At 50.4% G+C, this 137085-nt stretch overlaps 9 protein-coding genes and 1 long non-coding RNA gene across 16 annotated transcripts in view; 5 read left to right on the top strand and 5 right to left on the bottom strand.

Moving 5' to 3' along the window:
• RNF13 (ring finger protein 13) overlaps positions 1-3503 on the top strand; it is a 23271-nt gene extending 19768 nt beyond the window's left edge. Inside the window, exon 10 of the mRNA XM_033068410.2 lies at positions 1-3503. This exon is cut by the window's left edge and continues 266 nt beyond it. Within this exon, the coding sequence (XP_032924301.1) occupies positions 1-99 (99 nt within the window). The 3' untranslated portion in view covers positions 100-3503.
• Positions 3165-8435, bottom strand: PFN2 (profilin 2). Of its 2 annotated transcripts, none has more exons than XM_033068412.1 (3): positions 8170-8435; positions 7011-7203; positions 3165-5193 (listed from the first exon to the last, which is right to left on the bottom strand). In XM_033068412.1, exons 1-3 carry the CDS (start codon positions 8299-8301, stop codon positions 5096-5098), a joined length of 423 nt encoding a protein of 140 aa, XP_032924303.1. In that variant the 5' UTR covers positions 8302-8435; the 3' UTR covers positions 3165-5095. The 2 variants fall into 2 exon arrangements, with proteins under 2 accessions (XP_032924303.1, XP_032924304.1); XM_033068413.2 differs by having other exon boundaries at positions 4783-4880; positions 8170-8428.
• A 7165-nt stretch (positions 8436-15600) lies between these two features.
• LOC117000864 lies at positions 15601-43266 on the top strand. The gene is made up of 9 exons (XR_004418863.1): positions 15601-15985; positions 20532-20703; positions 21757-21803; positions 29146-29264; positions 30459-30542; positions 33106-33205; positions 34879-35018; positions 36204-39857; positions 42228-43266. It is a non-coding gene; the product is annotated as an uncharacterized LOC117000864 (long non-coding RNA).
• A 19503-nt stretch (positions 43267-62769) lies between these two features.
• TSC22D2 (TSC22 domain family member 2) lies at positions 62770-88047 on the top strand. 3 transcript variants are annotated; one of them, XM_033068862.2, is made up of 4 exons: positions 62770-65017; positions 78228-78299; positions 85687-85738; positions 86459-88047. In XM_033068862.2, exons 1-4 carry the CDS (start codon positions 63021-63023, stop codon positions 86687-86689), a joined length of 2352 nt encoding a protein of 783 aa, XP_032924753.1. In that variant the 5' UTR covers positions 62770-63020; the 3' UTR covers positions 86690-88047. The 3 variants fall into 3 exon arrangements, with proteins under 3 accessions (XP_032924753.1, XP_032924755.1, XP_032924754.1); XM_033068864.2 differs by having other exon boundaries at positions 78228-78336; positions 86459-86546; XM_033068863.2 differs by lacking the exon at positions 78228-78299 and having other exon boundaries at positions 62771-65017.
• A 2035-nt stretch (positions 88048-90082) lies between these two features.
• On the bottom strand, positions 90083-91994 carry SERP1 (stress associated endoplasmic reticulum protein 1). Its single transcript, XM_033068699.1, has 3 exons — positions 91833-91994; positions 91669-91744; positions 90083-91466 (listed from the first exon to the last, which is right to left on the bottom strand). Exons 1-3 carry the CDS (start codon positions 91914-91916, stop codon positions 91426-91428), a joined length of 201 nt encoding a protein of 66 aa, XP_032924590.1. The 5' UTR covers positions 91917-91994; the 3' UTR covers positions 90083-91425.
• Positions 91995-92095: 101 nt separating this feature from the next.
• Positions 92096-104804, top strand: EIF2A (eukaryotic translation initiation factor 2A). The gene is made up of 14 exons (XM_033069217.1): positions 92096-92153; positions 93128-93197; positions 93480-93554; positions 94209-94327; positions 95342-95441; positions 95789-95871; positions 97037-97110; positions 97252-97396; positions 98379-98495; positions 100596-101167; positions 102330-102446; positions 103281-103409; positions 104222-104287; positions 104368-104804. Exons 1-14 carry the CDS (start codon positions 92126-92128, stop codon positions 104431-104433), a joined length of 1761 nt encoding a protein of 586 aa, XP_032925108.1. The 5' UTR covers positions 92096-92125; the 3' UTR covers positions 104434-104804.
• Positions 104805-104914: 110 nt separating this feature from the next.
• On the top strand, positions 104915-111188 carry SELENOT (selenoprotein T). Its single transcript, XM_033068747.2, has 6 exons — positions 104915-105111; positions 106259-106369; positions 107266-107392; positions 108609-108696; positions 109406-109557; positions 110469-111188. The coding sequence occupies exons 1-5, from the start codon at positions 104954-104956 to the stop codon at positions 109528-109530; spliced, it is 609 nt and encodes a 202-aa protein (XP_032924638.1). The 5' UTR covers positions 104915-104953; the 3' UTR covers positions 109531-109557; positions 110469-111188.
• An 867-nt stretch (positions 111189-112055) lies between these two features.
• ERICH6 (glutamate rich 6) lies at positions 112056-118677 on the bottom strand. 4 transcript variants are annotated; one of them, XM_033068746.1, is made up of 10 exons: positions 118451-118677; positions 117509-117604; positions 117277-117434; positions 116265-116329; positions 115138-115478; positions 114817-114840; positions 113959-114696; positions 113750-113835; positions 113214-113366; positions 112334-112943 (listed from the first exon to the last, which is right to left on the bottom strand). In XM_033068746.1, the coding sequence occupies exons 1-10, from the start codon at positions 118673-118675 to the stop codon at positions 112382-112384; spliced, it is 2448 nt and encodes an 815-aa protein (XP_032924637.1). In that variant the 5' UTR covers positions 118676-118677; the 3' UTR covers positions 112334-112381. The 4 variants fall into 4 exon arrangements, with proteins under 4 accessions (XP_032924635.1, XP_032924637.1, XP_032924636.1 ...); XM_033068744.2 differs by adding an exon at positions 112056-112322 and having other exon boundaries at positions 112718-112943; positions 113959-115478; XM_033068745.1 differs by having other exon boundaries at positions 114817-115478.
• A 4262-nt stretch (positions 118678-122939) lies between these two features.
• On the bottom strand, positions 122940-124732 carry SIAH2 (siah E3 ubiquitin protein ligase 2). Its single transcript, XM_033068711.1, has 2 exons — positions 124361-124732; positions 122940-123868 (listed from the first exon to the last, which is right to left on the bottom strand). The coding sequence occupies exons 1-2, from the start codon at positions 124730-124732 to the stop codon at positions 123311-123313; spliced, it is 930 nt and encodes a 309-aa protein (XP_032924602.1). The 3' UTR covers positions 122940-123310.
• Positions 124733-126156: 1424 nt separating this feature from the next.
• MINDY4B (MINDY family member 4B) lies at positions 126157-136357 on the bottom strand. The gene is made up of 11 exons (XM_033068941.1): positions 136254-136357; positions 136024-136051; positions 131515-131634; positions 130327-130418; positions 129925-130090; positions 129505-129570; positions 128914-128984; positions 128719-128788; positions 128229-128381; positions 127777-128032; positions 126157-126408 (listed from the first exon to the last, which is right to left on the bottom strand). Exons 1-11 carry the CDS (start codon positions 136355-136357, stop codon positions 126266-126268), a joined length of 1269 nt encoding a protein of 422 aa, XP_032924832.1. The 3' UTR covers positions 126157-126265.
• Between the last annotated feature and the right edge of the window lie 728 nt (positions 136358-137085).

The raw sequence follows: 137085 nt of genomic DNA, 5'->3' as shown, positions 1-137085 counted from the left end.
GATAGCAGTGATGCAGAAAACGGGATGAATGAAGAAAGTGTAGTGGTTCAGCTGCAGCCCAGTGAGGACAGGGAGTACAGAGTGGCAAACACTGTCTGAGACTACCAATGACCCATAGGTGTATGAACAAAAGGGTTCTTAAGGCTATTTACAAACCTTTGCATAGGGAATCTCTTTTAATCTGTAATCCATTTGGTTTCTTTGATAGGAGCAGCAGTTCATGTAGTAGTACTCTGGTTAAATCATTACATGTAGATTTATTTTTGATTCAGGTATTCAGTCACACATTCTGTCTTCTCAAAACCAACAGTTAAACTGGACTTCACAATGCTAATGAATAATGTTAATAGTTTATATCAATAGAAACATCACAGAGACTCTAAATGTCTCCTGTTCAAATGGAATTTCTCTGGAAAAATTTTATTTCCATTTTGTAGCTACAACTGGGTCATCCTGAGAGCAATATTTATTACATGTAGATATGTGTTACCCCTTAGGCCCAACAAAAACTGTATTTGCATGTTTGTATAGTTTTCCTGAAAACTGTCACCACTGCTGAAAGGCAAATGTAGAACAGATCAATATTCTATGTGCTGGTATGTCAAAACAAAGCAGAAGAAATTCCAATTTTATCTCAAAGCAGTGATTCCAAATAATCCTTGGAGTTTGCCATGGTAGCTGAGTTTAAGCAGTTCCTTTGAGTAACTCCCAGGATGAGGAAACTTAGAATATATGTTTAGTTTTGAGCAATTCACAAGGTCAGGTCCACCATAAGCACATTAATTATCCCTCCTTGCTACTACTTCGTTGTCTGGTTTCCAGTGAGGAGGTGGGACTTGGGAAACAAGTGAGACAGAGGTTTTGCTCCACATAGAAAAAGAAGTTTAGGGTATTATATTGATCCTTGGCTCATATACCTCTTACTAAGAGCATTAAATGCTGCATTAGTCTGCTAAACTGTATATAAAAAAATTGTTCTTTTCAAATACCTGATTTGAAAACAAGTGCTTACACCTGTCTCACAGAACTAAGTACTTACCAGTGTATCACAAAAAAGATAGATTCTATATAATACCTCTGTAACTATGTAGAAAGTAAAACCATGCATATACTCAAATGGAGATTTTTTATATGGCCTTGACTAAGGAAAGCTTGAAAGAATGTTAATAAACATGTTTTCCACTTTAAATACCAGAGGTTTATTGAACTTTTGCATCAGTTGAGACCTTGTGCACGCTTACATTACTGAGGGTGCTTTTGAAGATGCAGAACATGGAACTCTTGGGATCCTGAGCAGATGTTTCCTGTGTCACACTGTGGATCACAGTACAAGGAGTTGCACTGACCAGTGCTACATCCAGGGGTCTGAGTTATGCAGAAAACCTTCGTTTTTGTTCACTTGTAGCTTGAGGAGGAGTTTGGACTGGCCAGAGTCTGTAGTTTGCCTGGAGGAGTGTGCAGGAGGACCAGGGTGCTCTGAGCAATTCCCAGCCAGCTGGCAGCACCCGCAGAGCCAAGCCCAGCGCTAGAACCTGGACAGGAGATGGCAGGTGAGGTGGGCCCAGATGGCATTTCTGACCTAACACTCTAGGCAGCCACACACCCTGCTGTTCTGGGCCTGGCTGAGAGCAAGGAAAGTTTATTTTGCACAGTAAGGCACAGTAAAAGGATAATAATGAAAGGATGATTCATCTCCAAACCACTGCTGCCAGCAGCCATGGGTAATGACAGTTAGTGTAGTGGTGTATTTTCACCAGCCAGAATTCCCCTTCAGTGTGCATATGTCTAGGTGAATCCAAATGGGAAAATGGTTTCTGAAAATGTAATTACTAAGCTGAAAGATGTTTCTTAAAATAGGTCCCTGCTATTGCTGTGTGTATGTTTATTCATTAATGTATTCCAGGCTTCCCAAAGTCTGAAGAGTTCCAGAACCATGAACTGAACTAAACTTTGTAATATGGCTCTTGTGTAATTCTAGTGCCTGCAATTAGTTGCAGACACAGTTATGCTAGGAAAATTCACCAACAAACACATTTGAAAAAGTAATTTGAACAACACCTAATTAACCAAGCAGAAGCATACAGGTGCCATACACCTCAAGAGAGGGAATTGGTCAGAAAGGAACAATGCCACACTAAGGAAGGTGATGGCAAGTACCTGGTGTGTGCTGCCAGCAGCTGCTCTGCCTGGGGTGCTGCTACAGTCAATCCCATCCACTCTGGGCCTAACCACAGCAGCAGCTTCGGGAATATAAAACCCTCATCCTCCTAACCAGGGAGAAACAAAGTGCTGCAGGCAGAATGTGACTGAAAGCAGAGCTCTGCATCCTCTGTACCAGTTACTACTGAACAGGACTTTGCTCTGAACTCTGGGTGTGATGGTCTGCTCCAACTTTGGCACTGGGAGATCCAGTTCAGACAGAGCCACTTGGCAGTGGGAGAACATGAACACTATATATAGAACATTTTAGTTAGACCCAGGTCTAGTGCCAAGCAGAGGAGCAGGTGCAGCTGACACCAGTGATGAAGGTGTAGGGGAGGGAGGGGAGAACAAAGGTGTTCAGGTCCTGTCCAAGAGCACCTGACTAGTTCAAGGGCCCAGGAAGGCAGAGCCTTTCCACAGATTCATCTCCCACCATCTGGGCTCAGCCCCAGGACTCACCATCACAGCACCTTGGGCTTGTGTTTTTAGGAGTTCTCAGCAGAAGTAACAAATACAGGTGCAATCCTTTAAGGTAATGGAGACCTTCAATGTGCCCCTTCTCTGGGTGAGGGGAGCACATTCTGTACTGACCTGGACAGGCCCCCCCAGACTCCTCTGCCAGCTCCAGGGTGCAGTCACCTTCAGCTTGTTTCAGGAATGGTTTAGCGGGCAGTCAGAGGGCAGGGGCACCCCACACCAGAGAGCTGGATAAATGTGGAATTGAGGGATGAGAAATCATCTCCTAATTAAAGATCTACCCCAAAGACTGCCTGGCTTTTGACTGAAGTTTTAATACCACACCACTTACCATATTATTATATCATACTATTTCTATTATCAGACTATATTGTCCTGCAACCCTTAAAACTGCACTTAGACCTCCTGGTAGTGTGGCCAGCCATGCACTGACGGCCCTCAGAGGATTTCCTGGGTGTGAGGTGGAAAAATTACCCACAGTCTGGTTTTGTTTGGTTGGAATAAATTTATTTCATCTGTCTGTAAACAAGGTGTTTTTAATAGTTATGGCATTTTTTGAAATGCATATTAAATCAGATGAGTTAGACTGTATCCCAGATGTAACAAAGTGCAGGGAAAGAAATGGACAAATCAGCAACAAGAATTTGTTTAAATCTGTACATTATCCACAAGGCCCAACAATAGAAGCAAATACTAGAATATCCCTAAGGTAGTGCCAGTCAAAAGAAACCCTCGGAGTCAGTTAAAATCCATCTCACAATAGCAACAGTTCTTTTTTTTTTTTTAACAATAGTATGGCACAGAATACATATTAAAAAATTCATCACAAGACAGCCAAGTCAGTTATTCCAACCACTACCATCTCCCATTTATTCTTTAGTATACAGAGTTCTGCAGTTCTTGAAATGGACATACAGGTCAGAACCGTGCCTGAACTGAGTTTGGTTACAGACATTTCAGATGACTCGTGGACAAGGCAGCTCACTCCATCATTTCTGCAGCAAGGGTGTGACAGGCCAGATGAAGATTTTTAAATTTGAAATGGTATTTTGACAGTTTAGCTTACAAACTACCAACCTTCACCCAAACAGTGGCTTCAGAGCAGCCAAACTCTGCACCACTGAGTGATCTGGCAGAAAGACTGAAGCCAGTCAGAGCTCCCAGGGTAGCTGAAGGTGGCAGTTTTCCACAATGACATCGCAGTTTTATATTAAAAAACAAAAACAACACCCCCACCCCCCGACCCCCAAGCTGCAAATTAAAATTGGTCCTATGAGAAACTGAAACCAGACACACTCCAGCTGGTTATACCAGGCTAGCTAAGGGCCACAGTGGCAGCCTTGCACAAGTCAACTACAGAACAGGAGCTGGCAAAAAAAAAAGTGCCTGAGCTATTGTAATGATGGAATGTCTGGGGAGTCCCTAGGATGGTGGTTTAAGGTCATGGGAGGAAGTACATCTGTACCCTTTCATAGTTTTGTGATTGCACTTGTTAAGCAGTACAACCTTCAGACAACATCAAGAAAAAGTAAGAGACTTAAGCCTACAGTGAAGTGCAATGACAAAACTAATGTGACATTAATAGCTTTTGAGTGGCAAATTGGTTAAACAAACCAGGCACTATAAAAATGGGTGTAAGCAAACACATGGGTTTAAAAAACAGAAACAAAGAGAGGGACAGAAGTGAAGATATGCACGCACTTTTTTCCTCCCAACCGTGCTCTGTGAAAGGAAGACTAGTGAGCTGTGACTTGCTCAAAGTGCTGAAGAGGCATTGATCAAATTAGATTGTACAATCGGCACCTTGTTTAGTATCTCAGTTGGTTTAGTTGTCAATATCACACTAATTGCTAAGACGAAGCAGAGCCTACACTTGGCATGTTCCCCTCCCAAGTTTCAAGTTATCATGCATATCCTCGTCATGGTGGTGGCCAGACGGGCTCGGTTACCTACAGTGGTTACAGAGATGAACAGGGGGAACTGGAGTTATGACAGTAGGAAATGGGTAAATAAAAAAACACCAACTACCATCTACGGTCTGGTAGCACTGAGCACAAGCAGGTGGTGGTGCAGACAGCTGCTACGTGGATGGGGAGAGGCTGCTCAGACATCAGACCTCCTCAGGAATAAAGCCAGTTCATATGCTTTCTTGTTGAGTGTCCCTCCATGGACACCTTCCTTTCCCATGACTATAACCAATGCTGGAGTACACAAGGAAACAAAACAGAAATGAAAAGAATTAAAGGGAAAAAAAAATAACACCTTTCCCCACCAACAAAGGGATACAAAGGAGACACAGGTTCATACCCCATCACCCTGCATTGCTAGTAAAGTTTCCAGAATGTAAGGTTTAAAGCTCACCGCCAGGAAAGTTTAATAGCAATCTTCCCCTAATACTTAACAGTCTGCCTAACAACTAGAACCCAGAGTCTCTCAAGTATTTTGCCATTGAGTATGCCTTCTTATTCAATCCGCCTCCATGGACCCCTTCTTTGCCCATTACAAAGACCAAGACTGAAAGAGAAAAGAAAAAAAGTTTTAAAAAGAGTGTGTTAGACATGGAAATAATGCAAGTTTTAAGCAGTGCAATAAACACCCTCAAATTCAAGATTTAGTATTTGGGTATTAAGCTAGTTTAACAGTTATGTTAAAACACATATGTAGACAGGGCTGGGAGAAGGCACAATCTATCTTCAGGGATTTTTTCTAACTGTGGAAGTTGCAAGAGTTCACTGCGAAGAAAAATGCCACCAGCTATCAAAAAAGCATTACGGTGGCTCTCACCATCAGCCATCACCTAGCAAGGAAACGCTGGCAGCAGTTTAAACACCTGTGGAGCAGGGGTGCAGTGTGTGTGCAAGTGTGGCTGGAGAGTGGCAAAAGAAAATTCCCATGATCTGTGCTGTAGCAGCCACTGCTGGTATAGGAACCAAAGTAAGTGCTCTGATGCTGGTAAAAAATCCCAAAGGGTGAGTTGGGCAGAGACTTTCCATGGAATAACACAACTATAAGCCACACTTTTAACATAAGACAAAGCACAGGGACAATTGTCATGCTGAGGCTCTCCCCACTCCCTCCTGGTGGAAGAACACTGGAGGCTCACCAGCAGCAGCCACTGTGAGCTGCCATCAGATGTGCCCCAGCAGGGAGGGGACACCATGAGGGACAGGCCAGGGACTGTTTGCCAAGCTGGGAATGCTGCAGCCAGGCTGCCTACACATGATCACACAGCGGGGCCCCACCTGTGCCATGGGAGGTTTGGGTTATGATTATATATTGGTTATGTATTAGGAAAACTTCTTCACCAAGAGGGTTGTCCAACCCTGGCACAGCTGCCCTGGGCAGTGGTCGAGTCCCCATCCCTGGAGGGATTTAAAAGCCATGTGGCTGTGGCACTTGAGGACATGGGTCAGCGGTGGCCTTGGCAGCACTGGAGAAGGGTTGGACTCTATGATCTTGGAGGGCTTTTCCAGCCTTAGTGACTCTATGATTCCATCTCCACAGCAGTTTGCTTGTAAAACCTTCAGACAGTTCTCACTGACATCTCAAGTCAGAACTCTGCTTCACTTCAGTGCTGCCAATCCTCTTCCTGCATGCTTGCCCTGGACTTCAGCCTACAGACACTTGCTCTGCCTCTGGTTTTACACCTATAAACCAAAGTCTTGTCACTCATGAACCTGTTCCACAGCCAACCCAAAAATACTAGCCAGGTGTTCCCATCATCAGGCACACCACTCCTAGACAGTATTTCATATCCCAGATGAGTGGCTGCCCCATAAGAGGTTTTACTGGAAATTAAATGAAGAGCATGAGAAGCAGGTGTGTGAGCATGGAGCACATTTCCCAGTGGTACCAAACTGGATGGGCTTTTTCTGCCTGGACAGACTTCAGCAGGCTCAATAGGAAGTGCAAGAATAGTTAGTGTAGAACTTTTTAGGCAGGAGCAGCTCATACATGGGATTCACATCTTTGCAGAATAAACTTTCCATCAAGCAATTTACAACGAGAAAGCTGCAGCCACAGACCCCTCCTGAACTTCAGGTGTCAAGCGATGGAATACCAGCTAAGCCTGCTTGGAGCTGCAGCCTGCTCTTTTCCTGCTTGTCAGAGACCTGTTAATGACTGGTGCTGGGCTGGGATGCAGGAGGGAATGGGGATCAGTGTAATTCTCAGTCAGAACTCAGCTAGAGCACTGACATCCACTCCCTTGCATCACTTCCCAAAATTAGCCATTAAATACAGGAGTTTGGTTTTCTTAATAGGTGGAGTCTATGCTTAGGGTCACATTCCTAATTGAGAGATCTGAATATAGAGAAAAAAAGGGGTCTTACCTCGTCCAGCTCTGCCTACAGCAACATTATATGTCGGCTCACCACCTTGACTCTTTGTCCTGATGTCCATTGTGCAGTCACCATCGACATACAGGCTATCTCTGATCACAGAGCACTTCTTTGCACCAAGGGTCAGACCATTGGTGAAGAAACCCTCTCGGTCTTTTCCTACAATCATATCTATTTCTCCTGGCTGTCAAAGGAAAGAGTCCAGAGTTAGCGCGGCAGGGTATATTGCTGAAATTTCTGTTTAGAACCGGTCCCGTCTCGTGCGGAGAGGCCGAGGCAGTGATTTCCCCCGGCTCCCCGCAGGAAGTGCTCCAGAACACAGGGCTTTGTTAGGCGCAGTCTGCGCTGCTCGGCGGCCGCTGCGCGCGGGGGAGCCTCTGCCTCGGCGATTGCGGGCCCGAGCCCGTTAAACGGCGCAGGGCGTTCGCCCGAGCCTGGCCCCGGGCTGCCGCCGACTCTGCCCGCACCTGTCCCGGGAGATCAGCCCGGGGCCTGCCCGCACCCGCGGCATCAGCGCGGCTCGGGCCCGCCCGCGGGGCCCGCGCAGCTCCCGCGGCCCCTCCGCCTCCCCCTCGGGAAGGGCCCCGGGCCCGGAGCTGGGGGTGCGGCGCGGGCCCGGCCGCACCGCGGCGGCCGCAAAGTGCAGCGTCACGGCGGGCCCGGCCCCCCGACCGCGGCCCAGCGGCCCCGCTCCGCCTCGGCCGGGACCGGGCCCGCCGCGCCCGGGGCGGGGCCGCGTGCGGCCGGGGGAGCCGCGCCGGCCGCCCCGCACGGGCCTTCTCCCGGGGCGGCGGGGCCGCGGAGCCGGGCGGGCCGGGGGCGCGGGCGGGCAGGGCGGGGGAGCATCAATGGCAGAGCGCCATCTTGGCGGAGAAAACATGGAGCCGGCGGCGCGGCAGCGCTCGAGCCGCCCTCCTCCGCCGCCCGCCCGACCCGCGCCGGGCCCGCCGCCCGCGCCCCCCACCGCCCCGGGCCGGCCGCCGCCCCCGCCCGCGGCACCGACCCCGCGCCGCTCCCGACGGCACAAAAGGGCGGCGCGGGCGGCCGGGCCCGCGCCCCCCGCCCGCAAGGTGCCCCCCGGTACCCCGGCCCGTCGCCCCCGCTCCCGGCCGCGCTCCGGCCGCCCGCGGCCCCGCCGGGCCCCGCTCACCGTGATGCTCTGGAAGATGCCGCCAGCCGTGGCTGCCCAGACGTACTTGGCGTCGCAGTAGCCCACAATGGCGGCCTCCTGGCAGCAGCCATCGCACATCAGGTTGTCCACGTAGCTCTGCCAGCCGGCCATGGTCGCGGGGCGGCGGGCGAGGGCGAGCGGGCAGCGGGCGGGCCGGGGGCGCGGGGCGGGCGGCGGTCCCGGCGGTGCGGCGGCGGAGCGGACCGAGCGCTGCGGCGGCGGCGGCGCGGCCCAGCCCAGCCCTGCGCTGCCGCGCCGGGGGCGGGGGGAGGAGGGGCGCGGCCGGCACCGCCCCCGCGGCCGGGGGGAGCGGGCCCGGGGGCCGGGCCGGGCCGGGGCGGCACCGCTGCCCGCTGCTCGATGCCCGCTGCTCGGTGCCCGGGGCCGCTCGGCCGTTGGAGGTCGGTGCGGGCAGTCCCGGGGCTGCTGCGGGGAGCCCGCCCGGCCCGGCCCGGCTCGGCTCGGCCCGGCGGGATTGCGGAGCGGGCGGTGCGGGACCGTGCCCGGCTCGGACCGCACGGGGCAGAGGCGCGGCGGGGCCGGACAGCCGTGCGGCCGCCGCGATGGCCCCAGCGCGGCCGGGATCGGTGAGTACCGGCGCTGCCGGCCGGGCCGGGCCGGCTCCGGGGCTCGCGGAGGGCGCTGCGCTGCCTGCCCGGCGGGCGGTGCCCGCAGCCCGGGGCGGTCTCGGCCGCGCCCCGAGCCTGCCCTGCCCGCTCCGCTGTCCATCGCTGCCTTGCTGCTCCCATCGTCTCGGACGGTGGCTGAGCCCTGCCTGCCTCGCCCGTGCCCTTCATCTTCCCGCACCTCACGGCTGCGTCCCTGTCACACACCAGCATAACGCTACATTTTGTTTCTACAAGGGGTTGTAAATGGCGATTTTGGGGTTTATTGTTCCAGGTTCTACCAGGTCTCTATGGCAATAATTTAGTTCCACGTTTCTTTACACCATCCGGGGCTGGTGCCATTTGTTCGCTGCACTGATGCCGGGTCCCGGGCAGGATGCCTTGGCTGCTCCAAGGCTGTCCTGGCTCGCAGGAGCGTTCAGCAGCACCTTAAGGCCGTGTTTCGAGGCAATTGCTCTGTTCTCCATAACACTGAAATTGGTGGGAGGATCACCTTGCTTTTGAGCAGAGTGGGTTTGCTTTATTGATGACTGTTGTGGTTCTTGGGGCAATGGAGACTGTGGGATGTGGCGTGGCTGTCTGTGTCCTCAGCTTGTGGCTAAAATTCAAGAGGTTAGATCACATCCCTGAATATGTCAAGGCATAGAATACAATAAATGAATCTGCCTTTTCCTGACCTTTCCTTAACCTTTCCCTTTACCCTTATTTTCCTTTACCTTAATTCTCCAGGTATTAATAATAGATACCCCTGCAGCACACTTCAGGGTTTCAGAGTCCTTTAACCACCTAGTTCCGCTGTCATGGGACTGGGTGTTGTTTAGTACTAATTACTTGGATTACTAGGTACTTGGAAAAGAGCTCATTTGCATCTTTTACCTTAATTCCATGAGAGCTTTTTCCTGTCTTTTGTTTTCACGGTGCCTTTACCCCTCTGAATTTGGACAGCATCATCCACGTATCCCAGAAATATTCTCATGTCACTATGTCTACCAATGAGTTACAGTCTTTAAATTTGCTTTCAGCTTTTAAAATAGCTAAAGCTCTTTGTGAAGTTTGGCTTGCCTTCATCATCCTGCCTCTACAGGTTCCTTCCATGGGAAGCAGAAAAGGTTCTCTTCTGTCTGAAGATGCCACTGAGGGTCAGTTCTCTCTTTATTCCTGGCCTGTAGGAGGTCCCAGTAAAACATTCTTACTGGCCCAAAATGGAATGCATCCATCTGAAATGAATGGGAAGCTGATGCATCCATTTAGTTTTAGAGTTCAACCAAAATGTGTTTGATTTTTTGTTGATTGTCTTCAAGTCGCAATAAGGATTCCAAATTGTGTCACTTTAATAAGTGGATTTAATGGATATAGAGACAGACATCTCATGACCCAGGGGCAGGCCTTGAGGATTTTGGAGCTGCTTATTTGCTATGCTAATATCATCATCCTTTGATAATAAGAGTTGGGCTTCTCTTGGACAGCAGGGTACAAGCATGCAGGTGTCTCACACAAGAACCTTGGGTTTCCAAGCCTTTCGCCAAAGGCTGTGCCCCTCTTGCCTGAAGGGATCTCACCCTCCAACGCATTTGTCCATCCCTTCTGCCCAGTCTGCTCTCCTGCGCCCTTGCAGCCCGTGATCCAGTCGTGTTTCAGAGGGGCAGGGACCCCGTAGGCAGTGCCAGCCCAGAGCTGGGCCAGGCTGCCAGGAGGAGCTGCTGCTGTCCTGGGGTGCAGAGCACACTGGGTGGGTGTGTGGTGTTCAGTGCTTTGCCTCTTGGACCAGCGTTTCACCTGCCAGAGTGCAGAGCAGGCAGTGGTACTGCTGGAGTGTTACCTTGTGTGGTAGCTGCACAGACCAGGAGATCGTGGTGTGGGGGCTGTTCTGGTGTGCAGACTGTTAGTGATACAGGGAATACAGAAATCTGCTTTGAAAGAGCTAAATAGGAAATAACTGCGTGGAAACCTGGGATCTCCTTAACCTAAATGGTTGGATCAGAGTAGAGGATTTCACACCTGCTTGGTAGCTCAGCTTCTAGCCATGTTATTTGTGAATAACTAGGAATATATTTAGCAAGTGAAGTCTAAATTAGGTTGCTATTATTTAATGTTTCAAAGCTACCAGGTAGCTTGTACAGTTTACAGATTCAGCAGTCACCAGTGGTGTTTCTGAAAATCGTGATTCTTTAATTTTATTTTCACTCTTGAGTACCTCGTTTGGTTGTGTGCTATGTTATACAATCCTTGTAATACTGTTTGTGTGGGCACTACTGCAGCAACACTTGAGACTGCTGGATCTAAGAGAATGATTCAAGCAAAGATCGTGAGAGTGGGGATCTCTTGGGTTGTTGGAGTTTTTTAAATACGAATTGGAATTTGAGACATTTCTGAAGCAAATACTTATATATGTATAAAAATATCCTTGTTAAAATTGATAGACATAGTAGGTCATTTTAACATCAGTGCCTAGACTGACATATGGACAGTAATCAACTGCTTGTAAGCTATAGCCATATGGTAAATGGTTGTGAAATCATTATTTCTTGCATTTTAGTCTCTTCCAACATTTCACCTGGTAGTTCTTTCTGGAATTTAATTGCACACTACAGCCACAGTTTGGTAGGATTTTGTGCAGCTTGTAACAATTACTGGTCTTTTGCTTCAGTTCCGAACTTTTGTCTAAAAATGATGTTGGATCACATCAAAGAAAAATAATAATTTGAAAGAATTCTACAGTACCAGCTGTGCTTAACCAGAGTGTACTTACTATTTACAGCTTTGTAAGAAAGTTGACTGCTTTTATATTGTTAACAGAAAAACTGAAATTGGCCGAAGACTTGAAGGAGGGTTCTATTTTGTGAGTAATGTGACTTGGGTTTTCCTGTGAGGTGTTGTAGCTACCAGTACTGCTGCTGTGCTTGGAATGATGAGACAGCCAGAGGCAGGACTTCTCTGAGATCATCCAACCATCATGATGTCACAGGTTCTAACTGTTTTCACCATTTGGAGATTGCTGTAAGCAGAGACAGGAGGGCAGTCAGCCTCCAGCAGAATCTCTTCTTTGTGGAGATAAACCCCCCAGAGCCAGGGGTGCTGGGCTCTGCGAGCTGCTGCCCCTGTGGGCACTGCCCCGGTGCCTTTGGGCTCCTGCTGGGCTCTGGCTCTGTCTGTTCACCTCAAGTGCTGCTGGTAGAGCAGAGGAAACACCAATTCACAGGTGCTACGAGTCGGCAGATTCACCTCTTGTGGAACAGCCAGAGCAGTGTGTGTCAGCCTGGGCAGGGTCAGCCTGGGCAGGATCCTTCCACAGCTGCCCAAAGGACCTGGCTGAAACCCCAGGAAGCCACCAGAGACACCAGGATGAGTATTAGCTAGAAACAAATTGTGGAAATGACATATTAATATGTGGAAAACTTTCAGGAGTTTCGTCTCCTTAGAGGATTTTTGCCTGGTATAGTTTTACTGATAAGATAGCTCAGCAAAACCTTTGTCTTCCTATGTAAGACAGTGATGTAAGCAGTTCTGAGGGGTTTCCCTTGCTTATTCTTTGTTTAACCATCAAGTTCAAACAGATCAAACGCACAGTGTAACTCTGAAAATCAGATGCAAGCACAGGGATATGGCTATGTCATATAAGAGCATGAAATTGCCTCAGTTTCAGTGGCTACCAGAAATACTTAAAATAGGAGGAAGGACAGTTCTTTGGGGATGTGATTTAAACACTGGCCAAAGCACAAAAAAAGATATCCAAAGTCATGGAACTTTGCTCATCTTTAGCATTTTTAGAATTTTTGATCTCACTGGTGGCCAACAGAAAATAAACCTTATTCTTTTAAATTAAAGTACATTGTATGTAAATTGGAGAGGCAGTCTCAGGTTCATAATTTCAGGTTCACTCTTTGATGAGTCCCTATAGGAGTAACAAGTACAGAATTACCTGTGACCCAGCTTTCTGTGCCTCACAGTTTCCAGGCAGTCAGACTCCTTAGATCCTGCAGCGTTTTGTGTTGCTTAAAGTCAAACAAACAGAACTCAAATAACTGGTAGCTTTTCGGTTATGAAATAAGGGTATGAAACTGAAATTCATTACGTCTGTAGATAGCTTGACACAGAGTTGGGAAGGTGGGAACATGCTCGATCTAAGGTCTTTATGTTCTTTTGCCCAAACTCGTGGTGACTCATCACATGCCTCTGGCAACTGGCTGTGGCACTGGGTGAAAGGTTGTGGGGAAGTTAATCTTAAAAGCCAAAACTAAGGCTAAGAAATGCAATAAGAGGGTTGGAGAAGCCCAGAGTTAGAGGGAGAGAAGCAGAAAAGTGGAAAGTGAAGCACAGACTCTTGACACAGTCATTTTTAATGGGTATTTGTGCAGTGTGGTTTAACAGGGACAGTTAACAATCCTACTGTGGTGTAAAGCCTGAACCCGTGACCCCTGTGCACACTTGACTGACCACAACGAGAAGTGATAGAAGATGAAAGGGAACATTTAACTTCTCACAGCTTTCATCTGCTTTGTTTTTCCTGTCCCAGTTAACTGGTAGAAAAAATTTAGCTTTTTCCTAGCTGATCTGCATTTTTTCACTGTGCTAGCAGGCGTTAAGAAGAAAACCCAGTCCCAACTGTTGTGGTGCAGGAACATGGGACCCTCTGGTGTGGAACCCCGTCCTGGGCAGCAGCATTGTCCCAGCTGTGTCCTGGTGACTGGAAGTAGAAATGAATAAAAGGGAAAGTAGCCTAAGAATGATGTGGTTTCATTTAGAATGTTTTCTCTTCTTTCAAAGTACCTGTCAAAAGACAGTGACTCGTTCTGTCTCTCAGCCAGGCTGTTCACTGTGCAGGGTGATGAGCAGAGTCACTGTGAGTGACTGGGGCAGCTCCCTCAGCACCGCACTCATCTGGAGCCCCAGACACCTGGGGGTTCAGGAGCTGGTGGCCGTGCTGTACCATGGATGGGCTGCCAACGCCACTGCTGTGGGCACACTGAGCGGGGAGGAGGTGCTGGGCTCAGGCTGGACGCTGCTTGGCTGTCAGCCTTCACCCAGCTGCAAGCAGAGTCATGGTGTGGTGCTGTGAAGAGGAAGTTCCAGTCCTCTGCTGTGTGGCTCTGCATCCTCACCTGCCTGTTCTGCTGCCGTGCTCATCAGTGCAGCTTGCAGCCCATCATCAGTGTGGCTGGGTCCTGTAGGTCTGGAATGGTGGAGTTCCCACTGTGTGCTCAAATGTGGGACACATGCATCTAACTCAGTTTGTCTCCACTCTGTGTCCATTTGGCATAGTGCTTTTTAAAGCTTTATGACTTGGGTGGGTTACATTTAACTAGGACAGTGAAAGGATTCCTCCCATTACAGTTTTCTTTGAAATTGAAATCTAAAATGCACACTGAAGACCACTTTAAATGAAGAAACATGACTTCCACATCTAAAAAACCTTTCCAATGTTAGTGCTTTGACTGAACCATTGGAACAGCTGTCCTCTGCTACACCAGCCTCCTCCTCATGTTGGGTTAGAATAGTGTGTGCTTGCAGGAGTTGGGACATGCAGCGTGGCTTTGTTACAGAGCTAGAAACAGGTGCAGTTCTAGCACTTGCCATCGGGAAAAACACAGAAAAAGAGAGGAAGGGAACATTAGCACCAGCTAGACTGTTTTGTGTGCTGCTAATAGACACCCATTCTCTGTGCTGCCATTAGTAGGTGTTTGTGGGGGAGACAGGGTGACTTGCTGGCAAGTGCTCAAGCTGTGTATTAAACAGCAAGGGCTTTTCAGAACCTTTGATGGGCTGGTTTTGGACAGAGGTGGGCTGGGATGCACACCCCGGCTCCCTGGGTGCACAGAGAGAGCAGTGCAGAAGGTGCAGGGATGGAGCAGGGATTGATGGAGCAGGGATTGATGGAGCAGGGATTGATGGAGCAGGGATTGATGGAGCAGGGATTGATGGAGCAGGGATTGATGGAGCTGGGATGATGGAGTAGGGATTGATGGAGTTGGGATTGGTGGAGCAGGGATGGTGGAGCTGGGATTGATGGAGCAGGGATTGATGGAGCTGGGATGATGGAGTAGGGATGGCAGACCAGGGATGGTGGAGCTGGGATGGTGGAGCTGGGATTGGTGGAGCATGGATTGATGGAGCCAGGATTGATGGAGCTGGGATGATGGAGTAGGGATTGATGGAGCTGGGATTGGTGGAGCAGGGATTGATGGAGCAGGGATTGATGGAGCTGGGATGATGGAGTAGGGATTGATGGAGCTGGGATGATGGAGTAGGGATTGATGGAGCAGGGATGGTGGAGCTGGGATTGATGGAACAGGGATTGATGGAGCAGGGATTGATGGAGCAGGGATTGATGGAGCTGGGATTGATGGAGCTGGGATGGTGGAGCAGGGATTGATGGAGCAGGGATTGATGGAGCCGGGATTGATGGAGCAGGGATTGATGGAGCAGGAATTGATGGAGCAGGGATTGATGGAGCAGGGATTGGTGGAGCTGGGATTGGAGCTGGGATGATGGAGCTGGGATTGATGGAGCAGGAATTGATGGAGCCGGGATTGATGGAGCAGGGATGGTGGAGCTGGGATTGATGGAGCTGGGATTGATGGAGCAGGGATTGATGGAGCAGGGATGGTGGAGCTGGGATTGATGGAGCAGGGATTGATGGAGCAGGGATTGGTGGAGCTGGGATTGGAGCTGGGATGATGGAGCAGGGATTGATGGAGCTGGGATTGGTGGAGCAGGGATTGATGGAGCTGGGATTGATGGAGCAGGGATGGTGGAGCAGGGATTGATGGAGCAGGGATCGTGGAGCAGGGATGGTGGAGCAGGGATGGTGGAGTAGGGGGAGCGAGTGCCCCCTCACCATGCTGGGTTCCTGTTTCAGCTGCTGTGCCATGCTGCTGCCTGGCCTGAGGTGCTGCAGCTTTTGAATGAAACCTTCAGAGCCTGTGAGAGATTCCAGGGATCTCCTCCGGTGCTGCTGGTGCTGCTCCTCCGCCCTTCTCCAGGAGTGTTCGCTGGTTCCGGAGCGAACATCGCCCGGAAACTTCCCGGCCCCTGGCACTAGATGGAGCTTCAATCTACTTGCACTTGCAGGTCTGGTGAATTCAACGAGATGAAAATAGAGAATACGTGAAGATATGTGTGCCTGCTGCTACACTTACAGCACCTCTCTTCCTGTTTTTTAGCAGAGTGGGGTAAATAATAATTTATATTTAATCTAAAAGAAAAGTAAAATGTTGCTGCAGAATCTGTTTGATCTCGTATGTGCATTATAATCATTAGCACTCTTTAATGTACACTAAGTTCACGATGGAAGTTGCTGTAAGTGAAGTATACTGGAAATGTGCTGCAGATTTAAGCTAAAGCCTGGGCTGTGCTGAATGAAGGTAATGCCAGTTCTGAACAAAGCACCTGGTTATATTTCAGGATGTGGTGGGGATCACCACCCTTTCTGTTTGCTGTGCTCGTGCAAGAATACTTTTCACTTTGTTCTACAAAGCTAACATTTCAGAATCATCTGTTATAAACCACCTCATTTTCCTTCTATGTAGCACCCTTGAAAATATTAAACAAATAGAAAAAAAAAAAGAAAAATGAGATTTGAAAATGTAGTGTTCATACTTTTCATTTAGCAAGCACCACGTCTCCCAGACCTCACACACACATCAGAAATTTAGGATCATCTTTTCCTGCCACAGAAGTAACTGGAAGTACATTTAGTTTTGTTCTTGGGTGCCTGTGATCCTAATCAGTAAGGGACTGGTTTAGTCGAAACTCCTGTCCAAGCACTGAAGTAGTCATAAAAGAACTGAAGTTGGGAACCAAAATGGTGGCACTCATGACAGATTTTGTCATTAAAACACTGAATATTGTTTTGTTGCTTCACTACAAGATCTTTGACTTTGAATTTCAGTCTTCTTCAGAGGCTTTGTGCTGACCAGCAGGAGGTTTGGGATAGATGGGGGGCTCAGAAAGCCTCAGCATGGCATGTAGCATTTGTGGGGTGCCCTTAACATATCCTGCAGAGATTGCACAGAAATTGCCATCATGTTCTCTTAAAGAAAGCTTTGCTTGTTTGTTTTTTAAAATAAATCTGTTATTTGCCTCAGGAATGCCTGTTATGCTCAGTCTGGGACATTAGAGGAAGGTCTTCTGAAATCTCACACCTAAATTTTAGAGAGCCATTCTGTCATTTGCCATTGCACTACATCTGTCACTCTGCAGCCTTCCAGAGAAGTGGAGCTTCAATATTTACTAATTTATAACACGTTCAACCATTTTGGTTCATTTTGATTCTTCTTCAGTGAACAAATGACGGTGTGAGCCCAAATCTTCCGTTTCTATCACAGCTGAATGTCAGTAGGTGAACAGGCAGTCATTTTGTCACGTTGGGCCCCTCTGGCAGGGACAAAACCACTCCTTGAATACAAGAGATTTAAGCAGGACATGGGCACTGGACTGCCCTGCAGCAGCAGGACAGATGTGCTTCCCAGAGTGTTCAGAAGATCTTTTCTGGATCTCTGGAGACTGTAGTTGTAGAAACATGGGCACTTGGGTGTTCAGGGAGCTGGTGAACAGGAATGCTGAGAGGAAGAGACATTTGCCACAGCAGGAATTGGACTCAAGTCCTGCAGCTTCTGCTGGCTGTTCTCTTTTCTTCCCAGGACATGGAACACTTGTGCTTGAGCTAGTTCCAGAGTGACTGGCATGAGAAAACCCGCCAGGAGCAGGAGAGCCTGTGCTGTGGGTAACCTCCAGCGCAGCGTTTTCCAGGGAGCTGCCATGGGAGCTGCTGTGGGACCTTGGCACTGTCAGATGGGTGAGGGAGCACAGCAGCTCTGCTCCAGTCCCCAGGGAGCCTTGGGGAGAGAGGGGTGCTGGGCCTGGGTGTGAGCCATGCTTTGGGGAGAGCCTGCAGCCAGCTCTGGGCACTGCTGCTGCTGTTCCCAGCCTGAGCAAAGCTTGGCTTAGTGACCAGGGCAGGAGCCTCAGGAGACACCAGGGAGCGGGACTGGGCTCTGTGTGCTCTGTGTCCTGCAGCCACTGTCCCTTCCCTCCCCTTGCAGAGGCTCCATGGAGGTGCTCCCACCTGTCAGTGCACAGGACAGGGGCACAGCAGTGCAGGGCTGTGGCAGTGCCCTTGGGGTGCAGCAGCTCTCCTGGAATGGCAGGGACAGCCACGGTTCCATGAATAGCAAACCAAGTGACCTAATTCAGCTCTCCTGGGCAGCCTCAGCTGCTCCATGGCCACGCTGCAGCTGACTCATCACTTCCACAGTGGCAGGGATTGGAGCTTTCAGGCCCTAAGGATTTTGCTGGTTTGTTATTAATTTTAAATTGATTAAAATGAATTTTTAAAATAGCAGGAGACGCTTGCCTAAAGAAATGGTTATTAAAAAAAAAAAAAAAAAAAGAGGGAAATAGTTGGTCTGTGGGAGTTACTGTGTGCTTAACAGCCACTGGCTCCTGCAGCTGAGGACACCCGGTGCAGCTTGGAGGAGTCTTATGTCAGCTGTTCTGTCCTGGCAGATTAGCAAGAACAGGATTAATCCATCATTATTATAAAAACCTGAGAACCAGAAACTGTCCTTGCTGACACCCAGTGCAACCCCTGGTGTCCTTGTCCACAGCAGAGTGGTATTACAATCTCAGCTACACAACTTTGTCCAGAACTCCGGATCTCCCGGGGAAGTGCATCCCTGCAGGAGCATCCCGTTCTCTGCAGCATGTCCCAGTGCCTGACGAGCTCCTCACATGGTCCCAAGACTCCCTGGGGTGGCTGTGGGCTGTCTGTGCTAGGAACAGGCTGTGTGTCCCCTGCTCAGCCTCCCAGGAGGGTGCCACAGCCAGGGTGGGCAGCACAGATGGGTAGAGGATCGTTTTTACCACAGTCAGAGGGCAGTTCTAAATAAGCTTCCACCCTGGGATGTTCTCAGTGCTGTGCCCACCCCGCTGTGCCAGGGGGAAGTGCCTTACCCTGTGGAGCAGGGAGATTGTTGTCCCCAAAATTTCCATCTGCTGCAGTGGAACAAGCCAGGCTTGTGCAGAGATGCAGCTTTTTCCCCCTGGTGGGGCAGGGGGTGCAGCCCTGGCTGCCCATGGACTGCCCAAGCCACTGCCACTGAGGATCCTTCTGCACCACGCTGGGCTCCAGAGATGGAGGAACCCCCTTCTTGGAGGCTGCAGAAACAAAGTCAGAGCTCAAACTCCGTAGGGATTTCTCCCTGAGAGTTCATCCTGGGGCCACCACCCCTCAGCACTTCCCACTGCTCAGGGGGTAGGGGCTGCATAGTCAGGATGCCAGGTCTGGCCCTGGGGTGTTGGCAGGGATGGTGACACTCAGGGTGACCTCAGGCAGCATAAACAGATTCATTGATCTAGTTTTTCGCCCAGTAAATAAACACCAACAAATTAATTTTTTTAAAAACGGGCAGGTGGAAGGTTCCACAGTACTTCAGAGAAGACAGAGCAGGATGGTGAGAGGAATGAAGGAGCAGAATATGGAGTCCACCTGGAGACAAGGAAGCAGCAGATATTGTCTGTCACCCTCTTTTATGTCTGTCTATAAAAAGTGACCTGTTTCTTCAGTGAAACCAAAGAATGAAAATTAAAAAGCAAAACAATACAGAACAGAAGACTTTTGCAAAAACAATTTGACACTTCCTATTGATTGAAGTAACGGAGCAGCAAATTCTACCAACTTGCATAAAAGCACCTTTGGTCTGCTTTAAAAATCGCTGTAAAAGGTAAAGAGATGTCAGTCCCGTGCTGTTCACTTGTCTTTCTCACCTCTAGATGTCAAAAGCTGAAGTGCTCTAGCTCCACGTGCCAAAGCAGAGCCCATTTCTCCTGCCCTGAGCAGTGCTGCTTGCCCTGGTGCTGCCAGGTGTGCTGGGGAGAGCTCATGAAGACCCCGAGGTGCTGCTCCCTGCCTGGAGGAGCCCCTCTCTCTCCTGCATCCTCTGGGACCAGGTGGGACCTTCCTGGCAGCAGGGTCTTGTCCTCCAGGTTCTCACTTGCTGGATGTGGCTCCTGTGGCTTCCCCTGGGACCTGGGGATGATGACAAAGGAGCAGTTTGTGTTGTGTGCCATGGACACATGTTCTATCATACGATGGTTTATGTGGAGCTTTTAACATGTTTCAATTTCTTTCCAACCAGGATACTTTCTAAATTAGTAAATTATATGAACAAATTCCTTGTCATGCTCAGACAAAATCAGATTTAGTGTTTTACTCAAATTAGAAAATTATGAAGTCAAGTAGGAAGAGCACTGGGTTACAAAATGTTCTTGCTTCGTTCATTTTGCCAGTTATAATTTTAGTTTTAATTATTTATGACACTCCATAATGTACTAGTTAATTTACAGTAGCATATTTTGGTACAGTATTAAAATTACTGACAGGAGAGTTACTGCAACACTTGCTGTTTACCATTTGCTGAGTAATATACACATTAATTATGCATATATTAGAATGGCTTTAAAGTATGTGTAGCCTCAGCTGTAGGGTAAAGGTGTTTTAGACATGTTTGTTCTTCATATAGTTAAAAATAGTGTCCTCTAAGACCTGATCCTAAATCTGTACATGAAATCAGTGCCTATTCATGGAAGGAAGTGGCAATGTGAAAATTCTTTCAGTCTTTGTAGGGCCAGGCCTCATCAAGCAGACATTAAAGAGCATTTCAGTGTTTTAAGGGCAATATTCTTATATAAAGTTATTTTATTCCTATTTCTCTTTAGATGAAAGTGTCCAACAAGTGCCTTCTCAGTCCTGTACAAGCTGCTGCAGAATCTGTCTAAGCACTGCTGCTGTTTATGAGAACACAGGTGTAGGAGTGGAAAAGTGCAGTCCTTGGACACATGCAACATGACTTTGAGAGAAAAAATGCTATCAGATTCACAAGGAAAACAGGTTTGAGAATAAAGCAAATATTTTTTCACACTTGTTTAAGTTTTATCACTCAGCTGTGCTATTTCTAGTAGTTGTAGACATAACATTTTGCAGAAAGAAACTTGACAGATCTATTCAGCTGGCAGTACTAAGTTTCCCTGTACTGATAGCACATCTTGCCAACAGTCCTATCCTGTGTTGGGAATTGTGTTTGGTTACCTTCAAGACAACTGGCTGCCCTCATGGTGCATTTCCATTTTTTGGAGCCAGAGATAGGACATGCCCAACTAGACCAGGAATTCAAACAACCCAACACGTCCTTTCTTGTTTGGTGAAAATGTGGTTCATGTTCCTAGAGCAAAGCAATTACAGCCTCTGTATTGTCACAGGTTTAGTGGTAAGAGCTGCTGAGCATCAAAAAACCCACAACAAACAAACAAACCAAACCTAAGGAGGATACTCTGCCTAGCAAGTGTCCTACCTCTCTGCCTGTTTTACTTCTTTTAGCCCCAAGCTAAGGATACTGCTGAAACAGGAGTGATTCACTCCCTGGAGCTCTACCCACAGCCAAACCAAGGGTTTAGTTTCCCTGTTCACCCATAATCTGTGCCTCCTTTCTGTCCTGGGGCAGACCCTGAGGCTCTCTGCCCTGGGATTCAAGCCCCTTCCCCTGACAGCCCAGTGCCCACCCTGGGCATGATGGAAAACTGGAGACTGACACAATATCCATTTGCTCGAGTTCCCACTGAATCCATGTCCAGGGTAACACTGGGCCCATGGTGTGATATGACACCAACTTGCAAGTAATTTTGCTTCTAAGCATAAAGGCTTGGGGAGATCAAAAATGTTCCTGTTAAGGAGAAATCTGCAACATTTATTTGAGAAAACTCTTCAACATGAACTTAGGCAGGGCTTGGTCTATCCAAGCTGGGAGATGCAGAGTCCTTCAGTGGCTGTTGTTTTCTACATTTCTTTAAGAATTGTGTATGTGTGTGTATTGCAGAAAGGCAGAAAAATCACTGAAGGAATTACTCTTTTCTTTTTTTGTGTTTTTCCTTTTAATTTGCTCATAAGGAAATTGAGAGTAAGGAAATCTCACCAGGAGGAACACCCACATGCAGGTACCAAATGCCTGCATGCACCTACATTCAATTGATGCAAAGAAGCTGAATTTAAAATGTGCTACAGAACAAAGTGGGGCCAGCTGGAGGATTTCCTGCTGGAGAGAGGAAAAGCCTGCGGAGGCAGTGGGTCGGAATGCTGAGCAGTGACACATTCCTGATGGCTGTAAATAGTGCTTCTGGGAGGAGGGGAATGGGAATATCTTGATTTGGTTATTTGCATGACTGAGCTCTTCCAGTTAATTATTTTTTTCATTTAGCATTCAAAATGTTTGTGGGCTTTTGTATATGTATGTAAAAAATATACATATACATATACATATACATATACATACACATACACATACACATACACATATACATATACATACACATGTACATGTACATATACACATATTTGGGGTGAGGGTCAGTAATTATTGATTCTAAGAGGCTCCAGAACTGCTGTGTGTCTGTGTCCTGAGCGCAGTGAAGCAGCAGAGGATGCAGAGCTCAGTGTCAGGGTGGCTCTGGGCAGGTGCCTCGAGGCTGTGCAGGTGTCAGGGTTCACCTGAGCCAGGCTTTGGTTGTTGGGCCCCTGCTGCTGCTGCTGCAGGAATGGGAGATGGGCCCTGGCTGAACTGGGAGCGGGTGCTGGAGGGAGAGGGGCCCTTGGGGAACCCAGCACGACCACTCCAGTGAACAGGAGGGGCAAGGGCAGCTGCCAAGGCTCATGGTGGCACCGTGCTGCCACTTCTTATCCCAGCCTTGCCTCGTCCTGTGCCAGCTCTGGAGGCAGGGGATGAGTGACCAGAGATCACGGGCAGCCAGACCTGTGACATCTGCCCATGCTCTGTCACTGCACTGGTGACGATGGCAGGGGGCATTTCCTCCTTGAAACACCTTGTGGATTTGACTGTTTCACAGACTTTTAAAGCTGCTAGTATTTCATTTACCAGAGACTAATGAAAAAAGCTTGTTGGAGTCAAGTAAAAACTGGCATTTAATTCAGTGCTTCTCTTGCAGTCTCAATCTCACCATACCTCTAATTTTAACTGTAGGCTGAATCATTTTCATCCTACTGCTTTAAAACCAGGCTTGTTCTGCTATGTTTGGGAAGTACAATGCTTTTTCTCTGTCTTAGTCAGATCTGTCTTGCCAAGCTTCTATCACTTGGTGCTCTTGGATGTAAAAATAACATACAGGCAAGGATGATTTGCAGAGTTAGTTTTATTACTGTAAGCAAAATTGAAACATAAAGGATGCCAGGATACATTATGCAGATTGATTTATAAAAATAAATTAAATGGAAAGTATTAGTCCCAGTGAAATATTTAACCTTATTCTGACATAATTCCTCAGGGCAGCGTTTGCATTGTGTGTGCATACAGTCCTTCCACAGTACTTCTGTCTGGGTTTTGTTGCTCTGTGGCTTCCTCATCTGTGAAACCTTCTGCTGAAGCTGCAGTGGTTAATGTTTGTCTAATTAAACCACTCTCTTATTCCCTGTTCTTAAAACTGCCTGATTTGTTTTTCACAAGTCCAAATACTTCCATTTGAGATAGACTCTTGCAATGACAAATGCAGGTGGAATAGCTGTAGCCTGGCAGTGCGATAAACCATGGAGACAGCTGTGAGGTGAGGCCCTGGAGCAGGCAGGGCTGTTCCAAACTGCATCTGCAGCACCCTTGAGCATGTGGGGAGAGAGAGCAGAAACACCAGGGAAACACCACGGTGTGCATGTGATTGCAGCACAGCAGAAACATTGCTCCCCTGGGTCCCTGCCTTAGGATGAGCATGGCAAGACTAGAAAAACACTGAAAGTGGCATGAATCCAAGATTGAGCAAACTTGCTCTGTTTATGTTCAAGATCTGGTTGTGAATCTGGGTTGATCTAATTTTGCATTTAGAGTTTGGCTTCTTCACACGAATTTGAATTGTAAAGCAGTGATTGATATTTATTTCTACTTTGAGGTAATTTGAATCTGCATCTCAGCAACAACTTGGGTCTTTGGACAGCATAAGAGACACTCTGTAACAGAAGTGTACAGAAATGCATTACACCAACTGATGTAGAGTTGTTTCACCTCTCAGTATGGAAAATGTCCCAGTGCTGCCATTCCACCTGGCAGTGAAGCCATCCTGCTGTGCCACAAGCCCTGTGCTGAGCTCCATGGGGCCAGTATCAGAAAGGCAGAACAGATCTCTGCTCACTCTCAAGTGTGAGTCAGTTTGCACAATCCCAAACCTCCGTTTGCCAGGCTGGTTCTGCAATAGTTCCTGCTCATGGAGACAGGCCAGCAGCTGCCAGCCATGTGAGTGGGAACAACTGATGTTTTACATAAGAAAAGATAGCTTGGTTTTACTTGGCTTTGTCTATCTATTTTCTACCATTGAGTAGTTTCAACCCCAGTTTAATGTCTGCTAGTTCAAAGTAAGGCCCCTTTCAGCCAGCTGTTTGCCCTGATCAGCCTGACATCAGCAGTGATCTGCAGTGATCTGTGGTGATTATTTGTGCTTCCAGAGGCTGTGGGATCTCCCCAAAATCAGCCCTGTGGGACAGAGCACTGGACAAACAAAGCAAGCACGTGGGCCACGGGAGGTGTCTGTGCATGGTTTGTTCACTGAGTGCAAGGCTGTGCTGATCAGACTTGTCCTGCAGCAGCTGCATCATCTGCTTGTGCCTTTCCATCATCAACAAGCAGGTGTTGGCCACAGTAGCAGGCTGTGCTTCACTGCCAGCTCCCTAAAAACTGACACCTGAAAAGCTAGTTTTGTGTTTTAGCCATAGACTTATGTGTTGTTGAAAAACAAAACGTGTACAAAGGCATCCCCACCCAGCTGGGCAGACACAAGGGTCCCTGTTCATTTGTCTGCTGCCCTGTTCATCCCATATCGTCCACAGAGCATTTCCAGCCCTTGCAGATGCTGATGGAGCATAGATCAGCACTGACTAATGTCACTTGTCAGGTGCTTCTGAAGGACAAGGTGGGGCTCAGTGTTTGGAACACACTTAAAAGGATGTCTTCACCTAAATTCCTCGGCTTCAGCACAACAGTAGGAACGGTCTTAGTAGAAGCACCTCTTCCTATATTGAAGATAAATTTATTAAGAAAAATGTAGACTAAAATGAAGGAACACTTAAAAAGCAAACAAATATGGATTCAGTGGATAGTATGTGTCAGGGTTTCAAATAGGTGGTCCCTTTGTGCACCACCTCAGTCTGGGTGAGGTACTCAAATGGAGTTATTCGTGTGAGTGGTTTGTCAGAGGGGTTGTGCAAACAGGGTGTTTGGTGACTGATCAGGGGTGAGGTGAGAAGATCTGTGGCTGTTCAGGGGCAGAGGGGAGAATGAGTCACTGACATGTGTTCGAGTGGGATTAACGTGGTAAACGGAGAGCAAACACAAGTGATTATTGGCATTCAAAAGTAGCTAATCTGGTCACTTGGAAAGTGCCAGTCTGCCAGTCTGCACCTGCTTTTTTTGCACCCCTGTCTCCTGAAGGGGTTTGTTCTCCTGTCCGTAAATGACAGTCGCTGCTCAGCAGCCTGGCTATGCCATGTGTTAGCAGTCATGGCACTGTCTCTGTTTGAAGTGACTTGTCACTGTTGGAATTGCAGTATTTCTGCTCAGCAAAGGCACAGCTAACCTAGAAGCAAAGGAGTGAAAACAGCAAGTGTGAGATGATGTGGGGCACAGGAAGAGGAGGCAGCTCATCCCAATGAAGCATGCAGGGGCATGTCGAGGTGGAGCTGTGAATCCAGGCTTCAGGATGCAATCTGGGATCTGCTGGGCTTTGAAACTGTCGGGGGCAGCTGAACGGCAGTCGTGTTCTCTGCTGCCGTGGCTGGCAGTGTTTTGAAAAACAGCTTTGACACACACATACATAACTGATGACAATGGGCTTGTGAATGTAGATACAAAACAACGAACCCTGATCCCAGAACACAGCTGGTTTCTCCTCTGTGGACACTCCCGTTTATTGCAGGGAGGCTGAGAGCAGTCTTACAGACCCGTAGCATTGTTTAGGTTGGAAAAAATCTCTAGGATTAAATAGACAGTTTCCAGGTGTGATCTGTGGTGTTTTCTGATCCTGAATTATGGACATGGGGGGAAGATGTGCAAATTGGAGCCTTCTGTGACAGAGGAATGAAGTCCTGCTGCAGTGCAGTAGAGCCAGTGGCCTCCTGCAGGACGGCTCTTGTCTTTGGGCAGCAGTCAGTGAATGGAGAGACCCCAAGGGTGAGGGCACTGCAGGTGCCTGTTGTTAGTCTGGTTTTTGCAGAAGCCCCCTGTCCTCTGTCAGCAGGGCCAGGAGCCTTGGGCCGGACCCGCGGGGCTCTGAAGGGACCAGGGGCCTTGGGCCAGGACTCGCGGGGCTCTGCCCGGACCAGGGGCCTTGGGCCGGACCCGCGGGGCTCTGAAGGGACCAGGGGCCTTGGGCCGGACCCGCGGGGCTCTGAAGGGACCAGGGGCCTTGGGCCGGACCCGCGGGGCTCTGAAGGGACCAGGGGCCTTGGGCTGGGACCCATGGGGCTCTGAAGGGACCAGGGGCCTTGGGCCGGACCCGCGGGGCTCTGAAAGAACCAGGAGCCTTGGGCTGGACCCATGGGGCTCTGAAAGAACCAGGGGCCTTGGGCCGGGACCCGCGGGGCTCTGAAGGGCCCAGGGGCCTTGGGCCGCGACCCGCGGGGCTCTGAAGGGACCAGGGGCCTTGGGCCGGACCTGCGGGGCTCTGAAGGGCCCAGGGGCCTTGGGCCGGACCCATGGGGCTCTGCCCGGACCAGGGGCCTTGGGCCGGGACCCGCGGGGCTCTGAAGGGACCAGGAACCTTGGGCCGGACCCGCGGGGCTCTGCCCGGACCAGGGGCCTTGGGCCGGACCCATGGGGCTCTGAAGGGACCAGGAGCCTTGGGCCGGGACCCGCGGGGCTCTGAAGGGACCAGGGGCCTTGGGCCGGGACTCGCAGGGCTCTGAAGGGACCAGGGGCCTTGGGCCGGGACCCGCGGGGCTCTGAAGGGACCAGGGGCCTTGGGCCAGGACCCGCGGGGCTCTGAAGGGACCAGGGGCCTTGGGCCGGACCCATGGGGCTCTGAAGGGCCCAGGGGCCTTGGGCCGGGACACGTGGGGCTCTGAAGGGACCAGGGGCTTTGGGCTGAACCCGCGGGGCTCTGAAAGAACTAGGAGCCTTGGGCCGGACCCGCGGGGCTCTGGCGGGGCTGTGCGTGCCCAGGGCGCTGCAGGCCGTGCGGGCTGTGCCGGGGGTGATGGCTGTGTGGCACGGTGACATGGTTCCAGTGGAGCTGCTGTGCCTGTGGCCGCGCTGGCATTGCCCGGGCTGGCTCAGAGCCGTGGCCATGGTGAGCTCACGGAGCTGTGGTGGGGATTTCTCTCGCCCTGCTGGGCTCCATCCTGTGCTGTTACCAGGCGGAGCTGCAGTGAAACATGCTGGTGCACATCACACTGACTGTGGGAGTGTTCTACAGCAGCTCCAGACCAAACAGGGCTCAGCCTCCTCCTCCCTATGCAGGGATGTTGGGAGGATGGATCTCATCAGGTACAGCAGCATCCAGACACCTCACAGGCGTTCGATTACAGGAATATCTGCCTCACTGAATGCCCAGAGGGATAAATGACTAAGGGGATGATGCTCCTTTATGAAACATTTTATTTCTCTTTTGTTACGTGGGTTAGAGCCTTTGTTCCAAGCTGCCTTTGCAGTCAGCGGTGTGGCTGCATCCTCAGGCACTGCCGCATTTCCTTTCCCTTTCCCAGGGTCTGGCTGTGTTTGTGCCTCCCGCAGGAGGGCTCGGGGTTTGCGGCACTGCGCTCCGTGCGGGATTAAATCATCTCACAAGGTCAGGCTCAATCGCTGCTGCTGCCAGGAATAGCACCCCGAGCCCACCCTCAGCACTCCAGCCTCCTTTCCCTGGTGAGCATGATCTGAGTCACAATGCAGCTGCTCTGCTGCGAGCCTGGCTACCTCTGTGATCCTGCTGCGGCTACCCAGGAGAGCAGCCGGGCTCAGGCAGCCGCAGAGACTGCTCAAGCGTGTAGCAAAAAGTCTAAACCCCAGAAATGGTATTTAACAGCTTATCTTATCTACAGATAAGCTCATAAAATGTACTGACTGGTTAAAAATAGGTTTTAAAGTTCTTGGCAAACATATCGACCTTTTTATTCTTTGTTTTTTGCTGCAGTACAAAAATACTGTTTCAATTATTCGTATTCTTATTGGCTTTTTCTGGTCTTTTTGGAAAAGGACCAAATTATTGATGGGTGTTTTTAGCTTTTAATTGTGCCTCAAGTACTAAACTTATTCCTGCTATTTGTTTGCAATATGTTTAGGCTATGTTTAGGCAAATGCAAATGTAAGTGGTTATTCAGTGCCTTTGGCACTCTGAACAGAATGTACTGAACTCCTGGGGCTTGGTACAAAGCCTCAGCCTCCAGCACTAACAAAGCCGGTGCAGGCAGCAGCTAAAATAGGAGAACTACCTAGGCTTGACAGAGGGGGTTCAGAAGATCTGGGAAGAGCACGAATCATTCGCCTGGCTTTTGTCCTATGGACTGGGTAAATGAAATAAGGGCATTTTTGCCCATGTGCTGTTGGCTGAGGGTGCTCTCCAGGTCTGGCCATGCTCAGCCTGTGGTGCTGGGGCCTGTGGAGCCTTTGCAATGCAGAGTTCACCAGCAAGGCTGCTCTGGATGTGCTGACAGGAGTGTGCTCCTGGGGCACAATGGAGCCTTTCCTTGGACAGACGCCGCAGAGCTGGGAGCCAGCGCGGTGCCTGCTGCGTGCTCGCTGGCAGCAGCTCGGCATTTTTACACTTGTTTGCCTGTTACCCAACCTATTTCAAGCTGTGATGGAATAAGGATGGCATTTGATCACAGCACTGCGCACAACTGCTTGGCTTTTATAACCCCTGTTTTAAATGGGAGATTTTTCTGTGTGTGCTTTTGTCTTCAAATAACTTCAGACTCTAGGTTTAGGCTTGGTGCTCTCTGCTGGCCTTCGCTGTGACTCTCACTCCAGAGGCTGCTGGGTCACTGAGGTGAGAAGCCCTCACAGGAAGAGGGCAGTGGTGACTGTGGAGTACGTAGAACAGAGCCTCCATCCTGGGTCTAGGTCTCATGATGGAAATTAAGGATGTCTTTGTAACTCTGTCTTTTTATTGGGCTTTATTTATCATGTCTACATGTGTGTCTGTGTCTCCTGATCTTGGGCTTGTTGAGCAGGTGGCATCCTCTGTAAAGACTTTGATACCTGTTGCTGCAGGATAAATCTCTCCCATCATGGCAATGATCAGCTGCCAGTGCTGGGTCTAACACTGGTTTTCTGTGTTCATGTGCCTCTAACAGTGGGATGAGTGGCCTCCATCTGCCACATAACATACACCCAAAACTGGTGCTGTTTCACCCCAAGACTTCTGCAAGCAGCCTGTCATGCGAGCTTGGCCCCACACTTTTCAGTGGATCAGGTATATTTGTGGTTATAGTGAAGTTTGGTCTCATGTCACTTGTTTCAGTTCTGTGGGAAGTGAGGCAGCAGGCTTGCTGCTTCCTGCAAGTGAGTGCAGCCAGGAGATGCATGTTTGCCATCTGGGAGGAAATCCAGGACTGGCATGGCAGGTAGTCAGTCAGTCATGAGAAAAGGTAAAAAAAGCACGTGGTGGGGAGAGGGATGAAGGACAGAGAGGCAGAGAGGCAGGGATCAGTCATAAATGTCTTTTGTCTCCTTACATCATAACCTGAGAAACTCTGGAAAGCAAATGACCAAAGCTGCTGCTTTAGGCTGTCTTGGGTGAGAAGGAAACCCATGGGATATCCCTGCTTTACTCTGAGTGTTTTTCAAGGCCTGTGTAGATAACTGATGCCCATAAAACAAACATGTATTGGTTGTCATTTGAAATTAGATTTCTGCCCATACAGTCCTTTGCTTTCCTGTTTTTGATGGCTAAGTTTTTATAAATTCTCTGCCTTTTGATTTTATATTTTCAAGCTGCACATAGAAATACCAGATTTGGGGCAACTGTGTACTTCATTCATGCACACAAATATCTGATGCCAGTGACACCCCAGGGCTGGAGCCCTCTCTCAGCCTTGCAAGGCAGAGTCCAGGGGCTGCTGAGCCATGGTGCAGGCTGCTGGTGCATGCCTGAGAGACAATCCCCTTCTGCATGAAGTGAAATTACAGCTGAGGAAACCTCCACCTGTGCACAATGTAGGTTAGAAGGAAATCTGGAATGGCTGGTGTGTTAGCGTGAGCTACAGTTTGTGCTGTTGGGGCCCCAGGGATTGCTCGATGCTGCAGCTGCTATTTCCCTGGAAAACCTTCCCTTGAAGCAAAGGGGCAAATTGTAGCAGTTTGGCCCAATGCAAGTACACCATGCCCCAAAATCTAACTGCAGTCGCTGAAGAGAATGCTGTTTGATTCAGCTTTTAGTGAGAAGTATACAAAAAAATTGATCCCTAAAAAATCTAGCTAATTCATTGTCTAATTTTAGAGTACAGCTCCTCTACTACAGATGCTGAGGGACAGCTCAGAGCCATTGAAGCCAAGGCTAACATCCTATCTTATCCTGGTTTTACTAAACCAGATCTAGGGCCAGTAAGACCCAATGGGTCTTATTCTTACATGTTCTTTATTGCTGTGTCCTTTCTGTTGATTTCAGGGTTATGAACCTTTCTGCAGCAGGATTTGAAGCAGTCAGATGCCAGCTTAGATCAAAGTCTCTAGGATTCACTTGTGATTTCTGGTAAGGCTTCTTTATGGTATTCCTGATTAACACTTTGAAGTCATAAGGTTTTATTGTGTCTGAAATGCCATAGGAATTTTCTGCTGACCTTTCAAAACCTTGTTACACTTCAGTGCCTTTTGCTTGTGATTTCCAAAACAACCTGTGTCCTGTGAAAGCAATTCTTCTCAAAGCTTTGGATGTGTTTTCCAGCACTTCCTGAGGACGTCCCTGATCCAAGCTCTGCTTTGGTGTGAATGCATGAGAAGCTGAGAGACTGATTGCTTTCTGCAGCTCACCTCCATCTTTCCTCTTGTGTTAAGGGCCATAAAGCAGAAAAGTAATTGAAAAATGGGAGCTGAAGACAGTGCTGTGTATGTACTTGTGAGAGCTGATTGCCCTCCTTCTTCCTTGCCTTTTTACTCTGTTGTTGTGTATTTGGACTGAAAATGGGGATTTCTGTCTGGCTGAGGCAGGCTGGCTGACAGCTGGTGGCCACCACTGGCCCAAGGACTCCTGGCCCTGGACAGGCCAGTTGTCCTGCAGTCCTTGCAGCAGCTGGCTCGGGGTGAGCAGCTTGCTTTGCTGGGAAGGCTGATACATCCATGGGCTGTGACACGATAAACTGAGCAGCTGAGCACTTTGGAGCCTGCTAAGCACAACAGGGTTGAGTTTTGTTGCATTTTGAGCCTGTGGAAGGCAAAAGTAACACTGGCATTCTTTATTCATGTGGTCCCAGTATGGAGTAGGGCGAGTTGCAAAGTGTGATGGGAGCAGACAATGTTTGCTGATAGCAGAGGTTGAAATGTTTCCTGTCATGGAAAAAATGAACAAGCCAGTTCCACATCAGCTTTCTTTTCTGAGCCCTATGAGTACTGTCCATGTTGCTGCTATTTCAATTCCTGTGTGGGATTAACACCATTGCTATGCATGGTCCAAGTGTCACCTTCCCAGAAATGGATGAAGGGAGTGAGGGTGCCTGAGCCTCCCCGTGCTCCCTGCTCCTGCCTCCTGCCCTCCTAACCCGCTGTGACCTGCTGGAGATGGGGCAGGAGCCACCGAGGTGGCAGCAGAGGAGGAGAGCACAAAGGGACCAAAGAGAGAGGAAATGCATGAGCCACGGGTAGAGAAGGCCAGGATGCCATCCTTGGTGCCAAAATTCTGTATGTGGGCCATGGTCAGCACCCTGTGCTGAGGAAAGAGCCTCCAGAGGTGCTCCCTGCAATGCCTGGCCACAGTAATCCACATCCTGAGCAAGGAAAAAGCCATCTCTGCCTCCTGACGGGTGGAAAAACCTGGCCAATCCTGAAGGTGTCCATCCCACGTGTGTCCTCTGCAGTCAGTGCTGCAGGAGCCAAACTCCTGCTCTGGCAAGCTCACAGGAAAATTACCAAAGGGCCAACAACAAGCTGATACAGCTCTGGGCTTTTGGAAGCTCATATTCCCAATCAGACAAGATGTAAAAGCCTCATTCTACAGGCAGATGATGCAGTACCAATAAGTGAAGTCTCTGAAGGGATGAAATTTCCAGCTGAATTCTACTGCTGGAGGTCTGCAGACATGGAAGACAGCAGCTGTATTTGCTGGGAAAACCAATAGGTGCAGGACCATCCCTCTGACCAGGAAGCACTGACACATTAAATAGAAGAACCTGCAGATTCTTTTTGAGGTTTTATTTTCTTGCTACAATTGCAGGCAAAGAGGACTCAGTTTTTCTGGAGCATACACCTACAGTGGAGGTCCTGTGTGCATTTGCCATTGCTATGAGCCATCAGTGCCAGGGCTGACTGAACAGCAGCTTGTGTGGATGCCCCAGGTGATTTATGCACAAATTTGGAGAACAAGATGCTGATTGATCCTAAGAGTTTTTTCCACAGGTTCTGAAAGGGGCAGTTGGGACAGAAATCCACCTTGGTGAATCTGAGACACTTGGGTCTCTTTTATTGTCAAAGAGGGAAAATGGCCTAATTAACCATGCTGTAGTCATTGTCAACACTGATGGTACATCTCTTGAGCCAACAAATACCCCTTGCAGTGGATGTCAGTGTTGTAGAACCAGACTGCCAAGAAACTTATTGGAATTTCCTCTCCTTTTGCTCCTTTGGGAGCAGGATCTTCTCCCAGCCACCCTTAGCCAGCAGGTTCTGCTCCTCTGTAGAGTGGTGGATCCTTAACAGGCCTGCTTGCTCTGTTTCCACTTGGTTGGCCCTGTGCTACCCAGCTTGCTCAGCAGTCATACAGCTTCCTACAGCTTGTACCTTGAAAGTCTTTTCAAGTACAAGGTAGGTGCTTCAGGAAGAGAAGCAGTGGTTTGGTGCTAAAGCTGCCCATTCTTTATACTCGAGCCTGTTCCTGTGTGAGTTTGGACACTCATTCATATCTCCTCTCCAGTATTTTATGTCCCTCTTCTCTTTAGTGCCTTATCTCCCTTGTGCTCTTCAGTGCTCGCTGTCTCTTGCCAGCTCTCTGTGCCACAGAGGGGAGGGCACAGTTTGAGGGAGGGCTGTGAACCAGCTCCTCTGGCATCTCCAGGATGTGCATGTGCTGATGGATGTTTCATGTCAGTGTGCTTCTCCTCCCACAGCTGTATCATACATCTGTGCTCTTGCTGCTGGCTCCTGGAGCACGTTCCAAGCTTTGGGCTCCCCGTCCCTGCCTGGGTTCTGCTCTGCAGGCAGCTGCTGGTGAGTAGCCTTTCTGCATCCACTGTCCCGATTTTGTTTTCTCTGTCATTCATTAATGGGTGAATACCTTGTGCAAGCTCCATACCCACCTGTCTGGAAATCATCCTCTGTCTCTGGTTGTGAGTCATTATCTGGATGTTTGGTTCATCTTCCACTACCTGCCTCCGATTCTGCTTCCATTCCTAAGCAGTGTGGCTCTGCTGCACACAAGAAAACTGTGCTGGGGCCAGGCTGGAGTGAGCCAGAACAGCCATTCCCCAGAGCTTTACCCTCCTCACAGACACCTGAAGGGACCTGAAAGTGGCTGGTGTCCTGAAGGTGCAAATGCAGGTGTGTGACAGCTGAACCAGCTGCATGTTTTGGGGAAGTGAATAAAGCAGTGTGTGCACACAGGCAGGGCTCTACCGAGGTCCCTCCTATGTGCTTGTGGCTGCTCCAGCTCGTCCCCAGTGCCACATTGCTGCTTGTGGGCCTCTGCTCTTGGCTGTGCTGAGACAAGATGAGCAGCTGGCAGGAAGGTAGCAAGAATGTGCTACTTAAACATAGGTTGCAAATGGCTGTGTTCCCAGTCTCCAGATGTGTGGCTGCTCTGGGATCTGGGACCTCCCTCTGTTCTGTGGCAGACAATTCCATTATTAGCTCAGTGGCAGCTTTCCAGATGCCAACACTCGTGACTGCAGGACTGTTTAATTTTCACTACTCTGAAGTATTTAATTTATCAGCTGTTAGCTTCTGCTCTGTAGAGATCAAATGCCCAAGTCCTCACCAAATTTTTACTCAGGGCTGGAGCATGGATCCTGTATGAACAGAGCATTATATCTAGTCAGGATCAGGGGCAGGATCAGAGGCAGCATAAGGTCTTGAATTCAGAAAGTCAGTCACTTCTGGGCTAATCAGTAGAAACCCCCTGTCTTCAGGGATGAATGTCTAATCTCCCTTCTTCTGTTCATTTCTATTTGGAGAAATGAAAAATCAGTATTGCTAAAAACACTGCCCACTCACATTTTGAAGCTGGACTGTGCAGACGAGGCTCTGGCCCCTCTCTAGTGTGGAGAGCTGCTGCTGAGAGCAAATCACCCTGCAATTCACTGCTGGGGGCCTCTCTTTAATTATTGAGTGCCAGAATAGATGTATATTGAGTTACCTTGCTGGCAAATATCATCTCCAGCATCTCATGTAACTCTGCAATATTCTCAGTTTTCCCACCTGCATAACATGGTCCTCTTCAAAGAATTTTTAAAAAGACAAAATGTGGTTTTATATACTGCTTGCTTGTCTAGCAGTGCATGTTTCCAGAGAGCAACAGGTTCAGGATAGCCTTCCCTGGCAGCATGTATTGCTCTTATTTACAGTCAAGCCTGCACTTGGATGTGCAGCAGAATGGATCAGGATGTGCATGCTGCATTTTTAAACCAACCAGCCAAAACTAAAACCCAACCTCCAAAAAATTCAGAAGAAAGAGAGAGCAGTCTAAGCCAGCACAGCTTTATGAGAGGAAAGTGCTGCTTATCAAACCTGGTTTCCTTTTATGACTGAGTAACCCACCTAGCTGATTGAGGAGGGCCACTTGATGTAATCTTTGGAGATTTCAGTAAAGCTTTCAGCACTGTTTCTCATAATATCCTTCTGGGAAAACTGTCCATCTCACATCTTCATAAATCCCTTGGATGCAGGACTGGAGGGATACTGAGCAAGTCTGCAGATGATACAAAACTGAGAGGAGTTGACTCTCTCAGAGGCAGGGAGGCCCTGCAGAGAGACCTCAACAAATGAGAGGACCAGGCAATCACCAAACCTGTGAGGTTCAACAAGGGTAAGTGCTGGACTCTGCACCTGGGATGGGGCAACCCTGGATCTACAGACTGACTGGGGAGTGAGATGTGGAGAGCAGGACCTGGAAAGGGTCCTGAGGGAGAGCTGAACACAAGCTAGCAGTGCCCTGGATCCAGGAGGACCAGCCCTGTCCTGGGAGCATCAGGCACAGGGATTGTCCTGCTCTGCTCTGCACTGGGGCGGCCTCACCTCGAGTCCTGGGAACAGCAACTCCATCATCCCTGTGGGTCCCTTCCAGCTCAGCATATTGTGTGATGCTGTGGATTTTGCTCTCCCTGCTCTGAAATATCCCATTTGTCAGCTGTTTGGGGTGCAGGCTGACATGTCTCCATGAAGTGCAGCAGCAGTTCTAGCCAGCATGGCTCCAGGGGTTGCCTGCACCCGGGCAGGCACTGGTGGCACTTGCAGGAGCACTTGGAGGTGGGGACAGAGAATCAGCCAGGTGGAGGTGGGGACAGAAAATCACTACACACATTTATAATTTTTCCCAGCTTGCAGAGATGCAAATGGCCACCAGTGTTCCCTCATCCCTTCTCTGTCCTGCTGTCACACGAGCTGCAGGCATCAGAGCAGAGTTGAGCAGGGGTTGAGAAATTAGCCATGGCTCCCTTGACCTTTAGCTCCTGTAAAATCCTCTGGATAATGTAGTCTCCAGTGCTCACAGCTGTGATACAACTATCACATATGTTCTTTCTAAGTATGGGAAGCAAACCTTGTTGTTCCTTATTTTGCAAAAGAAATAAATCTGGTGAATTCCATGTCGTGCTGATGACAGTTTACAAAAGAAAGAAACATTACCCAGTGCCGAAATGGAAGAAAAGGCAGTACTGTGGTTAGTCGAATACTTGTGTTAGTCACAACTTTCAGCCAATTCCATGAGTCAGGCAGGAGCTGCGAGCCCGGGGTCCCTCCTGTGTGACCCCCCAGAACTGTCCCTGCAGCAGGGCTGGCAGGTCCTGCCAGGTCCTGGCAGGAACTACAGCTGGGATCTCTGGTTCGGCAGGATCCCGGTGCTAGCCAGAGCAGGGGAGCAGGGCTCCATCTACTGCTGTGTGGGGAGAAGGCAAAAATAACTGGGATGGGAAAGCTACTGCATACTGTGAACTACAGTGCTCTTTTTTTTTTTCTCTCTCTCTCTCTTTTTTTTTCCCCCTGTGGCTTCCAGAACCCTTCACTTCCAATCGAGTTCCCTGATTGGGACATTGTGCAGGTCTGTGGCTGGGGACAGTCCCCATCACATCATCTGAGGCTGGAGAAATCAGCAGGGGAACAAAGTGACTTGTACACACACAGAATTGGAAGCAGAATCTGAAATGAGCCCTGATTTCCAGTGTGTTTTTCTGACAGGATGGGGTTCATGCTCCAAAGCATATTGAATACAGAGTTCTTGAAGGGCTGCAGGAGCAGGGTGAGGACAGTGCACAGTTCTGCAGTTTCTTGCTTCATCTGCCAGGGCTCTGTGTCTGAACCTCCTGCACTTGTACAGCCAAAGAGTGTTTATTCTGTATGTACCATACACAGGCATTTATACGGGAATGGAGCCCTGCTCGAGCCATGGGGATGCATGAGGGGTGTGAGCCCTGAATCCAGGCCTGTGGGCAAGCTCTGCACACGAATTCAGTTCTCACACTTTCAGTAAAATCCTACTCCTTGCCTTGCAGGTTGTGGCTGAATAGTGGACCAGGCTGTGCAAGGTGCTTGTGGCTGCCCGTCCCTGGAGGTGTTCAAGGCCACCTGGGATAGTGGAAGGTGACCCTGCTGATGGTGGGGTTGGTGGACAGGATGGTTTTTAAAGGTCTCTTCCAACACAAAGCAGTCTGTGATTCTATACTGAATACTGAATATTTTCCCCTGCCCTTGATCTTTGCAATCACCTGAGTTAACCCCACTGTGCTGGGTGAGGTAGTGTTTTATACAGCTGGTACTGCCCAGTTTGAATAACTCCTGAAGGATAATGTGTACAGTGTTGTTCTAGAAAAAAACAGATTTTAGGATTTTGAATTCTAGGAAAAGGTGCTAATTTTTCTTTGCAAGTGATTGGCTGGTAGTGAGAACCCATCGTTATTCAGCGCTTGCAGGGAACATGAGAAGTGTCTGCATTCTTAGGCTTCTGCAAAAAGCTTAACTGAGTTCTGCACTGATGGCAGGAAGAGTTTGAGCTTACATTATTTGACTGGGAGAGCTTGTCTCAAGTTATGTGAACAGATGTTTCAGATTTGAGTTCAGCCTGGCAGAAAAGGGAGATTAATCTAGTCCCCTGCATTTCCCATCTTTAGCTTGGCAAAAAAAAAATCAGAAGTGAATTTCCTTTTTTCCTTTTAACTGGATTTTTCTTTACTGTGAAACCAAAAGGCAAGCTCCTGGAAAGGAGGAGTGATGCACTTTTATCCAACCCAGTACTTAAAGGTTTTCACCTGTTTGCTCAGCTGCCTTTTATTTGTCAGCATTTTCATGCGTGGAGCTGCAATTATCTCTGAAAAACATCACAAACAGTGAAACCCCCAAAAACCTCCCCTTCAAAGACAGTCTGCTTTCCACATCTTGCTGCACGACACAGCCAGGCAGCCCTTTGTGTAGTAGCTCATGTGCTGCAGCAAGAGGAACTAAAAAAATACTTCTGACACAGCTGTCAACAATTAAACTGTGTGAGGCTTTGCTCACTGAGGTTAGGGAGAAACCCAGGGAAATCTTAAAAAGCTTTCAAGAGAAAGTACTGAAAATACATGCCAGGAATCAAGGAATAGATTGCAGATGACAAATGCACTTCCCCACAGACTGACAGTGGAGGATTTGGTTTGACAGTGGCTGTGGAGCTGTGCTGGGTCAGGCTGAACGAGCAGTGGATGGGGATAATTTAGCCAGATGAGCATGGCCAGTACTGACTTTTATGGGAGAATTCACCCCTGTGTTTGATGGGCAGATCCCACAGATAGCTGGAAGGTGGAGGACCCACCACTCCTGCACTGCTGTGCAGTTTTAATACCAAGCCTGAGTAGCTGTTTTGAGGCAGAGGATGGTGTTGTCAGCCCCAGGCAGGGACAGGGCAGCAAAATGATCTGTAGGGGCTGGAGAGCAGCAGGTGGTGACAGTGGGATGACATGCTGTAAGTGCCAGTCCTTGGCAAACCCCCGCCGGCCTGGAGACCAGGTCTGTCATGAGCAGAGGATAAAGAGATGAAAAGTGAGAGGAGCCCTTGCACAGCCACCCTGAGAGCCAAGGGAGGCTGTGCTGCCACGCACTGTGAGCACCTCCTCTCTTGGGCAGAATGAGCTCCCAGGTTTGGGTTCAGCAGTGCTCCTGGTGCCTGAGCTGCTGGCTAAAGCATCTCAGAGGCCATGAAATCTTTGGGGCTGGAGGAAGCAGAGCTGAGCACCTGTATGTTCTCCTTGGAGCCTCCTGTCCCCAGGCTCAGCACAGCCTGCCCTTGGCTGGGAGCTCTCGTGGCAGCACAGGAGGAGTTGGATTTTTGTGGTTCCTTGTTCAGAGTCAGGCTGTGGGCACAGTGCAGACCCTGGAAGTTTGTTGCTGCTGGGATTCCCAGAGATTTCAGTCCTGTGCCATGTGGGAAATAGCTCACCCTTTCTTTGGTCACCACTTTTTCCCACAGTGTCTGCTGAATTCTGCCAAATTAATAATTTATTCAACTGTCACATGCAGCCCATGGTGATGCATCCCATTCACAGCAGCAGGTCTGAGTGAGGCTGGGGGTTCCCCAGCTCCCAAGAGAAGACTGGAATTGCCCCAGGTGCCCAGGGAGGTGGGAGTTGGGGATCTGCAGGGCGCAGTGAGCGGTCTGAAGTTGCATCTAAAATAGCTGAGCCGTGACATTTTCTCTTGACAGAAGTGGTGAAAGGCCACAGACGCTTCCTTTCTGTGACTCAGAAACTTGCAAATCTTTGATTCGCACCTTATAAGTAAAATTAGCCTGTGCCTCACTGCTGCCAAACTCCTTCAAAGCAAAGATTCTTGTACAAAGGAATTCAGCAACAGAAATACAATTCACTTGTGGATCAGATTACTGTTATTTCTGACTAGAAGCAGTACCAGAAATGCTTGCAGGGATTTCCACTTTGCCTTTGAAAAGATGTGCATATTGTTGGTAGAAAAATAGCTGTTTGGAAGGATAATTCACATGGATTTGGGCACAGGGAGCCCCATGAAGCTGCTGCTGTGATGAGTACAGGAGTCAGTCACTTTGAAACAGGGATCTTCAGCTGCTGTTCTGGGAAATGTTGGGATGTGAGCTGCAATTACTGCTGCTCAGGAGGACATTTCCAGCCCTGGCTCTGAGCTTTCACCTAGCACATGGATCTTTATGTTGCTTATGCCTTGGTATCCCAGAGAGCTGTGGGACTTATTCCTGCATGTTGGGATTCTTCAGGTGAACTTTAGTGAAGGGAAGGATTTTGTTGATTCTTGAGGCAGTAATTGTTTGTGATGCTGATGACTGTGATGTTACTTTGAAATACGAGCTTACCATCAGCTGGGAGCATCAGTCAAGAAAAGATCTGGCACTTACAATCCATGGTGTTCCCAGTCTGTGTTTTGCAGCCAGCTGTAAGTGAAGCCTCAGCTCCTGTGGTGATGCTCCTGGGGACAGAGCCCGATGGCATCTGCAGAGTGGGGCGTGGATGGATGTCCCTGCAGCCAGAGAGGCCCCAGACCTGCACCCATCCAGCAGAACACCCCCAAATGCCAGCACGGAGCAGAGTCCAGCAGGGAGGGTGAACTGCCTGGGACAGCCAAGGACAGCCTGAGCTGAGGACTTGGGGTGAAACTTGTAATGAGACAGAAACTTGTCTGCTCATAATCTGTGGGGGTGAGTTCTAGAATAAAGCCAAGAGAGCTCTGATCATAGCCTAAAACACTGATAGAAATGGTGGAAGGAATGCATGCCTGTAGTATAATGCAGAGTTATATGGTATCTGTAATATGATATATATACAATGCACATTGCAATCATTTTTCTTCCTGGCATACCAAGAGTTTTAAACCAAATGAGCAGAAAGCAATTGACTTCAGAAAAAGTTAGGCATGTTGCACTGGAAATAGAACTGGTTATATTACTTTACCCCAAAATAATGTACTTGGTGTCTTTGGGTGCCAAGTGAAGCCTTTCTGAACAATGACATGTTTTTGTGGCCATCTCAGCCAGGTCTGTTATTTCTACTTGATGAACTGTGCACAGAGAAGTGGATTTCCAAGGAGTGGATTTTTTTGCCCTTTGGAAATGTGTGGAAGGGACAGCAGCATATGGACTTGGCATGCCCCAGGCATGGCTGTGGGAGCTGGGGAACATTTTGTGCCTGCAGCAAGTGTAGGAAGAAGGAAGGAGAGAGGAGCAGGCAGTGAGCTGTGTGGGGATGGCAGTGAGGTTCCCTGTGAGCAGGAGCAGAGGGGGGCCCAGTCTGCATCACAGCTGAGGTGAGGAGCAGCCCTCCCACCGTGCCCCTTCCCTGCCTCCTGGGTCACAGCACAGCTGGGGGGTTCTCATGAAGAGCCACAGGCAACATCTGGACCAGAGAGTGCCAAACACACAGATGGGAGCAAACAGGAGATGAGTGCCAACATCCACACAGGAGCTCAGCACTCCTATCCAATGGAACTGTGGTTTGGGGAAATGTCCATAGGATGGAGAAGTTTATTTAAACACGTATTTAATGTTAACAAGTGGACCCACAGCACAGCTCTCTGTCTTGGAAGCCAGTTGCTGACACAGAGCAGCTGAGTTTGATTTGCAGAGAACTGTTGCTCTCCAGTGGATTGCAGGTGCAGCACAGTGACTGGTGACTGTTTGGGCTTCCCTGTTGTGCTCTCAGCCATCCTGGAGGAAACACAAAAAGGCTGGAGGATGACTGGAATGCCATAACAAGTTTTCCACAAAGAAAATCAGTGAAGCTTCAGAAATCTCCACTGGCTTATGCTGCTTCTGAGACATGTCCAAGCTGATGGTCACATATGAGTCCTTACAGCTCCTTTTGAAGGTTTGAAGGCTTTGTTTTCAGCAGAAGAGCTTTTCTGGACCTTATTTGTGATGGACTGACCTTCAAATAAAACTAAGACCTGACAACAGAGTAGGTATGACAGCCCTGTCAAGGAATGGATAATCTCCTGTCTTTAAATACACTTTCTATTTATGTTGTCAGTGTACAGACAACTCAGGATTTTACCTGCTATCCCAGACTAACAGTTCAAAAGTGCCACCAAGGAAACTTCTCTGCATATCTCTTTCTATTTCAAAACTTCTTAACTGAATAATGTGAGTTGGCAGATGCATCACTGCCTATCAAAGCTCACAGCTGAGGGATGTTCAAAAGGAAAAGAAAATATTTGGAAAAGTATTTTTTTACTACCAAACAAATCTGGAAATTGTATCAGCTGGGGGGATATACAAATTGTTTCTGCAGCTTAATTTTTCATGGTTAGTTTATTTTTCGTGTTTATTAGAATGCTTCAGTTCTTACCTCAGACACCTCAATCTCTGCAGGTGTCAGGGTCCCTGGAGGGGCCAGCAGCTCTGTGTGCCCCAGATCAGCTGGCAGACATCTGCCTTGTGTTAGGAGAAACATGATCTTCCTGCTGGCTTGGACCCATGGAAGGGGGTGGGAACTGCTGCTTAAACCAGCACATAACCAGCATTTCAGAATAAATAAGCAAAATATACAATTAAATAAGCTGCCTGCACTTTCTCAGAAAAAAAAAAAAAAAAGAGCATTTTTGGGAAAAAAAATTATGCTTTCCACACCCTTTGTAGAAGCTGCTGTGGGTGCCAGGTCGGTTGTTACCCGTGGGATTGGCTGCTGGGGACTGGGCACAGAGGGATGGAGGGATGGTTTTACCATCTGACTCCAGATCTGCCTTCTGACACTGCAGTGCAATCACCAGCGCTTGGCTGGAGTTAATTGAATTGAATGGGACACTTGCCAGGGACAGCAGTTATCTCCTGCAGTCATTAGCACAGGAAGGGTGTAAGGATTAGCTCTTGTTTGCTGTCTCAGGTGTTAGTGGTAATACCAGCCAATGTGTTAAGGTCTTGTCAGCAGCAGCACGCTCTGGAAGGGACAGCAGCCTCTTCAGCTGATAATACCCAGATCCTTTCTTTTAAATGCAGGTATTCCTCATTGGAGTAATTTCATTTTAGTCCTCACTTTGAATAGTTTAATGAGTTTAATTTCATCTCTCATTTCAGGGGGTCAGCAAACGTATAGGACAGGTACACTGACCCTTCTGACTGACAACACATCCCAAGGAGTCTCTCTGTAGCCCTGGGAGCATGGCATGGTGTGGGTGAGTGCTGCAGAGCAGCCACTGCTCCTGGGATCACATGAACTCTGCGCTGGGGGAGGAAGGACCTGGGCTTTTGATTTCTGAAGGATATTGCTCTGATAAATAAAGAAAAGATTTAATTACTGCAGGAAAGTGTGGGGATTTGCTCTTTGGCATTCTGGATGAGAACTCCTGGTCCTGAAGGTCTGTACAGTTACTGAGGAAGCAATGGGCACATGCCCAGGACTCACCCAGGTCCCAGCTGTGGCAGTGCCTGTGTCCCACCCGTGGCAGTGTCCCACGTGCCTGTGTCCCCTCTGCAGCTGTGCCCATGTCCCACCCACAGTGCTGGTGCCTCAGCTGGAAGTGAAGCCCTGCTGCTTCCTGGGGCTGGGAGCATTAATTAATGAGAAGAGCTGTGACAAAGTGCTTTGAGACCTGCTGAGTTCAGACATCTCCTCCATCCATGGTGTGTGGGTGGGATTGCAGCCTCTGTGCAGGGACCTTGGGTGCCTGGGCAGCCCTCCCTGCCCTAGACAGTCCCAGACCTGCTGGATGTTGGCACATGGAGCTCTGGGTGAGTCTTGCCCTGTGCAGGCTGGCAGGGAGGTTCTGCCAGAGCCACAGGAGCTGTGAGAGCAGTCCTGACCTCAGCTCTTTGCTGGCTTCGTCCTCCCACAGCCCCTGGTCCCAGGCAGGTGGGTGGGGAGCCCAGTCCAGGCTCCACCAGCCCCTCTGCAGCTGCTTTGGGAGTCATCTTAAACTTGCTTTGAGGGGTCTGAAAAATTGCTGAACTTTCAAACTAAGTTCTTGTGATTGAGTATTTATTATTGAACTCAGCATGAAATGTAAAACAAAGCCCAAAACCAGGGATGCTTTTGATTTTAGTGTAGATGCTGACAGCAATTTTAATTTATACATATTTTAGTAGTGAATGCTTAAAATTATTCTGGTGTTTTGTGTCCTCAGCTGTTTTTCTCTGTACTGTGGTTAGCCCTCGAGTCTGTGCTGGAATGAGGAACATGCAGAGATCTGAGACTCACGACAAGCTCAGCCTGGAGTGGTTTCAGACACGTTGGTGCAGGGGTTTGTGGCAGTGCCATGGGGTCAGAGCCGAGTTATGGCTCTGTCACACGGCAGAAGAACGGCTGGTGCCTTCCCTCGTGCTCTCAGGACTCCAGAGGGTCAACTTTCACCTGGTTGGAGCTGCCAGCATCACTAATTTGAGTCCATTCTGCCACTGGAAAATTGTTCATTTTCATGGATCAGTCGGAGTTAATGTTGTGTGGAGGTGAGTGCAATTCAGTGCAGGGTCAGTGAGGTGCTGACGGCCACTCTGGGCTGCTGGCCACGACCTTGGCACCTGCCAGGGCCAGGGCTGCCCAGGCACAGCTGGGAATGTCTCCCCTACTCTGCAGTAGTATCAGGAAATACAAATATACAGGACTTGAGCAAATCCAAAAGTCCACAAAATGCCTTTTGTTCTCTTTAACAGAGTCACATCAATGTTTCTTTCATGTAAAATGTCCGTGGGGCTTTGCTGCTTCCACGGTGAAGCTGCATTCCAAGCAGTAACTGCAATACCTAGTAAACAGAATTGCAAGGCAGGGGGGCAGAGCTGGGCTCTCCTGCAGCAGAGGCACTGCTGGCTGCAGCTCTGGAGGCTGGCACTGATGCACAACCAGCTCTCTCTCAAATAGATATGTCACTTATGCCTTCCTTCATTGAAATTTCAGCTATTCACATGCCTCTGTGCACAAATGTCTGGCCATGACCACTGCCAGGTTTGGAGCTGAGTGGGGGCTGTTGTCAGAACCCAGGAATGCAACCCCAGGAACAGAACCCTGCACAGGCAAACTTGGCATGAGCTGGGCAGTGTCTGGAGCAGCAGTTGGGAATGTGGGGCTGGAGCTGACCACAGTTATTGACTGCTCCTGCCTTCCCAGGGGGACAAACCAGGGCCTTGATTGCCAGGTTTGCAGTTTGTGCTTCCATTCTTAGTACAAACCAAATTTATTTACTTCTGTAGTTGAAATTGCATTACTAAAGAACATAAAGTTTCTTTTGTTTGATGTTTTTTACTATTTTGAAATGGAAGTTGGGATGATGTGACCATCTCATGGCTCTAACACTTGTTAGTTCATTTAAATTAATATTTTCATTTCTTATTTATTATCATGAAGTTTATTAGTTTGTCAGGAATAATACCCAGATTGGTGATGTCAGGTTGCAGTGTGAGCCCACCTGGAGTCCTTGTCATGGGAGAAATGCACTGGGAGAGCCATGGACAGGCAGGTTCACCAGCTCTGCAGTGCTCTCTGTCTGTCTGTGTGTCTGTCTGTGTGTGTGTCTCATCATTTTCAGGTTGTTCTTTGTATCCTGATGCAACTGAAAAGTCAGCCTTTTTCAGAAAAGGACACAGGTGAGTGACACAGACATGGCACAAGCAGGTGATGTGGAGATGAGAAAGAAAACATCAAAGGAGCCACGCAGTGATCAGGGTGGGCAAATCACAGGGCCAGGGAGCTGGAGATGTGTACAAAGCCACCCTGCTCTTCACTCAGTGCAGTGAGCTTCAGTTCACAAAGAAAGTAGCTGGAAAAATTACCCAGAAATAGATGACCTTTCAAAAGGCCTCTAATACACAATTACCTGATTTCACTGAGGTGGTTCACGTGCTTCCCACTCTAAATGATTTTCCAGGTTCACCCATGTGTGAAAAGGGGTCTGATTTTATGGAGGAGGGCAATGGAGGAAAGAAACTTCAGAAAGGAGAGAAACACACCAGGGAATTTTCCTGGTTGTTTGCTTCAAGGGAAGAAAAGGGCAAATAGATGTAGCCACCTCAAAGTCACCTTTTGACTTTGAACTTTAAAAGAAAGGAACGTGGGAGAACTCTGAGGTATTGACATCATTAGACTTGTGATTCCACAGAATTGTGTGACTTTGGAAATATTCTATTGTTTTTCAGTATGAGCTCATGAACCTGGAATGAAATTGTCTTTTGGGGACCAAAAAAAAATAGATGAAAAATAAATGCTCATGTCAGGTCTGGAGACCAAGGGGGTCCTGAGCCACAGTCTTCAATATGTTTCTTTTCCATCAGGTTCAGCAGCAACTTTGAGCAAGATTTGCTGCAGTTGAGGGAGACAGAAAAAAAATTAAAAATAAAAGAAGAACCCTGAATAAGATTTTTCAAGAAGCCATTTGTTTCCCTCTGTAAGGCACCCAGATCCAAAAGTGAATGGTGAGTTAGAGTGCAGCCAGGCACACGGGGCCAGCAGCAGCTCCCAGGCTCCTGTGACTGTGCCCTGCTGGAGGGCAGGGCAGGGCAGGCTGAGCTCCCAGCAGCACCAGTGGGATCATGCAGAGCTCCTCATGCTTCTGCCTCCTCCTCTTGGGGCCACACAATGTGCACTCGTTGTGTTCCTGCATTCACACCTCTTCTGGCAACTTGTCTGCCTGATCCTTACATTTCTGTGTTCATCTCCAGTGCCCAGAGCTCTGCCAAGCTGCCAGCTGAGACCATGGGCAGTGCCTCAGCTTCCCCCAGGACCTGTGCCCAGGGCTCTGCCCTGCTGGGTGCTGCCAGCTGACCCCAAAGGAGCTCCAGGTGCAGGAGTGCAGCCACACACAGCTGCACTGTGTGCTCATGAGCTAACCATGGCACAGACACTGAAAGATGTGAGAGTTTCTCCTGGAGCCTGCTTTAGCTCTCCATGGCCCTGTTTGGGAAAGGACTGTAGTCACTACATGCCTTTAGCTTGAACTTGCACTTCATCAGTCTGGGAGGAAGAATGGAAGAAATGTTCTGAGAGAAAATTCCATTTGTCTTCTGCCACCTGCTAATGGCATATGTGAGCTGCTGCATGCCAGTAGCCGATGGCAAAGATAACATCAGTGTGGGGAAAATTGTGCAGTGCTGCAAATGAGACTCGTGCTCCAGATGACCTGATAGTTGAGAGCCTGCTGGGGCTGGGTGTGGGGCCAGGCTCTGCTCACCAGCACTCACACAGACACACTCGGTGTGACGGCCTTGTTGGAATCCCAGAAACCAAATTTTTTAGGCAGGCAAAAGGACCAAGGCTGAAAAGCTTCTATTGCCATCCAGGCTTTGCTGCATGTGAGTCCAGCCTAATTTCTCTGGGGCAGGGCGAGGGATGCTGGCAGGTGGGAGCAGCTGCCCAAGTGCCCAGTAAAGCTGCAGGTCGGAAAATTGGCAGAATGGACACAGTGGGCAGCTCTCCAGCAGTAAACATCCATTTACAGTAGGATCATAGAAATGTCTGAGGCACTCAACAGCAAAACCCTTGTTGCTTTTCACCCTGTGCCACCTGGAGTTTTTACTCAGTGAGGGAATTCATGGTGTTTTGTGTGAACCGAGAGGTAATTGTGAGCAGCTACTTAAATAGCCCTAATTATATTTAGAGAAGGCTGGTCTCTGAAAGCAGCTAGGATTAGCAAATAAACATATTGACACAGGTGACCACCTGATCTATGCATGTGGGTCTAAAAAAAAGCCACTTTGCTAAGTTTAAATACCTCAAAGTGAAGCTGAGCAGACAGCTGACGCCAGCAGCCGTGCCTGCCCCGAGCAGCGTGGCTTGGGGCTCAGCGTGGCTCGGGGCTTTGTGGCCACAGCATGCCTTGCCAGCCCCACATGTCCTCCAGGGTCTTCAAATACCAGCCTTTAAATACCCTGTGGACAGAGAAAGGTAAAGGGACTGGGTCCCCTGAATGGGGGATGGACAAGCCCAGAGGCTTCCTTTGCTTATTCCTCAGGCAAACACGCTCAGAGTCTGCTGTGGCCAGCACTGAGCCCACTTGGGCCAGCACTGAGCCCACCTGGGCCAGCACCGAGCCCACCTGGGCCAGCCCTGCCCTGCACAGCTGGCCCGAGGCTCCCAGGCACAAGGGGCACCTGGGGCACCTGCTCCCAGCCTGGAGCTCCCCAGGAATGGAGAGAGCCCTCTCCCCACCTGGAGCTCCCAGGGGTTTCCAGCTTGGCCTTAGCAGTCAGAATTTTTGGAAGAGAAAGTCTGTGTGGGAGAGGAGCGCTGTGAAGCTGTTGGAGTGCTCAGCCCTTCAGCACAGGGGCTGAAGCACTCACAGTGACAGCTGAGGTAAGGCCAAGCCTGGTGCTGTTCCCCAAGCTGCCCCTGCCCCACCAGCCTCCTCCTCTTGCAGTGAGCACCCAGCTCCTCACCCCCTGTTAACCATGTCTAGCTTCAGCACAGCTCAACAGCACAGAATTATAATATCCTGAGGTATGGAAATGGGTCAGAAACAAACTCTGTGTCTTGCTGTATTAACACAGGTGCCACTCCTGGCTCAGAGGATTCACAGCCCTGAGATCTCACTGCTCATGACTTGAAGCAACCAGCATCACCTCAGGCTATATAGAGAAAAATTTCATTGAACCACATTGTCTCTCCTATACAAACCACAGAAAGATAACTCACTCTCAGAATGTCAGGGTTTTCTGGACGCCTTCCAAACAATCGCTGCATTTCATGCTTGAATGCCTATCAGGGAATTTCCAGTACAAAATGTAAACAGAGACAACCAGAAATCAGTGTCTGGTGTTTCCTCTGCACCTCCCCAGAGGGGAGGGTTGTTGGCATCATGTATTCAATCCCTCAGCACCAGCAGACACAGGTCAGTGACAAGACAGTAAAAGAATAAGGGCTGAGGTCAGCAGGTGCCCAGAGCAGCCACTGAAGCTGATCCAGGAACTGCTGCTCTTAAGGAAACAAAACTCCTGCCTGGTGGTAAACATCTTCAGTCACCACACAGAAAAATTTTAAAAGCCAAACAACATCACCTAGCCAAGTGTTTAGGGTGGGAAATACCAAAAATCAGGATGAGATGGACATGGCACGTCTCCTGGCTGGAATTGCTGGGGATGTTTGTTGGTGCTCGTGTCAGGGTGGTGCAGGTCCCTTTGCTATGCTGCAGAATGTGGGGACAGAGCTGCAGGGCTGGGCAGGCAGGGACAGATCCTGCCACAGTTTTGACTCACAACTTGACAGACTCTGTACTTTTCAAGTTGCAGAGCTAAGCTTTTTGCATTTCAGCTTTACAAATGCTAGTCTGTGGTTTTGCCACTTTTCATCTATTAAACTTCTTGGGTTTATCCATGCTCCATCCAGAGTTCCATCCATTAAACTCTATTTTTTTTCTGCCTTTCCTCACTTGTAAGTGGAGGAGGTCACCTTCAGAGAGGCTGGTTCAGAGGACAGTGCTAGCAGCCATGGAGTGCCCTGTCCAGTGAAGTCTCAAATGAAAGATAGAATGACTCTGAAAAGCATGATAAAGTCTTTGAAAATTAAGGTATTAGCAGTGCAGGCCCATAGCTGCTGGTAGCATGGGAGATTCAGACGTGGTGCTGCTGGAACAGCATTTCCATGCCAGGAAATGGAAACCACCAGCTGCCATGGATGCAGCTCCATCCTTCAGCTGATCCTGCACTTCTGGACTCCTCAGTTCTTGGACTCCTTCACCTCTGTATCACCAGGATTTCTTCAGCATGGTCATTAACAGCTCACACATACCTGCCACACCTTCCAGCACACACCTCTGCATTCCTCACGCTGCTCCAAGACATGCTTTGTGCATGGACTCAGCTCTCACTCACCCTGTGATTCACATGGGATCAACTCAGATGAAGTGCTGGCAGGTTGTGGTCATGATGGGTTTAGCCCTGTCCTTGAAAGAGCAGATCCTGTCACATAAGCAGTACTTTTGGGAGGTATTTTACAATTTGTATAAAGAAAAACTGTACTGGAAATACCTTATCTGCAGTGACAATCTCTGGACCTCAGTACACATAGAAATCCAGCAGTGTCCATTGTTTGACACGCTTTTGTCCTTTCTATAACCTGTGGACAAAGTTCACAAGCTTTCCCCCAGCCTGTGCTCAGCTTATAAAGCTTTTCCTGCCATCTATCACATTTGCCAAGTCCCCAGCCTGAGTGCTGCCAGTATTTACACTCTCAGGGCTGTGTTTACAGCATTTACACTCCCAGGGCTGTTGGGGCAGCTCTGTGTGCAGGATGCAGGACCTGGGAGCTCTGATGGAACCAGCTGAGGGCCCCAGCACCTGGCCTGGACTCTGAAGTTGACACAGGCCAGATGGAAAATGATCCCATCTCCCCCTTCAGCATTGTTGTTCTTCCATGGCACAGCAAATCAAAACCTCAGACCAGCACAGTTCCCATTGTTGCTTGCTCTGCAGTCTAGGGGGCAAAAAAAGAAAAACCAGCTCTTCATTTCCACATGAGTGGAGACCAGTGGTGGTTGGCAAATTTCTAGACTTGGCCAAGGGAAAGATCTGAGTCCTTGCTTAATATTAAAAGCCTTGGCTTAGGCTGTTTTCATTTTCCATTTTTAAAATTGTACTCTCAAATTTTATGTCTCTATTTTCAGTTTAAACCTTTATTTTTAAGGTTTACGTAGCATCAACTGCTTCTCAATTACCTCTGTCCCTTAACTAGATTTATGAGCTGCACTTTAAAAGTGGACACTGTGATCATCACAAAAATCCCTCCTTCTGGTATTTTGCTAGCATCAGTCCCCAGAACACGGGCCTTAACAAAGGGAACATATTCCCTACTGATGTGCCAGACAAAAGTCCATGGCTTTGTCTTGCTGAAAATGAAGTCTTGATTATTCATGCAGTTCCCAATGAGTCATTCCACACCCTTGAATTATTTCTGACAGATGTGAAATGCCTTCTGCTGAATTCCTACTCCAAGGGAACTTTTGCATGACTGGTTTATCAGTGAATGTGAGCAGACTCCTGATTCACGGTGTTTCATCATCGAGGCATGTGGAACACTGAACACGATGACTAGGGAAACCAGACCCACCTAATTTTGGTTGTAGGTTCAGAGCCTCCCAAACCTGCCAGCAGCTGCACAGGGAGCCCAGTTCACCCTGAGCATCTCAGGAATGGATGGCTGAGGGCACATGAATTCACTCTCAGGGGTGATACGGAGACAATTGCTCACCTCAAGGCTTATTTCTGTCACTTCTCCCTTTCCTGCTTTCTCTTTGCTGCCAGGAGTGCTGTTCCCTGTGGTCCCTGTGGTCCCTGTCCCTGAGCAATCCGGGGAGGTCAGAGCTGCCAGCAGGGAGGGATGCCCAGCCTGTGCCCTCAGCTGGGGCTGGCAGTGCTCCCTGCTCTGTTTCCCTGGCAGGTGTCAGTGCCCATCCCTGGACACCATGAGGCACAGGTCAGCTCTCATCCCAGCCTGCAGAACAGGGGTGAGGCTGTGCCCAAAGGCTCTTGGGCTTCCCCTAAGGTGAGGGGTCCCCAGGCTGGCCTGAGTGCATTCATGTTCTCCTGCAAAGAAAGGATCTCTCAGGGAACTTTCTCTGGACAAGAACCTCCTCCAAGGCAAGAAGGCAGCTGCACTGAGGGGCACAGACAGCTCAGAGCTGCTGCTCCAAACTGCACCCACTGTGCAGGGAGCAGAGCCAGGAACTCACCTGGGACAGCCCAGCCCTGCAGGGTTGGTCCGGGCTCACAGAGCCCCTGGACAGCCCAGCCCTGCAGGGTTGGTCCGGACTGACAGAGCCCCCGGACAGCCCAGCCCTGCAGGGTTGGTCCGGGCTGAGAGAGCCGCCGGACAGCCCAGCCCTGCAGGGTTGGTCCGGGCTCACAGAGCCCCCGGACAGCCCAGCCCTGCAGGGTTGGTCTGGGTTCAGAGAGCCCCCGGACAGCCCAGCCCTGCAGGGTTGGTCTGGACTGAGAGAGCCCCTGGACAGCCCAGCCCTGCAGGGTTGGTCTGGGCTGACAGAGCCCCTGGACAGCCCAGCCCTGCAGGCTTGGTCTGGGCTGACAGAGCCCCTGGACAGCCCAGCCCTGCAGGGTTGGTCCGGGCTCACAGAGCCCCTGGACAGCCCAGCCCTGCAGGGTTGGTCTGGGTTCAGAGAGCCCCCGGACAGCCCAGCCCTGCAGGGTTGGTCTGGGTTCACAGAGCCCCTGGACAGCCCAGCCCTGCAGGGTTGGTCCGGGCTGACAGAGCCCCTGGACAGCCCAGCCCTGCAGGGTTGGTCCGGGCTGAGAGAGCCCCTGGACAGCCCAGCCCTGCAGGGTTGGTCCGGGCTGACAGAGCCCCTGGACAGCCCAGCCCTGCAGGGTTGGTCCGGGCTGACAGAGCCCCTGGACAGCCCAGCCCTGCAGGGTTGGTCTGGGTTCACAGAGCCCCTGGACAGCCCAGCCCTGCAGGCTTGGTCTGGGCTCACAGAGCCCCTGGACAGCCCAGCCCTGCAGGGTTGGTCCGGGCTGAGAGAGCCAAGTCTGGCAGAATCAGAGGCTGCTGAGCAGGGGAGCTCGGAGCTGCCCCCAGAAAGCCCCAGCAGTGATCCCTGCTGGCACACCTGCAGTGTCAGGAGTGTGACCTGCTCCCATTTCAGAGCCTTCCTGAGCAGGGGCCAGGCTGGCTCTGTGCAAGGTTAAAGGCATTAATGACATTACCTCTGCAATGGGACGTTTTAGGCTGGGATCCCACATTTTTCTCCTGCAGAAGTCTCTGTCACTGCAAAACAAAACAGTAACAGCCAAAGCCATGTTGTCATTGTAGTGATTCCAAAATCCATTATTCCCCTGGCTAATTAAAAGAGCTCCAATCTTGCTCTAGGTTTTACAACTGCAAATTTTGTATTTGCAGTGGTGAAACTCCCCTCTTCTTTTTATCCACAGATGGTCATGATGATAGGTTTTTGTTTAATAATTAATCATTTTTGTGTCATGTTTGACTTGGTTTAGGGATTTAAATTGCATGCCTCACTGAAGGGAATCTGTAATTGAGATACAAGTCTGAGCACCTGTGAAAGATTTCAGGTTTTGTGCACATGCCTGAGTATAAGTTTTTAAATGTATGTTTTACTGCTTTAAAGGCATCTACACTGGGTGTCAGGGGAGCTTGATCTGTCATCACTCTGTCTTGTCAGCAGACCCACTGGATTCTGACAGCTGAGCAGAGGCCCTTAATTAAAACTGCCAGGTCTTGCCAGACCCTTGTCATGCTCCCTAGATAATTCAGTCTTATGCATTTCAAGCATTTGCAGCAGGAGCAAGACTAAATCTTTCAATATCCCTGCCCCACTCTATGCCTCTCTTTCTAAGAAAGAGGGTTCATTCCTACAGCAATAACCTTTGCATTTTGAAGCTGAGGTATTGGTATATTGAGGAGTGCCAGGGTTTGTGCCAGGTTTGTGACACTCCTCAGAGGTAAGCTCTGCAAAAGTTCTGGCAGTGACTCCCCACCCTCAGGAAGGTTACAGGGGATAATGCCACAGCTTTTGCAGGAATAAAGAGCTTTTTCTTACTTTTCTAAGAAGGTGCTTTGCTAAAATGAGCAAACAAAAATTGAGCCTGACTTCAGGTCCCTCTGCTCCCACAGCTCTCCCTGCTCCTGGGAAGATGTGTCAGCCAGTCCTCCTTAAAGGAGAAATGTTAGTTTTGCATGTAACTATCACCTATTTTTAAAATTTTGCTAGATATACAGATTTACTCTTTATAGCACATCCATGGACGCTTTGGAATGCACGTGATGCAGAGCCAGTGGCCAGCCCTTAGACTCTTGTTTAGAAAACACCACCTTTGTTTGTTTTACATGTTTGTAATTGTCTCTGGCTATATTATCATTTGTGAATTTCCACAGAAGCTTTCAAAGTAATGTTGGTTTGTCTGGATAGTAATGTTGCTAAAAAGCACTTAAAATGCCAAATAAAAGAACAGTTGTTTGCTTCTTCTCACTGCTACGACCTACCACGGATGTGAATCCTGAGCTGTGTTGCTACAGCTTCTGAAATCCAAGTAAAGCCAAAAATAATGCCCAGCCAGCCCAGATACACTCCCTAAGGACACAGAAGTGTGGTGCTCCCCATTTATGGGGGTAAAGGAGGATCAATGGTAAGAGGTCAGTGCCCCCTTCTCCCTTCCCCAGCAGTGCTGCAGTTCTGTCTGGGCCCGTCTGTTCCTCCGTGCACTGCTCAGGGGGATCCTTTTCAGAAACCCCTTCCCTGCCCCAGCAGCACAGGGCGTTGTGTCACCTTCATGGGCAACCACGATCAACTGGAATGTCTCAGGTTTGCCTCTGGGACCCCCTGAGCTGGAACAGAGCATGGGGAAGGCAGGTTTCAGGTAAGACAGCACGTGCAGGTTGCATGTTTGCGAGAATGCGGAATCACACCAGCCATGAACGTGTTCCAAAGGGAATTCATGAGGCACTTCCCATGTGGGCACCTGCAGGGAGGTACCTGCTGTCTGGGGTGCTCATGAGCATTTCCCCACAGCTCACCTGGACTCAGATGAGGGGCTTAGATAGAAACTCTTGTTTTTTCCCCACAGCTCACAGGTGGGCTTAGAAACTCTGCTGCCCATCACTCACTGTCTGCAGAGATGAACACAGCAGCCAGGTCCCTGCCCAGGGGATGGGGACTCAGGGCCATGTCTCACCTGAGCCAGCCCACCTGAGGAGTTGCTTTTCTGCTTCATGGCAAGGTGGCACCTCACAAGAGCCCTCATTGTTCGCCTGTGCCCAGCAGGGTGCAGGGAGAGCAGCAAGCACAGTGCTGAATTACAAGGTGATGTGAGTGAGAGCATCTGCCAGGTCAGCAGATTTGTGAGGTCAGCAAGTTTGCATTCCTTCAGGTCAGAGAACAGAACAAGTGTGATCTTATCCCTGTGCCAGTTCCTCCACATTGCAAAGCCACCACAAGGCAGGAGGAGAGTTCTGCTCTGGGGAAGGACAGAGGGAGGTCTGCGCTGCCCTGCCCTGCCTGCCAGAACAGACTGGGAGAACAAACAGGCACAGGTAAAATCTCCAGGTAAGAATGCAGAGGAGAACAAGCACCCTGCTTTTCCCACAGCATCAGACAGCCAGGCTCACAGGGTGCACTGCCACAAACACATAAATGTTCCCCAGTGAAACCAGACTGTGTTCCTGTGTTTATGAGGCACTGCAAGATCTCTGTGCCCATCCTCACCTGGGAGCAGAAGAGGAATTCTGTTTAAAGGAATGAATCCAATCAGGTGTCCAACTCTGCCAGACCATGAGGAAGAGGACAACATAACAGAGGAATTGCATTTTCCTTCTCCTCACCTGTTATTCTATGTGGTCATGTATTAATTCTTAAACTCAACACTTTTAATTATTTTTATAACTCTTAATGATGTCACTCTGAATATTACTGTTATCCTTATAAACACACAACCCCCTTTCTCTAGAGAGTTTAGCCATCCAGGTAACATGCCCTATCACTTTGAAATCAGTACAGAAAATTTATCAACAGAATCGAAAATAAAACTGAATTTAGGATGAAAGCCATACCTTACACCCCCAAGGCTTATAAATTTAGTCTTGTCCAAGGTATAAGTGCATGTCCCTGAAATTAATACAATTCTGAAAATTTCTTATGTTTGTCAGACAGAACCAGACAATTTTAGAGGCATACACATGTGTGCAAAGCAAAGTTATGGTCACAAAGGCACAGAAAACAGATGTCATATCATACAGAGATTTCCATAAGAGTGGGAATTGCTCAGGATTGGCATGGGTCAAACTTAACTTTAAATGCTATTCCTTGGGCAATATCCAAAGGATCAAACTCCATCTTGTAAACTACACAGTACCTAGATAAGTGCTGAATACATCATAGTCAGATTTTTATATTTTATATTTATATTTTATATATGGCCAAACCCAAACACCTACAAGGACTGCAGCTTCAGTTTCTGAAGACCTGCTTGGATAACACAATTATCCTTTCTGATGCATAAAACTTGAATAGGGCTCTGGGAATCAGCAACATAAAAATAATGTTGGTGATGAACTTAAAATGTTCCCCAAACAAGGAATTATAAGGAAGTCTTGGGAAAGGTCTTGTGGTGAACTTGAATCTTTCCACAGTTTTTAATTCTGAGTATTAGATTTTTATAATCTCTGGTGGTCACTTGGCAGCTGCTGTGGGCTGCTGGATAATCCATCTGGGCACAGCTCCTGCCACAGGCCAGGGTCCCAGAACTGCACGTGGGGCATCTGTCATCCTGTTCTGTAACTGCAGCTCTCAAACAATGAGCAATGCCTGATAGTCATCAACCTGCTTTCCAAAATGGAGTGTGATGTAATGAGATGAAGAAACTCGATACCACTGAATCAGTTGATGTCCATACAAGGATTGGACACATTTCTTCATTCCTGAACCCACTTCTCATGGCCATCCTCAGCAGAGCCTGGCACGAGGGACTGGGCAGGACACACAGGTCAGTGCCACCAATGGCAAACCACACAGCATTTCCCTGAGGTACAGCCCAGCTCTGCTGCCCTGTGTCTGGTTTGTGTGTGCTGCATCTGCAGATCCCTCCCCACCCTGGCAGCACCTGAACATCCAGGAGTGCCCTTCAGGTGCTGCCAGCGAGTGGGACTGGCTGGAAAAACACCCAACAATCCCCTCTCCTTCCTTTGGAGGGACTCTCTGTGTCCTGACTAGTCCCACAGAGACCACAGCTCCTCTTCCTGGAGACAATTCCATGTGGAGAGCCTTTAATGACTTTCAGATGTCTTAGCAGAATACAAGCCCCTGAAGAGAAAATGCCTAGTCTTAACTTGCAGAATTTATGAGCTAATTGTTATCCATATGGAATTATTTATAGTGCAACTGAGGGAAAAAATCCTCCAAATGCCAATGCTGAGTATATCACCTCTCTGCAATGCATTGCTAAAGAGTTCCCACACCACTTAACACCTACAGGACAATTCCACTGATCAAACTTCTCACAGAGAATCTGTTAGGGCTTGCCATGAAACAGGTAATTGCCCTGGGAATCCTAGTAGTGTATTTTAATTATTGTGGTATTTTTCATTTAGCCTAGTAGTTTGCATCACTTCCATCAGTTTAGTCTGAAAAATGTCAGAATATTCACTTCCCCAAATGTTCTGTTTTCCCATTTTTCTCAGGCTTCAAAACCAGAGCTCTGAAAATGGTTTGAATTTGCAAACCCAGATACACACTGAGATCACTTCTTCAGCATTAATGAAGGACAAGTTGTGCCTGTTCTTTTAATCCTGTTTATAATGGAAGTGCTCAATTATAAAACAATAATAGCAATACAAAATACAGGTCCTCAAAAACGACTCATATTTGTCTACCCCCAACACTTTTAGTTTTGCTTAGTAAGCTCTCCATTTCACTGATGATTCTGTTTCAGTGGATTTCAGCAGAACTACACTTATGTAAGTTTTGAAACAAAATTAACAGCAGAAAAGCAGAGACTTAGATGAACAGAATTTAGGATTATGTCCACCACATCATTTTAGTGTCTGACAGCACGAGTGTTTCCGTAGATGCAGTCACAGACATTGATAGCAGCTGTACAGCTGGATAAGAAAAGCAAGAATTAGCTGCAGAAGTATTATTTTTTATACATATATTTTGCATACAGGTTCCATGTGGAGACAGGGAATCCATCAATCCACTGTCCACTACCAAGCCCACATTTGTGCTTTTGTAGAAAAGTCAGAGCTAATCCAGACTGTCAGTTTTCTGAAGCATGTTCGTGCAAAAAAGGAACCAGTTTTGGCTGATTGCTGTCCATGTCCTATGTGATGTGGCAGCAATAGATCTGTCAAAAACTGCTCAGAACTTAAATATGTACAAGTTTCCCCACACCTTTATTTATCCAGCTCTGATCTGTGCTTTTAAATTCCTGCTTGGCAGTAAAAGGGGAAGGGAGGGCACTGCAGCTGGGGGGTGCAGTGAGGGGTGCAGGCACACATCCCCTCAGAGCCTGAGGATCCCTGCACCCCGGGGATGTTGTCCCACCTTGTTAGCACAGACACCACTGCCCCAGACTGCCAGCATCCCTGGGAAGCCCATTTAAACAGGCCACATAAACATTATTATTGTGGAGTTGCAATCACTTTAATGTCTACACTGTAAGTCTCTCTCATCCTAAAACCAGACCATGTTTCCTCTCCACACTTCTCAGTCCTCTACCCCAAGTATTACACAACTCCTTTAGGAACCCAGTCCTGAAAATGGATCTGTAACTACAGATCACATGTGCCACATAGCACTTACTTAAAGTATCTGACAAGCTCTCTGAGGTTTCTGTATGTTCCCTTTTTTTGCTTGGACAACATATTAAAACCAAATGCCCTCCACAATTCATGTTTTTAACACCAGGAGGTAATTGATAAAGCTGGTGTAAAGTCTGAAGAATGGTTAATACACAAAAGCAAAGTGATCACTTACTCTTCAAAGAAGAGGTTTTCAAGAAAGTGAGCAACCTAGAATCTAGGAAATCCAGCAAAATGTCCATTAAAATAAAACCTTGCCAAAGAGAAAGATTTCCAGCACACCAGGTCTATGTGGATTTTCTCCAATATTGATATCACACTGTACTCAGCATGAGTTTGAAATACATGAGAGAATTTGCTGCTGAACGCCACATGAGCTATCTGAAACCGTTCCCATTTCTCTCTTTACTAGGTTAAATGAAACCTGATCTGGATTCCACTTGATCATAAGACTGGAATGCTGAAAATGCTGTAATCTATTTATACATCAAATTGAAGAAACATTGCATGTCTTTAAATTTCACTGCATTCCAGTGTATTAGCTAAATAGCAACAGTTTACAAACTGTTTCATGTTCAAACTGAGAAAGAAAAGACAGACCAACCTGATTTATTTATCCTAAAGCCAGGATTGATTTCCTGGCTTTAAATCCATGACCCAAACGCAGGTCTGCTCTGTGCCTTCCCTAAAAGCCTTGCTCTTGCAGCAGTAATTCATCCTAGTGCCAAAACACGGCTCTTGCCTTGTGATGACTTCCAAATCCACACTTCTTTTCAGCATCAAGAACATATTACAATCCCAAACCAGGCTTGCAGCTCAGATTTTGTTCATCCTTCTCTTCCCTCTGCCTCTAAACCACAACTGGTTCAGAAAGCAGCAGACAGCAAGGCTGAGAACAGCTGTGCAGATGAGAACAGATGAGAACCATCCAGGGCTGGTGCAGCCCAGAAGGGTCGGCAGGAACTCAAACTCATCTCCCACAGCCCCCAGAGCATCTCCGGCTCCACAGCACGCTGTCATTTCCTCGGATGTTCACAGAATCCCTCAGGTGTGCACAGAGGGGTCTGACACATAATTCCCATTATTCTGACTGGAGGAGCAGCTCCTGTTCCACACCACAACCGGGTGCAGTGCAGGATCCACAGGAAAAGTGAAGGTGCCCGTTGTGAGGAGGAGGATGTTGTGCTAAAGGCCTGATCTGCACAAATTTAACATTTTAACATCTCTCAGTAAAGTAAAACACAGCTGCCACTGACATTTGGTGGGGTTTTGCCATTGACTTGAAAGGGGTCAGGATCAGGCTAACAACAGCTGATGGTATTTCATAACATTTATTCATTTCTACTTGCACTTTCAATGTGCTTCAATGTGTGAAACTGGGTCCATTTTTCTCACTTGTCATTCCTATGATTTTTTTTGTCATTAGTTGTTGGATTTAGTGCCTATTATTTCCCATGCAGAAGACTACAAACACTACAGAGACAAAAAGAGACATTTTTTTAGAGTCAGGGGAGAGGAAAATTCTGTGCTCTTTGTCATATGAAACTTTAAGAAGAGCCTGAAGCTAAACACTGCAGCTACTATTCATGGTTCTCTGGATAGTTAGTGGCCTTTATAAATGCAAAAATCCCACTTAGACATTCAAATAACCAATTTGCCATTTTCTGTGCCCTTCTTCCCTCCAGCAGTCTGTAACCTGGTATTTGCCTTCCAGGTCTTGTGTCATACAGCTTGAAATTCAAAAGAACTTGAAATTCAAATTATAATTGCATCTCAGTTGGGTTTGAGACCATTTGGGGTAATTTAGAGGAGTTTTAAATGTAAAGAGTAAATGTCTTACTGTCTAGAACTGTGAGTTTCATAAAAAGGGAAATATAGAGTTTACAGTAATAGAAAGGAATTTCTGATACTACTGTTTATTGTGAGATTTATAATTTTAGTGCAGGATTTGATACAAGAGTGATCAGAAACAAAGTGCTCTCTTAGAATACCCAGTATTTAGTGACTCCTAAATTTCTCTTCCAATTTGAGAAGACCCTAGGGATAAATAAACTGCTTACCACTTGTTCATTACTGTGCCAGTATGTTACTATTGCTAAGACATGGCCTGACTGAAATTTGGGTCTCAGCACAAAAAGGGTGGTGAGCAGAGCCCTCAACAGTTCCCTGTATCTGCAGATAAGGCAGGTGATAGATGGGAGAGAAAAACACTGAAGATCAAAGAATGAAAGATAACTTGTACAAGGCTGTACTGCAGATCAATACCAACTGAGGGGTGAGACTGAAGCTAAAAGAACAATCTCCTGAACTTTTCCTGCCGCCTTCTCCTCAGGCAGTCTCAGTGTGACCCCTGGCACTTGGGGAGATGCCCTGTGGGATCAGTGGCATCCCCAGGCTACACTTCAGTCTCCAGCAGTAATCACCTCATGTTATTAAAGGCTCAGCTCTCTGAACCATGCACTCTAGACACCAATAAACTGATTCCCTTCAATATCCCTACATCTTCCTTCTGAAAAATGTCATCATTTTAAAGTTTCCATCAGGGCTTTCCAAAAGCTTCAGTGCACCCATACACCTATTAATGAACATCTTTATCCAGCCATGCATTCATTTGTGGGCGTGTGCACTCCATGAGCATTCAGGGATTTAGTGCATGCTAGTGACACATCTCAGTGGGAAGCACCACCTTTTGACCATTTAAAATTAACATGGTAGTGCCATTTTCACTTGATACCCACAACTACCACACTCCAGAGGAGCTGCTTTTTGTCTTCTATTACTTGTGGGAACATCTCTGCCCCCAGTCCTGAGGCTCAGGGATTGTGTGAGACACTTCTGTCACCTGACTCCACAACCTTTAAATGGCAAAATATGTGAAATATGCAAAATCACCTGCAGTGAGAACAGGAGAACCACAAGGAGAGCCCCTGAGGGTCTCACTGCTGCAGAAACCAGCATGGGATCCTCCTGGTGAGGTGTGTGATGGTGAAGGTGACAGAGACAGGGGGGCAGAATGGCCCAAACCTCTGCCAGGTGACACGGCAGCGCTGAGCAGGAGCCTGCTGCTCTTGCACTGCTCCACCTCTCCTGTCCATCTCTTAAAAACCAGGCACACACACCAGGAAGGTCCCACAGTGCTGGAGCTTGCACACACCGACACAAGGCACGTGTGAATTCCTTTAACTAACGCTGGCAGATGTTTTTCTTGAAGGAAAAGAAAGGAATATGTACGTTTGATATTTAATAAAAATATCAGTGTGCCCAACACACTGGAATATTGTTCAGCACTAATTCAACATCACAAAAATATTACCAGTGTAATGCTGACAAGGCCGTGGTGTGGTTTACTGTGTGGATCTTGGCTAACCTGGCAGTGGATTGCAGCAATTTTCATAATTGACTTTTCAGAAACCTTTCTGGTTTGGTAGTGAATCGGTTCACCTTATTCATTCTTGCTCCTTGTCCTTTAATTATTTTACTTTTTATTAATTTCCCTTTCTTCTTTGCTGAATGTCCCAGCAGCCCATTCCTCCTCGCAGCCCTGGCAGTGGACACAGGACAGGCAGGACCGTCCTGTGCTGTCCCTGTGCTGTCCCTGCTGAGGCACCTCCAGCCTGGGGACAGCTCTGGGCGCTCATTCCGGAGGGACAAAGAGGGGCTGGAGCGCGGCCAGGGCAGGGGATGGGGATGGGGCTGGGGAGGGGGCAGGGGATGGGGCAGGGGATGGGGCAGGGGGAGCAGGGAATGGGGCAGGGGATGGGGCAGGGGATGGGGCAGGGGGAGCTGGGGATGGGGCTGGGGCAGGGGGAGCTGGGGATGGGGCTGGGGCTGGGGCAGGGGATGGGGGAGCTGGGGATGGGGCTGGGGATGGGGCTGGGGCAGCTGGGGGGGCTCAGCCTGCAGCAAAGGAGGCTCAGGGGGCCCTTGTGGCTCTGCACAGCTCCTGCCAGGAGGGGACACCGGGGGGATTTGGGATCTGGGAACAGGGACAGGAGCAGAGGGGACGGCTCCGGCCGGGCAGGAATCCCCCCATGGAAAGGGCGCTCGGGGGCTGGAGCTGCCCGGGCAGGGCTGGAGCGCCCGGCCCTGCGGTGTCCCGGGAACGGCTGCGGGGGCACCGAGCGCTCCGGGCCGGGCACGGGCGGCCGCGGGGCACGGGCGGGCACGGCGAACGGCGGGGACCGCGCTCCGTTCTCGGTGTTCCCCGCTCCCCTCTCCCTGCTCCCCGCTCGGTGCTCCGTGCTCGGTGCTCTCCGTTCCGTGCTCCCCACCCCGCGCTCGGTGCTCCCCGCTCCCCATTCCGTGCTCCCCGTTCCCCTCTCTCCGCTCTCGGTGCTCCCCGCTCCCCGTTTCCCGTTCCCCGCTCCCCGTTCCCCTCTCCCCGTTCCCCGCTCCCCGCTCGGTGCTCCCCATTCCGTGCTCCCCGTTCCCCTCTCCCCGTTCTCCCCTCTCCCCGTTCCCCGTTCCCCTCTCTCCGCTCTCGGTGCTCCCCGTTCTCCCCTCTCTCCGCTCCCCGCTCCCCTCTCCCCGTTCCCCGCTCCCCGCTCGGTGCTCCCCATTCCGTGCTCCCCGTTCCCCGTTCCCCTCTCTCCGCTCTCGGTGCTCCCCGTTCCCCTTTCCCCGTTCCCCTCTCTCTGCTCTCGGTGCTCCCCATTCCGTGCTCGCCGTTCCCCGTTCCCCGCTCCCCGCTCCCCTCTCCCCTCTCCCCGTTCCCCGCTCCCCGTTCCCCGTTCCCCTCTCCCCTCTCTCCGCTCCCCGGCGTTGCCCCAACCGCAGCGGCAGCCGCGGGCGCAGCCTGCGCTGCGCGGCCCCGCCCGAGGAGGGCGCTCTCTCGCGTTCGCCCGCGCTCCGGCGGCGGCGCCGCGCACTCGTCTCCGGCCGGGGCTGCGCGCGGCCGGGCGCGACCAACCCCGGGGGGGGGGGAGGGGGGAACTGGGCGTGCGCCGCCATATCCCAACTGTCCCCCGCAGGCCGCACTCCCCCGCCACCCCCGCGCCGCGCTGCTTTGCGCCGGGCTGTGACGTCACCCGCCGGGGGCGTGGCCACGTCGCTCCCAGGGTGCAGCGCACAAGTTGAGCCCCATCTTGGGCGAGAGGAGCCGCGGCCCTACCGCGCTCCGGGAGCTCCGGGGCCGGCGCAGCGCAGCGGGTCCGCCCGCCCGCGGCCGCTGAGCGCCGCTGCCCGGGCCGCCGCGCCGCCGGCACCTCGCCCGTGGCGGGGGATTGCCCGTGGGGCGAGCCCGCGGGCCGGTTGCGAGCAGGATGCGCCTGGCGCTGGTCTCCAGGTAGAGCGCGGAGACAGCGGGGGGGGACACGGGGCCGCCTGGGCCTCGCCCGGCCAGCGCGGGGCCCCTCGCGCGGGGCGGGCCGCGGGCCCGCTGCTGCGGCCCGCAGGAAGCCGCGGGGCGCTCGGAGCGGCGGCAGGGAGGAGAAGGAGGCCCGGCCGCGGGAAGAGGGCTGCGGATAGGGAGGAAGAGGAGGAGCCCCGCCGCCCCCCGCCCGCCGCAGGAAGCCGCCGGAGGATGTACGGTAGCGCCGGGGGCCCGGCCGGCACGCCGTGACAGCCCGGCCCAGCACCCCGCTCGCCTCGCCGCGGCCGGCGGAACCCCTTCCTGCGGAGGAAACATGTCCAAGATGCCGGCCAAGAAGAAGAGCTGCTTCCAGATCACCAGCGTGACCACGGCGCAGGTGGCCAGCAGCATCACCGAGGACACCGAGAGCTTAGATGACCCGGATGAGTCCCGCACCGAGGACGTGTCTTCTGAAATCTTTGATGTTTCCCGAGCCACCGACTACGGCCCCGAGGACGTCTGCGAGCGCAGCTCCTCTGAAGAGACTCTCAACAACGTGGGCGAGGCCGAAACTCCCAGCAGCGTCTCTCCCAATCTCCTTTTGGACGGGCAGCTGACTGTGGCTGCCGCTGGGGTGGCTGCAGGCCCCAACGGGGGGGCCGTTCCCAAAAGTTCGGCTGTGCCCCTGCCAGCTGTTGCCCCTGGCACTGCTGTGGGTGGAGGCAGCAGTGCTCAGGCTGCCCTGCCCTCCACAGGGCCTTCTGCACCTGCTGCCCCCGGGGCCATGTCTCAGACGGCGGCTGCCGCGTGCAGCTCACGCTTCAGGGTGATCAAGCTGGACCACGGTACTGGGGAGCCCTACAGGCGAGGCCGATGGACGTGTATGGAGTACTATGACCGGGACTCGGATGGTGCTGCTGTTCTGGGCAGGACTGGAGATTGCATTAGGCACAGCAGCACCTTCGAACAGGCTGCTCAAGACAGGGACAGTGGCCTGGGTGCCACAGGAGGTTCTGTTGTGATCTCGGCTGTGCCAGCGTCAGCCCATGGCTCCGATTCTATAGCTGACAGCTCCCTGGCTGCTGTGTCACAGCTGCTTCAGACAGAGAAAATGAACCAGTCTTCTCTACAGCAACCTAGTTTTGTCATTGGGCAACAGCAGCAGCCGCAGCAGCCCGTAGGTGGGGCCGTGCCTCAGAGTACTGCTCAGCCTGTGTTTTCTGGGGCTTCAGGAGCAAGTCAGCAAATGATAGTGCCGCAGCAGCCACAGCCACAGGTAAATCCACAGGGTGTTTCACAGGCTGGACCCAACGGGAAAGGCATGGCACCTCCAAATGTGACAGTAGGGCAGTCAAGCATTCCTGTGGCCCAGCAGCAGGTGCAGCAGGCAAGCATACCAGTGACTCAGCCTCAACAATTTGCTTATTCTCAGTCCCAGATTCCACCGGTGCATCTATTGCCGACGCAGCCTCCTGGGCAGGCTGAATACATGCAGCACATGACAATTATGCAGTCTCAAGGAGCTATTCAGCAGGCTACTACAAGCTCTGCTCCAAGTACTGTGGCCTCCAGCCTTCCCGTGGGGCAGGTGACGGGCCAGAGCGCGTCGGCCGTGGGAGCGGCGGTGCTGGGGGTGTCGGCGCAGCCCGGCGAAGCGGTGGCGCAGGGAGCGGGGCTGTTGCAGAGTGGCCAGGCACAAGCGAGCCAGCCTGGCATCCCGAGCCAGCCTGCCATCCCTCAGCCAGGGAGCGTGGTGCAGCCAGGCCTTGGACATTCGGGGGTTGTGCAACAGAAATCTGTGACTCAGCACCCGATGGGGGGAAGCAGTCAAGTGTCGGGAATGCCTGGTGCTCCCCATGCTGTGCTCCCTGGAGTTCAGAGCGTGCCTGCGGCTGTGCCTGGTACAAGCGTGCCTAGTGTGTCCACCACCGCTTCTGTTACTATGCCAAACGTCCCTGTTACGCTGGTGCAGTCCCAGCTGACGAGCCACCCTTCTGTCAGCAGAAGCCCTGGCGTGGTCCAGTCCCAGCACGTCGCACACTCGATGATGCAAGGTGCGCCCAGTGCACCCGCCAGTCTGCCTCAGGCAAACCTTGGACAGTTTCAGACCCAGGCCCAGTCCTTAGCAGGCCAGATCGATGATACCAGAAGAAAATCGGAACCCCTACCTCAGCCACCACTTTCTCTTATAGCTGAAAATAAACCTCTAGTGAAGCCTCCCATTCCAGACACTCTAGCAAATCCTCTTCAGTTACCTGCAAGTACTCCAATGAACAGTCTTGCTAGCTCTGTTTTTGGCATACCCATTTCTGTTGATGGTGATGAAGACAGGTATGAATTATTTTATAATGACATAAAAAAGAACTGTATTTTTAGGGGGAAAGAGTCAACTTTCAAGTTATTGCCAAGTGTTTTTTGTAAATTCATATTTTCAGAAGGTCATGCTGAGGTTCACCTGGATTATGTTTTTAAGGGCACAAACCATAGCAAAGTATTTAGACCAGTAATGAATTGTACTTGTTTTTTACAGGGTGTGAGTGCGATTACTTTTCTCACAAAATGGGGTGCAGAGTATCCTGAAAGCTGCTTAATGCACAAATAATACGACCTCTTCAAAGAGTGAAAGCTGTCTTTCTGTGTACAGTGGCTCAGGATGTGGGAAGGGCTGTTCTCTCCGTTTGCCTGAGTGCATTACGCTTCAGTGACTGGGTTAAAATGATACTGTATTGCCGTGTTAAATCTGTGTGGTGCTATCTCAGGGCTTTTAACACAGATTCTTGATTTTTATCTTGCTGTGGAGTTAACACTTTATAGTGTCAGGTAGTAAGGAAAATACTTGGACTTAGCTGTGTGTGTGTGTGCAAATCTGTGTGCAGGGAAAGCTCTGCAGAGAATGGTCCTTTGTATCGAGAAAACAGACACTACTGGGGCTGAGATGTGGACACGGTGGGAAGCACAACCTTCCAGTGAGGTTTTTTTAATTGGGAAGTAATTTGGAGCTGTGAGTTGTAGCAGGGGTGTGGTGTGAGCAGGCTCCTGGGAGGGAGGGAGTGTGTGGCTGCTGCTCCACAGACACGTCAGGCTGCTCTGCAGGCCAAGAGCACTCCACCGACTTCCCCGAGGGAAAGGAGAACCAAGCAGTGTTTGAGCACTGAATTTAAGTCCCAACATTTGCTGCCAGAATTGCTGTAGTTTGGAGGAAGGGAATACATGTGTGGTGTTTGTTTTTAGAAACAGGCATTAGGCCATTATGAGCAGATCTTGTGGTGAATTTCTCTGTTAGTGTTCCCTCACCTTGGGACAGCAGCAGGTATCAAGGGAATATGTTCAGTGTTGCTTTGAGCATGTTTCAGTGAAGCAGCTGTGTCCATGGGATTGGGGTGCAGTGGATGGAGAGAGCACCTCAAATTGGATGTTTGGAGAGTTGAGGGTGCAGGTTTAATGCAGGCCTGTGCTGGCTGGAGCACTGCCTGATGCTGTGTGTGAGAAAGTAACCGCTGTGCTTTCCTGAAAGGAAAAGCTGTGCTTTGGAAACCTGTGCTGGTTCTGATTAAACTGGTAATGGACTGACAAGAATAAGTTTGAAAGCTTAAAATTTACTTGCAGTTTGCCTACCTTAAGAGGATTGCTAACCTGGCTGACAAACTGCCTTGTGCAAAGAAATTTCAAGCTGGTGGGTTCTTTTCATAGCTCGGTGTTTTCTGAGAAGATGATTTGTCTGGTGTTTAATCACCCTGTTGATTGAGGAATCAGAAAGAAAGGAATGCATTTTGCATTTGTTTTCCATAGCTTCTAATACTTAATGTAAATTGTGGCAATGAACACGATTATCTGTGGCAAGTGAATCACTTCTGTCTAAAGAGAGAGAAAAACTTGTCCTGCTTATTCAAATTAGGGGCATCTAACTTTGTGTGGCACTCCAGTGAGTCAGTTCTTGATGCTCTTACCAGAACTGTGGTTTTTAAAGTTGGTTTTCTGGTTTAGTCCTTGAACTTGCCACCTTACAGTGGTGCTTTAACTGGTGTTCATGTCTAAAGAGACTTTTTCAGACACTTTGCCATGAGGACGATGAGTAAGAAATGGAAATGGGGTCTGAATGCAGTGTGCTCTTTTTGACAGGCCATACTGTGGTGTTCAGTAGAGAAACTAATGTCTGGTTATCAGTGAAGGAGTGTCATTTGTCAGCTCCTGCACTGGGTGATAAAGGTGTGCTGTGTGCTGGGTTGTCAGGAAGCCAGGAGCACACGTATGGTGTGAGTCTTTCCCCGCTGGGAAGGTGATCCTGGTAAGCCATGAAAGCTTGCCTTAAATGGACCTAGACCTCATACATAACGTAGAAGATAGATACAGAGACAGCAGATCAAAGGTTATTCTTTACTTCTCTCAAGTAGTTGCCTGACTTCCACTGGCATCAGACAGAGAAAGGTGAGAATGAAAACCTAGCAGTTTGTTAAGGCTGTTTTACCGCTTGGTTTTTATTTGCTTTAATCTCTGAGAAGGCTTTATTGTAAAGCTGTCTCCTGCTTGTCTGCTGTTCTATTCTTGCTCCTCCTTTTTCCTCTTTCCAGCCATTTAAATTGTGCCACTACTCCCTTGGGCTTTGCCCAGCTGCCTTATCTACTGGAATCAGTGGTGAAATAGTTAATGAAGACCTTCAAGTGTCATTAATAGGCTGGGGGTTGACGCTGATAAAGCTATTAGGGCGCAGAGGGAGCTGATACATCATGAGTCATGGTTTGTGCTGGCAGGTCCAGGAAGTCAGCACACAGCTCAGTTCAGAGAGGTTACTTGGTGGTCATTGAAGCTATAAATCTGTGGAAAGCATTTTTCTCTTTGTCTTTCCTACTGTTAATGTGTAACATTGCCAGAAAGGGGGCTCGGTGTGTAGGCAGGCATCTTCTGGCACCTTCAGATCTACTTCAGTGTTTGCACATACTTGAAGCCTCACAGGCTTGTGTAGCTCATTCTCCTGTAGTCATCTTCTGAAACAGTGACTCATCAAGGAGCAGTGTACACTCTCAACACCCTGGATATATCCGGAAAGTCGCTCACCATTCTGAATATGAAGAGGAACTGTTTTAAAGGTAAAATAGTTAAGATGGAAATAATTTGAAAGCAGCATGTCAGCAATACCGTAAACATGTAAAAGGTTGGTCAATTCATGTATTTCTGAAAAAAGGTTTTTTGTATCAGTTCTGTCCTATAGTCTGCTGTTACAAATCAAACATCATCTAAGGTTATCAGGGGTGGAGGTGATCTAGCCTGATATATAAAGAGAACTGGGTTTATAGATTACTTTCTTCCAAGCCATTCCCCAAAGACTTTTAATTTCCTGTTCCCATAGCCCAGTACACTTTGACAGTAGTCTATAAAAGACTATGGTTTCTTGCATTGACCTGATGACTAGTGAAGAATTAATTAATTGGAAAGTCTTGTCTGGGGGAGGAAGACAGGATGGATAGGTAGTCCAAAAGAATGAAAAAGAAAAAAACTTTTGGTGTGTCACACCTTCTTGAAAAGCAAAGCCAGTATTTCAGTTGATGTGTCCAAATTTCTGAGCTCTTAAAAAGGAAAAATTGTTATGTGAAAGTTATGGAGTATTTACAGCATAACACAGTATTATTTTCTTTTCCTCTTTAAATGTGGCTGCAAATAAAATAAACTGCAGCAATATTAAAGGATGGAAGAACTAATACTGAGGCAGTGTGGGTATTGTTGCCTCAAGCAGAGAGCCTGAAAAATACTAATTTTGTAAAAACAATTAGAACTCGGTCTCAAAATTGCTCTGACTCTTCTTTTGTTGAACTTCAGCACTAGTGCTAATTATTTTGGAGGGAGGGCAGTTAGAGTACCTGAGGATTTTGGTATCTGTGTGTGTCAGGTTCTCTGTTTACTCTTATGCCCATGTATACACAAATTTGTAATTGACAAGCAGAATATTTCATCCAGCTTAATAACTTTATTTTGGCTCTTGGGGAAAAAGAAATATGTTGCTTCTGTTAAAAGAATGTTACTGAGAAAGCTTGTTCAAACCTCCTACATGTTTGGCAGAGTTTTGGGGTAAAATATTACTAGGGCTGTTGGAAAAGGAGCAGAGTATAGATCATTTTCCAGAGATAACTGACCGGCTTGAACTGTTGCGGCTGTATTCCAGGAACACTAATGAATGGCTGCAACTGTGAGCTGTCAGCCCTGGCAGCTGAGCTGCTGAGAACCCGATTGTGCAGGGCTCTCTGCAGCCTGTCTCAGCTCAGCTCAATCACACGTTTGTATGGAGCACTAACTGCTGGGGGAACTGTGCTCTCCAGACAGTGTTCGTCGTGTAAAACTGGGCATGGGACCACTTAAGTATTGCCCTACATGCATATTTTATTGTGCTCCTAAAGAAAAAAGTGAGTTTTCTGCAGATACATACCAGTACATGATACCCCAATTGCATTAGTCCTCACCTTTCTTCACCTTGCTCATAAACTTTGTGGAGGTTTGAGCTGTCCTACAGCTGCAGATTTGTTCTCAGCCCTTCTCCTGAAGGTGTGTGTTTCAGTGTGTGTGGAAGCAGGTGGGAGTGAGACCTGGACAGGCAGGCTCCAGAGCCCGAGAGCCTTTGGTTTGACACACATTTGGAAAACTCAGCTGGGACTTGTGGGGTGGCCTCTGCAGCTTGAGGCAGCAAGCATGGTTAATGCAAAGAAACTCCAGCTGGTGTGTTCACTGCTTGCTGTAACAAGCATATAACTTTCTATAACAAAAATTACCAAAGGCAGCTGCAGCTGTATGAGTTTCTGGGTGGTAGAAAGCCTTTTGGAGGTAGTGCAAGATAGCTGGACAGAACTGGGGTTACCTGTTTGACAGTACTGTTTCCCAGTTTAAACATTCAAATGCCTTTTCTAAGGAGGAGTGAATACATTCTTAAAATTGTGAGGTACAAGTGTTTCAGATGAGGGAGTTAATAAAAGGAGGAAATGGGGAAAACAGTTGAAAGCAATTCACAGTGATGCTGTTCAGTTTGTTGTAAAGACTGCAGTGAGAGAGGTTTCTGTACCTCGGACTCCCAGGTGTTTTACTCGGCTGCTGGGGGTTTGTTTTTTCCTCATCTTCTGTAGAAGAGTGCAAATGTTCCATGGCTGATTTCTGAATGCTGAAATTTCTGTATGGCAGAAATAACAGCATATGTTTCATGGAGGCTATTTTAAACTTCTTGTTCGCACTTTTTGTTTTAAACTTCTGAATATTTAAGTATTTGGATGTTTTGAGAAGGCAGGACTACCAAACTGCTCTCAGACTCCAGAAGGGCTGAAAGTTCTCTAAGGCTGTGTTTTTATGGGAGATGCTGATAATTTTTATGACTTCAGGTGACACTATAATAAAGGGAAGTTACTTCCTGTTACTGTAATGGATGTTTGAGTTATCAGCCTGTGGCAGGTTGAGGCTGTATATTAATTTTCCTCCTTTAAGGCTGGCAATTAGCAATTTCTATTGCTCAGGAGACTCCTCCTGCTAAAGTACATCTGGATGGTTCTGTTCAATAAATCTAGATTGTCAGGCACAGGTGTCTGCTTTTATTCCTATATTTGACAAAGTGTAAAGATAGAATTATTTATAGTAACTGCTAAAGCCACTGTCTTCTGAGAAGATTCTCCAGACGTACAAGGTCACTTGAAGTGCAGAGTAAGGTTGTACTTTCATTCCTCTTGAAAATTATTCTATCTTTAAACTTCACACTTCATAAATACAAATGTGTGTAAAGTGCCAGGAAATCTTTATCCTTATGGGATAATCTATTTTTACTCAGTCAGGGCAGGTGAATTACTTGGTCATGTGAAGGACAGCTGGATGCTTATCTTAATTTTCTTTGTCAAGGAAAGCAAAATTAGTCCAAGAGTGCGTATATCTGTTGTCACTTTGAAGCTGTGAAGGATGCATTTGGATTGCTTGAGTGCTATTGTCAGTGCAGAGAGAGGGCAGAAATATTAATTAGTGCCCTGGAGAGGAGTCAGCTGTCTGTGGCACTGACAGCTGGCGGGTTTGTCTGGTGCACACCAAAGGTTCCCGATGCGCTGGGGATCTGGCACAGCCCTGCAGGTGTGGCCTCCTGCAGGGATCCCCTCCCTGCACCTGCTGGACTTTGCCTTGTGCAGCCCAGGGCAGCGTTCAGCGCTGGGCAGGGAGGGCAGAGTCCTGGCCCTGTGTCTGGGAGGGATCAGTGGGGCAGAATGTAATGATCTCAGGCAGATGTAATATCCGATAGAGGATGGCCAGAAATGAGGGTTTAAAAAGCCCTGCTTGCTTCTCCATCGAGTTACTTTGGCTATTTTTGTAGGGGTGTAGATGAGAACTCCTGGGAATGTCTCCTATGTAGAACACTCCTCGGTGGGTGCAAGGCCTCTGAAGACCTTGACCAACCCTACAAATGCATTTTTAAAAATACATTTTGTAAACCAAGTGATGAGCACTCACTCACAGCACAGGCTGGCCTGAAACTTGAGTGGTAGAGACTTTGTAAATGGTGTGGGAAGGCAGACAGATTTATAATATACTGTGTAAATAACCGTGCCATACATGGATGGCCTAGGATCTAATATCTTTTTTTAAAGCTAAGTGTAATTTGAAACGTTTTCTCATAGATGCATTCCTGACCATTATCACATGAGTAGGACAGGTGGGATTTGTCCCAGTCTGCTTGAAAGTATTTTATCCATTCTTTTTTCCCCCCCACAGATACTGAAATATTTTGTTGTCAAAATACCAGGAGCCATTTGTATTTATAGATGACTGAAATAGTTGAAAGTGTTGTCACTGCAGTTTACTGGGAGAAAAAATAGTATCTCGTTTTAGTGCAGTTTTATTTGGGGATGAGTATTCAAGCCCTGTTCACTGTGCAGGGCCACTTTCACCAGAAATCACAGGCAGCTTTACCTTCATCACTGTGTTTGAGAAAATAAAGTGTTGTGGGCATCACAGGCAGCAGAGCCTGATCATCTTCAATAACATGTTCATACATACAGATACATGCCTTTTCTTTACCAGCTGAGTTGGGTAAAAGTCAGTATTTTTGAGGGGGTTTGCAGATTTTTGGAGCTATAATGCAATACTAGCAAATGTGGATCTTTTTATTTCAGAAATGCTGAATTTAGTGTTTGGCTCCCTTCTTTATACCAGCATATCAGGGTGTGGTGGGTAGGAGCACTCAGAGCTTGCTCTCTTGAGTGGGATCATTTACAGGAGAGTGTCATGGCATGGTGATAATCTTTGGCAGATATCAGTAGGTGCTGAAAGGCTCCATCCCATGTGGAGTGGAGCTCAAGGTGTTTGTTGAGACCATGGGTTTTTTTGTGGTTTTTGTTTGTTTGTTTGTTTTTTTAACTTGTCTCAATTCATTCAAATGTGGATAATATTGGTGAGTTTTTCTGTGGCTTTTCTTGAAAGTTACTTGATAGAGGCAGGAATCCCTGACTAGGTCAGGCAGACTTTCTGCATTGCTGTTACCAGCTTGCAATCGATAAGTTTCTCTCTGAAAATGTGAATTGCTGTAGATTTTTGTGCCTGGAAGCTGAGCTGTGCATCATGTGAATTACTTTGTTCTGTGTCCTCCCTCCAAGAGCTGAAGGCTGACTATATCCAGTGAGAAGACAAATCATGAGTACAAGAAGGCTTACATTTGTTACATGTTTTGATTTAAGAACAGAAGCACTCCCATTAGTCCTCGCACAGTTTGTAAGATGATGTAATTAAGGTTCAGCCTGACTGACAGCCCTGGCAGCCTTCATTAGCAGGTGGTGTTAATTAACAGGAGGCACAGGAGGAGCACGAGCCTTGGGTACCTGCCTGGGACAGGTGTTGAGGATGGAAAGGGTCATCCCTGGATCCTGGAAACCAAAAAGCTGTTGTGACTACAGGTGTGTGCAGCACTCCTCAGGCTTGGGGACAATCTGTGGGACCCAAGAGAGCTGCACTGCAGAGTTTAGAGCTGCAGCTGTTGAAATGGGGAGTAAGAAGATACTTAGCAGATTGTTGTATTCTTTCTGTGATTAGTATTAAATAGTCGTACTGGAATTCACTATTTGAGCTGTTCAGCAAAGCTCCTTCAGAAATAGTGTATGGTTTTTATTACCCAGTACAGTAAATAATGAAACATTTTAAATTATTTTTGTATTATTTATTAAAATCACATAAGTATGTAAAACAAGTAATAGCATTGGTAGGGGTTGAAAAGTACTCCTGGTGTTGTTTTTAAATACTCAAGCCTACCCAGAGCAGGGGGAGGTTGATGCCAATGTTTCAACAGAGCAGACAAGTGATCAGTGAAATGCCTCTGCCAGACTTCATACTCTGTGTGTTTGAGACAGTTCTCTGTATTTCCTTCTCCTTAGAGACTTCCAGTCTAGTCACTGTAAGAAATTTGCCAAAATCCTCTTTTGAGAGCAAGGTGAAGAAGTATGAGCTGCTGCTTATTGTTTTTCCAGTGAAGATCAGTTCCCTGCAGTGTGCTTTCTCTATGCTGTTACAATATTTTTATTTTGTAGTAGCCTGTGAAATCCCTTTAAATCCATTCTGGTGTTTGAAAGCCACTGTCCCAAAAATTGTCACATAGGTTGATCATTGAGTCAGCCTTTCCTCTCTTACCTGCAGCTAGAATGCACCTGAGTGTTAAAGCTTTGAGTTCTTGCTGGTCCTTTAGGGTATGTATAGCAATGTAATGGCTTTAAGGAGCTGTGTGAACAGAATATGCAATTAAACACATCATTTCAGAGCTTGAGACGTTGCTTCCCTTAATTTTGCATTGACTCCTCCACGTTTAGTGCATCAGTTTTCTCCTGCAAAGCTTTGTGCTCCAGTTACTGTTCTGTAGATTGAGTTTTATGGAAGAAAACTGATTCAAAGTTGCAGCTACTTTAAATAGAAAATGCTAAAAATAAAGTGGAATATCTTTTAAAAGGAGAAGGATGGAGAAGGAATTCTGTTACTAGTGTAAACATAATCTCAAAATGCCATAAACTGTGCCGTGAGTTCCCTGATAAACTGCAATCAAGTGATCAAGTCCCTCATCCAGCTCCCAGGTGAACCCTGCCAAGTGCTGTAATTTTGAGACCAGCTGTAATGAGTCCCCATTGCAGATCACAGTCAGTACCCCAGTCAGTAAACAGCCTTTTGTGGGGGGGCACTGGGAACTGAAAACACTTCTGGTAAAGGTACATCCAGTCTTTTATAAACTGAGGAGGGATTCGTTTGTTGTCCTGTAGTGCACAAACACATCGTGTATGGTGACAGTTCTCTTGAGCTCAGACTGCATGCTTACCTTGCTACTGGGTCTCTTACCAGTAGTAATTGTGGTGTTAAAAAGGCTGAATATGTCTGTTTGCTGATTCCCTCTTGAGGTATCTTTGAATCACTTCTTTCTCCAAGTCCCTGATTCAGTTCTGTCTCTGTAGCAGTAACACAGATGCACAGAATTCCACTAGTGTGCTTCCTTTGACTGAAGAACACTTTCTTTGGGCAAAATGCTCAGCTCTTCTGTCTCTGTGCACAAGATGGGAACTGGAAGATTGCTACTGACTTCCCCATGCTGCTGATGCATTACTGCATGATTAATGACCTTACTTCTAGGATCAGACTTCCTTCTACTTCTCATAAGACAGCGTATATCCTTCTGGAGGGCTGGTTCCAAACCTGGCCATGGAATTGAAGCTAAGGGCTCAGGCTAAATAAAGCAAGATTTCAGTTACTCTCTGTGCGTCCTGTTAGAGGTTTGACACCCTTGCAAGGCTTTTATTTTTTAAATTCTGTTTAGATTCTTTTCTGTGGAATTGCAGTCAGCTACTCATGTTTTCTACTTGTGCAGCTGATTATTGCTGCTAGAGCTTACTGCTTCCCCCTTATCCTTATTGAATTGCACCTTTTTTATTACAAACCATTGCTCCAGTTGAGCAAGATCTTCTTAAATTCTATTCCTGCTATCCAGAGTGCTTGCAGATCATCTGCAGGTACAGAGACAACCTGTACCCACTGTCCAAGTGGTGGATTAAAGTATCCCCTAACCCTGGGAGAGCACTGATGAATGGATTCGTTCCACTGAACCCCTGGGGAGCCACGTGTACTGTGTAGTTGCCGGTGATGGACTGGCTTTGTTGAGCCCAGCTCTTACCAACAGAAATGTCCTGCAAGGTGACATTAAAAACTCAACTCATGATGTGGTTACATCTCCTGTGGCTTTCTATATGAGACCTGTGAATTGTTCTCAGAATGAAGTGAGCTTCTGTGAAGGTCACCCATGTGTGCTTGCTGCTGTCTGGGCAGTAAATGCATGCTTCTGTTTGTTTGGTTTTCCTTAGAGGTATTGAGCAGGGATTGTCTGACCTGTTGGTTTCGTGTTCTTCGAAGACAGGTGCTCAGGTCGTTTGAATGTTTAGCATCATTCCTGTTCTCAAACCTAAAGAAAAGAACTCTGAGGTTGAGAGAGAACTGTGTGAGGTGGGGGGAAAAATGCTGTGGTTTTTTTTTTTTTTTTTACTGTATTTTCCATGTGTTCTTGTTGCCCTCAATTGCCAAGGTTGGTCAGTAATTTGAAGATTGGAACTTGTTCATGAACAGTGATGCTATTATTCCTTTCAAAGGAGTTGCTGGTAAAAAGGCATTTGTATGACAGACACTGTACATGGGGCTGATACCCGGTGCAAAGCCAGCATCATTACTTGAACCAAAAGGCATGTATCTGTATATTGGATGATTTGCCAGCTTTCACTGGCATGGTTTCTAGCAAACAGAGCTCTCAGGGATGCAGTTTGTATTTGGCATATTGTCCTGAAGAATGGCAGTGGGAGGATACACTTCAGCTGTGACCTGAGCCTTGGGATGAGGACTAAGCTTCCCTTTTAAAGGGACAGCTGGATCTCCTGGGCACTCAGAGAACTGAGTAAGTTCTTCTTTAAATTTGGATCAGATTTTCTTAGCATGAAAACTGTTCTTAGAAACCAGAGCATGGGAGTAAATTGTGAATATTGGCATTCATGAGCCTTTAAAGGACATAAATGAGTATGTATTGTAGGACTTGTTTATAGAGACATGGAGGCATTTTTGGCCACTTGAGGCACACTCTGAATGTTTAAGTGTGCCAAGCTATCTGTCTGTCACAGTGTGGGAATGAAATTCAGCCCATGTACCCTTGGGGATGGAGGAAGAGAAGTTCTGGGGTACCTTCTGTGGAAAGGCAGGTGGTTGCTTTTCCTCTGGGTCAGCATCTGGGACATTCCTGTCCTGTCTGGCTCTGGGCTCCACTGTGTCAGTCTGCCAAGCACTGGGACTGAGTCTTGACCTCAGAGCTGGCAGTCAGCCAGGGAGGAGACACAGGCAGTCTGCTTTTGTGGTCCAGGCTGTCCCTGCATTCACTTAGGGCAGTGCCAGGGGCACTTGTGGGGCTCCAGCTGTGGCACAGCAGCAGCAGGCTAGGTTTTACTGTCCCTGTAAGCTGTTTTCTCAGTTGTTTCTGCAAACAGAAAGGCATTTTTAGCCATTCTCTAACCTCTCACTGTTTCTTATGGTTAAACCAGATGCCTCAGCAGGCTGAAACTCAGTCATATTAGTTCAGATCTGCATGTGAGGCATCATTCATGCTGCCTCTGTGGATTTGCTTTTCCTGTTTAGGTACACACACCCCATTAATTATTTTTAAAATACAGAGCTATGGGGTAAAAAAGGTTCTCTTATTTGTCTGAAGTAACGCGAAAGCAATTTCAACAGTAAGGGTTACAAATGAGACTCTGATAAGGAAAGTTTTTCCTTATCTTTTCAGATGCTTGTTTAAGAAGAGTACAAAAATACAGAGCATAGAGGGTGTCAATATAAAAATAGGCTATGTGAAATACATGCTGTATGATTATAAACCACATTTTATACCTAGCAGTTGCAGCATGGCTTTATATCCTACAGGTAAATTTGGAAGTTTGTATTTACAGTCTCATTCTGTGGAAGGGACTGTCCATGCTCCTGACAGCTGCATTAGAAAGAAGAGCCTGGGCCTTCCTTTCAACAATGAGTGCTCTCTTGATCTGCAGATGCCAGTTGTTTTCCACATGTGAAGTCCTATTAAAGGACACAAATGTCCTTTAGCTATTGTGTTGCTCTTCCTGTAATTACTTGTTGAGCTGTGTGCAGTGCTTTAGGAAAATGTGGATGTAACCAGCATAGGAGGATGGTGTTTATCAGTTTTGATCAAGCAACTTCTGTAACAGGATTTAAGCTAAATTCCAGACTCGCATGATTTTTTTTTTTTTGAAGGGTACAGTGCTGAAGGTGGGAAAAGGAGTGGCAGACACTTTAAACTCAGATATTTCCTGATCATTGGTGATACACAAATACCAGTATCCTTGCAAGATTTTTGGTATACACCTGCCATGAGAATTGAATTACTTCTGATTCTGTGATATTTTTCTTTATGATTTTTACTATGCAGTAATTGTACTTTAATTGAAATGAAGTAACTTGAAGGCAGTTGTTTTTAGAAATATTATTGCCATAGAAAAGGGATTGATAACTGTGCTTCCAATGTTGATAATAATCTTCTAATTTTAAAACTGGTTCTGAAAGGAATTTGAACTCACACGTGAATTTCTGAAGATTTTTCAGCAGTGTTGTTGCATTTGTCTCTAGGGCTGGTACAGCTCTGCCCACACGAGGATGAGCAGTGCGAGGAAAGAAGTTTCTGAGCTTCAGGAGAGCGCTGCTGCAGGCACTGGCAGCAGAGAGCTGGGTGCTGCATCCAGTGCAGTGCAGCAGTGTACAGCAGGCGTTCAGAGGAGACTGGAGCAGTGGGATTTGCTGATGGCGCTGTCAGTGGAGGCTCAGGCTGCCCCAGGTCTGGCACTCTGCTGCCATGTGTCTGCAGTGTGGGTTCTCAGCCAGGCCCCTGAGCTCTGCTGTGCATGGCCAGGGCTCCACCTGCCCTTGCCCTGTCACCCCTCGGGAAGGGGAACGTCACTGAGCAGTGCACACAAAGGCAGTTGGCATTCCATTTTTCATTCCTAGCTGGATCTGTTCTTCACTTGTAACTTGGTCTGTCGTGTTGTGAATGTGGCACATTGAGCTCCAGCTTCCAGGTCCCCTTGGAGGAGCCATCTGCTGTGGGTATAAAGCAGGGAGTGAAGCAGGATGGAAACACTGGGTACTGTGTGCAGAGCTAGTTTGGGATGTGCCAAAAATGGGAACAGTGTCTCTTGGGTTCAGGTGTGTTTGGCATGAGGGTGGTGGTCAGCTAAGCTGTGCAGCATTGCCAGCAGGACAGGAGGTGCCTCATTGTTGGCCTTACAGTCTCATCTTTGTACAGAGCAGCTTGATATAGCCTGAAAATCCATAGGGCTGGAGAAGTGCTATTTTATCCTGGATCCTTGTGTCCCTAATGCAAACCTGTAGACACAGTAAGGCCTTTCAGACATTCGTTTAACCTGTCTGGACAGCTAACTCACTTTGTAATGCTGGTTGAGTTAAGAGAGTTGGTGTTTTTGCTATGTACCCATTTTCAATATGTCTGTCTGATTCTTGGATCTCATAGGAATCCGTCAACTGCATTCTACCAAGCGTTCCATTTCAACAAGTTACAGGAGTCAAAGACCACCTGGGATAGGTATGGATGCTTGAGTATGGAATGCATACATGCTGAGGTATGCATGAACTGCTTTGCTCTATGCAAGTTTCTCATTGTTTTTGTTTGCACAGAACTGCTGCCTGTGTTCAGAACTCCATACTGGGCTTCTGTAGTTTGAAGAGGTGAAAGTGGTTGTGGAAGTGAAGTATTTGTTCTGAAACACAGAACTAAACTCTAAAATATAACATGACTTTTTTTCTTCCTCCTTCCATTATGCATGTATCATACATGATGTGTAAGCTCAGAGTTTAATGCTAGTTAGCTCCTAGCTGACTTTTGCCAAAATATTTACAGTTTCCTTTTCCAAAAGAGAAAGCTTTTTGGCATTTAGTCCTGTATCAGAAAACACATTGTGAAAATACTACATTTAAACACAATTTTGGCAAAGTTAAGATATTTCTATCTTTAAACCAGGAAAATAAGCTTTCTTGCTTACTTTGATTCTGCTCAAGTAAAGCTGGATGGGAAACATAAGTGAACTGTGACAAGGACAATGTCAGTCTCCAAAGTTAGCATTGAACTCATGGTGAGAAACTGCAGTGAAGTGCAGCAGAGTCTTATCTGGCATGGATAGGACTTGAGAGAGGTGCATTACTAATTCATCACTAGCTGCAAACTGTTTCTTTCCTGTGCTTTAATGATTTTGAAGGATTTTTTTTTTTGTCGGCATTAAGTCAAAGTCCTAGTGATTATGTGATTTAATGCCTTGTGCTGCTCTGGCTTGTCAAAACTTCTGCTTAACAAGCTGTGTAGAATGTAAATTTTGTTTGGCTGTTGAAGTATTGATAACCATTTCATCACTGTCCTGGCTGTATTTGACTTGAAAGGCTTCTCAACTTGCACAGCTCAACTGAATCCTTTAAAGTGTGCTTGGCAACAGTTTGTATACTGCACAATGATGAAGGTTATAAGTAATGCTGAGTGTCCTGCTCTTTTCTAAAAAATTAATTTGTATTGCTGGGGTGCTGGCGTTAAGCTCAGTTTCAAAGCACATCTTCTTTTTTCAGCAGAAAGTTGGACAAATTTATGTTTTTTGCTTTAAGCTCTGGATGATGCCACTTCCCTGTATTTATGGAACAGAGCTGGTATTTAGGTTTCAAGGACTTTGTTATTTCACTGGAACAAACTTCAGGGCTTAGAATACACATTTGGTTTGTAGACCAAAAGGTCACTTTGTGGTGAGCCTTTAGCTGTTTCTCTGTTTTCATACCTCAAAATAAGACTTAAGATGAGGAAGCTAATTAGAAAAACCCTAAAATCAAATAATGAATTATTAAGATGGAGGCTTCACAAATCTGAGGTTTATTGCACTATGCCTGAAGCAAATGCTGGAAATGTGGGGTATAGAAGAACATTAAATTCAGGTAGAAGAATGTAAATGGTTGCCTTTAAAATAACCTTGCATCTTTGCCAGTGAGCACTTAGTGGTAAAAAGAAGTGTTTGTGAGAACGTAGAATGAAATTCATCAGGCTTGATGCATGTTTTGAACTTATAATCCATTCAAATTCCAAAGTCTTTGGCAAGATTTTGCATTTATACCCTTGTTATTGGATTTTAAGGTCACGTTAGGCAGCTTTCCTTCGCTGGATGACTGAAACTGAGAAGCTTTGAGCTATAAAGTTCCAGCAGAAGCTGGAAATGGAATGCCAGGGCATCAGTGAGAGTGCAGCTGGTTGTGGGAGCCCTGGCAGGATGGAGCTGGGCAGGACAAGCAGGGCTGGAGCAGGAACGTGGTCTGGGGCTCCCTTTTGTCATCTCTGCTTTGGGAGAGAGAAAAATCACTGCTGTGGAAACAATAAGCTCATGCACTCTGCAGAGCACCAGCACCGTGAGACTGCTGCCTGTGAACTCCTAATTGCATTTTGCAGCTCTTTCAGGAGGACTTTGTGAAGCTGAGGACCTTGACTTAGGAGACTTTGGTGTCAACTGAAAATCTTTCTGTGTAATTCTGGTATTTTTTCTGACAAATATGGGTTATTCCCCTATGAGTAGCTGTCTCTGGGGACGTGCTGAAGTCAGCAGAGCTAGCCACATGATGCTGCAATAGAGAACAAGAGATTGCTGAATTGGTACAGTGAGTAGAAACTCTTCTATTTTTCACTGACACGCTGTGGCAGGAAGACTGAGCTGTGCTGGTGACACTCAAACCCGTGTTGGGGAGATCCTGGTTGTTACTGACACATCAGCAGCGATGTTTTCCTGCACAGTGCTCACACAGGTGTTGCTGAGGGCACAATCTCATGTGTTGCTCTTTTCAGCTGGTGTAGTTTAAGAAGGGGAATAGTGGCATATTCATGTGGGTCTGGGTGATTGCTCTTCTGGGCCTGGCTTTGCACAGTAAAGGTGCTGTACCTGCTTTAGGTGATACATTTTATGTATCTAAAAACCAAGAAAACTCCTGCATTCTGGGAGTCTTTTGAGGAAGTGTCCAGAAATTCCTTAGGATAGTAGTGTACAGATAATCATTAATACAGCTGAACACAGAATGTTTTTTGTTACTGACTGAAAAGCTTCAGAATTAGCTTGCATCATCCAGTCAGTAGGATTTCAGTCTCATTTCAGTGTGAAACACTGCTACCTAGTCTAGTGCTTGACTGTGCCAAAGTGTATCCAATATTGGCATAAAATACACATATTACTGAGGTGTGTGAAATACCTAAAAATGAACCACTGTGTTTTTTTCAGGCGTACAGAATGAATTAAGCTGCAAATACCTTTGAAGTTTAATTCTTAGTCTTTTTTTACCTAGATTTTGAGGTGAATTTTGAATTTCAGAGTGTGTGTCTTGGGAGGATGATAGTTGTATCTAATGACATTAATGGTGAAAACACTGCACTGAGTGCAGTAGCACTTGGTGGATTAATAATTGAAATGGATCTTGGTGTCCATGAATATGAGGTGGTGTTGAAGGTTAAATTTTTCTGTGGCTATTGGCAAGTCAAAATGAAGACATGAGAAGCAGAAAAGGCCTTGGTGTGCAAGCAAGCGCTTCTCAGCAGTAACAAACACCATTTTCAGTGCAGATCCAAAGCACAGCCCCATACCACCTACACTGGAGAAAACTAGCTCTAGCCCAGCCCAGAGGAGCACATACATTCTCTGCTGTTTATTCCATACCATTCACCTCGTGCTCAGGTCCCACACTGTCCGTCACAGCTCCCTTAACCCTTGCCGTGCTTTGCTCTGACACATGGGTGTCACTCCTGTGCTCTGTGCACCAGACCTGCACGCTGTCCACTGTCCACTGCTGTCCCCTGAGATGGGTTAGACTTTGGGCTCCATCTCTCCTGGTGGTCACTCAGGACAGGAGAGGTGTGTGTGGTGCCTGGAGCTGTTGGACACCAAAGCTGGGTCAGGCTGGGTCCTGCAGCCTTCTTCACCGTGCTCTTCACCACACGCTGCAGGGCAGTCTCACCCTGTCCCCCTGCTCTAGCAAAGCACCCACGGAGACTCCTTGAACTCCTGCATGTGGCTGCTTCCTGTGGGCTGCAGCTCTGCATGAGTGCTGCACCACTGGGTCCTTCCACAGGGTCAGTCCTTGAGGAGCAGGCAGCTCCAGATCCTTCCACCAGCCTGCTCCAGTGTGGGCTCTGATTCCACTGAGCCTCCGTTCCAGCACGGGCTTCCCAGGGCACCGGGGCCTCCTTGTCCACCCCCTGCCCCAGGGCTGGGCTCTGCAGGAGCTGCAGCTCTGTCTCTGCTGCCCTGCACTCATGCACAGCCCACAGTGCCCTGGCTGCAGCTGCAGCCTGCCCGGCGTGGCAGCGCTGCCTGGGCACCTGCCAGCCCAGCCACATGGCAGTGGCTGTTATCGAGGGTTCCAGGCATGGCAGTGAGGTGATAAGGGCAGTGTGGCAGCAGGGAGAGCAGACAGTGGCCACTAACCAGCAGTGGGCTCTAACAGACTCAGGAAAGCTGGCCCATGGCAGGCACAGGAGCCTGCAGGCAGTGGCTGCACAGAAGGAGCAGCTGTCCATTCAGCTGTCCAGTCAAACCTGTCCTTACCTCAAACCCTTCCAACCCCATGCTGGGTGCTAAAAGGGCTGTCTTGGCTTAATCCTGCCAGCACTAAGCCCCATGCAGACACTAGCTCAGCTCCCCCTCCTTCCACAGGAGGAAAAGTGAGAGAACTTGTCAGTTGAGATAAAGAGAATTTAAGAGGTAAAGCAAAAGTCACTGAGATTTTTTTAAACCATTGAAATGAAGACTTCTCTAATAAAATTGAGTTTTGTCTACTTGATATTTAAGATAGGAAAACATTGGATTTGCCATCCATCTCTGGGAATGACAATCTGTGCTTGGGGGAGTCTTTGGTGTTTTTGCTGACTCTAAATCTTGGCAGGTACCTTGTGGGCTTCAGTGTGAACTTGGTGTACCAATATAACATCTCTTTGGGTAGAACCTTATCTGGGAAGTCCCAGTCAAAATGAGGTGTGCCCTGTTGAGTATATCTGGTACTTTGTGGGATGCAGATGCTCAGTGTGGGCTGGGGGTTTTGCTGTTAAAAAACAAATACTACATGCCTAAAGCACCCCTTCATCTGCCCTGTGTATTTGATGTGGATTTTTTTTTTCAGTTGTAATAATAATTGTCAGACTTCTGTAGCTCTTGGAGCAATCAGTAATTGCTTTTTTTTTTTTTTTCACAAGAGCTAAATGGTCTTTCCTATTCTAATTCCAGGATTTGCAAATTGAGGCATTGGCTTTACAGTGGATGGTGCACTCACAGAATGTGTCAGACTCTCTCCCCATTCAGTCATCCAAAAAGACTTATTTAAGAGATATTTTGGGTTTCTTCTTGACCTTTCATAAGGACTGGATTGTGTTTATAAATGTCATTCTGCAGCCATGGGATAAAACATTTTTATGCAAACTGGAATTTGATCTCAAGAGTTTAGGATTTGAGAAAAGTACAACATTTTAAGATTTGGCAGCACATTTAGAGTTTGCCACAAAGGTTGTCACTGGAGAACTCTGCTCATTAATGTCCCACAGGAGCTGCTTGGTGTTGGGAGAACTGTCAGAATAAAGAACAAAATCATATGGGAACTGTGCTACCATAACATCTGATTCTCTTCTGCTTGTAGGAAGTGACATGAAGTGTAGTCAGCTGGTTTTATCCTGATGGCAAACTGGGGCACCCTCTGTCAGTGTGGAGCTTCCCCTGGGTGTGTGATGGGGTCAGTGTGGTCCCAGCCCCTGCCTGCTGAGGGTGGGAGGTGCTGATGTGTGCAGGGAGCAGGGCTGCAGTCCAGGCTCAGCATTTCAGGGCAGCCAGAACATGGCTTGGGGTGCATGAAGCTCCTTGGAGCTTTCAGCACCCTTGCTATTGGGTGGGGTGTGTGGTGAAGCAGGGGTGTCCTTGTGTCACTGCAGTCTCACTGGCAGGGAGGGACGGTTCCTCCCCCAGCTCAGAGCACAGGGTGCACACAGGAAAGGTGCTGCCTCTGCTCCAGCTCTTGGGCAGCCTGAGGAAGGCTGCCTGTACCTCTCGTGGAGTTGCTTGAATGCCTTTACTTGGAGTGATGGAGGGGGGTTTATTTTGTGAAATGATCACATTACAAAATAGAAGAGCAAAGTTCCAGTCTCAAGTTTGACTAGATGGGTATTGAACAAAGTTGTACGATTTTGCTGCACAGATGGGGAAGTAGATCCCACTACCAAGTGTGGTGTTTGCTTTAATTGTCCTCCTCTTGTTGTTACCTCTTCAGAGCTGCCTCCTCTGCCCTGTAGAATGGTGTCCATGAAGGACTCAGAGAGGACATGGACTCTGGGGGATTCTGTGGTTCATGAGCACAGATACTTCTGATGGTGCCGGAGGAGTCTGGTGCACGTTAATTCAACATGGAAAGGAATACTTGCCTTGGCATGAGTTATGAACAGCTTTTATTCAGAGGAGGTTTACCATAGATAGGGTTTGAAAGAGGCTTAGAAGACAACAGGAGACTGGAACAAATTTCTTCTGAAATGAGTGTTTAGTGCTTTTGGTTTGGGTTTTAAGATTGGTTCAGTAGAAATAGAGGCTCAGTTACTCCCTCAGTCTGCAAACCTGATGCCCCCAGCTTGTAAAAGCCCAGTGCTGGTACTGACAGTTTTGTGGGAGCCCTTAAAGTTAACTTCTCTGACCAGTATCACTCTTCAGGAGCTGAGCTGTGTCTCACATCTGTGGCCAGTACTGCTGAGCACATTGCCATACTCTGTGAAAAGCCTTGAGTGGATTTTTTATTAACGCTCGGTTTTGGTGAGTTGCACAATTCCAGAGAGGCAAGTTTTCCAGCGTGACTGCAGCCCTTGCATTTCCCCTTGTTAACGCTGCTGGCCGTGGCTGCACTGTGCTGATAGGCACGTCCATGGCTGGGAGTGTTATCAGCAGCTCTCACTGGTGGGGCTGGCACAGCCCAGGAACTTCCATCTGTGTCCCCCTGGGGCTGCCTGGGAAACGGGACCCCTGAGAGCCGGGCTGGGGGGCTGCTGTGGAGGGGTTGCTGTGGAGGGGCTGCTGCAGCTCCAGCTCCTGTGTGAGCAGGGAAAGCAGGGTGTGGGGGACAGCAGGACCCCCAGGCTGCTGCCAGCCCGGCTCAGGGCTGCGAGAGGGACTGGCTGTGTGCCTGGCACAGCGTGCCTGTGGCTTGAGGCTCTGTGCAGGCAGACCCTGGCTGCTCGGGGCTGGATTTCCATCACACAGCACTCAGATGCAGTTTGGGATGGTGTTGGCACAGTAAATACTCATCCTCAGAGTGTGCTGAGGTGTGCAGCAGTGTGTCTGTGGAACGAGCCTGGCCCTGGCTGTGACCCAGGGCTTGTCAGCTGTCAGACAGCACCAGGGAGAATTCATTCCCTGGGAGGTGGTCACAGGGCTCAGGCTGTGCCTGGCCCTCCTGCTGGCTGCTGCCACAGGCTGCAGGGCAGTGCTGAGCCAGGAGCTCCTCACCTGGCAGCTGGGCTCAAGTGAATCCAGAGAACAAGCATTGTAATGGGATTTTTTCTTGATTGCTTTATAAAAACAGTTTGGAAGAAATAACTCTAGTGGTAAGAATCCCATGAATATGCCATGAATTCTTGTTTTCCTCAGTGAAGAAAATGAGGCCAGGAATCAAAGCAGTTGATTTAGTATATATTCTAATGCATTTTTATGGTTGTGGGTGTCATAAACCCAGTATGAAAAAGTATAAACTGAAGGAGCAGGGTTTCTTGTGAGTCACAACTGTACTGGGCAACTGAGTGGGGAGAGGGCACACCCCCCTGTGGGTGTACACTGAATTCTTCACTCTGAGCTTCCAGTGACAGCATGATCCAGGAGCCCTGCGGGTGCTCAGTTGTTACCTGATGCAATTACACTCACTGAGTTTTCTCATTGTATTTACAGTGCATCTGGTGCAAGTGTGGTTGCCATTGACAACAAAATAGAACAAGCAATGGTAAGTAAAATATAAGTTGCTTTTTCTAATAGGATTCATGTGGGTCATCACTGAGCATAAGTTTCCTGCTGTATTGTGCTTCTGTGAGGCTGTGATGTCCTTCCAGGTGGGTCACACTGAGAACATCAACTGAAAAAAGGATTTTCTGTATCAACTATGAATGATCACAAACCAGTATTGCTTTTACTGTTGGCCCAGAAATGTTTTTCAGTTAATTTTCTTACAGATTGTTGTGAGCAAGATGATTGAACTTGAAGGAGTGCTGAAAATTTAATGCATGTTTCAGTCTGTTATTCTAGCCAGGATTTTCTAGGGGTCAGGCGTGCCATCCTTAGCATGCTGCTCAGCTTCAGTTAGAGCTGTTGGGTTTTTGCTTCTGATGATGTAAAAACTTTTTGTTGATTTGGTTCTCATAGACCTCAGTGACTGGGCCTGTGTAGCACAGAGCCATTGCCCAGGTCACAGCAGAGCTGGGACATCGTTCTCACCCTTGGCTCCGCGGCACTGCAGTGACCCGGGCGCTGGAGACAAAGGTTTTGGTGTTGGGCCCATGTCACAGAAGGGCTGGGTGGTTTGTGCTCGAAGGCTGATTTCTTCATACCTGTTTGGGGATGAGTGCTTTGTTTTTCCAAGCTCACTGCAGCAGCAGCAGTAAGTCCTGGGGCTGGGCTGAAGGAATCTCTTCTTTCCCGTGGTGAACTGTCCGCTCGTTCTTTGCAGGATCTAGTGAAAAGCCATTTGATGTATGCAGTGAGAGAAGAAGTGGAAGTCCTGAAGGAACAAATAAAAGAATTAGTTGAAAGGAACTCTTTACTTGAACGAGAAAACGCACTGTTGAAGTCGCTGTCCAACAACGAGCAGCTGTCGCAGCTGTCCAGCCAGCAGGCCCCCGGCAGCGCCTCGCAGCCCCCGCCCGCGCAGCCGCCGCAGCCCAACGTGTCCTCGGCGTGAGCCCCGGCCCCAGAGCCAGCAACCGTGCTTCTCTTGTGTGTTTGGCCTTCTCAGTATTAGACAATCGCCCTCGCAGAGCTGTCCCCGCGTGGCTCGTGCCGGCCGTGGCCGAGCGCCCTCGCTGCTGGCGGAGGCGCCGCGGGAGCCGGAGCCGGGGCCCCCCTGCGCTCCCGGGGCTGGGCTGGCTCTCGAGGTTCCCTTTGCTCCTGGGCTGCTTTGAGCCTTGCTGTCTGGTAAGGAGCAACAATTCCTCTTCAGAGCCACTGTTCTTTTCATATAAGTAACATTTGCCTATGTTAGTTTTCATTTATTTATTTATTACAGGGCTGCTATTTTCATAATGTACATGAACAATGTCACAGAACTTTTGAATTTTTTTTTTTAATAAATGTCTGTATGGGTAAAATGATAGATGGGATTGCGTTAATAGATACAATGTCTAGGCAATAATTGAACAAAGAATCCTGGCATATTTCTAACACTAATGGCAATTGACCTTTGGTATTTATTTACGGTAGTAAAGATCCAGCTTGAATGTAAATTTTGTATAGAGTGTAAGTATGAAGACCATAGTGCATCTGTACAGGTAGTCACCAGTCCTTGTGATATAATAAATAAGTGATGGGCTATTTTGATGAAGAAAACTTTGCTCATTTCTGTTTCTACTTTCTAATAGAGAGAAAGGGGCCATGATTCCTCTGTTTTTTGACATTTCGTTTTTGGTTTGGTTTTTTGGGTGGGAATAAAAAGCTGTGAAATTGTTCAACCTACTTTGTAACCAAAGAAGCAAAGCTGTATAATTGAGTTGGTTGTAGGTTTTTCCTTTCCTTTTGTTTTTTTTTTTTTTAATTTTATAATGCACATTCTTTATGTATTTTTATTTAGTGTTTCTCATTCACAACTTTCTTTGCTGTCTCGCATGATCTGCATGACCTGTAATCTTTGAACCACTTCCGTACCTCATGTTTTTATCCAGCACTCTTAGTGTAATATGTACTAGTCTGTGAACAATGTCAATAAAGAGAAAGAACAGCTGGTGTTGGTGGAGCTAAGCTAGTGTGCTAGGCACTAGTTGTTAAAACAAATAAATGAAGTGAGCCATCTTTTGTTCATTTAAAATGGTGTTTTGAATTTCGTATGCAGAAAACGTTTTGTTACATTGCAGATTTAATGTATTTAATAAATGCAACATGCAGATTAAATGCAGTGTATACTGAGTATTTAAATTAAAAATGTACATTTCCTAAATACAGTTTCAAGAAAGACCATCATTTGTGTAAACTAATGCAGTGTGTCAAATTGATGTACAAATATATATATTTTAACACATTTTCTGAAATTAAACCAGTTTTGTTGAATTTTTTGGCTGTAGATGTTGTTGCAGTATGATTAAATTCAGTAGCTCTTTCTGAACAAAATGGAGAAATGCAGTGTCAGTGAGGCAGGAACAGCCCAGTGCCAGGGTTCCCCTTCTCGTGCAACGGACTGGTTTCTTCTCTTGTAGGAGAAGCATCTCCTGATGCTGTCAGTGGCTGCCTTAGGGGTGTGGGTTTGCACTGAGCTCTGAACAAACATTGGGCCTGCTGAATTGCTGCTGTGAATGTCTGAGCAGCTCTGACTCTGCTCAGGTTTGTGTCCAAGGTAAAACAGAACAAACACTGGACACTGAAGCTTTGGTGTCTTCAGATCTCAAAGAAGTGTCCCAGAAACTGAGAAGCATCTCCTGGTAAGCATCAGTTCAGCACAGTTCAAACAAACCAGGTGTTGTGTGCTTATTGAAAAGTTCTCACTGAAGTGACACCGAGATGATCTTTCCATGAGGTGTGGATTGGTGTTTTGTGCCCCCCTGAGCTGTGAGCACTGCTGGGAGACCTCAGTGCACCCAGATGAGAAAACAAAATGTTCCAGGTAGCTGTGTGTGTTTCCAGGGGTTTGCTCCAGCTGTACAGTGAGGATGATGCTGGTGAAGTACGGAAAAAAGTGACAAATTGGGGACTCCTGGGAACAGGAGTCCCTCAGGTGAGTAGCTGATTAAAACTTCTCTGGGGGCTACACTGAATGTGTCAGTTCACTTTGGAGTGAAGCAGCGACAGCTAAAGCTGGCTCGGCTGGTCCCTGTTCCTGTGCTGGGAGCAGATGGGCGCTGAGCCCCTGAGCACAGTCCTGGGCAGCTCTGCTCCCCTCGGAATGGCTGCGCCTGGCTGTGAGGCAGAGAGACAGGTGTGTCCTTCACACCGGGCTGCAGCAGGGACCCTTCCCCATCTGCAGCAGGGAGGACCCTTCCTTCCCCCTCTGGAGCAGGGATCCTTCCTTTCCCCTTTGGAGCCGGGTCCTTTCCTTCCCCGGCCGTGGCTCAGCGGGCGCTGCAGGGCCCGTGGCGGCCGCGGGGCGGCGCTGTGGGGCGGGGCGGCGCTGTGGGGCGGGGCGGAGCCGCCCCGGTCCCGCTCCCGTTTCCGTTCCGTGTCCCGGTTCTGTTCCCCTTCCCCTTTTCTTTCCCGGTCCCGTTCCCGGGCCGTCCCCGCAGCCTCGGGCCAGTTCCGAGTCTCTCGGGCCCTCGCACCCTCCGTGGCTGTGGCGGCCCCGCCGGGCTGTTCCCTGTCCCGGTCGCTCTCGGGGTCGCGGCCGCGGCGCTTTGTGCGCTCCGGCAGCGGCGAAGGCCCGGCCGGACTGCGGGCACCGCGGGCAGCGAGCGCTGTGCCCCTCCTGCCGCGTTACTGCAGCGCGGCCCTGCAGCGGCCCCGAGCAAAGGAACAATGGAGCTGCCGCAGGTGCTGGTGACGGCCCCGCAGCGAGCCCCGAGCCCCGCGGCTCGGGCACCAGAGCCGGGCTGGCTCTGCCGGCAGCGCCGAACTGCCCCTCGGGGGGGTCAGCTCGGGCACTGCTCCGCTCGCCTTCCAGGAGACACAGGGTGCTGTTCGGCAGCTTTGCTGCTTGGAGCCAGGGCAGAGCTGCGGGTGGCGCTGCGGGCACAGCGCTGCAAACACCTCGGGCCAGCCTCACCACAGCAGCGATTCACCGAACGCTGAAGAACCAGCTGTCCAAACCTCCCTCAAGGTTCTCACAGCCCCCGGGCAGCTGCCGTGCCAGCACACCACTGACTCCTGCAGCAACAGCAGGACCTGGTCATTGCCTGTGCCGGTCCCAGGGCCGGGGGACGGGAGGAGAGGGGAAGGCACCTGCTGAGCCCCAGTGGGGAGGGCTGGGCCCCAGAGGGAAGGGGAGCAGGAGCTGGGGGCACCCAGAGCCTTGGCAGCCCCAGCTCAGGCCCCGGGTCCCACCCCGGCCCAGTGCCCCCCATGGCACAGGGGCTCCTCTCGGGGAAAATTAACCCGTGCCTGGTGAGCCCCAACACCCAGCAGAGCACGGCTTTGCCCACGTCAGAGTGAACACAACTTGCGTTTGAAAAGAACTTTATTTAAAATCAGCGATTATACAGACTTTCCCTGCCACAGCACGCGAGTTCCCAGCACAAGGTCCCCGTGCCCTGCTGGCCCAGGCTGGGCTGCACCGGCTCCCACCAGTCCCAACGGTTCCATATGGAAATACAACGCGTACAAAAGATCTGCTCCCCCACAGCTAACAGGCATTTCATTAACCTCACCCCACTTAGCTTTCTATTATTTCTAGCGTAACCAGAGTTAAACTTTATCTTCTACTAAGAAACCTGGAGAAATCTTCCTTTAGCGACTGTGTGCACCAGCAGAGCAATTCCCACCACCTTTGTCACCGCGCGGGCAGCAGAGCCAGGAGTCGGGGCCATCAGCAGGGAAATATGATCAATAGCAGCATTTTCCATGTGATCTCAAGTTACAGTCGTCTACAGAAGAAGGAACTGTGATCACCAGTAGGGAAGCAGTTAAGTACTGGATCCATTGTTAAAAGAAATCGAGTTGAAGGCAGGTTTTACCTTAAATAAGATTAAATATATATTGCAAGACACACCACATTCTGCAGGGGCTGCACATACAGAAGCAGAACTGTGGGCAGGGGAGCAGCGTGTCCCCCCTGCACCCAATATTCCCACACAACATTGTCAAATTTAAAACTATCACCACTTGTTGAAAGTTGTCCAAGAAGTATTTACAGCACGGGCACGGCCGGGAGAGGCTTGGGGAGCCGCAGGTCTGGCCACGGTGCTCCCGCAGTCCGCCAGGCTCCAGCGGGGCCGTGCCGGGTCCTCACTACCCCACTACCCTACACAGACAAGCATTTGCGTGGATTAGGACAAAGCTACAGGCGGTGCGGCGGTGCGAGGGGAGCGCCAGCACTGCCACATGCTGCAGTGGGCGCAGCCCGCACGCTCGGAGGATGCACGGCGGGGCTGCGGAGCCCGCGGAGGCTCCTCGGGAACATGCTGCACAGTCGGGCTCCAGCCTCTGCGGGAATCCTGGCTTCCAGCGTCAAACCAACCATCTCCAGCACACAGCGGGGGTGACGCTGCTCTGGGAGCGGTGTTTACAACAGCTGTCAGTTCCTACGGACCTACGTCGCGCATAGCTCCACGTTTTACAGAGACCAGGCTGGATCTTCAGCGAATAAGTAGGTCCACGATTGTAGATCAACAACAGACTTTTATTGCTTTATACATGTGGTGCTGTTCAAGGCACTGTGGCACGGGCTAGAAAACTCGGAATGACTCGTGAAGGGACCTGGAATGCGACACGGCCGGTGCGGCGCGCCGCTCCTCGGCAGCAGCCGCGGCCCCGGGGCCGGCGGGCATGGCCCGGCCCGGCCCCTCACATGCCCATCCGGATGCTCTGGATGATCTGGAAGATGGCTGCAAGAGACGACAGGGGAGCGCTCGCCGGCAGCGCCAGCAGCGCTCGGGGGGCCCGGACGGGCAGAGCCAGGCCCAGAGCAGCAGGACCGGGCCCAGAGTAGGAGGACCGGGCCGGGCCCGGAGGAGCAGGACCGGGCCCGAGCCGCCCCCGGGGCCCGCAGCCGGCACCGGACCCGGCCGCCCGCGCGCGGCCGCTCACCTGATCCGCAGACCACGAAGATGAACAGAGCCAACAGCCAGGGCCCGACCGACGCCTTCTCCTCCGGGGCCGTTCTCTGCGAGCACAGCACCGCCGTCAGCGCGGCCCGGCCCCGCCACCCCCGCCCGTGCCCGCCCCGCTCGGCCCGGCCCGGCCCCGCGCACCGAGGTCTTGGCGACGTTCCCTCGCTGGGTGATGTTCTTGCTGTGCTTCTCGTTGGCCATGCGGATGCGCTGCTTGGCCACCATGTCCGCGCTCGGCCCGGTCCGGCCCGGCCGCCGCTGCCGCGTCAGCACCGCGCGCTCCGCACGCCGGGAGCGCGCCGGGGGCGGGGCCCGCGCGCGCCAACCCGCGCACGCGCCGCGGGCCCCGCCCCGCCCGGGAACGTGGCGCGCGCTGCGGCCGCTGCGCCGCCGCCGCCCCGGAACCGGAAACAGCGCTCGGCCCGCGCGCCAAGATGGCGCCGCCCACGCCGCTGCTCGCAGGTGCGTGGGGCCCGGCCGGTGTGGGGGTCGGGGCTGGGGCGTGGGGGGCGAGGGCCAGGTTGGGCTGGGGCGGCCCGCTGCCCCTCCGGTGCCCGTCGGCGTCCGCCCCGCGTCCTCTCCCCAGCGTACACTGCCGCGGCGTGGCTAAGTCCGGCCCCGTGGAACTTTTGACCGTGCCGCTCCCGGCACTGGTCAGGGCTCGCCGGGCCCTGTGCTTGCTCGGCCTGGGCCCCACGGGGGCTCTCGAGGCCCCGTGCCGGGGATCCGTTCTTCAGCCGCGGGTGATCCCCCGCGGGGACCCGGGGAGCGTTCGCGGGCTCGGGTCGGTGCGTGGGCAGCTCGGAGCCCGTGACGTGTCCGCTGCGGTCTGTGTCCTTTGCAGTGCAGTTCGTGAGGGTCTTTACAAAAGTCGTGTTCCTTTTCGGTATCTCACTATTTGAACTGTCCTTAACGTAAGGGATGTGTATTTTCCTTTTCTGTATTTGCAAACTTTAAGCACCGGCCTGGTTCCCCTCGCTCGGGTCTGTGGGGGCTGCCGGTGTTCAGGGTACACTTTGGGCTGCTCGCTACCGTGTGTTGTAAATTTGGGTCTTAATGGGGAGCGTGGCAGAAGAGCTGGGGAACACGTTCGTGTGCAGTTCGTGGATCGGTTTTAAGGTGTGTTTAAGGGTTCCCTTCGGTCTCTCGGGGCTGTGGTGTACATGAACCTTGGGAAACTGCATTTGGGCATGAGAAAAACTGCAGGCTGTGCAGAGGCTGTGGATGGATCCCGTCCTGGCCGGGCACTGCCCTGCAGAGGGAGGTGCTGGAGGAGGGGTGCGATGGGAGCTCGGGGGTGTGTCTCGGTTGTGCCTTGCAATTTCCTTATGGTTAGTATGGGAAGGAGTGTGCATGTCTCAGGTTCACGAGTTAGAAAAACATCTGCTCTGGACAACTTCCTGCATTAGAAACGAGCTGTTTGTTTCCTCTTGCAGTGAGAGGGTCCGAAGGGCTGTACATGGTGAATGGGCCCCCCAGTTTCACCGAGAGCACGGCATTCCAAAGGTACCGTGTCACTGGCACAGGAGAAATTGCTTGCTGAAAAGTAAAGGTAGACTCTGAAATTGAAAAAAAGTGTGAATATAAGTGAGTTCAGAAAATTGGTGGTTTGGAGGGCTTTGCACTTGCTGGACCTCTCACTGCCAGGTGACAGTCCCTGAGCAAGGGGACTGTCCTGTGACACAGAACTCCTCCAGAGACAGCAGGAAAGTTGTTGTGTTCGTTTTTGTTAAGAAAACCTTAACTATGGCACTATTGGATACACATGTGCATTTCTTATTTCTCTAGGGATTCTGGAAAAAATTGCAAAGCTGTTGCTTTTAGCAAGGACGGCTCCCTCTTTGCCTGGTGCAATGGACAAAAGTGAGTGCATTTTGTTATCTTAATTTGTAGCTTGTATGAAATAAGTGGAATCAGTTGTGCCTCATTTGCTCTGGTCTGTGTAAAGGGGTTGCTGTTAATGCAAGTGTTTGCATGTGCACTTTAAATGGAGTTTATTGTTGCATTAGTGGCTTTGTTTCTTGACTATCAGATGAAGTATTTGCTGTTCTCCTGTTTGTGCTGCACCCATTCCCATGCAGTCTGGATATGCTTTGTTTGTTTGGCTGGGTTTTTATTCATGGCTCCCAGTAACTGGGCTCTGGGGTTAATCTGTTAGTAGAGTCCACAGAAAATAATGAGTCTGTACACCTTGTGAATGTTACAAGGTTCTTTTTTTATAGATCAGGTGTGTTAGAGAGTTCACGCTCCTGTTTGTGTGTTGCAGTCAAAAATATGTGTTATGTTTTGACCAGTGGTCACTTTTCTTGGTTTCTGTCATGCTTGGGTGTCTGGTTTTAAAATGTGCTCTTGGAAAAATTTAGTAAAAATAAGGGGCAGGGTGGGGAGCACTTCTGATTTTGTTACATTTGCCAAATTTGGGGCAGATCTAGAAGAGTCAAATACTTGAACAATTCTCTCAGCTGTTAATTGACTATTGTAAGCATGTTTTACTGAAGTAGCATATTTTGGTTCCAGAGTCAATGTCGTTAACATCACCACAACTGAGTTACTGCATTCCTTTGATCTCCCAAAGACAGTTTGCCTTGAATTCTCGCCAAAGAATAATGTTCTGGCAACGTGGCAGGCCTACACAAGTGAGTATTGTGCAGCTGGGGAGGCACAGGGCTTGTGCATGTCTGGGTTAGCACCTGGCTGGCCTCTGTGGCACGTTTATTGGCTAAGTGAGCAGTGCAGACAGGGTGCAGAAGGTTCTGTGGGCAGTCAGGAGCACAGTGGAGGAGGGAGGGGTGCCATTGTCTGAGAGCAGCTGGTGTTGGGCACCCTCACAGGGGCTCTGCCACTGCTCTTGGTCACTGTGTCAGTCAGTCAGGGGTTTCTAAACTCTGGGAGAGCAGCAGTGTGCTGTGCAGGCAGCTTGTGTGCTGGGGTAGGCAAGGGACGTGGCACACTGTCCTGGAGCAGTTGTGTCCTGCCCTGGGGTGTTCTCCATGTCCAGAGCTGTTCCCTCCTCTGCCTCCCTGGGGGATTTTGAGTTCCCAATTCTGAGAGCTGCAGCCCTGACTGAGCCACAGACTGTGCAAATGCTGCCTTGGAGGGAGGAGCTGGGCAAGGCTGGGCCTTGGGGGACTGGGAACTGGGACAGGCTGTGGGGTGAGAGAAGGCAGCACAAGCTGTGGGCTGTTAGTGAGCTGTCAATCACTGTGGGCTGTGCTGTCCAGGGTAAGGAGGAGACTGCAGACAGTTTAAAAACAGCAGAACCATTTTGCATGGCTTGCAGAGAGAGCTGTGACTGTGGTGGAATGGATGAAATCACCTCACTCCTGTGGGAGTAAAGCACTGGAGTGCAGAACATGCCTCCATTGTTTGCTGTGAGGAAGGTTTTTGGTTTGGATTAAAAAGCTGTGCAGGTGTTGATGGTTGTAGCCTGGCAGTGGGGAGTAGAAGCCCTGCACCTCCAAGTGTGAGTTCTTTCTGCAGGCAGCCTGAGCTTAATGGGTGCAGCAATCAGCATTCATGGGTTTGGTCCCTCAGGGACAGAAGTTGCATGCTTGCAAGGAGTTCATGTTTGTTTGGGCATTAGCCGAACCATGAGGTGGGATGTTGGGGTAAAGCAGATTAAGTCTCAAAGATTCCTATTTGTTTTGCAGCTGCTAAGGATGGTACAGCAGGGGTGCCCAACCTGCAGCTCCAGGATCTGAGAACTGGAAAATGCCTAAAGTCTTTTATACAGAGAAAGCAGCAGAACTGGTAAATAAACCTTCCAGATGCAAATTGTTTACAGAGGTGGTTTTAAAAATGTGACCCAGGTAAATGGAGCTGTTTGAGAGCAGAGCCTGCTGCTAACTGAAAGGCAGAGTCTGTGCTTCTGTCTGTGTGTAGTTCATTGTAAATTCACTCTCACTTTGCACCACAGAGCAAAGCTGGGCAGACAATAACTAAGTCCACTTGTATATTTTTTGCTATGCAGATGTCATTTATTCACATTAAATGTATCATGTTTGAACTTACTGGGCTCACAATAGAGGGGAAAAACAATCCTGGAGTGCTAATGATGAGCATCATTTTGTGTTTCTGACTTTTCCCTTCATGTGCAGGTGTCCTTGCTGGGCAGATGATGAAAGCATTTGTGCCAGGAATGTGAACAATGAAGTGCACTTCTTTGAAAACAACAACTTCAGTATGCGAGTATTTCTCTACATTTTATTCCTTCTATGAATGCTGCTTCTTTTGGGGGGGAGGGATTTGTTTTCAGGTTTTTCTTTGTTTCTTCCTTTGCTTGCCTTTTATTTTAAATACTGCCTACATTCTATTTTGGTTTGGAATTGAGAATCATTATGCTTTAATGAAGTGTGTTTTCACTTTCTAATTTATCTTTTCACTGACAGACATGATATGAAATGCATCTGATTCTCAGTTAAAGAGACCTGATTCTATATTGTTTCTCATTAATGAGATCCAGGAAATTGCTGTTAGAAAATGTGATTTGTGATTACTTCCTTGGGTTATGCATGCTCTGTTAAAAATGACCCGTTAAAAAATTGATGGCAAAAATGAACTGGTGAAGCCTGAAGATTTTTACCAAGGAGATTTACAGTTGGTGGTAGAATATCTGGAGTCAATAGATGTTGAAAAGGGAAAGGGAAAGAAAAAAGCAGAAAGATAAAAATTTAATTGAACAGAAATGTGAAGGAATTAAAGAAAACGGAGGGGAGAACAGCAGTGTGTGGTTTTAGTTTTGCATTCTTTGTTTTGCTTTAAAGATAAAGTTCATATAAGAGTTATGGCTCCAAGAAATCGAGTTTCCTGAGAATTAGCCCAGCTGCTGTTAACCAAGCTGGGGAAGTGTGGAATGTCAGCCTGAGCAGGACTGCTGGCTCTGCACATTCCTGGCTGCAGTGGAGCTGTTCCCATCAGGTGTGGTGGGAAGGGGCAGTGCTGAGCCCAGAGCAGGCCTGCTGGGAGGAGTTATCCATGGAGCTGGGAGGGAGAGCCCCTGCCTCTGTGATGGCACCTGAATGTGACTGAACCCAGCACAGATGAGGGGAGGAATATCTGCTTCAAGCACAGGCTGCTCACCTTGGGTTCAGAGCCTTCTTTGCTTTTTGAACTTCCACATACTAAGTGCTGGGTTTCAGACATAGGCTTGATTCAAACTGGTTTTGTAGGTAAAATGATGTGAAATGGGATAATAATGATTGCTTGCCTAGAAAAAGAGATTCTTTGTGATTGTCTTTACTGGTCTGTGTTATCCAGGATACAGCCCCATAGAAGGGTGTGGTTAGGACATTGTGGTAAAATGGTTTGTCATTAACATCACACATCTGTGGCCTTTTTCTTGGCAGATACCATTGCAAATAAGCTGCATTTGCAGAAGGTCAGTGATTTTGTGTTGTCCCCAGGAGCACAGCCAACCAAGGTACATCTGATCCAGCTCCCAATCTTTCTCTTGGTTTTCTTAGAAAAGAAACCCACTGTGACTTTAGTCCAGTGTGACTTTAGTAACTGTGCTGTGTGCTAGCAAGGCTGTAACCTGCAGTGAACTCTCTGGCTGTTTCAGGTTGCTGTTTATGTCCCAGGCAGCAAAGGTGCTCCATCCTTTGTCAGGCTCTACCAGTACCCCAACTTCGGGGGCCCGCAGTCAGCACTCGCCAACAAAAGCTTCTTCAAAGCTGACAAGGTGACAATGCTGTGGAACAAAAAAGGTACAGCAGCTGTGGACTGAACTTTTCTGTATTGTGCTCATTTTGGATTGACTGTTTGCTGTGAGGGGTTTGTGTTTGATTTGCATATGCTGGTAAATCCTGAGGGCACCCACTGATGCCATTTCTGCACACCCTGGAGTGCTCAGCACTTTCTGTGACTTTCATCATTGTGTATGTTGTAATTGAAAATGTTCTGTACATGCTGGTAAATTCAGCAGTTGAATGACAAATTCTTGTATAACTTTACATTCAGTGTAGATGATATAGTTGGATTGTAGACATAGGAACAGTTCATGGCATGATGTAATCTTAATCTGTAGAATTATCTGTTTGCATACATATCATACCTGGGATGAGTTGTCAGACCTCTGCTGTGCTGTTTGTTAGCAAGGGGCTGTTTCAGAATGATTTTGTACAAATCATTTTACTTAAACCCACATAGTTTGGAATGCCAGGAAGGTGTTGCACACATGTAGAAACCATGCATGGGGACTTTGAGAGTCAGGAAAGATTGATACCTCAAGGCATTTTGTGGGTGCTTGTATCTGAGAGAAGGGGCAGGTTGGGCCTTGCCCTGATGAGACAGTGCCCTGCTCTGCATGCCCCACAGGAGCACAGTTTTGGATAGCAGATATGCCTACAGAAGATGTTGAGGAAACATTTTATTCAAGGATTGATCAGGATGTTTGGTTTCTGCTGCAGTTTAATATTTTTTTTAATAGCTACAAAGGATAAAACTGTGTTCACTTGTTGTGATCTAATAGTGAATGAATAGACTGATCTGACATTTTGCATCTGAGAAAGGAAGGTATTCAGTCCTTTTGTGTTAGCATTTAGGAAAAGCTCAGTTGAGAAGAGAATGGTACCAGCACTGTCACAAACACCCAGCAGGATCTGGTTAATTCAGAGCTGATGTGGCTTTGTCTGTGCTGTGTGCAGGGGTTCTCAGGGGCTGTGCTGCACTAACTGTGTCTGTTCACAGCCACAGCAGTGCTGGTGGTTGCCAGCACCGAGGTGGACAAGAGTGGAGCCTCCTACTACGGCGAGCAGACGCTGCACTACGTGGCAGCCAGCGGGGAGAGCGCCGTGGTGCAGCTGCGTGAGTACCCACCAGTCCTCGGGGCCTGGTGCCATCAACTGCTCCTAAAAACAAAATCCTCTCAACAAACAACCCTTCACCTTTGCTTTTGTGGTGTTGTTTTACCTCTGCAGGAAGGTGTTGCATTTTTCTGGGTTGATTTGGGTTTTTTTCAGTAGCTGAGTTTTCTTGCCTTTGGTAGACTTACCTTCTTAATGTCAGTGGCAGAGAGCAAACACTTCCAGTTAATTCATCTGCTGCTTTGCTTGGGAAGGTGCTCAAGAGCACAGGGAGGGAGCTATGCTCATTTGCTGAGGAAACACCTGGGCAATGGAGCCAGGGTGATGTTTGAGAATCCACAACGGGCAGGAATGTGAATCTAAACAGCATAATCCTACCTGCACTTCTGTACATGCACGATGCTGTTACTCAGTGAGCCAGGGCTGAGTGAGAGCAATTTTTTGAAGTCTGTTGGAAAATAGAAGTCCTCTGTTCTGTATTGTAAAATTGTAAATGTTTTAAGACATAAAAATGAGGTATTGAGAAGCAGCAGATGAATGTGCTTCACTTCCCCTGTGTGGGTCTATTTTCATTCTCTCAAGCCTTTGCTATTATGTGCAAACATCTGGCCTGTTTGGGATTGAAGGGGCCAGTTTGGGAATGCTTGGGAGCACTGGGGATGGGTGACCTGGGCTGTCCTTGCTGGAGGTGCTGTGAGTGTAATTTCCATAACTGTGCTGACTGGGAACGTTCACCTTCTGCTGCAAAACTTCTGGATGAGTTCTGTGCCCCATTTCCCCTTGATGGTAACTCCACTGGGGAAGGAGAATTGGGGTTATGAGTCAGTGTATAGAATCTCTCTGGGAGCAGTTTCCCGGCTTGAGAACACTACTTGTTTAACTACATACTTACTGAAATGTTCTTTATTTCTACTGCATCTGTATTTAACAGGAAGTTTACTGTTATTTTTCATTTAATTTAGCTATTCCTTTCCAAGGAAAAGCCCAAACTGATAAAAGCAGGTGGTAGGGACTTGGAGTGAGAGGTGCCTCATTCCTTGGGGAGTTGGATCTTTTTTGAAGTGCAGTTTTGAAGCTTTTTTCCACGCTGGCATTTGCAGAGGGCTTTTCATTTTTGATAAGATGTGGTGCTGCTGCAGGCTCTGGCAGAGCTCTGAGGGCTGCATGGAGCTGCCCTCATCTCCCCAGCTGCTGCTGGCACCAAGTGTCATTTTCTGCCACCTCTGTACGTGACTACACTGGGTTAATGTCACTGAGCAGGTTTTGAAGGGGAGCACACAGTGTGATGAGACATCCTCGTTTCTAAAGATAAGACTTCAGAGTGACAGCAGGCATGAACCATTTAACTCTGAACATTTTGGGTCAACTGTGGGTTTAAGGATTCAGGCATGCACTTGGCTTTAACTGAACTATGGGTAAATATACCCAGATGATGAAAAGTTATAATGGCCTGTGGTTTGTATTTACCTCTGGATATTTTACCTGAGTTTTCATCACTAATTCATCATTCTTCAGTATCTCCTAAAGTTCCAACCCCCAGAATAGCTTCTAACAGTAACAAGTTTTGACCATGATATGTAAAGCCTTTTTTGTGTGCTCACTCACATTAAAATCTGACTTACAAAATATTGTGCATGAGCATCGTCCAAAGATAATTCAGGTCACTGTTACTTACCTCATCAAAGCTGAACTACACAATATTTCTTAGATTACAAGAAGAGAAACTGTTATCCAGCTGGTATAAAACTCCTGTTTTTGCAGGTTTCCAGTGGGACAATTTGAGAAGGTCCTGAGGTCATACTTGAGGAAAAAAAATAAACGGATTTTTTTTACATATCAAGCTATGCTTACTGTTAAAGTGTTGGTGCTGGCCCTACAGAGGTAATTTGGAATGACTGGAGTTGTTGTTGCAAACTGTAACTAAAGTTATCAGAAGATAGAAGGTTGTTTTTCCCTCTGTTGTTAGCAGAATTAGTTTTCATTGTCAATAATCAGAATACAGCATTTTAGCAAAACATGAAGAATCACTATGGATTTTATTTTGGCTTGCTCTGAAAAAACGCGGTCTCCCAACAGCTGCATGTTTTTCCTTTTCCTTTAGCAAAAAATGGCCCTATTTACGATGTTGCCTGGAGCCCCAACTCTGTGGAGTTCTGTGCCGTGTATGGTTTCATGCCTGCCAAAGCCACGGTTTTTAACCTGAAATGCGACCCCGTGTTTGACTTTGGCACCGGGCCTCGCAACGCCGTCTACTACAGCCCCCACGGACACATCCTGGTGCTGGCAGGGTTCGGGAACCTGCGGGGGCAGATGGAGGTGTGGGACGTGAAGAACTACAAGCTCATCTCCAAGCCGGTGGCCTCGGACTCGACGTACTTCGCGTGGTGTCCGGACGGGGAGCACATCGTGACGGCCACGTGCGCGCCCCGCCTGCGCGTCGGCAACGGCTACAAGATCTGGCACTACACGGGCTCCGTGCTGCACTGCCACGAGGTGCCCTCGGAGCAGGAGGTGTGGCAGGTGTTCTGGCAGCCCTTCCTGGACGGGGTGTTCCCCGAGCGAGCCGTGCGGTACCAGGCGGTGCCCAGCGAGCTGCCCCGCGCGGAGCCGCGGCCGGCGCAGGCGTACAGACCCCCGGCCCTGCGCCACAAACCCGCCGCCAGCTCCAAGCTGGTGAGTGCCTGGGCCCTGCTGTCCCCAGGCTGCTTGCAGCTTGGCCTCACCTGTGTGTGTGTGTGTGTGCTTTTGGGGAGGAACGTGAGAGCACTGTGGGGTTTGGAGGGGTGTTTGTGACCTCCTCTGGCACTTTGCTCACAATTTACAAGGATGCATGCTAGAAAGCTCCCAAATCTTTGGCACAAATCCTGTCCTTTCACAAAGCATCTCCAAATTTTTGTAATTGTCACGTCACTGAAACACTAAACTCCAAGTGTGGCTTGTGGTGAAACTGAGTGCTCTGGTTAGGACAGAAGCCTCGGGTCTGGGTGGCTTGACTTGCCAGTTCTGAACCCAGCCAGCCTGAGGCTTGACTGGCCTCCCAACAGCCATTCTTTCTTGCTGTTTTTTGGGGTTCTTTAAAGGTAAATGTACTTACTAGAGATTGGATCATTAATAAGTCAGCTGCAGCTTAAACACATTTCAGTACAGTGACCTGCTTGTATAATTAGTTTCTTTCTGCAAGTTTTCAAAGTAGGCTGAGTAGCAGCTAATTCCATGTAACAGCTGCACCCTTAATGTTTGGGTCCTGAAGAGCTTTGATTTTGAGCCTGGTGCTTTTGCAGGACACTGAGCCTGCCAGCAGTCTGTGAGCTGTGCTGAGGGCTCCTCTCACAAACCATCTGTGAGCACAGGGAGTAAAAGGTACAGTCAGTAAAATAATTCTGCTTGCTTATCTGGGCAAAAAATCTCATCACGTGTGCTAAAGCAGTACGATGGCACAGTTAAGAGTTCTCTTAAACACCAAACAGCCCCCACTGCCCCCCATGAACCCCCCACCTCCCCTCCCAGCACTCAGCCTTCCTCTCTGGTCATCAGGAATTTGAGTTACAAAGCTGTCAACAACAGCAAAATTCCAGGCTTTGGTCATTTTGTGCTAGATTATACCTCTTGGATTTTGTTTCTTTTCTGAGATAGAAGCCTGTGAAATCATTAGGACACACAGGGTAGTCCCAGGCAAACTTGAGTGGATGAGTTTGAGACCCTTTTCACCCTTCCTTCCTTTCTTTTTTTGTTTTTCTTTTTGGTGCATCTTTGCATATGATGTTGCCTGAGGTAGATTTTGGGGTTTCTGTGCCAGCATGGAATATGGGGTTTAACCATTTTGTATGTCCTGCAGCATGAGGATGAGCCACCCCAGAACATGAAACCCCAGCTGGGAGGTGGTGATAAGCCAGTGTCTAAAACAGCTCTCAAAAATCAGAGGAAACATGAAGCAAAGAAAGCTGCTAAACAGGTACTGCAAAAACCATTCTTACAAGGATAATGTTAATTAGTTAATTGGTTTCCCCAGAGGGCAGGGGTCAGTCTCAGAGCAGTACCTTGTGCACTGAGAGCCCCCCACAAATGTGGTGTGAGGGAAGGGCAGCAGAGTTTAACCAGAGTGAAGCAGGTATAGAAGGGGGATTGAAAAGGAGCAGCTTTGCTGAGTCACTGCAAATGTTGGCTTAAGTCAGTGTGGAGACAAAGTGATTCTGAGTTCTGGCATTCTGCAGACTTTTGGTTTCAGAGAGGGGGTAAGAACAGGCTGGGTGCTTTGTGCTCCCGACAGGTCAAGGCTCAGGTGTGTTTTTAGGGCAGACCAGAGGCAGCCTGTCTGCCACTTCTGGACTTACAATTCTTTTACTATGTAGAAAAAAGTCTGTTTTTTGTATTAGCTTTCCAATTTCTAAAAACCTCTGAAGCAACAATTTCTTTAGATGCTATTTAAAGAAATTTCTAGCACTGGTTTTGAGCCCTTTGTTTTGCTTAAAGACAATGACCCAGTCTGCTTTGTAAAATACTTGTGTATATGTTTGTCATATCACCTTTAAACTGATGTTTCCCTGTGCTGTGTGTGGTTGGGATCTTGAGGAAGTAGAAATTAAACAAGAAGCAGCATGTGAGCTGTTCCAGATAAACCTTTGTCCATGGGAAGCAGATCAGTGATAGATAATGCCCAGATTTTGGAATACACCAGCAAACCGGGGAAAGAAGGAATATTAGATGGATTCTCTTAAAGTGATTAAAGACATTTTTCATTCTCTTTGTGATCAAGGGTGTTTTCTAGATTGTGTTTATGTGTCTACAGGAAGCCAAAGCTGATGCACACCAAGGCCCTGCCCAGGTCAAGCCTGCACAGAGCGCCCTGCAGAACGCTGCGCCTGCCGTGACCACGGGGGATCCTGAAGTGGACAAGAGGATAAAGAACTTGAAAAAGGTGTGAAGAGATGATTTTTCTATCAGGCAGTATTTCTGCAAGGGCTGGTGTATCAGACTAGTGCGAGTGTAAGGTGAGCTGAGCTCAGGAGGGTGCAGTGTCCTGAATTTGTACCCACCTCCCTGTGCAGCACTGGAGCCCATCGTGTGCCAGGGTTCCTGAAGGTCCCATCAAGGTGACATACAGGGAGGAGTTTTTAAAACTTGGGCAGGAATGCTGTGGAGGTGCAGCCAGCTGAGGGTCAGGGCTGCTGGCAGGAGCTGGGGCTCAGGCAGGAGCTCTGTGCATTCTGTGGTTGTTGGGACCTGCATCTGGCAGGGGAGCAGTGCCCTGTGGTGTGCCTTGTGAGTGCAAAGTTTACTGCCAGTCTAGGGAATTCTTGCATTAAATAATTCCAGAATAGAAATTGTTAAGTTCTGGCTAGAGAGTCTTTCCCATTTCTCTTTGCTACCTCCTGCTGCTCGTAGTCTCTGGATTAACATTCCAGGCTTTCTGAGGAAAATGTGTGGTGAAGAGGGATGGTGGTGGAGTAATTTCCAAATTTGGATCTCCCTTCAGTGAGAGAGTGCCCATGCTTGTTTCAGAGATGAAGTACTGCTGGTCTCTAGGTTCTGTTCTTGAAGGAAATGTCTGTTAGGGGTGGGAAATTCAGGGCAGAGCACCTGGAGCTGCTTAAGGGATTGTGCCTTCCACAGAGACCTGTCTCCAGATGCATCAGGTGATTGCAAGTGCAGCAACTTCTAGTTTTTTCTTATTCTTGTGTCACCAATATTTTTGTGTTATAATGGCTTTTTGTATTTTTTTTTTGGCAGAAACTAAAGGCAATTGAGCAGTTGAAGGAACAGGCAGCTGCTGGCAAACAGCTGGAGAAGAATCAGGTATGGTTGAGATCTGTACAGTTTATTCCAGGTTCATTTTATAATCTACATTTGTGACATGTTATGCTTTTCTGCTCCAGGTGGAGAAGATTCAGAAAGAAGCTGCTCTCCTTAAGGAACTGGAAGACCTAGAACTGGGTGTTTAAATCTTCCTCGAGCTCCAGTGCGGTGCTAACACAAGTTCATGCAAAATGTAATTTGTTAAACATTTCAGCAAATGACCAAGGGTGCGAAAGTCCACAGATTTGCTGCTCATTTGCCTTTAAAAAAGAGTTTTCCTAAGGACTTGTGCCCATGAAGCTGATAGCAAGCGATGAGCATCCATCAGCCAGTTCTGCTGCTGTTCCAACGAGAAACGTGCTCCTTTTCTGAGAACGTACTGCCTAAACCAGATTGTAGTTCCTAATTCGGCGGGAGAAGGGAAGGCGACAAAGACATTCGATAGCTTTATTCTATTTAAGAAGAGCCGCGGTGTTTATGCAATAAGGGTGTAGGTGACATAAAGGATTTAACAGCAGCGACTGTCCGACCGTGTGTGACCGCCAGGGGGCGCGCGGGGCGGGGCTGCCCGGGGGGCGGGGCTGCGCACGGCCCCGCCCCCGCCGCGCGCCTGACCTTGGCGAGGCGGCGCGCGCGCGGTGCCTCAGCCTCGGCTGCGGCGGCGAGATGCGAGCGGCGGGGCTGCGGCGGCTGCTGCTGCTGCTGCTGGCGGGGCTGGCGGCGGCACCGGGCGGCGGCGGCGCCGCGGCGGAGCAGGGCGGGCTGCCGGCCAAGAAGCTGCGCATGGCCTACGCCACCGGGCCGCTGCTCAAGTTCCAGATCTGGTGAGGGGCGCCCGCCAAAATGGCGGCGGCCAAAATGGCGGCGTCCTCCGGGCCGTCGCTTCTCCCTCCCTCCTTCGGTTTTCTTCCCCTCCTTTCCGTCAGCGCCGCGGCGGCCTCGCTTGCTCTTATCGTTCGTGGAGGGGCCGGGGCCGGCCCGCCCCGGGAGGGCTGTCGGGGCGCCGGGCCCCGGTGGAGCGTGGGCGGCGGCTTTCGGTGCGGCCCGCTCTACGGCCGCCGCCATAAAACCGCGCTTTTCGGGCCCTTTAATGCCGTGTATGGCGTTGTGCTGATTCGGGACTGACGTCCGGGAGGGCTCGATGTCTCAGCAGTGGCTGTGATTTCGTGTTTGCTTTGGTGCAGTGCCCGTATTGCTGTCGGGCACCTTTGCACCATTCCGGGGGCGTTGGGTGGTGCCAGCAGCTCCCGGCAGGGCTGAGCGGCCCCGGCGCACGGAACCTGTTTGCGCTCAGAGAAAACCTGGAGAGGCCCGGGGCCTGGTCAGCGCGGTTGCCGGCCACGGGGCGGGCAGGGCCGGGTGGCGGCCGGAGCGGAGCCCGGGCCGGGCCCTGCAGCTCCGTGAGGCACCGCAGAACTGCTCAGGGAACGGTGCTGGGTTCGAGGCCTTTGGCGCTTTACCGCAGTTTGATAGAGGCGGCTACCGAAAGGCGAGGCAGAAGACAGCTCGGGAATATTTAACTCCTGCAATTCCATGTCATGCTGACGTAGGGGTGGTTGGGAGCGACATTGCCTGTCTGGGATTCCAGACAGTCTCAGAGAGGGATTCAGCTCCGTGTGAAGAATTTGTTTTTTTTTTTTTTGCCACAGAGCAAGTGCTTGCTCACATCGATTTCCTCAATTAATCTGAATTTAAAAGATTTTTCTAGGGAAAGCGAGTCATTTGATGCGCAATGGTGTTTCCAGAGCTCTGTGTCTGTGCTGGGATGTGGAGCAAACCATGCCAGCACACCCAGGCCTTACCTGTTGGGATTTGTGATGTTTAATTTCACTGCGGATCGGGTTTTCTCTGTGCCATGAAACAGTGTTGTTGTGTTTAAACTGGACGGGGTTGTGGGGAGGGTGGGTGGTGCTCGGCAGTGGCCGTGCTGTGCAGCCCCGCTGCTGGGGTGACAGTGCTGTCTGTGTGCAGCGTCTCCTGAGGCTACAGGCGGGTGTTTGAGGAGTACATGCGGGTCATCAGCCAGCGGTACCCAGACATCCGAATCGAAGGGGAGAACTACCTTCCTCAACCTATCTATAGGTGAGCGTGTCCCCTCGTGCTGTGTTCTGTCTGTCTGCTTTCCATGGTAAACACTCCCATTTACACTGATATAATGCTGAAAATGTAAACTGAAGGGGAGTCTTTATTGCAATTGCATACAAGCATGGTGATTTTTTTCCTTCCAGGTAGCTGCCTTAGTTTTCCATGCAAGTATCACTGTCTGGCTATCTGTATGATGAGGCCTGTCATATCCAACTTAAAATAAATTATGTAACTTTTTTTTGAAACAGTGAATTTCCCCAGCTTTTCTTCATGCTGTATCTGGAGATAAATTCAATTTGTTGCTCAGGCTTATGCACTTAAGAGTCAAATCCCTGTGATGGGCTAAGGACACATAGGAAAGGAGAGTTCAGTTTTAACATCTGAATTGGGGAGAGCTCATCTCACAGGGGAATCTGCCAGAGTAGCTTTTGCTGCAGCTGTGCGGGGAAAGCCCAAAGAAATTCAGAAGAAGATGAAATGGTGTTATTGCTGTTCGCTAAAGCAGTGTGCCCACGCTGGAGGGTGATGCCATAGTTACTGGGTGGCTCCTGGAGCAGTGGCTGCCCTGATTTCTGGCAGGGTGGTGGTGGTGGGAGGCTGCAGGGCACGGGGCCTCGGTGTGGGCTGGCTCTGGGGAGCTCTGAATCTGGGCTGCTGTGCAAAAGCTGGACCTTATCGGGGGTGTTATTAATGTGAGTTGCTTTTTTGTTTGGTTGGGTTGATTTGGTTTGGAGTTCTTTTGCAGTGAGATAAACCTTCTTGGAAAGTTTTGTACTTCCCCTGAAACATTTGATTGTACACTGTCAAAATTCTCCTAGTGAGGTGAATTACAATTGTGTGTGGCGAAGTAGGAGCTGAACCTTTCAGTCACTGGTGTGTGTTGTCTCCAACAGGCACATAGCATCCTTCCTGTCTGTCTTCAAACTAGTATTAATTGGCTTAATCATCGTGGGCAAGGACCCGTTTGCTTTCTTTGGCATGCAAGCTCCGAGCATCTGGCAGTGGGGCCAGGAAAACAAGGTAAAGGACATACTTCTTTTAGTCTGAAAAAGCAACTTCAGAGTTTCTTCGTGAGGGTGCTCTGTGAGCCCCTCAGTTCTCACGGATTTACCTTTCATATGCTGCAGCCTTACAGTAGAGTAATTCTCCCCAGTTGTGCTTTATGGTTTTGACAAACCCAGGTGTGCTTCTGTGATCTCCTTCCAAGCTGCTGCTACTGCAGGAGGGAGCTGAGGTTAACTTGCTGACAAAGATGATGAAAGAGTTGTTTATTTTGTAGGGCTCAAGAGCAGCATTTCAAGCCAGTATTGCTGATGTTAAAATTACAGCTTCCCTTCTCTGTTATCTCATAACTGTTTTTCAGTTGATGCTTCTATGAGACTCCTGATAGATTAGGCAGCAATTAGAAGGGCGTTAGAAAAATGAAATTGAAATGTTGTGGGTGTTTTTGGAGAGCAGACTGGCATGACAGTGGGAGAATATCCCCATGAGTCAGTACTGGTGATGCCAGCAGATTCAGGGTGTTGTACTCTGGTTTAGAGTAACCTCATTCCAGATTTATTCCACTAAAGTAATTTACAGACCTTTATGCCAAGCTGCCCAGTGCCCTGGATCTTTCACTGTCCAGTTTGCATGCCCAGAAGCTGTAATATTTCCAATTGAATGAAATGGGCCAACTCCGTGCCTGGCTGGGCTGGCTGCTGTCCCTGTGCCGGGTTCTGTGGTGCTGCAGTGGCCTCTGTGAGTGTGCCTGTGAACAGGAAAAGGAAATTAGAGAGGTGCTGGTGGTGAGGGAGGAGCTGCACTGCTGAAGATGCAATCCTCAGTCACCCACACGCAGAGAAAATTCCCCATGGAACACTTGGAGGCGTGCAGGAGCAGGGCTGCTGGTTCCTGTGCACGTGTGACCTGCCTTGCTCTGCAGTGTGTGGCTGCCGTGGCTCTGTGATCTGGAGATGGCTGTGACAGTGACAGGCTGTGTTCCCGTGTCACGCTGCCAGCCCCCTGCAGTGGCTCTGCTGGGTCCAGAGGTGGGGGGGGGCCCTTGGGTGGGTTTGGAGCTGGTTGGGTGCTTTTCTGAGGAAGGCAGGGTGCACAGCCTGTGTGAAAGGAGGAAAGGGCGGTGTCTGTAGATGGGAACATTCCTTGAGCAATCAGAGGGAGTTCAGAGGCACTTGTGAACAACAGCAGGTGTGGCTGGCATGGCTGAGGTCTCTGGATCTTTGTTCTCTTCCAGGTGTACGCCTGCATGATGGTCTTCTTCCTGAGCAACATGATTGAGAACCAGTGTATGTCCACTGGGGCTTTTGAAATCACTTTGAATGGTGAGCTGAGACTTTGGGGGGTGTCACATATACATGTGTGAGCAGTGGGATGGGGAGAATGAGGAATGGTGTCAGCTGATTTATGTTCCAAATCCAGTATGTGGGAATAGCCATCCATTTGGATCTTCAGATGTTGTCTGTCATAATAAATGATGAAAATCATGGAAGTCCTATAAAGCAATTTATACAAAAGTCAGATATTCTAGAGTAGCTCTGCAAAAACTTGCTCAGAGGGATATTTGATCCCTTGTAATAACTGTTACATTCTTTCTTTGTGTGTGATGTGCGTTAAATAAAAAACCATCAGCTAGGGGCATATACTCTCCAATTAGATGCTTTCCTTGTCTGTTCTGCAGCATGCTTTAGCCTTGGAATATTAAAGAATCTGTTACTAATACCAGATTATCACTACTGGTGGACAGCAGTGTTGGTTTTTCAAGTTGAGAGGAATGTCAGTGGATATTTTGCACCTCTCCATCAATATGATACACTTCTAAATGGAAGCACTAGACACCCTGCTGTCCTAGTTGGGCTGGGGCTCAGCACAGCCAGAGGTTGGAAGCGTTGTTGGTTCAGATGTGCTCAACACAGATCAGTGCCAGCTCACACAGCTTCCTAGAGCTTCTCAATTCCATTTTACACCAGCTCTGCCTGTTTTCTGATGCTTTCTGTGTAACAGTGCTTTTCTCCCGTGTGTGTTCTGTGCTAGATGTCCCAGTGTGGTCTAAACTGGAGTCTGGCCACCTCCCTTCCATGCAGCAGCTTGTACAGATCCTTGATAATGAGATGAAGCTCAATGTGCACATGGAGTCAATGCCCCATCATCGATCATAGCCCCATCGATCAGCACTGAAACTTCTCGTAAGTCTCCTCCAGTCACCAGTGCCTTGCCCAGGTGAGATGGGCACACTGGACACTGGATTTCAGGACTGTGTGTTTGTTCAGTTAATGTTTTTTCTGGAGAATGAGCTCCCATGGTGTTAAACTGCCATGTGTGGTGTTACAGAGGCTGTTGGGGTGGGATGTTTTGGGATGTGGCTCATTGTGCCTGTCTCAGAGAAGGAAGCTGGCGTTCCATCAGGCAGGAAAAGGTGTATTGCTGTAGGCAGAAGGCCTGATGTCAATGGAGCGTGTGGTACAGAGATTGTGTGCCTCAGAACAGCCTGTGCAGGGGATTAAGGTCTCCTGGCTTTTAACCCAGTTGAATTCCACGGCCTTGGGGAGCAGGATGCTGTCCTGTCCGTTGCTTAACCCTGGGGAGCGGAACACTGTCATGCTCTGGTTACTGTGCTGCCCTGCCCCTCTGCAAAAGCTCCACAGCCTTTGGTAGCACAGGGTTCACATCCTGTAGGTATTTTATGGCAGACCACTTCCACATCCCCGTGTCACCTGTGCCTTTCAAAACAAAGCTTACCATTCCCCATCTCGGGGCTGGCTCGGTGCAGGTGTGTCCCAGCCCCGGTGCAGGTGTGGCTCGGTGCAGGTGTGTCCCAGCCCCAGGGCAGGTGTGTCCCAGCCCCGGTGCAGGTGTGGCTCGGTGCAGGTGTGTCCCAGCCCCGGTGCAGGTGTGGCTCGGTGCAGGTGTGTCCCAGCCCCCTGCAGGTGTGGCTCGGTGCAGGTGTGTCCCAGCCCCAGGGCAGGTGTGTCCCAGCCCCAGTGCAGGTGTGGCTCTGTGCAGGTGTGTCCCAGCCCCGGTGCAGGTGTGTCCCAGCCCCTGCAGGTGTGCTGTGGCACAGGCTGGTGCTGGCTGTAACCTCGGTGTCTCTCCACAGGCGTTGGGTGGTGGTTCCTGGGCCGCGTGGTGCAGACTCATGAAGGCTTGCACTGAAGACAGCCGCTGTTGGTGCAGGCTGGATGCCTCTCTTGCAGCCACGTTGTGCCTCCTGGACAAACACCCAATGAGCCCTGTTTCGGTGCTGGCTGGTCCACACTGCACAGCCACGAGTGCAATAATACTGTATAGTTTTTTTAAGACTTCATTCGACCAGTTCATAGATCAGCAATGCAGGCATTACTAATGGTAACTTATTTTATATTCATGTTTCACACAATGGCAGATTGAGTTGATACCTAATTTTTCCTTGGAAAAAGAGAAGTTTGTTTAATCTGTTGTATTTTATATGAATTTATGTTCTTTTTGTAGTTTAAAATGAAGTTATAGGAGTGTCTGATATTGTCCTAAACTGTTGAGTAATTGATAGTTGTCTATCAAATCTCTTTAACATGGTTAAAACAGGTTTGTATATTTTTCAAAATCTATGGCAGAGTCGAACAGTGCATTATATACTGAATTATATAAGCAAAATTATATGCAGAATAGTTACATCATTCGGTGACTTCAGTGAAAATTAAGATCAGCTACTCTTTAATCATGTGGGCCAGCTCCAGCAGTTCTTCCTTGGCCATTTGAGAGATGAGCTGGGCCCTCCTGCTGTCCTGAATAGAACCCAAGAACATTAATTGAAATAAAGAGTTCCCATTTCCTGTGTGAAGTACCTTGTTTGTCACTGATGGACATTCTTGGACTGCGATTGAAAAACTGCATAAAAAGCCAGCTTTCCAGTTCCTGACCTTGTATTTGTCGTGTGTAAGCTCCTGAGAGCCTCCAGTGCAGAGAGAGGCACATGGAGCTTAACCTTATCCGTCAGGCACCTGCCACGGTTCAGGTGTGCCCTCCCTGGGGGAAGCTGGCCAGCTGAACCCCGAATTTCAGAGGCAGCAGAGAGGCTGGGAGGTTCCTCGCTGCAGCACTGCAGGCCTTTAAACACCCACTGACAGCTCTGTGTTTGCAGTGCTTGAACCAGAGCCCATCCCAGGCTGCAGCTGGTGCTCCCTGGAGCCAAGCACAGGTGATTGCTGTGGGTCGCTCTCTGCACCTCGTCCTGTTCGTGCAGCTGGCTGAGCTGCCAGGGGCACGGGCACTGGGAACTCTTGGGGCGTTCCTTCTTGTCAGGACTGGCAGAGCAGTACCTGTGTGGGTGACTTTACTAAACAGCTGCCACTGTACCTGTCCCAAGCTCTGGCTTGGGTGTGCTCTTTGTTCTAACCTCGTGCCTTATCCAAGGGCTGAAGTCAGCACTCAGCCAGGGCTGGAGGCAGAAGGGAGGCTGCTCGGGAGCAGTGCACTGTGCAGCACGGGACTGCTCTGCCTGAGCAAAGCCCTCTCCTGCCTCCGTGACCGAGGTGTCATCAGTGTGGGCTGGTACTGCCTGCCCTGAGCAAGACCCGTTTGGGGCTGTGCTCTTTGCTCTGCACCAGGGCAGGGCAGGCCCGGAGGAGAAACCTTGCTGAGCACAGGCAGGTGCCACAGCATCAGGGGTGTCTCTGGCGTGTTTTGCCTTGCACCACACACACACTGGTCAGAGCTACTGTGCGTTTACTATAGCCTGGATGGAGCTGCGCAGCTCGTCACTGATGTCAGCAGCCATGCAGAGCTCCAGGATCTTCACAGCCTGGGTCATGAGGTACATGGGAGGCTGCATTTTGTTCCACTGCTCGCTGGAAGGGAAGTTGAGGCATCCCCGCATCCTGTCGAAGAGCTGCAGGATCCTCACGCGGAAGGCGAGCAGCAGGAGCTCGTCCTCTCCCAGCCGGGCAGGAGGAGGCAGCTGGCTGCCAGCGCTGACCTGTGCGACAGAGGCCACGTGTGGGCAGAGCCACCCCGGCTGGGGACAGAGCTTCCATCTCAGCACACAAACCTGCCCCTGTGCCAGGAGCCTGCCGAGGAAAGGAGCTGCCCTGCACCCTGCCCACGTGGATCATAGCCAGGGTGACCCTTGGGGCTGTGGCCAGGGACCTGCCTGTGAGTGGAGTCCCACACGGTGGCCCTTTGCAGAGAGCTGGGGCTAGCCAAGTGCCCATCTCCATAGGAGTGGCAGGAATACCCATACAGCCACAGCTTGCTTTTTGGGAAAGGAGCATGGGACAACATAGGGAGCACCCACCACAGGATAAACGCAGAGGGGAGCTTCCTGGATGCCCTGCTCCTGCTGTGGGGAACGGCTCGGCACAGGAACAATACCTGCACTTTGGTTCCCATGTTGAATTTTGCTTGTCGCCCCTTGGCGAGGAAGGAGACGAAGATCTTGTCCTGGGCCAGGATCCTGACCCCCACGTGGCGGTTCAGGGAGATGAAAATGGGGCTCAGTGGTGCGTAGGGTCCTCGTGACAAGTCCGGCCACATCCACCTTCTTACTCTGTTGCCTGCTTGGTCCAAATACTGCCCACCCTGGATACTTATATTTATCCTAAAGAAAGGGAAAGGGAAGCTCTGAACCCTGTAAGCTCCTGTGGCAGAAAGTATCTCGTTCCCCTGAGGGGTGGAACAGAGGCACAGCCGGGGCAGGGTCTGTCCCCCACCTCTCTAGGCACAGCTGGGTTGCCTTGCTGCTCTGAGGGCACTTGAAGCAGGGCCCATGAGCTGCTGAATTTGTCTATTTTTGGATGCTATTAAAAATACCCTTTATGGCCTTTGAAATGCCAATGCAAAAAGGAGACAGCAAAGCTGCTGAACGTACCACTCATCTCCGTTCGGGTAGTAGCACGTGCCCCTGCCATCAGACTGAAACAGGGCTCGGATTTTGGTTGTCCTCAGCTCATCTTCCTGTACTATGCAAGTCAGCTGGTCCCTCCCTCGTATAATGACGATGGCCAGGTTTCCAGATGGATAGCTGCTGCCAGGTAAGGTGTTTGTAACCCCCTGCTTTGCTTGGTTGGTCCGTTATTACATGCTAAATACTTTTGGGTACTACTTTGGGGTGTAAAAACTGATGTATTACCCAGAGCACTGCATTGAAGTGCTTTAATAAGCAATTTAAAGTGCTTATTAAAGTGTATTAAAGGATTAAAGGTGTGCTATTCCCTTGGGCTGGGTCTTGGAAGCTAGTGCTCACTGGAGCTGCTCGCTGCTGTGAAACCTCAGCCCAGGAGCTGTGTCAGGCTGTACTGCTGCTGCTCCTCAGATGAGCTGGGTTGTAATAAAGTGGACTGGGATCAAGTTAAAACTAGTAACAGCCCTGGGCTAATGCAGGCAACTGAACCCTGTAAAGGATACAATAACTGCGAAGTTCCGTCTTGGAGCATGGTAAGGAATTTTTTTCCATTTTTGTAGTATTTCTGCACCAATTTAGCCTTCCCCACCTAAGATTGGAAAGATAAAATGGATGAGAGCAGTCAGGCCCAGCTGCCCTGTGAAAATGGGCCCTGCTGGGCTCTGACCGCCCGGGGTGCTGACACATCCAAGGTGCTCCCGGCCGCACGTACCTTCTTCCCCAGGAGACTGAAATCGTAGCGGCGCGTGCCGCGGGATACGGGCTCCTTGTGCTTGGGCTCTTTCTTGGGCTTGAGCTTGGGCTCAGACCCGGGCTTCTGCTCAGGATGGGGCTCCAGCTGGGGCTCTTCCTTGGGGCCAGGCTCCTCCTTGAGCTGGGGCTCCAGCTGGGTCTCCCCCTTGGGCTGGGGCTCCAGCTCAGGTTTCTCCTCGGGCCAAGGCTGCGGCTTGGGTTTCTCCTCAGGCCGGGGCTCCAGCTCAGGCTCCTCCTTGGGACCGGGCATCTTCTTGAGACCGGGCTCCTGCTTGAGCTGGGGCTCCAGCTGGGGCTCCCCCTTGGGCTGGGGCTCCGGCTCAGGTTTATCCTTGGGCCGAAGCTCTGGCTTGGATTTCTCCTTGAGCTGGGGCTCCAGCTCAGGTTTATCCTTGGGCCGAAGCTCTGGCTTGGATTTCTCCTTGAGCTGGGGCTCCAGCTCAGGTTTATCCTTGGGCCGAAGCTCTGGCTTGGATTTCTCCTTGAGCTGGGGCTCCAGCTCAGGTTTATCCTTGGGCCGAAGCTCTGGCTTGGATTTCTCCTTGGGCTGGGGTTTGAGTTTGAGCTCCCTGTTAGGCTGGGGCTCTGACTTGGGCTTCTCCTTGGCCCGAAGCTCTGGCTTGGATTTCTCCTTGGGCTGGGGTTTGAGTTTGAGCTCCCCGTTAGGCTGGGGCTCTGACTTGGGCTTCTCCTTGGGCTGGGGTTTGAGTTCAAGCTCCTCCTTGGGCTGGGGCTCCAGCTCGGGCTTTTCCTTGGGCTGGGGTCCAAGTTCAAGCTCCTCCTTAGGCTGGGGCTCTGACTTGGGCTTCTCCTTGGCCCGAAGCTCTGGCTTGGATTTCTCCTTGAGCTGGGGTTTGAGTTCAAGCTCCTCCTTGGGCTGGGGCTCTGGCTCAGGCTTCTCCATGGGCTGGGGTTTGAGTTCAAGCTCCTTGGGCTGGGGCTCTGGCTCGGGCTTCTCCTTGGGCTGGGGTTTGAGATCAAGCTCCCCCTTAGGCTGGGACTCTGGCTCGGGCTTCTCCTTCGGCTGGGGTTTGAGATCAAGCTCCCCCTTAGGCTGGGACTCTGGCTCGGGCTTCTCCTTCGGCTGGGGTTTGAGATCAAGCTCCCCCTTAGGCTGGGGCTCCAGCTCGGGCTTCTCCTTGGGCTGGGGTTTGAGTTCAAGCTCCTCCTTGGGTTGGGGCTCTGGCTCAGGCTTCTCCTTGGGCTGGGGCTCTGGCTCGGGCTTCTCCTTGGGCTGGGGTTCGAGTTCAAGCTCCTTCTTGGGCTGGGGCTCCGGCTCGGGCTTCTCCTTGGGCTGGCATTTGGGTTCGAGCTCCTCCTTGGGCTGGGGCTCCAGCTTGGGTTTCTCCTCGGACTGGGGCTCCGGCTCAGGCTTCTCCTTGGGCTGGGGTTTGGGCTCGGCTGCAATCACAACAGGCTCTGTTGTCCCGCCTGTGGGAGATGTGAGTTCCAGGGAAACGGATCCAGCTTGCTGTGAACCTGCAGAGCACAGGGAGGGCTTCAGTGCAGCCAGGAGGGTTGGCATCCCCACCATGGGGCAGCCCAGTACCTCTGCGGTCACTGGGGAGTGGGAGTTCCTGGCTGGAACACTCCATCCTGACAGGCAGCCTTGGGCTGTTCTCTAGCAAGGGCAGCCCAAAGTGCTCGGCTATTTCAGAGCACAGCATTATGATAAAAGGGAGCATTTTTTCAGTTACATATGTACACACATATCTGTGTAGAGAGCAACTTTTTGGGATGACATTTTGCTCCGCACACTGGAACTGACCATTTCAGATTCCAGTGTCACAGAAGCCTCAGTGCCCTGCCAACCTCTGTGAAAACATGCCCATATTGTAAATCTGGTTCACCTGTCAAAACTCCTTCTCTACCATTAGACCCAAAGGCTGCTCAGTCATCTGCACCCTGGGCTAGGAATTGGTGGAGTATCCGCCTGAGGCAAGATACAGGTGAGCCTCATTTGGCAGTTCCTCCTTGCCAAGGGCTTGGCTTTACCAGCTTGTCCTCTCAAGTCAGGTTCTGTGCATCTGATACATACTGAAAATCATGACATACAGCCTCTCTGTGCAAAGGGGATGTGCCCACCCTTGTGCTCATGCGTGAGGGATGATTTAATATGGCTGTATCTAGATTAATTTAATGAGATTGTATATCGGGCAATGAATGAATGTGCTGCTGCATAAAATCCTCCAGTTAGAAACCAGCAATTCCACTCAAGGCATTGTTGAGATAAATGGACAAATCCATAAGGAAATACCAACTCACCTTCAGTGGCACTTGGCTTTAAAGACTGGTCAGCCAACTCTCTGGCCAGCTGTCTTCTCTGCTGCCTGGAAAATAGAAGTGGTGCTGACACCTCACGTATTGTGTTTGGAAAGCTGCAAAGAGTGGCTATCCCTGCTTTAGGAGCACAATTTCTGAATCTGTTTTTCTCTCTGCTCACAATTCCAAGTAAAAGGCAGCAGTGTCACCAAAATACACCTCAGCAGAAAGGAATTGTGCCCACACAGATCCAGTGAACATTCTGCCACTGCAGTGGCATCGGCTCTGCAGGCAGGAGAGCTGAATATTGTAATGGGCTTTGGATCAGGTTTTATGTGAGAGAAGGACAGATGCCCATGAGATGAAGAAAATGGCTCATCTCCAAGAATATTTTCACTATTCTTGTGCAGCTTCCTATGAATCTGTCAGTGGGACAGTGGTTTGGTGTGTGCTCTGTACACAGGAAGCACTTGCACCGTCAGGCTGTGAAGGATTTTCAAGACCGACAGTTTACTTCCAGGTGTACTGCTTCAGTTTTCCTTTCCCCTGTAGCTTAGACTTTCCCTGGAGGCTTAAACTCTTGCACAAGCTTTGGGTCTCCTGCTAAACAGCCTGAGAACTTGCAGAGCTCGTGTGTGACTCTGGAAACTAATCCAGACATGGTTTATGGAGTAAAACAGAAATACAAACTCTAGCTTTGTTTCAGTGACAGATGTAGAAACTACACCCAAATACTGTCCCTTCCCACACCTGTGGGGTTTTTTTGCTTTACCTGTCTCTAGATAGATAGTCTGTCAGCACTGTAATTAATATTTCTCTCAGTACATGCTTCACCACCTCCTTGTGCAGCCTGGCAGCAGAGGAGCCAGGAGGGACCAGAGAGAATCTGAACTTCTGGTGCCTAAAGCAAAGGTTTTTCTTCTTTCATCCCTCTCCTGCAGTTTCTTAGCACTTCTTTCCCCTCAGAGCTCCCCGTTGTTCATTGCACAGCCCTGATCCCCAGCTCTCCCAGTACCTGCGGTTCTCTTGCTCCTTTGACAGCAGCAGGCTGGTTTCAGAGCCGAGTGATTCCTGGTTGCCAACAGCTCTGGGAAGGCTGCTGGTGTCCTCGAGCTTCTTCTTCTCCTTGGTGATGAACTCATAGAGCTCTCGGCTGCGCTCGCAGCAGAATCTCTGGAAGGCAGAGAGCAGAGCCGTGAGCACGGCCCTCGCCCAGCAAACCCTGCTGGTCCTTCCCGCCTGCTTACGTCTGCCTGGTCCTCGGAGAGAGGGGTGTCCTCGCAGAAGGGGAACGGCCTCAGCGGGTTGCCACAGTACTCGCAGGTCGGCTCAGCATCCTCTGCCTGCAGCCACGGCGGGGAGAGCGGGGAGGAAGGGTGTGAGCCCCCAGATCCCGGGTTAGCACGGCCAAAGAGGGCTCTGCTCAAAATGCGGCAAATGCGACAAAGCACCTGTGGGCACTCGGCAGAGCCCTGTCTGGGGTATCTTGGAACGATTTAACTCAAAACATTGGGTTCAGGAAACGGCCAAAGAGAAAAGCAGATGTGTTGTAAATAAATCCATAAATGGCCCCTAGGAAAGGGAATGACTGTAGTGTTTATGAGCTCTGCTCCTTCCCAGGGAAGCTGAGAGCACAGAACACTGTAGGTGAGGATTTGAATGTGTTACAGAGAAAAAATCTCCTGATGTCTGCAGTTGTGGGAGTGTCTGAGGAAGCACCAGCAGAATTGGTGATACAGAGCTGGTCACATCTGACCAGATGCAAACCAGTTTGGCAGCAGGGTGTGTTTTATCGATGGGTACTGGATATCCTGAAACAAAATTCCCTTGTTCCCCACCTTGTGCCTTGGATTAAAACTCTTTGGTGATTTTGCTCTGCTAAGGGTTACAGGGAGCTCTGTGCCCTGCTTGTATTCTGTGACTATACCTATTTATATATTTTTAAAATCTTATTTAGACAAAATATTCTGCTGTGAAATTCTCAACAGAGGATGCAGCAGTGGGGAGAGGCTGCACAGCTTCTTGCTGCCCAGTTGTGCACAGTGCTGTTTCAAGAGCCTCGCAGAAGAAAAACGGGCTGAACCTCTATTATGTAGGGTCTCCTTTGTGGACTTCGCAAAGGGCGTTCGTTCCGTGTTTCTACAAGGAACCGTGTGAATAAGGCAGCAAGGAGCGCCCCCGCAACTGACCTTGTGGTGTACGATTGCCGGGGAGGACTCGGGGCGGTAGGCCAGGAGGGTGGGCAGGCCCGTGGGGGTCGGCTGCGGGCTGGCCGGGGGCGTTCCAAACCGCGGCTCCGCCAGGTGGACTGTGCCCTTCTCCAGGGGCCAGGGCCAGCGAGGCTCACCCGCTCCATCGTCCACCCCATCGTCCGGCCCTCCGCTGGGCTCCGCGGCCCAGCCCGGCCCGTCCATGCCCGGCGGCTGCGGCGCCGTCTCCAGGGCGACCTGAGCGGGGGCGCGGGGCACGCCGGGACGGGGGGAACGGCCTCAGCCCGCCCCGAGAGCCGAGACCCGGTACGGGCCGGTACCCGAGAGCCGAGACCCGGTACGGGCCGGTACCCGGTACGGGCCGGTACCCGGCACGCGATACTCGGCACGGGCCGGCACCCAGCACCTGATACCCGGCACGGGCCGCTCCGTCCGGTACCCGGCACCCGACAGCCGGCACGGGCCGCTCCGCCCGGTACCCGGTACCCTGTACCCGTCCCGGGCCGCGGCTGCCTCGCGGCGCTGCCTTTCCGAGCGGCTGCTGCGGCTGCCCCGTTCCCCGTGCCCGTCTCAGCGAGGCTGCGGCCGCTGTGCACCCGGGAGAGGAGCCAGGGCGGCCCTCACGGGGCAGCCGGGGGCTCCCGGGCTGCTGGGCCCGGGCTGCGGTGTCCCGGGGTGCTGGCTGTGTCCCCCCGGGCTGCTGGCTGTGGTGTCCCGGGATGCCGGCTGTGGTGTCCCATGGTGCCGGCTGTGTCCCCCCGGGCTGCTGGCTGTGTCCCGTGGTGCTGGCTGTGGTGTCCCATGCTGCTGGCTGTGTCCCATGCTGCTGGCTGTGTCCTGGGCTGCCACCTTCGCTCCTGTCCCACTATCCTGGCGCTCTTTGCCTGCTGAACCCCAGAACTGCTGCTTCTGCCAAGAGTGGGGAGCTGGGCTGGAGGTGACACACGTTACCAAACCCGGCCTGACACAACCTGTCTGCACCTGGAACACCTGCTCGAGTAGATTCCTTACACCTGTGTCACACGCTTGTCACACATGTTCCTGATCTCTCCCGTAGGACTTGGCGCTGTTGAACCTCTCCAAGAAATCTGCACATACAGCTCGGAGAATAAAAGAGACAAAACCATCTTGCACAAACCCAGCCAGGTTTGGATTGCCCTCAGGAGAGTGGGTGTACACTTCTTTACCCATGCTGTCAGTAAGAATTCGCAGTGCCTTACTAACACGTGAGAAACACAGCAGAGAAAGTCAGCTTCACTTATTTTTCAGAAGGAAAGAGCATGTTAAGGTGCAGCCAGTGGTATCGGTGGCTCCCCATAGCACTGGGAGATCCCTTTCCTGGCTTCCTGGGATGGCCACAGCCCGGGGTCTGTGCCATGACAGAGCCAAGCACTGTCCCAACAGCAGAGGCCTCAGGCAGGGTCCCCTCGAGCTGTGCTGTGTCTGCTCTAAACTCAGCAGTCCCTGGGCACTTGCATTTTATTTTGTGTCTAAAGTGGAAACAGTTTTTAGGGAGAGCTCTAGCGACAGAAAAGTTGCTTCCTAGGCACAGCTTTTGCTCTCTGGGTATCACCTTCCACAGCAGATGCTCCTGCTGGGCTGCAGGGCACCTGCCAGGTGCTGCCTGGAGTCTGCCTAGCATGCAGGTCTGCTGTCTGGACGTGCTTCACCACCCCTTTCAAAGCTGGGGGCTTGAGGGGGGTCAGTTCTGTTCAGGGAACCAGGCAGGCCTCAGTCACTTCTGGATGTCTTGAGGAACTGTCACACTTTTATTTGGGAAGTTGGATCAGCTGTCTTGGGAAGAAAACCTGAAACCTGAGGGAATCCTGAAATGAGTGTCACCTGTCTGCTTGCTGACCTGAATTGGAAACCCCTCCCTTCCTGCAGTGCCAGCTGAGATATTCCTTATCCTGAACTCCATTTCAGTCAGAAGAGACACAAGGTGATGGTTTTGTTTGGGATTTTTGAGGTGAAATCTAACAAGAGTTTGCCACTCTTTCAGAACTGAGTGGTGTGGACAGACCTAATGATAACGTGTTAATTTGTCTAATGTGGGTTATAGGTAACACTGGAGTAATTAATTAATCCTGCTATATCCAAAGACACACTTTGGAGTTTTGCTTTATGCAAAAATCCTCTTATGTCCCAATTGTCAGTAAGAAAATTACCTTCTACTATAAGTTTTGCTGAATTAAAGAAAAATTAATCAAATCCTTAGGAATTCTTGCTTAAATCCTGATGAAATCACAGGTGATAACAGCTGCTGGAACCCGGCTTGCCTTCAGTCCTGCTTATGCAAAGGCAATTAGTTCAGGGGGCTGATGCTGCCAGAGTTCTGCCAGCACAGTGTAAGTGAGACCAGACGTAGAATCTTTAATTGTTGGTATTCAGTGCCTAGAGAGTAATTCCTTGGGAGGTTTTTTCCATGGCCACTTCCAAGTTTTTGCAGCTTCCCTTCACTGAGGCCAAACTTGTTCTTGTGCCCTTTTCTGAGGGCTGCTGCCAGGTGCTGGTGACATAAATCCAGAGCTCTCCCAGGAGGAACACTGTCAGGACTGGTTTTCCTCCTTTTGTGTTTTATTTATTGACACCAAGCCTCTCCTCTCCCTTTACCTGCCATTTTCCACTATCGTGAGCCTTCCCTCTGGCAGTGTCACCTCGTGGCACTGCCTCCTCCAGATGGTGCACAGACCAGACTTGGCACAGCCGTATGTGGAGCTGGAATTTGCTGCCAGTGCTTCCAGCAGAACGCTCCCACGGCAGAGGGGGGAGCTGCAGGCAGGCAGTTGTGGTTCAGTGGCACAGATCGGGCTGTCACATCCCCACCCCGCTCCTCTGCTCGTGCTGCACCGTGGCTGTGTCTGGCAGCACGGCTGGGGGTGGCAGGAGCCCTGCAGGGAGAGCCAGCCCACGCCAGGAGACCCCCGCTGATCCAGCGTGCTGAGCACACAGAGTGGAGCAGCTGCCACACACTCGTGTGTTAGCACAGCTCCTCGGGGAAGGTTTTTCAAAATATTTATTGCAAAATAGAAGAAATATGGCAACAAAACTTAAATAGCAAATGACAAGACACTGGCCATAAAGCTCTTGCTATATTATGAATCGTTTGCAATAATCAACAGCAGAGTGTGTCCCAGGGCAGCTGCACAACCTGGGACAACTGGACAAGCCCATGTCACTGGCTCCAGCCACCTGCACTCTGTGAGACTTGTGCCTCCTGCTTGCACCTGTACCCGGCCTGAGCCCCCTAAAGCAGACAGGAGCCAGCTATTCCATGCTCTGTGAAATGTGCCATACCCCAGCCCCTTCTCTCCTTTCTCCCTTTAAAGCCACCACAGCTGACCCATAAGGTAGCAGGTAATAGAGAAACATTGCTGAAGTATTACTGCTCCCCTCACAGCTTCTCCTGTGAGAGGTCACTTGGATTTCTTTCCTTTCTCACCTACTAGGAAAGGACAGGCAGCCCAGGAGGAGTACAGAGAGATTGTGAGCAGCCATGGATCAGGTTAGGAATGCTAAAGCCTGAAAGAATTAAATCTGGCCAGGGGCATCAAGGGCAGCAAGCAAAGCACCTCTGTAGGTACACCAGTGATAAAAGGAAGACTTGGGAGAATGTGTCCCTCTGTGGAAGGAAATGGGAAACCCAGTTCCCTGGGATGTGGAGAAGGTGAGGTACTCGGCCGTGTCTGACTCAGCCTTCATGGCAAGCTGCTCCAGCCACGCTGCCGAGGGGCAGGAGGCAAAGGCAGAGAGTGGGAGCACAAAGAACCACCCTCAGCAGGAGAGGATCAGGGTGGGGATGGTCTAAGGGACCTGAAAGTGCTCAGTCCATGGGACCTGAGATGCACCTGTGGGCTCAGAGGGACTGGTGGAGGAAGTGGCTTGGCCACCATCCATCATGTTAGAGAAGTTGTGGCAGTCCAGAGAAGTTTCCACTGACTCCAAAAGGGGGAACACAGTCCCACTTTTTTTAGAAAGAGGAATAAGGAAGATCCAGAGAACCACAGGTGGTCAGGTCTCACCTCAGTGCCTGGAAAGAGCTTGGAGCAGATCCTCCTGGAAACTATGCTAAGGCACATGGAAAATAAGGAGGTGATTGGTGATCGCCACCGTGGCTTCACTAAGGGCAAACATGAGAACTTAGAGCCCCATCCAGTGCCTAAAGGTGCTACAAGAGAGCTGGAGAGGGAACTTGGACAAGGGCCTGGAGTGACAGGACACAGGGAATGGCTTCCCACTGCCAGTGGACAGGGTGAGCTGGGATATTGGGAAGAAATTGTTCCCTGTGAGGGTGGGCAGGGCTGGCACAGGTGCCCAGAGCAGCTGTGGCTGCCCCTGGATCCCTGGCAGTGCCAAAAGCCAGGCTGGACATTGGGGCTTGGAGCAGCCTGGGACAGTGGAACGTGTCCCTGCCACAGCAGGAGGATTGGAACAGATATAGTCTCTTCCAAACCAAACCAAACCCTCATGTGATACTAAAGCCTTTTATTAAAGCTCACCAGTGACAGAGGGAGTCTGTACTGCTGCTGAAAGGGCTTTTAGGTGTGCTCCAAACATGAGCCTCTTAAGCCACATATCCAATGGAAGCACTCTTTACATAAAATATAATTAAATTACAAAAGGTAACTGTGTTTGTGTAATCTTCCTAAGGCACCCAAGAATTTTAAAAGACCTTGTCCCGCTGATGTTACTTACAGCACACTCTTGTTCCTCTTCTGCCCAAAGTTACAGCCCTTGGCTAGTCAGAAACCTTAGCACACAAGATGACATAGTGGAACAGCGTAAAAAACAGGAACCAAACCCAAACCCTGGTGGAGCTGTACATCAGCCAGCAATGCATCATGGGCAGCACGTGGAAATGGTGACGTTGATGCCGAGGTTTCCGTTGTCAGCAAAGAGGTGTGCAGTGGCCGTATCAAAAACGAGGCAGTTGCTGTTGCGGATGGCCACGTTCACGCCGTCGTGGATGGAGCAGGGAGACGCCTCCCAGGTCAGCCGGTGGCAGCTGCCGTGCAGCTCCAGTCTGTACTGAAAGTTCTCGGCCTGCTTTCGGGTGCCGATGAGCAGCACGGTGGCAAAAAACTGCTGGTGACCTTCACACTTCTCCTGCTTCTTCAGCACCAGCATGAAGTGGTGACCAAAGCACGACTGCATCATCACCCAGTCCACTGCCCCTGGCAGGTTAATGTCTGTGGCAAGGAAAATGATGTCTTCTCCCTGAAGGGTGGTAATGCTTTTGTGGGCATGCATGAGGTGGGACATCACGGCTTCCAAGGATCCCTCCCAGTCACAGGAGGTACCAGGGCACGGGCAGGAGTAGGGACGGTACTCACAGATGGCTTCATGTTTTGGCTTTTCTGTGTGGTGGAGTGTCAGGGAGCAGCCTGTTGTGGCATACTGGAAAGAGACCAAACACAAGCCGTCAGGAAGGGCAGCAGCACCAGTATTGGCTGCTGCCACCCGTCAGCTGGAAACACGGGTGATCAGCCAGAGCTCTCGTGCTCACCGCAAATTTTACATTACTTGTATGTAGCCCTGGATTCAGGCTGAGCTTTACTTAGTTTTTGTTTCCACTTAAAATGGATTCTTCTTGGCTTTTGTGGCTGTTTTTTCCTAAAGCAAGCACTTAGATAAAATGGGCTGTATGGCTGAGTTGTAGTTAGATCTGCTGTTGCAGTTAGATCTGATCCGTCCAGATCAGCTGGAGAGGTCCTGGCTCGGATTTTCCTTTTCTTTAAAAAGAACAGAGGATTCTAGTTTCAACAACCGGGGTGGCGGGTGGGTGTCCTCTGCAGGGGGATCTGGGGGTACGGACGTGGGGGTGATGGGAGGGGGATTTGGGCAGGGGGGCAGGGATGGGGCTGCCCCTGCCCAGCCCCTCATCCTTACCTTGCACGGGAAGAGGACAGCCGAGGCCACCTTCTCCATGGCCAGGTTCCTGATGTTGGGGGTGAGGGAGCCCCGGCAGGTGGGACAGAGGCTCAGCTGCTGCCGGCATTGCTTGCACACCAGGTGCCCGGCCTGGCACTGCAGGATGGGCGGCAGCACATAGTCGAAGCAGATGGGGCACTCGAAGAGCGAGGTCAGCTCCTGCTGCTGCTGCTGCTGGGGGGGAGGAAGAGGAGGAGGAGGCGGAGGCGGCGGAGAAGCCCCGGCGGTGCCCGGCAGGACGGCGGCGGGGGACGGGGCGTGCGGCGGCGGCGGCTGCTGCTTCCCGCACGGCTTGCTCGGGCCGGGCCCGGCCGAGGACGGGCGGCTCATGGCCCCGGCACCGCCGGCAGCATCGGGCCGCGCCGGCACGGCACGGGAGGAGCAGCAGGCGGTGGTGCTGGTGATGATGATGGTGATGGTGATGATGGTGATGATGATGGGGATGGACGGGGCGGGGCCGAGCCCGCGGAGCCTGCGCGCGATCCCCGCCCCGCTCCCGGCGTGCCCCGCGCGCGACCGGCCGGACAGACGGACCGGACAGACGGACAGACCGGACAGACAGACAGACCGGACAGACGGACGGACCGGACACACAGACCGGAACAGACAGACGGACCGGGACAGACCGGACAGAGAGACGGAGCGGGACAGACCGGACAGACAGACAGACCGGGACAGACCGGGACAGACGGACAGGGACAGACCGGGACAGACCAGACAGACGGACAGGGACAGACAGACCGGGACAGACAGACCGGGACAGACAGACGGACCGGGACAGACGGACAGACAGACGGACCGGGACAGACGGACCCGGACAGACTGGACAGACAGACCGGACAGACAGACCGAGACAGACAGACCGGGACAGACAGACCGGGACAGACACACAGACCGAGACAGACCGGACAGAGGGACCGGGACGGACCGGGACAGACCGGACAGACAGACAGACCGGGACATAGGGACCGGGATACAGCGGAACTGACAGGGAGAGACCGGGACCGACGGGGATCGGGCCGTGTCACCCCCCGGCTCCCTGGCTCTCCGGTGTCACCCGAGCTGGGCCCCCCTCCGGTGTCACCGGCGCTGCGGTGCCCGGGGCCAGCTCCGCCCCGGGGACACCGCGAGCTCGGTGCCCTGAACGGAGCAGGAGCTGAACCGGGCAGTCCCCGCAGCTGTGACCAGCCTCTCCTCGCTGGGTGTCACGGCTTCTTTTTATTGTGTGTAAAATACAATAAATCTGAACCAAGTGTCTGGATCGCTTGCAGAAGGTTTATTGTTCCCGGCTGTCATTGGCAGCGCACTAAGGGTGTGACTTACAGGTCGTTTTGGAGCAATGAAAAAGGGAGCGGACAGTGGTTTCTGTGAGCTGCAAGAAATGTGCCCTGCCCATGTTTGTCAGGCTATGCAGGGTGCCAGAATTTGGCAATGGCAGTAAAATCACTGAATCACAGAACCCCAGAACAGTTTGGGTTGGGAAACCCTCTAAGACTTTGCAAGTCCAACCCAGCACTGCCGAGGCCGCCGCTAAACCACGTTCCCGAATGCCACATCTGCACAGCTTTTAAATCCCTCTGGGGCCAGCGACTCCACCACTGCCGTGGGCAGCTCTGCCAGGGCTTGACTCTCCTTTTCCTGCCAGCTGTGGTGGGAAGCAGGACCTGGAAAGGGAGTGCAGAGGGGCAGGGTGGCTGTGCCCCTGCAGGGCTGTGATGCATTACGGGCAGCCTGTCCCCTGTCCCCTCGGTGCACCAAAGGCTGCTTGACTGCAGGGACATTTTTGTCCTCCTGCAGTGTCCAGCTGTCGTGTGTGGTAGGTGCCAGTCCCCTCCCGGAGCTGGGGTCCATCCTGCTGTCCCCTCAGAAGAAGGGGTCTGTCCCGTTCCAGCTGACGGTGGCCCCTGCCCACCTGGTCCTGATTGCCATCTCCAGGGCCGGGCGCCTCTGCCCCGGGCTGCAGGGGCCTTCTCTTGGAGCCTCTTCCCAGTGATGAGAATGAGTGTCTGAAGAGGAAATGAAAAATAAATGTCTAAAAAAAAATCTTAAAACCCCATCCCCACTCTGTAAGGCTTCAGTGAAGGTTAAAAGCAGAAGCTTCTGCAGCTGTCTTGGTGCCGATGTGCTGCTGTTGTGCCCCAGGGAGCTGGGGCAAGCAGGGCCTCCCCGCCTGGGGACTGCCCCTGCACCATGGCCCCGGGAAATTCCGGCGCTCTGAGTGCAGCCCTGGGCTCCTGCACGGTGTTTGCATATTGCCTTTGTGAGCAGATGCTCAGATAGTATCTGTGGGCACACCACGCATCGTGACAGTTGATCTCAAACCACTCTGCTTCCCTGCAGATTTACTCTTTAGTTTCAGGGTTCTGAGTTTGCTTTAAATGCTGCAGTGAAAGGAGAGCGAGGAAGGAGCACCCAGTGAGGAAGGTGAGCGATGCACAGCTGCAGAGAAACAAGAACCTTGCACCAAGAGCCCCAAGCACAAAGCCTGGTTCACAACCCAAGCGTTACTGCAGCAGCAGTTTGTCCCTCCTGGGGGGATGTGAAACTGGGTGGGGAGCACGAGGGCCTCGGTGGCAGCTGGTGCTGGGCAGGAGGGCAGAACCCAGCCTCAGTCCCTGCAGGGAGCCAGCCTCGCCACCGCGGTGTGCAGGTCTGCTCTGGGGTGGAATTCATTCATTCCTTCCCATTGTCTGCTATGGAGCTGTGTTTTGGTTTGTGCTGAGCACAGGGTTGGTTGTATAGAGGTGATTTTGTTATTTCTGGGCAGTGCCAGCACAGCCAGGGCCTTTTCTGTTCCTCCTCCTGCTGTGCTGGGGAGGAAGCTGGGGGTGCCTGGCAGGCTGGGAGAAGACACAGCCAGCACAGAGGACCCAAAATGATCGAAGGGATGTTCCAGAGCGTGTGGCATCATGCTCAGGGGATAAAGGGGGAAGAAGGAAGAGGAAGGGAGGGGGGCTTTTGAGTGTGGTGTTTGTGTTCCCAAGTCAGTGTTGTGTGTGGTGGGGCCCTGCTGTCCTGGAGGGGGCTGAGCACCTGCCTGCCCCTGGAGGAAGTGAATTAATTCTTTGTTTTCCTTGGCACGTGTGTGTGGCTTTTGCTTTTCTTATTAACCTGTCTTTATCTCAAGCCACAAGTCCTTCAGCTTCTACCCTTCCAATTCTCTCCCTGATCCTGCTAGTGGGGGGTGAGTGAGCAGCTGTGTGGGGCTGGATGGGGTAAAACCACGGCAGTGGGAGACAAGGCTATGATAAATTTTGAATTACTCATTAAACAGTCCTGATTCCCGGTGTGTTTAAATTTGTGCTGAGTGTTTAACACAGGAACGAGAGCTGTCTGTGACCGTACCTCAGTCCCTGGCAAGCCCGGGTCCGTACCTACGGTCAGGTGTGCAGTTCGGGTCCGCTCCTGCTGCCCGCTGCAGAAGTACAGCTGGAAGAGTCTCTCGGATTTCCAGTCGGAGAGCAGCCGGCAGTCGGTGCCGAAGAGCACGCCGTGCCTGCCCGAGAGGCTGCAGAGCCACACGGGCACCCGGGGCGAGCGCAGCGCGGGGCTCACCTGCGCAGGGGGACACTGCAGGGGGACAGCCAGCCCGGCTGTCCGTGTGTCCCGCTGGCCCTGTGTCCCCCTGACCTGGGCAGTGCCAGCCCTGCTGTCCGTGTGTCCCGCTGTCCGTGTGTCCCGCTGCCCGTGTGTCCCGCTGTCCGTGTGTCCCGCTGTCCGTGTGTCCCGCTGTCTGGGTGTCCCGCTGCCCGGGCCGTGCCAGCCCTGCTGTCCGTGTGTCCCGCTGTCCGCGTGTCCCGCTGGCCCGGGGCTCACCTGCACTCACCTGTCGCTGTCCCGGTGCCCGCTCCCAGCGCAGGAATCCCACCGGTCCGCGCTGTCCCGGCCCCGCCGCCTCCCCCCGGCCAGCGCCGGGCTCCCGGTGGCCACCGAGCCCCCGCGGGCTCGCCCGTCCGGTCAGCAGCAGGCTGAGCACGGCCTGGGGACACAGCCCGGTCACAGCGGGGACAGGGACAGGCACTCCGAGCAGGGGGTGGCCTGCTCCCAGCTCTGTCTGTCACAAGCAGGGAACGCCAGGCTACCAGCGGCTTTTGAAAAATTATTGTTACTATCATCATCATCATCATCATCAATCATCATCATCATCATCGTCATCTGTTTTTTATGTGCACAGTCATGATTAAAATTGCAAAACATTTTTAAAAATTGATTTATGCTTATTTTTCCTTTGGATTACTTAACAAGCCATAGTTTTTTCCTAAATCAGATGTGGGAATAATAAAACCAGAACGCTTGAGGCGTGTGGCTGATCCTACCTCTGTACAGGTGACATTTCCAGAGCTGGCGTTCAGCAGAGGAGCTGTGTCACCCAAATCCTCCTGGACCCTGTGTGGCCAAGCACAGACCATCAGCACTGCCCCTCCCTGCCTGACCAGCACAAGTGGGAGGAAAGGAAAAGGCTTTTCAGACATAACCAAACTGCAGGAAAACGTTTAAAAAGCAAAAGATACCTTTCAAGTGTCCTAGAGAAAAGTAAACTGAATAAAAATAGGATCACTCCGTGGTTTCCTTCGCCTTCGAACTGGAAAAAGAAATAAGGGATCACAGGGGAAGAATTATGGCCGGTAAATCATATTTAATTAAAACAATTCTTGGGCTACAATGCAGCCTTAGGTGAGTGTGTTGGCTTAGATGACTAAGGTGTTATTCCAGGAAGATTTTGTAACCGATTTTGTTGAATAGGAGCAGGTAAAAAAAGAAAGAACAAGCTTCCAGTTATTGGCTAAATGGGTTTTATACAATTTTCCCCATGTTTTTGCTGAGGCTGCAAGCAATCACATCTTTGAGTGATGTACAAAATGCCCTGTTTACCCGGTGTTTGTGGGCTGAGAGAGCTGGAATAATGAACAAAGTCACAGGGATTTAATGGGAGCAGGATCCCTTCCCACAGAAAGGTTGGAAGTGATCCATGAACAAACTGTACATTAATGCACAAATGTCCTGATAATGGCACTACTGTGTCCGAAATGCCCAACTTGGATGGGAAATAAGGTGCGATTTAGCAATAAACAGCTTGCAAGAAGCAGTTAATCCCCACTTACACAATTGATGTGATCAGAGATGAACTCCTGAGCAGCAGCTTTCTCTGAGAACTCGAACAGCCGGATCTGCTGAGCACGAGCAGGTGAGGGCGGCGTGAGGAGACAGGAGCCACCCCAAAGAGCTGAGCTCTGGGATCCTTCCTGTGGCTCCGTGGTCAAGTGCAAGAGCAGGGCAGGGGTTTGCTCTGCCCCTGCCCAGCCTGGGCTCTGCAGGGACTCGGGATTGTCCTGACAGGATTCTCCTTTTGTCAGGAGAGGAGGATGGGCTTTGGGGAGGGGCAGTGCGGGTATCAGGGCTGGACCCTGGCCCTGGGGTGGTCACTGTTTGTGGAGCAATGCAAGGCAGGGGTGGTGTGGGAGATTCTCCATTTCAAAGCGATGTAAGGAAAATCCCGCCGGCAGAAGAGGTTCCGTACTCACTTTCTCAGTGAAGCTGCTGGCTCTGAACCCCTCAGGTGGCGTGGCGGTGACAGGGGCAGTGACGAGGCACACGACAGCTCTGTCCCCTCCTCCTGCTGCCCACAGGGTCTCTGCCAGGGCCGTGGCCAGCGCCTGCCCCTGCTCCCGGCGCCCGACCCGGCACAGCCTGGGCCAGGGGAGAGCAGGGCTGTGCCCGGGACACCGCGCAGGGCAGGGCACAGCCCCACATCCCCCTGTCCGGAATCGGAGGGGTTGGTGGGGAGAATCCCTGCCTGGAGTGCACGTCCCCACCTGCTCTGCACACCTGAACCTGCCTCTGGTTTGCCTGAACCCAGAGGCTGGCACTGACCGAGCAGTGCATGGGAATACTGTCCTCGTGTCCCACGGGGCCCAGCAGCTCACCTTTCCAGGTGAGTGCGTTCTGTGTCTCTTGTGAAGAGCAGGTATGTGATGATGTGTGCTTGTACGGCCGCCAGGATGGCTCTGGTTCCTCCCTGGGAACAGAAAAACAACCCTGCCAGGAACAGAAGAGCAGCCCCTGCCACCTGAGGGGTCTCAAGGAGCATGTGCCATCCCCAGAAGTCCCTGACCAGGGTGACAACAACAAGTCCTTATGAAGAGAAGCTACAGGGTAGCCCTGGCGTGTGTGGGGGCTGCAGGGATGCTGTGGGTGGCTCCATCCTCCCTCCACCCCGGGAACAGCACCTGGCTCCAGGTACCACGTGTGCTTGGGAGCCCCATGGTTTGATTTTTGTCCCCTCCGGAGCTCTGTGAGGCTGCACAGAGCAGTGCCCGTGCCTGCTCCCACCGTGCTGGCACAGCCAGGGCTGCGCTCCCTCTGTGAGCAGGAGCTGTGGAATGCAGGGAGTGGCACCAAGGCTGCGCCCAGCACTTCATCCCCCACACAGGTCAGGGGGATTTACAGTCTGAGTGTGTGTCTTGGCCTTCTGCTTTTTTGGGCGCAGTGTTCTGATGGTAAATAAGGAAGAAAATCTCCATCTCAGACCACGGCAGTCCGGGTGACCTCACTTGTCAGGTGGTGCAGGAATAACTGGGTAAGTCTGATTCTCAGAAAAGAAACAGGATCTTTGCAACCTGTACGGGTGTGTAGGGTACAGGTGTGCACAGCTCCAGCTCCACAGGTGTCAGGGACACCAAGCAGCAGCTGTCACAGGTGCCAGCTGCCGTGGGACACTTTTCCCATTCCCATGGGACACTTTTCCCATTCCCATGGGACACTTTTCCCTTTCCTGTGTGACACTTTTCCCATTCCCATGGGACACTTTTCCCATTCCCATGGACACTTTTACCTTTCCTGTGTGACATTTTTCCCATTCCCATGTGACATTTTTCCCTTTCCTGTGTGACATTTTTCCCACTCCCATGGACACTTTTCCCATTCCCACGGGACACTTTTCCCATTCCCATGGACACTTTTACCTTTCCTGTGTGACATTTTTCCCATTCCCATGAGACACTTTTACCCTTCCCATGGGACATTTTTCCTTTTCCTGTGTGACATTTTTCCCATTCCCACGGGACACTTTTCCCATTCCCATGGACACTTTTCCCATTCCCATTCCCTTTCACCTTTCCTGCCTGCAGCGCGTAGGCCAGGTTGGAGTGTGCTGGGTGGAAGCTGAAGTTTGCTGCTGCCCACTCCCAGCCGAACAGGGAGGTTGTGTTCCTGAAGAGGAGCTGCTGCAGCCCCTGGGGAGGAGCAGAGAGGGGCCAGGGTCAGATCTCTCAGCACAGAGGGTCTGTCCCGTGGGGGCTCTCGGGGTGCAGTGCCCTGTGCCCTCAGCCAGAGCAGAGCCAGTGCAGGGACCTCACTCAGCACCCACCCACCCTGCTGGAGCTTGGCTGCAGTGTGGAATAAATTAGATGTGGGAACAGTGCACATTTTGGGGACGATTTCACTGGGGCCCACCCTGCCATTGCCCACAGAACTGCCCAGGACAGCAGCACCTGGCAGCTGAGCTTTTGGGGCCAGGCACTCCACAGGAGCTGAAATCCCTCACTGAGGGTGTTAAAGGCCCTTTCCAAGCCAAACAATTCTGGGGCTCTGTAAGAGTCGGTCCGAAGATTGCCTGATTCTGCCTCACAATCATCACTGAGACCCTGAGACCCTGAGACCCCCACCACCCACTCCGGGCCGGAGCCGCTGAGCTGGGAATGGGCTGGGTTTGGTTCTGTGCAGAATTGTCACGGTACGCTGTGCCCCAGCAGGTGCAGGCTGAACCGTGCTCTCTGCAGCTCAATCAACAGCCTCACTCACAATGGTCCATAAATCTCCCCACCTTTTGGCCCCTCGCCTCGAAATGGACTATAAAATTATCACCCTCAGAAGAGACCTTTGGAGATTTCCTTCTCCCCAACGGACGGAAAACATCGCCGGATTATCTGAGGATGTCCCATCTGTTGGTAGCTATTCCCCCTCCTCTCTCCTTCTCCCTTCTCTTTCTCTGTCTCTTTGTCTCTCTCCTCTCTGTTTCTCTGTCTCTCTTTCTCTCTGCCTCTCCTCTGTCTCTTTCTCTGTTTCTGTCTCTAATTCTCTCTCTGTCTCTGTCTCTCTGTCTCTCTCTCTCTGTCTCCCTGTCTGTCTTTCTCCCTACTCCATCATCCCTTTTTCCCTCTCCTCCTCACCATTACCCCAAAACTGAATTGTTGATCCTCAATAAATTGCTTGGCTGTTTGTTGCTGAACAAACCCTCAGTCTCTTGCTGCTGTCCTTCACACCCTGCTGTCAATGAACCATCACGAGCCCGCTCAGGCTGTGACAGGCTCCACGATCCTGTGTCCTGTCCTGAGGCTGTTCGTCAGGGAAGCCCCTAAGCACAGGGAAACGTTGCCTGTTGTCATTTGACTGGTTCTCTCCTGAGAATTATTGAGTGTCAGCTTTAAGGCTGAGTTCCAGCCGTGTTTGTCAAGAGTCTCCTGCAGAATCCATCCCCGCTGCCCAGCTGACAGCATTCCCTTTTCTTTGGGAGATCCCGTTACAGCTCATGGTTAATTCAGCAGCAGCTCACCATCGCCGTGTCCAGGGAGATGGGGCGGCCGCCCTGGGGCAGCAGGAGGGGCTGGGGGACGCTGCAGAGGGGCTGGGACCCCCGGGACCCTCCAGCTGCGGGTGCTCCATGGCCAGATCTGCTGGGTCCTGGCTGCGGGGAGAGGAGCAGCAAGCAGAGCATCAGTCACCAGGGCTGTCCCGGCAGTGCCAGGGGGAAACAGCAGTGCCAGGGGGGACACAGCACTGCCAGGGTGGGCACAGCACTGCCAGGGTGAGAACAGCACTGCCAGGGTGGGCACAGCACTGCCAGGGTGAGCACAGCACAGCCAGGGTGGGCACAGCAGTGCCAGGGTGAGCACAGCAGTGCCAGGGTGGGCACAGCACAGCCAGGGTGAGCACAGCACAGCCAGGGTGGGCACAGCACAGCCAGGGTGAAACAGCACAGCCAGGGTGGGCACAGCAGTGCCAGGGTGGGCACAGCAGTGCCAGTGTGGGCACAGCACAGCCAGGGTGAGCACAGCAGTGCCAGGGTGGGCACAGCACAGCCAGGGTGAAACAGCACAGCCAGGGTGGGCACAGCAGTGCCAGGGTGAGCACAGCAGTGCCAGGGTGAGCACAGCAGTGCCAGGGGGGACACAGCACTGCCAGGGTGGGCACAGCAGTGCCAGGGTGGGTACAGCAGTGCCAGGGTGGGCACAGCAGTGCCAGGGTGAGCACAGCAGTGCCAGGGTGGGCACAGCAGTGCCAGGGTGGGCACAGCACAGCCAGGGTGGGCACAGCAGTGCCAGGGTGAGCACAGCAGTGCCAGGGTGAGCACAGCAGTGCCAGGGGGGACACAGCACTGCCAGGGTGGGCACAGCAGTGCCAGTGTGGGCACAGCACAGCCAGGGTGGGCACAGCAGTGCCAGGGTGAGCACAGCAGTGCCAGAGTGGGCACAGCACAGCCAGGGTGGGCACAGCACAGCCAGGGTGGGCACAGCACTGCCAGGGTGAGAACAGCACTGCCAGGGTGGGCACAGCACAGCCAGGGTGGACACAGCATGAGCACAGCACAGCCAGGGTGAGCACAGCAGTGCCAGGGTGGGCACAGCACAGCCAGGGTGAGCACAGCAGTGCCAGGGTGGGCACAGCACAGCCAGAGTGGGCACAGCACAGCCAGGGTGAGCACAGCAGTGCCAGGGTGGGCACAGCACAGCCAGGGTGGGCACAGCAGTGCCGGGGTGGGCACAGCACAGCCAGGGTGGGCACAGCAGTGCCAGGGTGGGCACAGCACAGCCAGGGTGAGCACAGCACAGCCAGGGTGGGCACAGCAGTGCCAGGGTGGGCACAGCAGTGCCAGGGTGGGCACAGCACAGCCAGGGTGAGCACAGCACAGCCAGAGTGAGCACAGCACAGCCAGGGTGGGCACAGCACAGCCAGGGTGAGCACAGCACAGCCAGGGTGAGCACAGCACAGCCAGGGTGGGCACAGCAGTGCCAGGGTGGGCACAGCAGTGCCAGGGTGGGCACAGCACAGCCAGGGTGGGCACAGCACAGCCAGGGGGGCACAGCACAGCCAGGGTGGGCACAGCAGTGCCAGGGGGGAAACAGCACAGCCAGGGTGGGCACAGCAGTGCCAGGATGGGCACAGCACAGCCAGGGTGAGCACAGCACAGCCAGGGTGGGCACAGCACAGCCAGGGTGAAACAGCACAGCCAGGGTGGGCACAGCAGTGCCAGGGTGGGCACAGCAGTGCCAGTGTGGGCACAGCACAGCCAGGGTGAGCACAGCAGTGCCAGGGTGGGCACAGCACAGCCAGGGTGAAACAGCACAGCCAGGGTGGGCACAGCAGTGCCAGGGTGAGCACAGCAGTGCCAGGGTGAGCACAGCAGTGCCAGGGGGGACACAGCACTGCCAGGGTGGGCACAGCAGTGCCAGGGTGGGTACAGCAGTGCCAGGGTGGGCACAGCAGTGCCAGGGTGAGCACAGCAGTGCCAGGGTGGGCACAGCAGTGCCAGGGTGGGCACAGCACAGCCAGGGTGGGCACAGCAGTGCCAGGGTGAGCACAGCAGTGCCAGGGTGAGCACAGCAGTGCCAGGGGGGACACAGCACTGCCAGGGTGGGCACAGCAGTGCCAGTGTGGGCACAGCACAGCCAGGGTGGGCACAGCAGTGCCAGGGTGAGCACAGCAGTGCCAGAGTGGGCACAGCACAGCCAGGGTGGGCACAGCACAGCCAGGGTGGGCACAGCACTGCCAGGGTGAGAACAGCACTGCCAGGGTGGGCACAGCACAGCCAGGGTGGACACAGCATGAGCACAGCACAGCCAGGGTGAGCACAGCAGTGCCAGGGTGGGCACAGCACAGCCAGGGTGAGCACAGCAGTGCCAGGGTGGGCACAGCACAGCCAGAGTGAGCACAGCACAGCCAGGGTGAGCACAGCAGTGCCAGGGTGGGCACAGCACAGCCAGGGTGGGCACAGCAGTGCCGGGGTGGGCACAGCACAGCCAGGGTGGGCACAGCAGTGCCAGGGTGGGCACAGCACAGCCAGGGTGAGCACAGCACAGCCAGGGTGGGCACAGCAGTGCCAGGGTGGGCACAGCAGTGCCAGGGTGGGCACAGCACAGCCAGGGTGAGCACAGCACAGCCAGAGTGAGCACAGCACAGCCAGGGTGGGCACAGCACAGCCAGGGTGAGCACAGCACAGCCAGGGTGAGCACAGCACAGCCAGGGTGGGCACAGCAGTGCCAGGGTGGGCACAGCAGTGCCAGGGTGGGCACAGCACAGCCAGGGTGGGCACAGCACAGCCAGGGGGGCACAGCACAGCCAGGGTGGGCACAGCAGTGCCAGGGGGGAAACAGCACAGCCAGGGTGGGCACAGCAGTGCCAGGATGGGCACAGCACAGCCAGGGTGAGCACAGCAGTGCCAGGGTGGGCACAGTGCCCGGCTGCGGGCTGGCAGGGGCTGGGGGCTGCCCTGGAACCTGGGTGCCCTGGGCTCCACAGATACCTGGGCTGCAGGTGTGGGTGTGTGACCTCCTCAGCGTGCCGACCAAGGACAGCCCAAAACTCACCAGACAAACAGAAAATATTACCTTTGGAGAAGGAGTTACCTGATGAGTTGTGCTGTTGATTTCCAAGCTGAAAACGTAAAATAAAGTATAAGTTAAAACACCAACAGAGGGGTTTTAACATTGCTAGCGTGTGGAGAAACCAGAGCCCAGCCAGAAGAGAACCCCAGAACAAAGGAAGAGCTGTAGCTTTTATGTTACTGAGGACATTAAATAATCACCTGGAACTAAAACTGTGTTCAAGAAGCAGAATTAAAAAAAAAAAATCTTACCCACGGAAATTAAAGATTTCTCTCCATTTGCTCAGATCGGAGATTCTGCTGGTGATCTCCTCCAGCTCGGTCGGTGCAGGGTGCTCAGCCCCACGGCCGCTCATGGCAGGCGCTGCTGTCCCCTCGGGGCTGCGCAGGGGATGCTCCGGGTGGTGCTCTGGGGGATGCTCAGGGGATGTTCAGGGGATACTCAGGGGATGCTCAGGGGATGCTCCGGGGATGTTCAGGGGATGCTCCGGGGATGCTCAGGGGATGCTCCGGGTGATGCTCTGGGGGATGCTCAGGGGATGCTCCGGGGATGCTCAGGGGATGCTCCGGGGATGCTCAGGGGATGTTCAGGGGATGCTCCGGGTGATGATCAGGGGATGATCAGGGGATGCTCCGGGTGATGATCAGGGGATGCTCAGGGGATGATCAGGGGGATTCTGCGGGCTGGGGGCGCTGGAGCCGCTGCGGAGCCGCTCTCTGACCCTCCCTGCCGGGACGCACCGAGCCCCGCACCCCTGCACCTGCGGGCAGCCCCTCCCGGTCCCGCGGTGTCCCACGGTGTCCCGCGGTGTCCCGCGGTGTCACACGGTGTCACACGGTGTCGCACGGTGTCGCACGGTGTCTGAGCTGCCCGCAGAGCCCGGCCCCCGGCGCTGCCCCGCTCGCATCAATGTTTAATGCCCAGGAGCGGGGTGACGGCAGCGGCGGGGGCTGGGGGGGCTGGCCGGGGTGGGGCAGGAGCAGGGGGTTTCTGTGGGTACAAGGAGGTCCGGGTTCCCCTTTCTGGGGTCCCCTCGGGGCTCGCAGTGGGGCTCCCTCCTGGTTTGCACCATCCCTGCTCCTT

The sequence above is a fragment of the Catharus ustulatus genome, chromosome 10 (assembly GCF_009819885.2).
Source record: "Catharus ustulatus isolate bCatUst1 chromosome 10, bCatUst1.pri.v2, whole genome shotgun sequence".
NCBI lineage: Eukaryota > Metazoa > Chordata > Aves > Passeriformes > Turdidae > Catharus > Catharus ustulatus.
This window is presented reverse-complemented; position numbering and strand designations above follow the sequence as displayed.

Coding starts and splice junctions, on each gene's coding strand:
- PFN2 (XM_033068412.1), bottom strand. CDS start 8,301: ATGGCCGGCTGGCAGAGCTACGTGGACAACCTGATGTGCGATGGCTGC. Junction 7,204..8,169: donor GCATCTTCCAGAGCATCACG/GTGAGCGGGGCC, acceptor TTCCTTTGACAG/CCAGGAGAAATAGATATGAT. Junction 5,194..7,010: donor TGTAGGCAGAGCTGGACGAG/GTAAGACCCCTT, acceptor TTTCTCTTTCAG/TCTTGGTCTTTGTAATGGGC.
- MINDY4B (XM_033068941.1), bottom strand. CDS start 136,357: ATGAGCGGCCGTGGGGCTGAGCACCCTGCACCGACCGAGCTGGAGGAG. Junction 136,052..136,253: donor GAAATCTTTAATTTCCGTGG/GTAAGATTTTTT, acceptor TTACGTTTTCAG/CTTGGAAATCAACAGCACAA. Junction 129,571..129,924: donor CCAGCAGCTTCACTGAGAAA/GTGAGTACGGAA, acceptor CGTGCTCAGCAG/ATCCGGCTGTTCGAGTTCTC.
- ERICH6 (XM_033068743.1), bottom strand. CDS start 118,675: ATGGACGGGCCGGGCTGGGCCGCGGAGCCCAGCGGAGGGCCGGACGAT. Junction 117,435..117,508: donor TCTCCGAGGACCAGGCAGAC/GTAAGCAGGCGG, acceptor TCTGCCTTCCAG/AGATTCTGCTGCGAGCGCAG. Junction 116,330..117,276: donor AAGGAGCAAGAGAACCGCAG/GTACTGGGAGAG, acceptor TCTATTTTCCAG/GCAGCAGAGAAGACAGCTGG.
- TSC22D2 (XM_033068862.2), top strand. CDS start 63,021: ATGTCCAAGATGCCGGCCAAGAAGAAGAGCTGCTTCCAGATCACCAGC. Junction 65,018..78,227: donor GTTGATGGTGATGAAGACAG/GTATGAATTATT, acceptor TGGATCTCATAG/GAATCCGTCAACTGCATTCT. Junction 78,300..85,686: donor TCAAAGACCACCTGGGATAG/GTATGGATGCTT, acceptor TTGTATTTACAG/TGCATCTGGTGCAAGTGTGG.
- SERP1 (XM_033068699.1), bottom strand. CDS start 91,916: ATGGTGGCCAAGCAGCGCATCCGCATGGCCAACGAGAAGCACAGCAAG. Junction 91,745..91,832: donor GGAACGTCGCCAAGACCTCG/GTGCGCGGGGCC, acceptor CTGTGCTCGCAG/AGAACGGCCCCGGAGGAGAA. Junction 91,467..91,668: donor CTTCGTGGTCTGCGGATCAG/GTGAGCGGCCGC, acceptor CGTCTCTTGCAG/CCATCTTCCAGATCATCCAG.
- SIAH2 (XM_033068711.1), bottom strand. CDS start 124,732: ATGAGCCGCCCGTCCTCGGCCGGGCCCGGCCCGAGCAAGCCGTGCGGG. Junction 123,869..124,360: donor CTGTCCTCTTCCCGTGCAAG/GTAAGGATGAGG, acceptor GTCTCTTTCCAG/TATGCCACAACAGGCTGCTC.
- EIF2A (XM_033069217.1), top strand. CDS start 92,126: ATGGCGCCGCCCACGCCGCTGCTCGCAG. Junction 97,111..97,251: donor CAGGAGCACAGCCAACCAAG/GTACATCTGATC, acceptor TGGCTGTTTCAG/GTTGCTGTTTATGTCCCAGG. Junction 103,410..104,221: donor GGATAAAGAACTTGAAAAAG/GTGTGAAGAGAT, acceptor TTTTTTTGGCAG/AAACTAAAGGCAATTGAGCA.